We start from the raw sequence: 140192 nt of genomic DNA, 5'->3' as shown, positions 1-140192 counted from the left end.
TGATTCTGCTAGATTTCTTATTTATCGAAAGAGTTTAGAGTTTGTTTCTCATTTAAATTAAGAAATATCTATCTGCGTAGATGTTTGTTGATGTATGATATATATATATATATATATATATATGTAGTATGTTATCTAATATAAATAGCCTACTTTGTATTCTGATTTTTTTCTTAGCCACATATGATGGACATATTTTCATGTCAGTACATACATGTAGGTCCACCCCATTGTCCTTAAACTACCATAGTCCTTATACTACCTGGTCCAGGATTCTGCTTGAAGGATACACTGATTTATTTAAGCAAACCCCCTACAGATGGACATTTAAATTATTTCCAACTTTTGCCTTGATAAACCATACTGCCGTGAGCATCTTTGTCCTTAGCTCTTTGCACACTTGCTTAATCATTTCCCTACAATCCAATCCCAGGAGCAGAATTCGGTGCTCAAGGGGGATGCATGTCCAATGCTGACATACCTGGCTGATGATAAGTGAGGGTTTAGGAGGAGTCTGCCCAGCTTCGAGCAGGTTAAGACAGCCAGCCCGACTATCAGCTTCCTGTGTGACCCTGGGGGGGCCCTACCCCTTCTCTGGTCCTCTACTGACATTAAGTGAGGGCAGCGATCTCTGAGGGTCATTCCGGCCCTGATGTTCTGTAATCCTGCCATGTCCAGTGGCAGGGAAGGCTTAGGGTGGGACATGGGGTGAAGGGGCAGGGACTCACCCTCAGGTGGGTGCCAGAGATAAGGTCTGGGGTGACAGGCTTCCATTGTTCAGAGCCTTCCTCTTGGACACTGATGCGGTAGCCTGTGATGGGCCCAGCTCCTGTGTACAGCGGGGGCTCCCACTTCAGCATCAGGGAGGTGGCCCGCACCTCGAACGCTTGCACATCATACGGGGGGCCTGTGGGAGGTCGGGGAGAGGAGGAGTTGGCCGGCCAGAGAGGTGGGCAGCGAGCCGGGTGGCCAGGCATCAACGCTTGTCAGTCTGCCAGTTACAACCGGGCCTGGGAGCGCCTGCTCTGGGCACAGTGGGGACCTGGCAGGCCTTGGCTTCATGGCAAAGCTTGGTTTTGGCCTGGGCCTGAAATAGGGTTAACTCTTCAAAATGTGCTCATCATCACTTTTTCCAGAAGCATCCGTGATCTTTTCCTTCCCTATCCCAGGCAGCAGTAACCCTTCTAACCTCTTTGTTCTTTCAGTGATCAGTGTTGGGGTTAAGGCATGACCTTCAGAGTCAGCTCCCCGGGGTTCATGCCCCAGCTTCACCTTCTCGGGCTATGGGGACTCTGGGTAAGTTATTCGACCCCTATGTTCCTGTCTCCTCATCTGCAAAGTAGGGATAATAATAGTTCTTATAATCTAGTGCTGTTATGAGCATTAATGGCATAATCTGTGGAATCTGTTGGTACATGCTAAGTACCCAATAAATACCAGTTATTTATAATTATTGTCTCAAGCATCACACCTACTCATTATCTGCCATTCGCTTGAAAAAACCAGCACTGAGCTGAACAGAATGATGGAAGGTTGTGATCCTTGCTTCCTAGGGAGGAGGTGAGGGCTCATATGGGGGAAAGCTCACAGGGTTGTGGGAGTGGTGTGCAGGATGTTGGTCACCCTAGCAGTGTGCCCTTGGGGTTTGACATTGATCTGTGGCCAGAATCAGAGCTCAAATGGTGTGTTGAGCTAAGGGGTAATTTATGCTGAGGTTACAGAGCCAGTTGATGGCCAAGGTCAGGGGTCCTCTAAAGCAAGGTTAAGACTGTCTGTGTCAGAGATTACAGTGTCTCTTGGGGGAAAGGGCCAGTGGTCTGAGGTCTGGGACCAACAGAGCAAGCTTGGATGCACAGAAAGCTCGGTGGTGCTCATTTCACCAGTTGGATTTGGGGAGGGGGCGGGGCGGGGGCAGGTGCTGGACTTCAGTGTCTTCAGACCTCTCACCTGGTTGGGGCATCGTCCACTCTTTGCACTCAAACAGGCTGCTGGGTGCCGACAGCTCGCCAACCCCTGCCCAGTTTGCTGCCCGGGCACGGAACTCATAGAAGTGGCCTTCACAAAGGTTACTGACCTTGAAGAGCAGAGACAGATGGTGAAAGCCAGGGCTGGGGCCAAAGGGAAAGAGGTACGGTGGCAGGGGAGAGGTCAGAGCAGGAAGACCAGGGGGCCTTAAATGAGATTGCCCAAGTGAATCTGCACTTGAAAATTAGCCAGATTATCGAGTCCGGGGAACCTGAGGCCTCTCTTGGCTTTAGGACCTCCAATAGTGACCTCTGGTCTCCACCTGCCCTGGCCAGGACACCAGGCCAGTGGCCCCATTCCAGGCTTACCTTGCAGACCCGGGTGGGGATGGGCTGCTGGTTGACCGGGTGCCAGTCCAGCTCCTCTGAGTCGTGCTGGTCCAGGAAGTAGCCCAGGATCTTGCCACCTCCACGATGCTTGGGGGGCTTCCACCCAATGACCATATCATTTTTCCCACAGTTCAGGAGCATGAAATCATACGGGGCAGATGGTGTGGCTGTGGGGAGGAATGAGGTGAGGACTGCTGCTTCCTGGGGGTGGCCAGATTGGGCAGGGGGGCCCGAGGGAGCCAACAAGCCTCCCCCAGTGGATGCCCACCCTGCTCTGGGGGTACTCACTTAGCCAGCAGCATTTGCTGGTAAGCCTGACTCTGCTACCTGCAGGGCACCTGGGCCTCAGAGCTGGTCAGACATCACCCTATGGCCTCAGGCCATTGTCATTTCCTCCCCAAAGGAAAGGGGTGGGGGTCGGGATCTGCTCTAGATCCCCTCAGAGGACTTACGCTCCCTTGGCCTCTGGGGTTGGACCCTCTAAGATGTGGTCTATAAGCCCCTGCTTTCTGCCCAGCCCAGAGCTGCCCCCGAGAGACGTGCGGCTGCACCTGCCCTTTGCACTTACCCAGAGCCTGCTTGACCCTGATGGGTTCGGTGACAGCGGAGCTCTCGCCGACCCCAGCCTCGCTGACTGATCTGACACAAAACTCATACTCCTTCCCCGTCCTTAGCCCAGGAACTGTGAACCTGGAAGAGAAATGTGCAAGCTTTCAGGGAGGGCCAAACAGCTTGCAGACATCACTGAACTTTTTAGAACAACCTTGTGGGATAAGTAGCCACCAGCAATAGGATTTGAAGGTTTGGGGCCAGTTCTTACTTAAAGATATTGCTCCTGCCCCCAAAGTGATGCCCTCACCCTGGAGGGTGACGTTATTAAGATTTGAAAGGTTGGAGGAAGGCGGTCAAAAGGTAGAAACTTTCAGTTCTAAGATAAATCAGTACTAGGGATGTAATATACACCATGGTGATCATAGTTAACACCGCTGTGTGATATACAAGAAAGCTGTTAAGAGAGTAGATCCTAAAAGTCCTCATCACAAGGAGAAATCATCTCTCTCTCTCTTTTTTTAAAAAAGATTTTATCTATTTGAGAGAGAGAGACAGAGAGCACAAGTCGGGGGTGAGGAGGGACAGAGGGAGAGGGAGAAGCAGGCTTCCTGCCGAGCAGGGAGCCCAATGTGGGGCTTGATCTCAGGACCCCGAGGTCATGACCTGAACCGAAGAAAGATGCCTAACCGACTGAGCCCCCCAGGTACTCCTATTTCTTTTTATCATGTCTATACGAGATGGAAGATGTTAACTAGGCCTATGGTGGTCATTATTTCATAATATATGTAAATCAGACCATCATGCTGTCCACCTGGAACTCACAGTCATGTATGGCAATCATTTCTCAGTGAAACTGGGGAAAAAGAAGATTTTAAAAGACGTGGCTCGGGGCGCCTGGGTGGCTCAGTTGTTAAGCGTCTGCCTTGGGCTCAGGTCATGATCCCGGGGTCCTGGGATCGAGCCCCGCATTGGGCTCCCTGCTCGGCGGGGAGCCTGCTTCTCCCTCTCTCACTCCCCCTGCTTGTGTTCCCTCTCTCACTGTGTCTCTGTCAAATAAATAAATAAAATCTTAAAAAAAAAAAAAAAGATGTGGCTCTTTTAGAGCCCACCATTAAATTGCAACTTTGCTGGGAAAGCTACCCGTTGAAGGCCCAGGTAGCCAACCCCAGGCCTGTGCCACCTGGTGCATCTCCAGGACTTTGGGCCTCATCCTTGAAACACAACAGCGGCTCTTATTATGAGAGCTGTGATTTTAAAGCATGGAGTCCTTTTCAAGACCCCCAAAGGGCACTGTCATCCAGAGACGCTCTGGTTTAGAGAAAAATGTCCTCATCCTGTCCCTTCTTGAGGAAACCCAAATTGCAGATCCCTTTCTCTCTTTTCCCTTATCAACAGTGTCCTACAGCAAATCTTGCTCTGCAGGGAGCCTCTCTCAGCCAGGTGTCCCCAGCGAGCCTCGAGGACTGAAATCAAGTGTTGATGGTTGACATTCCCGGCTAGTTCCCGGCTCAGGGACACGCACTCGAATGGGGAACGTGCCTCAGTCCGAGGGATGAAGCCCCAAGGGGACGAAGCTCAGGGAGGACCTGAATTGGTGAGGCTGGGGGCAGCTCCCTGGACCAGCCCCTGTTGACAACAGAAGATGATGAGGCCAGCAGGGATAGTAACCACGCGCACACGTCTAGCGTGGCTTTCCCTACCGTCTACGTCAACTTGGGCCCTCGTCACCACACCCTCTGAGGAAGGTACGGTTACTCACCCCTGTTTTGGAGATGAGGATGAAGTTGAATGTTGGAGGGTTGGAGGGGCCCTGATGGATCACACTGTCCCGTTTCTTCGTCTCACAGGTGGGGAGGGCCTCCCCCAGAAGGAAAGAGGCAAGCCAAGAGCCCACAGCCCGCTAGGAGCAGAGTCTGGACTGCCGCCCAGGCCTCCTGAACCCCCGCGCAGAGGCTGCCCTTGTGTTAGTCATCTGTTCAGACATTCAGATGCTGTTTGAGCACCTCCAGTGAGAGCCAGGTGCTGCGGGGCTGGTGATACCGCAGGGAACCGGACCCCCACAGCCCCTCTGGGCTCCTTTGATACCTTCACATAGGCAGCACTCCTGGGCAGTGGTGGTTGCCTCTTTCCAGCCATGACACGTTATCACTGACCGCACGCACGCATGTGGCGAGTTCTCTGGACATTCCAGAGGAGCCTGCCGCGCCCTCACCCCCCCACCCCCGCCCCACTGCGTGTGTGATACGTGTCCCAGACGTGCCACTCCCTTCTGGTGACTCCTTCAGGGACACTGAATGTAAGCTGGGGGAGAGGTGTTCTTCTAGAGACAACCTGGTCAAATCTGTCAGAATTTGTAAAAAATCGGATGATTCTCCAACTTGGGAACTTTAGCAATAACAAGTTATGAGTGACCCCTCACAGCTGACCATGAGACGCCAATGACTTGTGGGGTACAAGGTCCTGTCCCTTTTTCTGGGTCAGATGATCAAGGGGATCATGGTCAAGGTGAGCCCAGCTGGCTGTGCTCAGGGCCCAGCCAGCCGTCTGATGGAAAGGAGGGGAGGGGTGTCACCACCCTGACCCCACAGAGCCTCAAAACTGATAGAAGTCATGAGCCCAGGAGCCTCGAGGTTCACTGTGTCTGCGAGGATCAGGGCCTTGTGAGTGAGGAGGGAGCCTCAGCAGGGAGGAGAGTCTCGTCCTACCAGCCCAGCTGACAGCAGAGGCTCTGGGGCTCCCCCTGGGCTTGGGGACGGCGAGTGTCAGAGCAGGCGCTCCAGGCGAGTGAGGGGTGCAGGCAGCGCCTGAACCCAGGCCTCCGCGGCTGCATCCTCTGCCTCTGTCTCCAAGCCCCTGGACGGACGACACTCAGTCCATCACCTCTGCCGACAGCATGCCCTTGGCCAGTGTGTGCTGAAGACAAGGTCATCCGGGCCAAGTCCCAATTTCTCCACGACTAGCTAGGGGAGTTTGGGCAAGTTACTTCAGTGTTCTATGCCTCTGTTTCTTCATCTCTATGGTGATAATAAAAATCACAGTTCTAAACTCAGAGGATTCAGTTAGAACTAACTGACCTAATACAGGAGAAGAGCTCAGAACGGTGCCGAGCGGCACATTGTGAAATGGCAGGCGCCAGGATCCTTAGGGCCCGTCCTTGCAGGAAGGGGGTGGGCGGGGGGCAACTCACTTGTGGCCTTGGATGGGTTTGTTGTTAACCGTTTGCCACTCAGATGATCCTGCCTCCCGGGAGTAGATGTAATAACCCAGGAGTTCTGGGGCGTCTTTCACGGGCTCCCAGGTCAGGGACACAGAGGTCTGTGTGTCTCGGAACGCTTGAACTTGAGCTGGAGGAGGAAGAGTACCTACAAAACAGAAACGTGGGCTGTGTGAGGATGCTGAGCGACCTGGCCTAACAGACTGGGGTGGGGAGAGGTGTGGGGAGAGGCTGGGAGAAGCCCCCCTGCAATCCAGGGTGGCAGTGGGGTAGCAGGCCTGCCATGGGGCTTCGGGCATCCCCTTCCTGGGCCCTATTAGTCTCAAGTCCTCTCCCCTGTCGCCTCCAAACATCTCTGCTTCCTCACGGCAGCCTCCATTCATTCATCCTTAGTCTCTGTCCCCTCCCCCACTGCTCTCTTTTGCTTTTCTTCTGTTTTCTTGTTTTTGTATAATAATTTTACATTTCTCATACAAGTAAATGCTTTTTCCTTTTTTCTCCCTTCCCTCCGTTCCTCTCCCCCCTTTTTCTCTCCTTTCTTTTATTGAACTGTACTAGAACTTTGTCCTAAAACTTCCTTGTGGTTGAGACTGCCCACATCTGATCATAAACAGCTCACTGGCCGGACCCCGAATCATGTCTAAATCTAAATGGTAACTGGGCCAAAATTAAAGGAAAACATCACTTGCCCACCAACCCATTCATATTTGCTGTGAATATGTATACACACACACAAATATATATATGCAGATATATGTGTGCATATATACACGTATTATATAATACATGCACACATATAATACATATTATATGTGTATATATGCACACATATATCTGTGTGCATATATATGTGTGTGTGTATATATATACATGTATGTATTTCCTATATTATTGGAACAGAGCAAATCTAGGACTTTGCTCTCTCCCCCAAATGGGCCCTGCACATCAGGCTCCTCTGGGCTCAGTAATGCTGCAGCTGGGCTCCTTAAAGGGCCAGTCAGTCAAGACAGCTGCAGGGAACCTTCTAATCTGATCTTATCAAAACTCCAAGAACCCCAGAATCCGGAGGCCTCAGAAGAGGGAGGGGCCCCGGGAGGTGGGGGCCAGGATGGAGCTGCACCTGGGAGACTCAGGAAGGGGTGGAGGTGGGAACAATAACGAGGCCTTCAGAACAACACGTCTGGCAGCTGAGGACACCGAGGTTTGCAGCTAGGACATGACTCGCCCAGGCCCACGCTGATCTGCTGCCAAGAGGTGTCCTGCCTGGTGAGCCAGGGCTTGGGGTGGGACAGCTTTAGGACTTGAGGGACCACTTGCTCACACTCGGCTCCTGTGCTGGACCAGCTGGATTCTGCAGCCTGTGAATTGTTGAGCTGGAAAAAAATTCCCATACTCTCACGAGCTCCCTACTCAGAGAGAGACAATTCCTGGTGTTCTGAAACTTGACAGGCCTGAGATCATGTTGCTTTTCAGCTTCATGGTGGGAAGAAGGGGTCAGGGACAGGGAAGTGAGCATGGCTTTGTCCCCACAGCAATGGGGCCCCGGCCCTGGATGCCGACAGCCTGGCCTGGCCCCCATCTCCTGCATCACACCGGTACCTGGCTTCCCCCTCAAGGCGATGGGCTCGCTGGGCTCCGAGGGATCGCTCATGCCATACTGGTTTATTGCTCGCACTTGGAAGACGTATGACTTCCCTTTCTCCAGATCCAAAAGGGCGAATCTTGGGGATTTCACAGGAGTTTCTGAGCTGATGGCCTCCCAGGTGCCACTACCTATGACTGACTGTGACAAAGGACAGAAATACACATTGATGCAGCGGTTGCCTGGGCCGGGGCTCTGGGCCGGGTGCTCTGACCCCCGGCCCGGGCTGCCCCTGAACACGGAGCTCTGCACCCACCTGCCTCCTCCACATCTCTACCTGGATGCCTCCTGAGCATCTCACATTCGCCATGTCCGGAACTCCACTCTGGATCTTCCCCCAAACCCACCCACATTCGGTTGATGGGACCTATCCTTCCAGTGGCTCAGGCCAAAAGCCTTGCAACCACCCTGGACTCCTTCCCTCTGTCCCTCACATCCCAAATAGGGCTCCATCAACAAATCCAGTTGGCTCCACCTTCGGAATTTATCCAGAATCCAACCCTGGCCTCCCACCCTAATGCCCCTGCTACAGCCTTGATCCAAGCCACCATCACCTTTTACCAGAGCTACATCACTCTTTTCTCCAAACGATGCTCGGAAGGATCCCTTCACAACACAAGTCAGATCACGTCCCTGGCTGCCCACAACCACATCTCCCTCAGAGCCAAAGCTTCTCCGTGGCCTGACCCCTGTTACCTGTCTGGCCACATCCACTTCCCCTTTGCCCTGTGCCTCCCTGCTGTTCCTGATGGCACCAGGCCCAACTCCTGCCTCTGGGCCTTTGCACTTGCTCATCCCTTTGCCTGGGATGTTCTTCCCCGCAGAAATCTCTGGTGGGCTCCTCATTTCCTTTATGCTTTTATTCAAAACTCACCTTCCCGGGGAGGACTCCCAGCCCCCCATCTAAAATGTCAGCCACCCCTTCCCCTAACACTTCAAACCTCTTCCCTGCTTTTCGTCTTTCTCCTTAATGCCTACCACTAGCTAATGTGCTAAGTATTTTCCTGACTTATCTTCTTTACCGTCAGTCCCCGCACCCCTGACTCAAAGCTCAGCTCTATGAGGCAGGGGTTTGTCTGTTTTATCTGCTGCCACGTCCCCAGGGCCAGGAACAGCACTGGCACGTGAGAGGTGCTCAGTCTATGTTTGGGGGACCAATAAATGAGAAAATGAATGAATTCTCACAATAACCCTGAAGGTGGGTGTTAAATTTCCCCACCAATGAGAAGACTTGTGTTCAGGGAGTTTGGGTCACTTGGCTGAAGGTCATGTACCTAATAACTGGTGTATTTGGTATTTAAGCTCAGGTGTGGGTGCTCGCTCAAACCTGCTTGCTCTCCACAGCATAAGGGACTCAAAAGGCAGCCATGAATCCCGCATCTCTGGGCAGATAGAGGGTGAAGAGCTGAGGGTGATGTAGGTGAGTGATGCAGCCAGAGTCCACCTCTGCTGAGTCTGGGCATGCCAGGTAAGATCCAGAAGCACTGGGGGAACTCGCTGACCCTGCCCTTCCCGTGCTTTCCCCTCCCAAGGCCCACCTGCCTGTTAGGAGCCCAGAACCCAGGTAGGCCAAAAAAATTGCAATTAAAAACCAGTGAACATTGCTGAGCACCTACTGTGTGCCAGGGTCTATTCTAAGTCCTTAGGTGCTTTAATTGATCCTCATAGTGGCTCTATGAGGTGTGTACGGTTATTATCTCTATTTTACAGAAGAAGAAACTGAGGCACAGAGAGGCTCAATAACTGGCCCAAGGTTACACAGCTAGTATGTAACAGAGGCAAGATTTGAACCCAGGCAGTCAGAGTCCAGCATTTTACCCATGACACACTACAGCCTCACGAAACAAATCCTCAACTATCTATGGCTTTCCTATGTGGGGAAAATGGGATCACCCGTGAGTGTGCAAAGAGAGGCCCGTTTGAACAACCAGAGGCAGAGACTCCTCCCTGGAACTTTCGCTAGCCCTGTACTATCTGCCTACTATGTGCCAGGCCCCGTGCTGGGCACAGCGAGTAATGAGAAGGTGCACCTGGCCTCTTCCTTTAGGGGGGTTGGAGTCGAGAATGTGTCCTCGGGACGCGTTTACAGGCCCAGAGCTGCTGGCCCGGCTCTGTGCTGCATCTTATTTCATCCTCCATTTGAGGGAGGAAACTGAGGCTCAGGGAGCTTGGGAAACTGGCTTACACAGCAGAAGTCAGGATTTGAGTTGATCTTAACACTGTGCTGTTTCTCACCCAGCCAGCTGCCCCTGCCCTACTGTGAAATCCACCCCGCATGCAGGAGCGGCCTGCATCCACAGACACCTGCCCCCGCATCGGGGCGGGAACTGCCTCCAGGGCTGCCCGCCCCTGCCCCCCATGCCCGGTGACGGCTGCTGCCCGTGACCCTGGCTCGTGGGTACCCTCCCAACGTGGCCATGGCCAGGAAGAGGTGCTGGACCCGATGCGTGACCCCGTGCCAGCCAGACCTGGGGGCGGGCAGGTACCCAGAAAATGGTGGATCACACTGTTGTCACTGTTTTCTGTGTGTCTTAATTCTGTGCATTTTCATGAAGAGTTTCAGGAGCTGCCGCCAGGCCCTGGCCTCACGGGGCTGAGGTCACCTCAAAAGGTCTGCCCCCTGTGGAGGGCTATTCTCAGCCCTTCCAGGCACGGATTCTCTTCTAGTCTCAGAAGACCTCCCCAGGGATGCTGCCTGCGGTGTCTCTCTCTCTCTCTCTCTCTCTCTCTCTCTCGTCTCTGTCTCTCTTGGCACTGGCCCCTGCCCCCGTGCCCCCACGTGTCCTGTGTGCCCGCAGGTCTGCTTTTTAGCCTAGCCTGGGGCTGGGGCCCTCGGGGTCTCTGTACCTTCTCCAGGGTGTATGTCAGGGGGGCTTTGCCCCGAGGCCTTGGCTCCTCCCAGCTCAGAACCACATAGGCATCACAGATCTCGCTGGCGTGGACGTTGGTGGGGGGCGAGGGGATGGTCACAAAGTCTGGAATCAGTCATTGAGGAGCAGAGATGGGTGAGTCCTCAGAGACTCCTCATTTCATAAAGGGGAAATGGGCCCAGAGAGGGGCAGGGACTTGCTCTGGGTCACCCAGCAAGGCCAGGCAGAGTTAAGGCCAGAAGCCAGGTCTTCTCCAGAACTTTCCCCAGCATGCTCCCTCCTCCACAAGGGGCACGGTAAGACGGGCGGCAGTCACCCGAGAACCCTGACCTCCAAATGGACCACACCCACCCTCATCTCCCCATACCCGCACAAAGACACCTTCTGCCTCCCTGCCACTTTGTGTCCCCAAGTTTCCAGAAACATAAAGGAGGCTGGAATCTTGAGGCAAAGTGTCAGGAGGTTCACACGTACCTTCAAAATCATCTGTGCTGACTGTGATCTTGTTTCCCAGATCAAAGGAGATCTCTAGGGTGGAGAATGGAGCATGTTGGGGAGAAGTCGGGGTGCAGGGTGTGTGTGTGGGGGACAGCTGGGTCAGGAGGGATCAGGGTAGGACCTGCCCACTCTGGGTACTGGTTCCTCACCCTCTTCCCAGTCCTGGCCTTTGGGCCCCTCACTGTGTGACCTCAGGCAGGTGCTCTCTGAGCCCCCATATTCTCCGGGGTCCAAAGTGGAAGGAACACTGCTGTTCTAGACCCCGAGAGATGCTCTGTCTTCTTGGGACAAATGGGGACAGAGGAGAAGTGATGTGCCTGGGGTCAGATACCTAGGGCAAGGTGGAGCTGGGAGGCAAACCCACATCAGGCTGACCCCTCAAGGCTGAAAGGGCGGTGCCCCCCATGTCCCCCCAGGCTCGGGGCTCCTAAGGCAGGGCTGTTTTCCTCCTTCAGATTAAAGGCATCTGAAGAAGGTGTGGTTCTCCCTCGGATTAGCATCTCCTGTGGACAGATTTGTTTCTTCTGTCAGACTAGTTGTACCTTCCCCCTCAGGCTAGGGGCTCCTAAGGATAGCACCGTGCTTCCTGCAACAGCCTAGGGGCTCCTGAGACTGTTTCCCTCATCCGACTAGCAGTTCCCGAGGGCTCTACCGTGTCTCCCCTAACTCCCCTGGGAATAGGGCTTGGAATGGGGCTGTGCCACCTGTGTCCTGCGTGAGGTGGTCCTCAGTGGGCCTTGACTGATGCTCTAGAATGTTCCTCAGGGCCTCTGTACCCACCTTTCTTTCTCCGGGCTTCATCAGGGTCGCCCGTGACAACCAGTTCTGATGCCTTGGAGGGGAGGCTCCTGCCTGCCCTGCTGACGGCTCGCACGCGGAACCGATAGCTCTGGCCTTCGAGGAGGCCTTGGATAGGGCACCGACAGGTCCCGCTGGGGGCCTCGTGGCAGGGCACCCACTGCCCAGACTCGCCCTGGCACCTGCAGGAGAGATGCCCCAGCTTCGGCCCCTGCCCCCGACGCACGCCTTCCGGGTCTGAGCCCCTCCCAAGGCCAGTCCTCCACCCCAGGCTGCCAGTTAGAGTCCTGTTCTCCACTCAAAAGCTCGTGAATGGTAGAGTTCGGATTTCACCCCAGGGCTGTCCACTCCCTCAGAGCTGGGCCTCTCTGGGCCATCCGGGTACCACTGTCCTCAGGTGGTACACCGGCCCGCGCTGCCAGCTGGATGGGGCAGTGGGTACATGGGGTCTACCTCCTGGCCATACCACTGAAGAGCAATGTGACTCTGGGCAAAGTCATCACCCCATGTACCTCAGTTCCCTCATCTGTAGAATGGGGCACTAAAGAGTCCGCTGCTGCCCTGGATAGGATTGCAAGGACTCAGTGAGGTTAGGCGTGCAGCTCCAGGACCTGCTGTGAGTCCCCTCAGTGGCAGGATCAGGTGTCACCTCACGCTAGGGCCTGAGAGCTGGCAGCTTGTGCAAGAGGTGGGATGTCCTGGCCCCCACCCACTCCGTCCCTCCGGTCAGTGTTGTCCTGTCTCTGTCTGTCACTCAGGGACGTATCCACTCGTGCTCACTTTCAAGCACTTAATGTTTGCCCCTCCCAGGGTCCAGAGGGCTGACTCCGGGGGTGGAATTCGAGGTATCGGAGGTGACAGATTTGGAGGCATGCATACCTTTCTCTTGCCCCTAAATTATATGACCTGGTCTACCTCATGCCCAGTCTGAGGCTAGGCATGGGGCTCCCTCTTTCCTGTGGCCCCCGACTCTTATTCTCACAACCAGGCAGAGCTCTCCCCTGGGGGCTCTTCCACTCAAGAGGCTGACTCACCGCTCGATGGAGTAGCCAGTGATGGGGTTGCCCCGGGTGTCGCTGGGTGGGGTCCAGGTCAGGATGAGGCAGTCTCTGTTCACATTCAGGCATCGGACATTCAGAGGGGAGCCTGGGGCCCCTGGCTTCTCGGCTGCTGCATCTGAGACCCAGGGTGGGGGTTGAGGAAGGGAGGGCGGGGAGGAGAAGGTTCTTCCAGTTGGGGTCTATTTGGCCACTGACCCCTCCCACTCCCTCCCAACCCTCCAGGGCTCAACTGTGATCTTGAGGACCAGGACCTGAACAATAGCTTCCTCCCTTTTAACCATAGCATGGGGGGGGGGGGCTGTGAGAGTACCAATCATCAGGGGCCCATTCTACTCTACGCCCCTGAATGATCAGTGTAATTAATCTCTGAGCCCTGTAGCATGCCTCCATTTAGTGGATGGGAAAACTGAGTCTCAGAGGAAAAGTGACTTGCCCAAAGTCACCAGCTAGTGGGGTGGCAAAGCCAGGATTTGAACCCAGATCAGTTCAGAGACCAAGAGGCAGAACTCACCAGGTACTAGAATCATCCCAGCCCACTCTCAGCCCTCCCTCCCCAGCTCCTAGTAAGTCTGAAACTCAAGCGGTGTCCTATTGGAGGGTCATAGGATGCCACAGGGATTCTTAGAGACTCTTCACTCAACACCCCAATTTATAACAGGGAAACTGAGGCCCCAAGAGGGCGGGGAAACTCGCAAAAGGTCCGACAGCCAATCTGATTGCTGGGCTCCAGCTATACCTCCTACCCTCCAACCCCCCACTCACCTCTCACGAACACATAGGTGCTCTGCTCCTGGAGCCCAAAGGGGGAAGGCACCTGGACAGTGTAGAGCCCCTCATCCTCCTTGTAGGCGCAGGACACCTTCAGGGATGCCTGGCGGTCTGCGTAGAGGATCTGCCGGCGTCCTGAGGGTCTCAGTAGTCTCCCTGAGGAGGGGTGGGGTCCAGTGTGAGCTCTGGCCTCACCTGTGAACCTTTAGATGGTCTGGGGGTTTAGGCAGAGGCGTGGCTGGTGTGGCTGGTGTGGCTGGTGTGGCTATAGCCTGAGGCTCAGCCGGGGAGTTGGGGGGGGGTGGCCCTGAATTCTCCTCTGCTGAAGGCTTGGGGAGTGGGGCAGGGTCCAGGGAAGGGGTTGGTGGCTCAACATGGGAATGAGCATCTAAGGAAGTGGTCAGTGGCCCAGTGAGGAGTTGGAGGTGCTGTGAGAAAGTGGGAAAAAGAGAGGTGGGCCCCTTTGTGAGGGTCAGTGTCTCTGCGCGGGGGCTGGGGGCTCACTGTGGGTGTTGGGAGCTCCGTGGCTGGGGATTGTGAGCTCAATGAAGGGAGTGGGGGCTTGCTGAAGGCATGGAGGCTCAGGAAAGGGGCTGGGGGCTCGCTGAGGGAGTTGGGGTGTCCGTGAGGAGGGTAAAGGGCTCGTTGAGGGAGCTGGGGGCCAGTGAGGAGAGTGGGGACTCAGCAGTGTGACCTCAGTGAGAGGGATGGGGACTCAATGAACGGGCTCTGGGGCTCAGGGAGTGGGTCCTCCCCTGAGGCCACACTGTGGGGCCAACCCGCTCTGTGTTCCTCCCTCCTGCCAGGACCTCCATTCTGGAAGATCTACAGGTTTGGGAAGACATCTCAGGCTTATGGCAACTGTCTCTCCTTCTGGCTTTTCCGCTCTTCTGCCCCGCCCCCCGCCCCCAGCAGGTGCGGCCTCCCTGGGGGTGCTTGCCAGCTGCTGTGCTCCTTGTCCTTGGGCTGCAGGCCTGGTCACAGGTGGGGAAGGAGGTTCAGCCATCCGTCTCCTCCCTGGCTGTCAATGGGCGGCGGCTGCGACTGTGCCTTGGCTTCCTCCCGCCTCCCAGATGAAGAGCCCCTTGCGTTCATGCACATCTGTCTATCCCCGCCCGGGCACCCAGCACAGGGCCTGGCACCCACAGGGGCTTGGTGACCTTTGTAGGGTGACCTGGTCTGAATGCACCTGGCTGGGCTCCTGTTTTCTTCGGCACTCATTACTCAGCTTATACCTGGGGAGGGGCATAGCCGAGTTTCTCTCTCCATTGACCCAGGGACCCAGGGCTGGGGTGGAGCCAACGCTCTGGTCCCTCTCTGGCTTCCATCTCTGCCCCTGAAGACTGGGGACCAGGACAGGGGGGCCTCACCATCTCGGCGCCACTGGATGTTCTGCTCAGCATCTAACACGTCTTCCGAGAATAAGCAGGACAGGGAGAAGGGCTCCTTCTCTCGGGCAAAGACTGGCTTCAGCACCGATGTGAATTCCACGTTGGGGCCAAGCATCAGTCCTGGGGGTGGGAGGAGAAGTTAGGGCAGCAGTCTTTGGAGGCCACCAGCCTAGCCTGGGACATCCCCACTCCTCTGAGTCAGGATTCATAGTTCCCGGGGGTGGTCTTTTTTTTTTTTAAGATTTTTATTTGTTTGTTTAACACAGAGAGAGAGAGCACAAGTAGGCAGAGCAGCAGAGAGAGGGAGAGGGAGAAGCAGGCTGTCGCCGAGCAGGGAGCTTGATGCGGGGCTCGATTCCAGGACCCTGGGACCACAACCTGAGCCGAAAGCAGCCGCTTAACGACTGAGCCACCCAGGCGCCCCCTGGGGGTGGTCTTAACCAGGAAGTATGGGCGGGGCCGAGACTTCTCTAAGTGGGATCAGATGAGCCAGAATAGCAGGTACCAAAGGCCACGTCCTTTGTCTGTTTGGCTTTGCCTTTCTCACTCAGTTTTGGTCCCTGGCTAGCTCGGCAGCTGGGGGCAGCTCTGGGGTGCCGGGAGGCCCCCACTAGTCAGTCTGCAAGGATGAACAGCTCACAGGCAATGACGTACCTTTGTGGGCAATGGATGGATGATATTCTAAAGGGGGCTGTGGAAGGTAGGACGAGGAACCCAGACACCCTCCTCCCCAAAGGCTGTCCCTCCCTGAGCCTCCTTACTTTTAAAGATCTCCGAATCGAAGCCAGCGTCCTTCCCCACGTAAGCTGAAAGCCCAAGGCAAATGGAGTTTGAGAAGGTTCAGACCTCACATCCCTAATAGATTAGAGGCGGGGGCTTGGCTGTGGGTTTGAGTCCTGGTCTATTGGTGGGTTCTCCTCTGGCTGCTGGAAGATCCTTCACCCCCTGGGCCTCTCTTCCTTTCTCGGTAACGTGGGGACAGTGGCTCCTCGTTCCTGATGGTGGGGTTCTGAATAAGTGAGTTCACATGAACTAAGCCCTCAGACAGAGCCTGGCACACAGTTGGCGCTCAATAAATGGTGGTTTCCATCCTCTGCCCAGACCCACTGCCAAGATCACATAGTCTTCATAGACGCCAAGTCTGGTCGGAATGGGATTTCTGGTGGGTTCAGGGATAGCCAGCAGGAGAAGGGCAGCGCTGACATTAAGATGGGGGCTTAAGGGTGACATCCAGGATGATGTTGACACAGACCACCAGAGCATAATAACAGCCCTCGTTCACATGGGACATACCACGTGCCGCATATTAACTCACATATAGTCCTCACAGTACCCTGTCTTTTGGTGCCATTATCATCCTCTCATACAGATGAAGAAACTGAGGCATAATCGCCAAGCCATGATGTGACTGGTCCCTGGTAAGGCCCTTCTTGAGTGAGGCCCGGAGGGGGCTGGGAGGCCGCCCAGAGTCACACAAAGTCAGTGAAAGACTCAGGATTAGAACCCAGACCTCCTGCCTCCCAACCCAGGGCCTTCTATCAGTTGCTCTGGAGGTGAGAGCAGGGGAGGGATGGTGATGACCGTGAGTGGATGCTCTTAGTGGGAGCCTGGCTGGAGTCTGGGGGCCAAGAAGCCGAGTGGATCCCAGAGTTGCTGGCCCTGGTGGAGAGAGGGATGGGGGTCTGGAAGAAGGGATGGGAAGGATGGGTGGACAGAGGGAGGCAGGGCCCTGATGCTTGACCTTGGGCTTGGATCTAGGCACAGCCTATAAGGACAGCTCAAATTCCACAGAGAGCCGGACTGGCAGAGAGGACAGCTGCCTCCCAAGAGCTATTTGGGGAACAGGGCAGGGGGGTGGAGAGGAGTGTGAAGGACAGTTTAACAAGGTCTGATGAGAGGCAGGGAGCGGGCTGGATGCCAGCCTGTCTGTTGACCAGGGAGTGTGTGTGAGTGTGTTTGTGTGTGTGTGCGTGTGTGTGTGAGTGTGTGCATATGCAACCTTTCTCTCAGGGGCCCCGAGGACAAGGCAGCACTCTCCTGGGCCCAGAGGTATGGCCTCCTGGCTAGGCTCCACCCTGGTCATGGTGCGGGGGACAGAGAGCTATGGCTTCCCTAAGTCTACTACACGCCAAGCTTTACCTCTACCATCTCATTTAATCAACCAGAGCACCTGAGCGAGGTGGGAGGAGTCCCCCTTTACAGAGGAGGAGGCTCAGAGAAGTGAAGTGAGGTGGCCCAGGCTCCCACAGCCGGTCAGAGGCAGAGCCAGCATGTGGACATGGGTCTGGCTGACTCCTGAGTGTCTCCCCTGCCTTATGCTGTCATCTCAGGTGCCCCTGGGGGAACCTCCAGGATTGGGAATCACACCAGTCAGGAATTGCACCAACGGCAAATAAACACCAGAACCCAAATGGGGCAGTGAGGCCTAGAGGGGAGTTGGTAGGGCTCAGCCTTTCCCCCTGAGGACCCCTCAGCAGGGCTGGCAGGGCCAGGCCACCGTCCCGGGGACCCTGAGCTGGATCCAGACCCACCCCAAGCCCAACCCGACGAGATGAGCACGCTCTTTGGAGATAATTGTATAGGATCTACAGTCTGAGGGAGGCGACTCTCCCTTGCTCTGCAGGCCCCAGGGAAGTGAGTCTCTATGGCTGTCTTGGTCACCCGATCCCAGGCCAAATACCCCTGCGTCAAGGGGCCCCCCTCACGTCTGCGTGCAGACGCACGTCCTCATCTGCTCACTGTGGGTGTGCTGTGGCCTGGCTGGTGGGAACGGGAGTACTTACTTCGGACAAGGACTTTGGCGAAGGACGAGGCCTGGCCATAGGTGTTCTTCACCATCACCGTGTAGGTGGCTGCATCCTCAATGGTGCATCTGAAAAGGAGAGAGGAAGTGCCCCCCAAGACTGCTGGGCTCCATGGGAAACTCCAGTCCCCACGTGTCGGGTGGGGTGGGGAGAGGCAGGCATGCCCATGAAGGCTTCGGGGTGGGAGGAGACTTTAGGCTTTAGTTCAGGCCCCACCTCTGAAAAAGCTGTGTGCCTTTGGGCCGGCCACTGCCCTTTGCTGTGCCTCAGTGTCCTTTTCTAAACTAGGGACATAACACCAGGCTGACCCAACTCAGGTGAAAGTACTGTGAAAATATGATCGTTAGTACTGACTCGGTAGGATCAGACAGGTTAAGCGATTTGCCCAGAGTCACACAGCACCCCGAATTCAGCCCAGCTTCAAGGTAACAAGCTCTCTCACAGGCATAGCCTCCTGCCCTGTCAACACCTCCAAATCAGAATCCTGGAGCAGGAGTGGGGCTCGACTGCCAGTCTGTGCCTGAACTGGGCCAGATGCCCAGGTGTTCTCAATCTCAGCCCTGGGTCTCATCACTAGTCAGGACAACCCTGTCTCATTCCCAGGGCTTGGGCTGGCTCCATTCCAGGGCCACGCTGGGGACCACGAGAGTTGTTGGAGGGATGTGGCACATCTGGCCCCATCAGCAAGCAGAGAGGCTCCTTGGTATCCCTGCTCTTACCCTGGCTGCTCAGGGTAGGAATCCCTCTTGCTTCAAGCACCAGTCCCACCTGCCCCTCTAAGCAACCTTGACCCTGCATGCCTTCCCTGACTGTCCAGCCCATAGGCACCGCCCTTTGTGCAATTGTGTGGTCAGATTCTTATGTCCACGTCTCCCCACTTTGCTTCTGGAGGGTAGGATCAATGTCCTGTCCAGGTTTGTGTCTCTGAAGCCCAAATTGGTTGAGATGGAGGGATTGCCATACTGGAAAGAACCCAGGTGGAGAGAACAGCCTCAAACCCAGGCCCTGCCCTGCACAAGCCGTGCAAGACCCTTCATCTTTTAGAGGCTGGGTTTCCTCTCCTGTACCACGGACAAGGCTTCCCTGAAAGAACGGTGGTGGGCATCATCAATCATGTGCGTGTCAGACCCGAGCCCATATCAAGAGTCAGATGCTCAACTGCCTGAGCCACCCAGGTGCCCCACTGCTTCTGCCTTCAAACCATGCTTAAGACTCACCATCTCCTGACGGGCCCATCTAACTCTCTCCCCTCCAACCACTTCCCCTTGCACTCATGCCTGTGTGTGTCTGTGTGTGTGTGTGTGTGTGTGTGAGTACGCACGTGTCCATGTGTTTTCTCTCCCCTGCAAGGAGCCCTCCCAGCATTTCTAGCCCATCCATCTGGCCTTTGACTCCAAATTTCCCCTCGTGTATTCCAAGGCATCGGAATGACATGGGAGTGTCTGTTAAATACCGATTTCCAGGCCCCATTTTAGAATAAGACCCACTTAACCTGACTCTTTGGAGGCAAGCGGAGGGCCCATCTCATGAATCAGTGTTTTAATAAGCACCCCAGGTTCTTCTGAAGATGAGGCTGACTCAGTTGATAAGGATTTGAAATCCAGCTCTGGCTTCGGGGGTGTTGGAGCCCGGGGGTCATGGGTCTCCCTAGGGGCCACAGTCTCACCTCCTAATCTCCAGCGTCAGCAGCCCATAGTTGTTGGTGATTCGGTACTTTCCGGCGGGGAAGAGGCGGGGATCGATTCGCATGTCATTTTTGTACCTGTGGGGACACAGTGGGTCTGTGGCAGGCAGTGTGGCTCTGAGGGGAAAGGACCCAGAGGCTCTCAGACCTGGATTCCAACCTCAGCTTTGTGCTGTTTACTTGCCTATGTGACGCAAGGCAGCACTTTCACTGTTCTGAACCTCAGTTGTCCTCATCTGTGAAATGGGAGTAGTAAGAGCACTGACCTCATAAGGTTGCTGTGACAGTCAAATGGGATAAGATATGTAAAGCTTTTCTCTGGTGCCCCGAACACTGTCAGTGCTCAAAGGTTCATTCTCCTTCCGGGCTGTTGGTGGGGGCAGGGAAGACGGAGCCTGTAATGAGGGGTAGCTGTCCCCAGGGCCCTCCTCTCTGAGGGGGTTGCCACGGAAGGTACCCCATTCTTCCTCCCTTGTCAACCTCTCAGGAGGGCAGTTCTTTATCTTGGCTCTCGTTGGAGTCCCTGGAGAAAGCTTTCAAAGTCTCCATGCTGGGATTTTGAACAGAAGACTTTGGAAATTTGTATCAGAAGCTGTTCATTGGTCTCCAATAGCCATTCGCTCTTATTCTTTTTCTTTCTTTTTTTTTTTTTTTTAAGTTGGCTCCACGTTGGGTGTGGAGCCCAACACAGGGCTTGAACTCACGACCCTGAGATCAAGACCTGAGCTGAGATCAAGAGCCTGACGCTTAACCGCCTAAGCCCAGGTGCCCCTCCCTCTTATTCTAAAGGAGCAGGATTCATCACTGAGCCACCCCGTGTGTAACCGGTTTCCTGCCCTCTCTTTCTACTAGGTGTGGCCAAGTGACTAAGACTTGTCAACAGAGAGTAAGTACAAGTGCCATGTGGCTGCTATTAATGAGCCTTTACCCCCTTTTATGTCATGGTTCCCTTCATGCTACGGCAAGAACGTGGCCCAGACAGCTGCCATCTCGTGCCAGGAACCCTGGGGCTGTGCCCTCCAGCAGTGAGGAGAGCAGGCCTGAGTCCCTGAGGAGTCTGTGAGCGGAGTCACTGAAGCCGCCCCACCCTGTCTACCTCAGGCATGCAGACGGAAGAAAAATAAACTTCTGTCTTATTAAAGCCATTAAGAAAATCTCCATACACGGGCTGCGTCCCAGATCATTCTGGAGTCAGAATTTCTGGGGGTGGGGCTCTGTCCACAGCCTCTTACTGGGGTTTGGAGGCCTAAGGAGTTACGGCTGGCGAGTGAAAGTCTGTGAAGCCTGGGAGGCCTGGGTTCTTGATGCACCTTGCTGTGTGACCTTGGGCAAGTCAGTCCCCCTCTCTGGGTCTCTGTGTCCATGAGGCTGTTGCATGGATAGTCAGCCCCAGGTGTTTGAGGTCCAAGAGGAGGCCACAGCTGAGAGAGGGCGCCCCAGGCTCAGTGCATCTCCTTCCTGGGGCTCGGCTCCCCTCACACCCTGTTTGTGTCCATGGCAACCAAACAGTGCCACACCCACACCCCAGGCCCGGCCCCCACCTATGAGGAACATTCCAGACACCTCAGCCTGGCCAGCTTCCAACTTTCCAAGAAAAAAGCAGCAGCTCTGGACAAGGCCCCGGACAGCCAGAGACCTCAGTGTTCATCTTGCCCCTTCTCTGGGCCTGGGTTCCTGCCTCAACAACAGCCCCTCGAAGACCCAGGCTGTGCAGGTGACCCTACGTGACAGCCAGTCATAAATCAGCATTAAGTCAGACAACAGAGGCGAGGGGCCCAGCTCAGAGCCTGGCTCAGAGAGGCCCTCATAAAAGAGTGAGATTTTCATGATTTATCTAAATGTTTTTTCTTCACATATTTCCGTACGGGATTTTACTTTTTAAGGCTGCTGGACCTGGGAGACTGATTCCGGTATCAGATAGAATCATGGCCAGGGCCCACTTCTGCAGCATAAATGTGGCCAGACTGGGCCTTGCCGAGCTTGTCCTGTTGTTGCCCCTGCATTCAGGAAGTGCTCAATAATTGCTGAATGAATGTACTTGCCTGACAAGCCTGGGTGTGCCGGGATCTTCCTCTTGACCTGGGGGAGGGTGTCTGCCAGGACCTGGACAGAGCCCTGGAGGCCAACCCCAGGGCAGTGCGTGGCCCTGCCCAAAGCGACCAATGGCGGAAAACCGGATCCCCAAAACCAGGAGCACCGGGGGCCACCTGCGTTGCACCCGCTGGAGGTGGGCCTGGCCTTGCTTCTACCACTGGCCATGCTCAGCTCCCTGTTGTGGCAACATTGCTGGCAGGGTGGATAGGAGTGTCTTCCCTGAGAGGCTCCCTGGAATGCCCTAGCTGTGGGCCTCCCGTGCCAGGGCAGGGCAGGGCAGGGCAGGGCAGGGCTTGGCCGCCAGGCAGGACAGCTGAGGTACTGACCCCTCCTCAGCCCAGGCCAGCAGGCAGGAGCAGTCCTCCTACCTGAGCAGCCACTTGCAGGCAGGGACTGCCTCGGTGCCCACAGGAATCCAGCGCCCAGCACGAATTCCAAGTCCTGGCACACTTTCGTGAATGAATGTCATCTGGCAATGACCAGCCCCGATTGCCAGCTCCCTCCATGCCTCTCCTGATTGCTCCTGGCCTAAGTGCTTTCTCTGCCTCTGACTTCTGAGGCATTACGAGTGCCTCAAGGAAGAACAACCCCAACGATCACTTTCCTATTCTCTAGCCCGGTAGGAACACCTATGGCTGGGAGGCGAGAGACCCAAGTTTGCATTCGGATTCAAACTGGCTGTGTGATCTTAGACAAGTCATACCTCTCTGAGCCATGGGTGGCCCCATGGCTCAAATGAGAAGAAACTGGTGGGTCAGGAAAAGCGAGTTCAAGGATAAGATGTTGCTTTTTCCTTTGTGATCTCGGTCACTTGTGTGCTTATCCTCTCTCCCCTACTAGACCATGGCCTTATTCACCCTCAAGATCTGGCTTATGTGTCGCCTCCTCTGAGAACCTTCCTGAATCCTCCTGGGGGGAGGCAGCAACCTCACTGTCTTCATCTTTACTCTTGTATTTCAAATTGCACCCATGAATATACTTCTCTGTATGTTGACATTTCTCTTCCGGGCTGAGAGTTCTCTGAGGGGAGATTATGTCTGCCTCAGTGCCTGAGTCTGGGCCTGGGGCAGATTACACTCCTGGTAACTATTTGTTGAAATCCTTTCCTTGTCCCCCAGCATGCCTGACCCCGGGTCTAAGCCCCAGAGGGAGCTCCGTAAACAGTGGCTCAGCCGAATGAACGACAGGCCTCCCTCTGGTAGGACTGAGAGCCCGGTGGCTGCCATGCCCGCCCCCACCTCCAGCCCATACAGGAGACCCCTGCCACCTCCCCTCCCCTCCCTTCCTATCCCCTCGGCCAGCAAGGCCTAGACTTCTGCTATGGTTATGCTCCCAGGAATGGTGTCTTCTTTCCCGGCACCTTTCAAGCTCTGAGGTTTCCGTGTAGTTGGGGCATTAAATCCTCACCACATGCAGGCTGGGCAGGAGGCCTTCAACCCATTTTACAGAACGGGAAACCGGAAGCAGGACCAGAGAGGCTGAGGTGTGCGTTAGTGGAGAGAGCTAGGTCTGGACACAGGGCTCCCACTCCAGGTCTGAGGTCCTCACTGGGGCCCCCCCGCCCTCCCCACCTCCCGTCCTGCTCCTCGGCCCCCTGCCCTGCCTCCCACCATCATCTTCCAACGCCCAGCTCAGAGCAGCTGCCTTCTGCCCCCAGAATCGGACTTTTACAAGTGCTGGCTCGCCAGTGGCCCCGTCTTCCTGCCCCAGGCTGGCGGGGAGGAGGCTAAGAATAACTCAGCCGAGCCGCGCAGCAGCTGCTGCTCTCTCTGCGGGGTGGGCAGAGCTCAGGGTCTGCGTGGTTGCAGCTTTTCTAAGGCAGCGAGAACTTCTGGGGGAGGAAGCAGGCTCGGAGAAGGGACGGGCTGGGCTGGGCTGCCAAGAACTCGCACTCATTTAACCCTGGAGGCTCAGAGCCCGGAGGCAGGGTGGGGACCCCCTTCTCTCCTGCCCCAGCGGCTTACCAGGTGACCTGGGGCGGAGGCGAAGCCTGGACAGTACAGGTCAGCAGCACTGTGGTGGACTCCCAGACGGCGTGGGAGCGCAGTGGGATCCAGAACCAGGGCCCCCGGCCGGAACACAGCTCCCTCAGCTCCTTGGCCTCCCGAAACTTCTCCTCCATCTGGAGGTGGGAGGGGGTCTGTGATTCCCATGAACCAGGGGAATCACGTCTCCCCATCTTTGCTGTCAGCGTCCCCCCTGACCCTCAGGCCCTGGAGTCACACCCCCATGGGCTGGAGCTCCCCCCTTCCCCTAACTGAGCGGCAAGGTGGCACAGAGGGCAGGACATGGGCTTTGGAGCAACTGGCTCAGGGGTCAAGGCCAGATTCTGCCACTTCCTACCTGTGAGACCGTAGGCAAGCCCTCAGTTTCCTTATCTGTAAAATGGGGATGATAATTCTATTCCCCCACCTTCCTGTGGTGAGGGGCTTGTGGTGAGGATTAAATGAGTTAGTACGTGCAGAATCATGGGCACTGAGAAAGCCCACGTGAGTGTTAGCTATGCTCTCCTGCCCCGGGGAGGGGGGGCACGGAGGGCGGCTTCAGACCCCTGACGTTTGTCAGGAATAGCGTTTCCTGAGGCTCTTCTGGAAGGTCATTTCACAAGCCCCGTCTGGTCTAATCCCCACCTCAGCCCCGAGAGTCGGTACACCACACACATGTGTTTTGCGGGTGAGAAAACCGAGGCTCAGGAAGGGTAAGCTGCTTGCCCAAGGTCACACAGCAGGAGGGCGGGGACGCCGGCAGGGGGACCCCGTCCCAGACCGGGGCCTGGACTCTGGCGGGCTGTCCAGCCGCCTCTTGAGGAGACGGCAGCTGAGGTGGGCGGCCCGTGACGGGTGGCAGGTCCCCAGACGCCCTCACCCGCCGCCTCAGCGCCTTCCGGTCGCGTCTCTGGCGCAGTAACCACTGGGTCCGCAGGAAGGCGATCTCGGTCCTCTCGAAGTCGTTGCCGAAGCCCACTCGCTTCTGCCCTCGCTCCTCCAGCTCCACGGCGGAGGTCTGGCGCCTCAGCTGGGACTCCCTGCGCGGCAGAGGGGGTCGTGGGGGCGCCCCAGCCGGGGCCGCCCGCCCCCCCACCCGCATTGCCCGCTGCACTTTAAGGTTCTTGAGGACCAGAGCAGCTTTTAAGCCTCTCTTGCCTCCAAAATACCCGAATGGGCCCTGCTTACAGTAGGTGCATAATAAGTACTACGGATATAGTTCCCAAGGCCCTTTCACAAAGTCTTTGTCCGTCTTGTCTTCATGACGACCAAGTGGACAGGAATAGTCCCCCTATTTTACAGGGCAGGGACTTGCTTCAAACTGGCCAGGACCCGGCCTTCTAACCCAGGACGCGGGCTCCCCCTGCTCTCCCGCAAAGCCCCTCGGTGAAGGGTGGACCCCCACCCTCTCCCTTGGGGATGGTCCCTCACTACTGCCTGGGGACCCAGCCAGAGAGTGGTCTGGGCCCTTGTGCTAGATGTGTAACTTTGGGCAGATTCTGTAAGTCCAGTGTGGGAGCCTAGTAGAGGCAAGGGACTGGACAGGATGGCCCTTTCTCAGCCCAGGGGTCTCTGAAAAGGTCACCTGACTTACCAAGTCGTCTCGGAGGAGGCCGTCAGGGCCAGGGCTGCTGCGAGGGCGTAGTCTGCGGCGCTGAACTGATAGTCTTGCTCGCTGCCCCAGGAAAAGGGAGTTAATGGCTCGTGCAGGATTGCCTGGGGATCTGGCCCCAGCGTCCCTGAGCTTAAGGCAACATCTACCTACCTGTCTTAGGACACTAGGGGCAGGGCTGTGCCTCCCCCCTCAGACTGGGATCTCCACAAAGCAGGGCTGTGCCTCCGCCCTCAGACCGGGTTCTCCAGAAAGAAGGGTCTCCAGAGGACAGTGCTGTACTTCTTACCTCAGACTGGCTTATCCAGAAAGCAGGCTATGCCTCCCCCCTCAGACTGGGGACCCCTAGGGGGTAGGGCAGTGGCCGGGGTGGGGTCCCTGATGATCCCACCTGCTGCGGAAGGTCCGCCTCCGCACTGAGGACCCCATGTGCAGGCTGTGCTGCCCCTCCTCCTTGTGCTCCTCCTCCTGGCGGTGTTCTAGCCGGTGGACCTCCATGGCCTGGGGGGGTCGGGGCTCCCCCACATTTCCAGCGCTGTGGGGCAGAGTCATGGCTGCGAGAGCAACAACCTGCCAAGCCGAGGTGCATGGTCATTCTACCAGGCATCTGGCCACCCCTTCCCCATGTGGTCCTCTCGGCATCCCTGGGAGGCTTGTGGGGTGCGGGTTCTCTCTCCAGGGAGCAGACGGGAGCATGGAGGCTGGGGACGGCAGGGACCTGGCCGACGGGACAGAGGCAGGCTTCGCACTCTGAGCCCGGCTAATGCACCACTCCTTGCACCCTGCAGCTGCGTGAGCGCAGCCCCACATCGGGAGCAGCTCTGCCCTCACCTTGCCCGTCACCTGGGCAAAGCCCTCCCTTCTCTGGGCCTTCGCTTCTCAGGTGATGAGCGATCCAACACTGTGGTGTCCAAGGGCTTTCTGACTCAAATGGGCAGATGTCCTCCCTCCTCCTGCGCATGCCCACCCAGCCCTACCTCTGAGCCTTTGCCTGCGCTGGTTGCTACTCTGAGGGAAACCTTTCCCTCCTTCCGGCCTGCTTAGCCCCACTCAGGCTCCACAGCCCAAGCCGAGACTGCCTCGGTTAGCTCAACCGTGGGGCGCGGAGACTCTGGGCGTGGTCCCGCTTCTCATTCCAGCTTATAAGTGTGTGCCCTTGGGCGAGACTCTGTGACTTAGTTTCCTCACCTGTAAAATGGGTCTACTGGCTTTCTGGGGTGGTTGTCAAGGTTGGAAGAGTGCTTGGAGCATAGGAAGTGCCATGGAAGTATTAGACATTAGCATGGTTTTTCTAAGTAACCCTGCGGAAAACCTACCAGCCGCCTAGAATTTTCCCTCCTTTAATCCTTTTTATGCTTTTCTGTGTGCACTCCGAAGTCTAGCTCTGATTCAGAAAACACCTCCTCCTATGTAATTATTTCGTATTTGGACATCTTCCCTCTCCAACAAGACTATAAGTGAATTAAAAGTAACAACAGTTAGGGGCGCCTGGGTGGCTCAGATGGTTAAGCGTCTGCCTTCGGCTCAGGTCTTTTTTTTTTTTTTTTTTAAAGATTTTTTATTTATTTATTTGAGACAGAGAGAATGAGAGACAGAGAGCACGAGAGGGAGGAGGGTCAGAGGGAGAAGCAGACTCCCTGCCGAGCAGGGAGCCCGATGCAGGACTCGATCCCGGGACTCCAGGATCATGACCTGAGCTGAAGGCAGTCGCTTAACCAACTGAGCCACCCAGGAGCCCTGCCTTCGGCTCAGGTCTTGATCCCAGGGTCCTGGGATCGAGTCCCGCGTCGGGCTCCCTGCTCCTTGGGAGCCTGTTTTTCCCTCTGCTTCTCTCTCTCTCTCTCTGTCTCTCGTGAATAAATAAATAAAATCTTTAAAAAAAAAAAAAAGTAACAACAGTGAGTGTTTACTGTGTGCCAGCCCATTATCATCCTGTTTTACAGATGAGGAGGGAACGTGCTTGCCCAAGGTCACCCAGCTGGTTGGGGGTGGGACCATGAGTGGTCCCCGACTCTGAGCTCTCTTGACATCTATGACACGTGTCTACTCAAGGCCAGGCCTTGGCTATGGCTGGGCACACAGTGGGCCTTTCTTCTCATAAGGGGATCACAACGGAGTGATTCCCCTTTGTATTCCCGAGGCTCAGGTCTGGGCCATAGGTGGTGCCCAGTCAGGGTTGGATTCAGTTGGTGTGGAGGAGCCGCAGGGATCGGGGAGTGAATCCCTGGATGCGGAGAGGCGGGGAGAGTGGGAGGCCCGGGATCGAGCTGGTTTGGGCTCTCGCACGAAGTTCTTTCCCTGATCTGGGCCTTGGTGTCCCCACTGGTCTCTGAGGGCCCCTCTGATGCCGAGGCTTCAGGACGCTTGGTGGAATCCCTGGAGTGGCTTCCACACTTCCTTCAGGTGGGAGTTCTGGGGGGCAGGCCTCTGACCCGGGAGGGTCCTTGCCGGGCTTAGACCTGAGGTCGTCCCTGGCCCCAGCCTCCCTGAAGGTCCTCCTGGCAGCGGCGGAATGTGTGTGTGTCGTCTTCTGACCTGGATGTGCACACGGCCCCTGAAGGACCGCTTCTCTAAGTCCATGCCATGGCAGATGGGCCCGCTGACCTCATCAGAGCACCTTGGCCTGGTGGGCCTGTTCTGGGGTGTCAGGGGGCTCAGGCTACTGAGGGGCAATCTCAGTGGGTATTTACCCCTTCTAGTTCCTGAAAGTGTGCTCCCTTTCAGTGATCTGGATTACTGCAGAGTGTTAGCCGGGACCAAAGGCTGCCCCCAAACCTCCTTGGCCTCCTCCAGATGACCTGAGCCAAACATTAACGGGACAGTTACGCTTTGGGCTTCCCATCAGGCCCCTCCTGAGGAACAGGTCTGCTTGCACCCAGAGAATGACTGGCCCATGCTCATTCTGTGCCTCCTTCCCCACAGCCCCAGAGGACAGCTCTGGGTACCAACCTAGATGGGGAGGCCCCCTCCCCCAGCTCTCCTGGGACACTGTGGCCCTGGCCCCAGCAGCTGAGGAACGTTCCCTGGCGTCAGCTGCTGGCTTGCTTCCCCGGATGCTCTGTTCCTGATTAGCATCGTGGCGGGGGGTGTGTGGGGGTGTGGTGTGTGTGTGTGTGTGTGTGTGTGTGTGTGACTGGCACCCATCCCTGACCTCTTGGGCCTCCCGCAACCAGACCCTCCCAGCTTTAGCAGATGAGCCATCAAGTCTTTTTAAAGCACTGACTGAGGCTCAGGATTAAGCAGCAATGGGAGTGCAGCACCACGTGTGCCCGGTGGGGAGGGGTCGGCGGGGTGTGGGCCTGCCCCCCTGCCCTCTGCCGGGGGGTACAAGGCCTGGGCCATGGGTCGCACGGCATGGCCTCCCCTTTTCTCCTGAGCCCCGGTCTGCTTTCCCACCAGGCCCTCTGACGGGCACCCCCAGAGACCAGGGGCCAGGAGGCCTCGCCCCTTCCTCAGGAGGGAAAGAGAAGGGCACAGCGGCTGAGTGACTGGCAGAGCCCGATGACGGAAAGCTGGGTCCCAGGGGCCGGCCGTGCTCCACCAGCTTCTGAGTCCAGAATTCTGACCCTGCCACAGAGCGGCTGAGGCCGCCCCTTCCCTCTCCGGGCCTCGGTTTCCTGCCAGTGAGCCCGGGCTGGACGCGTGCCCTCCTGGCCCTGAGCTTCAGGCCTTGAGGGCTTCCTCCGTTTCCCTGGCTGCCTGGTGGGCCAACAGGCTCAGCCAGCACTGCTCTCGCTCTGCCGGGCCTGCCAGTTCACCCCGGGCCCTTCCACTTTGCAGGCGTCCCCGACCGTCTCTCAAGCAGCTTTCACATCCCAGAGGGCTCGGCACAGATGACCGAGGGCCACACAGAACAGTGAGGGGGGCAAGGGTCGCCAGAGTGCCCTCCCATTGTCACTCGGGGTGCTACCTAGGTACGTGTGTACTTTCTCTTTCCAAATCCTCCAGGCTCCTTCCCCAACACACACATACACACACACACCCCACTTCGTAATGGAAAGCTGAGGGTCTCGCTTTCTGAAGGTGTCCCTCCCCACCCCGATCCCTGGAGGTGACTCACAGAAACAGCTGTACCCACTTAGGCGTCTCTGGGGAGAAGATCCTAGAGGATGAGAGGGACCTTGGCTTCTTCTTGCCCTGGGCTCAGCAGGGACTGGGAGAAGAATGTGATCCTGGAGCTTGCATGGGCCTTAAATATAGCAGCGCTGAGACAGTTGATGACAATGGATGGGAACTATGGGGAAGGGGGGGCAGAGAGGAGGGGCTGTCCTGTCAGGCCAGCCTCGCTCAGGCTCAGGCGGCAGCAACAGGTGGAGCCGTCCCCACCCCCACCCCTGCCTCTGCACACGGCTCCTTCCTCAGGGTGAGCCCTTCTGCCTAATTCTAGACCCCACCTCCCCACCCCCAACTGAAGTAGAAAGGTGACAGCTCAGGCCTGGTTGGAGGGAAAGCAGATACGGGGTGGTTCTCCCTGCTGCTGGGGTTCTGACTGGCACCTTGGGGCAGACACCCAGAGTCTCTGATCTGATCCCCCTGTGAACCGTGGAACTGTGAGGCTGGACGCTCTTCGTGAAGACAGTGGAAGGAATGTGACCTAAAACGAGTGTTTGGTGTTTGTCCCATATCACTGGCGAAAATGGAAGCAGCTTGCTTCTCATGCCAGGCCCTGTGTATGTATGGGGCGTGGCCTGGGCAGGAGGGGGGCGGCTACCTCTTCCTTCACTGGTGGCATTTCTCGGGGTTCCTGTGTGGTCGCTCCGTCTTCCCAGCCTTTGCCACAGCCCCTCCTGTACCTCAGTTTTTCCCCCCACGTTCATTCACACCCACCCTTTGCAGGCAGAAGGGAATAACACCCATGGTGTGGAGGAAGTTTTAATTTAGGTGGGGAGGGTGCCTGGGTGGCTCAGTTGGTTAAGCGACTGCCTTCGGCTCAGGTCATGATCCTGGAGTCCCGGGATCGAGTCCCGCATCGGGCTCCCTGCTCGGCAGGGAATCTGCTTCTCCCTCTGACCCTCCCGACCCTCCCCCCTCTCATGTGCTCTCTCTCTCAGTCTCTCTCTCTCAAATAAATAAATAAAATCTTAAAAAAAAAAAATTTAGGTGGGGAGACAGGCAGTTACCGCAGGGGGTGGGGGGATGCGATCAGGAAGGTACACCTGAGCCAGGTCTCAGGGGTTGAGCAGGTTTGAGGAAAGGGGGTGCAAGCTCTGGTCCAGAGAGCACAGCTCCCCTCCCTCGCCTCCTCCTGGGGCCTCAGGGGGGCCAGCAACACCAGGCCTGTCACTCTTCCTAGCATCTCAGGGCCTACTCTCGAGAGAGAGAGAAAGAGGGAGGAAGGGGGAGGGGGAGAGGGAGAATGCAAATGAGCTCTTCAGCTAAAATCTTAGTCTCCTGCCCTATTTGAAACCCCCTTTCTAAGCTTTCCTGCTTGTCCCCCTTCCTCCCTGGCGGCAGTGTTAGAAGCATCTTTTGGGGGAGAACATTTGGTGTCTCTCTTCCATCTTGTATCGAGCCAACCTCAGAAGGGCTTTCCAAGACCCACATGTATACATTCTCCGTGAGATGTGAGTGTGAATTTGTACATACAGCAGGGTGGTGTGGGCTTCCAAACCAGCAGGAGATAGACACTTAAACTGGTCCTGTAACCCCATTCAAGGCAGCCTGGTGGAGGGGCCACCACTTACTAGCTGTAGGACCTTGGGTAAGTCACGTCACCATTCCACCTCTGTTATCTGTACAGTGGGCTCAACGATGCTGGCCTTGCAGTGAGATTGAGAAGATTCGATTAGGGAATGTGAAGCCTGCGCAGAATGCCTGGCTACCCGCAGACACCTGCTAGACGGGAACTCCACTGATAACTCGGCAGCACTAGAGATGCTGAGAGCCTACCCTCCCTCTGTGTGTGGGATTCCCATTCACCCCAGGGATGCCCTCACTCCTCACTGGGGCATCGCCTCGGGGAGGTCTGGATGTGCCTTAAAGTGCACACAGCCGACTCCGCAGGTCATGAGGCTGAGCAGAGGTGAGACCTGGAATTACACAAACCTCGGCTTAAATCTCAACCTCTGGCCCCTGCTCTCACTAATGGAGGGACCCTGGCCTCCTCTCTGGGCTAATTCAGTTTCTTTACGGGTGAGTTGGAGGTAAGTTCTGAAACAACAGGAAGCTCGCCTGCCTGTCTCGTCCACTGTATCGCTAGCCCCGAGAACTGTGCCTGGCATACGACCAGCCCCTTGATATATGCTTGTTGAAGAATGAATGAATGAATGAATGAATGAATCAATACCTATCCTGCAGAGTGGTTGTGAGATTCAAATGAGGTTAAAATGTATAAATTGCCTGGTACAGTACCTGGCTCATCATGGCTAATACCCTCCGTATTTCCTTCTTTTTCTTCTTTCTTCTCTTCTTCTCCCTTTTATTGCCTTCCCTGGATGTATGAACATTAAGGACAGTTGTTTAAATTCACGTACCCAACACCCTGAACTTCCACGCTACTTGTTCAGGCAGCAGCTGAATTGTGTTTGGCCGATGGGCTTCACCTGGTGGCCAAGGGGAGCGCTGTCTGGCCCAGTGCTTTCTCCCAACACCTCCTTTCTCCCTGCTTCTCTCCCCTCCCTCCCGCTGTCCCTCTCCCCGCTCAGTTAATTCCGCTGACTGTTCTTCTCAGACTTACAGGTCAAAATGTGTCTTCCTTATCCACTTCCTCCTGAGAGTGGGAAAGGAAAATGGGCTTGAGCAGCCCAGGGGCTGAGTGTGGGGGCTAGGCTCTCAGGACTATGACCCTCCAGCCACAGCACCTGAGGCCATTCCTGCCCCCGCTGATAGTTTCTGTCTCACTTTCTGGAATGGAGGGTGGGGACAGCAACGGGGTGGGCACCAGCCTTGACAGTGACACGTGGTCCTAGCCTCCTTGTTCAGGCTGACGCTCAGAACTGGGAGGGGCACAGAGGGATCCAGCCTCTGGGACCCTGCAGGAGCTCCAGTCCCATGGGCCCTAACCTCTGGGTGGGAACTCAGGCAACCCCTGTATGTTCCTTGGACCTGGGAGGTGGGAGGCCAGAGGTCTGCGGACTTCGCAGGTGGAAATACCACCTGAGTAGCCTTGCCCCACACCCCCATCCAGGGGCTGGAATAAGGGTGACTCCTGGGAGGTTGATTTGAAGCTATGCGCAGGGAAACTGTTGGTATGAGGACCTTGTTCTCTCCACCTGCCTGAGAGGCAGCCCCAAAGGTGTTTATTAGATATACAGATTCCCCAGGAGCCGCGGATGTAGCAAGCCTTGACGGGGCTGGGGAAGCTGCGTTGTTAATAAGTTCCCAGGGGATTCTCACGATGAGGCAAGTTTAGGAAACCAACTTGGGCAAGTAACCTCTCTGAGCCACATTTTCCTCCCTTGCAAAATATCAATAATACAAAGTATCATGGCAGTTTACCAGGAGGATGAGTGGTCAAGTAAGTAAACCGCCAAGCGACATGGCTGAGCTCCTCCTTATTGCTGCTCATATGGCTCCCTGCCCCCACACCTGTTTGTTTACTCCAGGGCTGGGCTCTGCTGCGAAGACTCCCTGGCTGGGTGAGGTCGGCAGGCTATGCAGATTCCTGGTAATGACATCAGGGCCTAGGACACTCAGGGAGGCCAATGCCTCAGCCCAGCTCCAGGGGCCCTCAGACCCTTTGCCTTCTAGCTGCTTCCAGCCCTATGTGCGGGCCTGGGCTGCCTGCTTGGGAGGCCGGAGACCTGGGGCCTGCCCCTCAGTGGGGCCCGGGCAACCTGTGGAGGTTCACAGGGCTCAGAGCCATTCCTCTCTCTCCTCAGGCACTCAGACTCCACCCTCAGAGGGTCATGGAGTAGTTGGGACATCTGTCTGTCACCCCGAGGAGCTTAGAGAGCTTCACAGCCCTTTTATGGCCTTAAAAAAACATATCTCTGTGACTCCCTGTCCCACTTACCTGGTGAGAACAGTCCGGCTGTTAAGTTGTTTCTCATTATTGAACACGGTGAAGATAATCAACCTTTGGCCAAGTTCACCCCAAGTGACAGGAAGCAGACTTGTTTGCAGTGTGGGGGGAGGGGAGTAATCATGGGGGCCACTTAGTGGCTGCTGAGAGAGCGGGCCGAGGAGGTCAGGAGGGTGGCCCACCCCTCTGTTATGGAGAGATTGGGTCTGGACCAGTGACCCTGAAGAGATGTTAACTATTAATGACAAACAGATAAGAACACCACCAGCTGGTGCTGTGTTGTGGGGGTGGGGGGGAAGAGGAGGGAGACACATCTGGGTGCAGAGAACGGAGGACATTGTATACTCGGGAAGGTCATGCTGAGGCAAGACTTTGATCCTGCTTCTCAGAACAGGCTTTGGGATAACAGGGTGATGACAGTACCTGGCCCCTTAAGGACCCCATCGGGGGCCCCCTTCCTTACGCCCCCTCCATCTCATCTCTGAGAATCCACACCAGTGTGGGAAGCTCCTCCTCATGATGAGGACAGAGATGCTGGGTTTGAGCTCCAGCCGTGTCCCGGCTTCAGTGGGGGGCCCCGAGCTGGGTGCCTTCTCCTCTCTGGACCTTGGTTATCTCATCCTAGGGTCACCTGAGAGGTGAATGATACAAAGGACAGGCCAGCATGCTACAAGCATGAGCAAGGAGCCATTTCCTTATGGAGCAGCGGCCCCAGGGGCAGAAGGGCAAGCGAGTGAGCACCAAGCACCAAGCACTGTGAGCACCGAGCACCGAGCTCCGCACTGGTTCTGCTGAGGTGTGGGGGAGGAGACCTTCTGGGAATGCCACCGCACTCCCAAACAACTTCCCTCTACAGGGAAGGCTCCATTTGTCTTTGGACCCTGTTTCCAGAAGGCCCTGCCATCCCTCCACCTCCCCCAGGTAGTCCAGCCCCTCTGGCCTGGCCTAGAGCAATTCTGAGAAAATCAGGATAATTCGAGCCCATGAGAAAACGCCCCATGTGAAGCCACCCTGAATTGGGGGAGTGGGTCACTCACTGTGCAGCCCGATTACAAAAAAATCACAACAGGATGTAGCTACCATTGACTGGGCACTGCCCATGTGCCAGGCACTATTAAGTACTTTATAGATATTATTCATGTCATCCTCACCGCAACCCCGTGGAGTCCGTGTTACAATCCCCATTTTACAGATGAAGAAACTGATGTTTTGAGCACTGATTCATTTGCTTGAAGTCATACAGCTGGTAAGTGGTAAGGCAGAAATTTCAACCCAGATGAGCTGAGCCCAAGGCTGAGTTTTCAAAGTTGTGAAGTGCGTGCTCTTTCTTGTGGGCCACATGGACCCCCGTTCCTTAGGAACCCCGCTCTCAGGAGAGGGTCTGCAGCTTCTGCCGGCAGAAAAGGCTTGTGTGTTCTCCCTCACGGGAGGACCTGCGTTTCACCCGCGGTCAAGCCTCTAGCAGAGGAGAGAAGTTGAGATGGTGTGATTTCTGACAGCGGCTTGGGTGGACCTGAGCCCCAGGCCACACCCCTCTCTGGAGTCTTGCCGTCGCGCTACCTCTGGCCTTGGCAGAAGTGCAGGTTGTTCTGGTTTGGCCCAGGCTGCTGTGAGGCGTCCTTTCCAGGCTCCATTTTTCAGGATATGGGAACCACAGAGGAGGTAGAGACCTCACTCTCTGTCGAACTAGATCATGAAACTGGCCAGGAGTGGGGTGGAGAACTTTGTGTCCAGCATCTCAGAAGCTGGGGGAGCTGGATTCCGTGAAGTCTCCCTGCATTAACTCCCGGCACTTGACTATCCCCTCCTGCCCCGCAGAGCTCATTTGCACATGATGCACACCCGGAACTCCTCTGGCTGGAGTCCTCATCATGCCGTTTTGCTCCAACCATAGCTCAGCCGTGGCAGGGGCCCCCGGTCCCTCTTTCCTTTGGTTCTTTCAAGGGAACTCCCCTGAGGCGGGGCTGCAGAGCGTGCAGCAAGGTTGGGTGTGGGAGCGATGGCCAACGATGTGAGCTTGGGTGGGGACGAGGAGGAAGCCCCAGGCTTGCCCTGTTCTCTGCTCAGGCCTCCCACTGCACGGTCAGGGCCAGGCCTCTGAAGAGAGAGTCCAGTTCTGTGGCCTGCTCCAGGTCCGAGGCCTGAGAGGCTGGGCTCAGGGCCTCCATCTCAGACATGGGACCCTCGTCCCTGGGACACACGAGGGACTCCAACAGGCCCCAGGGACTTGGTTCCTGGTCTGTGGGGGAACATGAGAGGGAAGGAGTGTGCAAAGGGAGGGATACCGGGTGGCCCTCGATCTGGACAGAAGAGAGGAGGGGGAGCTGATCCTTTAGGCACGATGGTGTCCCTGGTTCCCCTCTGTGTAGCACACTGGGGTCAGGTACTCTGTCCGTGTGAACTCCCAGATGCTGCTGGAAGAAATTTGCTTCTTGGGGGTCCTCCATATCCGAGGAGGTCACCCCTTGCAGAGAAAGGCCATCTGGGATATAGGTTCCAGCTGGTGCCTTTTTCTGGAGCTGACCTTTAGTCCTGAGGTGTTTGGGACTAGAGAGTGTCACGGGTGGGGAGTCTCTGCCAGAGCCTTCCCCACAGGTCCCATAGGAAGGCCAGCAGTCTGGAGTGGTCTGAGGGGTATAGGAGGAAGGCTGGACCTCAGACATGGCCTGTGCAGTGTAGAATGGAGGTTTAGCTTCGGGGGTTACTTGAGGTGCATAGGGGGGGCGCCTGACTTCGGGGGCAGCCTGGGGTGCGTAGGACAGTGGGGAGAGCGTCTGGTGAGGTGGCACTCCAGAGGGCCGGAGGATGGAGATGTCTGGCTGCCCGAGATAGGCGATCTCAGACAGGCTGTGCAGTGGTGGGGCTGCCGGGGGCTCCCTGGGCCCGGAGACCCTGACTTGGGAGTACTGCACGGGCTGGGCCAGACTGCTGGGGCTGCTCAGGTCAAAGACAGGGATCAGCACGTGCTCCCGGATGAACCTCAGAGGCTGGAAGGTCAGTACTCGCGGGACATTCTGTGCAGGACAGCAACAGTCCACCCGTTAGAGCACGTTCTAAGCTCCCTGAGGGGGCCGTGGGTGGTTGGGGTCCTCCATGGGGAGGTGGGGGGGAGGGGGTAGACCACCTAGGGGACTTTTCAAAATGCACATGCCGCACATCCCCTTGGCTTTCCAGAGATTCCTCTAAGTCCTGGGCCTCCCTGAAGGGACAGGGCTCCCAGCCCTTTAGGTGAGAGCCACTTCTAAAGTCTGGGTTATCCCCAGGAGAGAGATTTAGCCTGTGGCTTCTCTAGAAGGTAGATAATCCGGGAAGTAGATGACTCAGGTTGGAGGTTGCCTTGGGCTACACTCTCGAGGTGGTGGCCCACATTGCTCCTCACTCACGGACCCTGAAGAGCCCGATGGAGGGGGCCAGGCGTGAAAGGATAGGGGATAAGGGGAAGCTGGGAGAGTTTTATAGGAAATGGTTCATGCGGGCTTTGACATTGAGCTAAATGCCCTCAGACTCCCCTGTCCCTCACACAGTAAACAAGAGCCAGCTCCTAGAGCCCCAGACCGGTCAGATCAGGCCTCTGCAGCAGCAGACCCTGCTACTTTAGCACTGAGCCAGGGCTGGCTGCCATATTGGGGCTGCCAGTGGGACTTGGGAGGTTTATACAGGGCTTCGAGGACCTGGCAACACTGGCCCGCGTTCCCAGGCGGCAGTACTTGGCTGCCCACATCGACAGGGCGTGAGCCCCAGGGCTCCCCATAGCGCCCACCCCTCCTCGGCCCCTCGCAGAGGCCTGTGGTCTCAGGTCCTATGTTACCTGCCTGGACATGGATGCTTTCAAGTTGCGTGGGTTTCTATTCCAAGCCCACTATTCCGGTCACCTACCCTTCTCCGATACACCCTGCTGGGCCATGTCTTTGTAGACTTTAGGTTGGAGAGGAGAAACGAGGCCTAATTTTCTGCACTGTGTGCTTATCCCTGCCCTTCAGGAAGAGCCAGGGGTCCCTGGGCCCATATCCCCTGCTGCTTTGGGGTTCTTCACCCCCCCCAACCCCCGGATCTCTCTCTCCTGCCCCAGGTGCAACTGCTCACCAGGGAGTTGGGAGGCGGAGGCGGCTTGGTGATGTATCTGTAGCTCAGGTAGCAGAGCCCGGCGACGAGGAAGCCCATGGAGAACAGGAAGGCGCCTGAGAAGGAGTATGTCCACATCCGATCTGGGGGAGCACAGGGGCCAGAGCAGGGAGACTGAGGCTGGGATCTGGTCTGGGCCCAATCCCGTGTGGATGCTGTGGGCTGGGTGCTTTTCCTCCTTGCCCTCTCGGGCCAGGCTCGGGAAGGCCTCTCCTGCCCCCAGCATGGGCGGGGCTGGGTCAGGAGCACAAGTAGAGGGCCGCATACTAGACGGCTAAATTTCCAGGATTTATAAATCATATTCCTACACTCAGTAGCATATGTTGTATGTTCCCGTCCTGACAGATATACTTTTCATCACAATCTGGAAGGCCAGGTTTGAGTTTTGAATTCTTGGACTCCTTGGGGTCTCATGCTGAAATGTGGAGGGGCAGGGAGAGCCTGCCACGGTCCCCTGGCCCACCGCAGCTCCATCCCTCTCTGCCCACCGTGCACATGCATGTGGACTCCCCAGCCCACACGGCCAAGTTCATCCATGCCCTTCAACACATAGCTGCCTACTGGCCACCCTTAGGACTGAGGCTCTGCACATCAACAGAGGATTTCCTCTCTGGAGAAAGGATGCAAGGAACAGATCCGTTAGACTGGACACAGGCTCAGGGCATTTGTACAGGGAATTTCAGGGTCCCAGGTACCCAGAGTGTGGGCTAGAAGGGAGGTCACAGGCTCTAGGGGGACCTGTGCATTTGGACCTACAGACTCTTCTTCATCGTGTGGGGAAGGCCGTGGCCAGAGCAAGGCCAGAGCAGAGCCTTCTAAATGGGCCTCTCTGGCCCTCCCTGGCAGGGGGCTCTGGGCGGAGGCAGAGGGAGGGAGGTGGCAATGGGAGGGGCCTGCCCCCCTACAAAGGTAACAGGCTGGGTGTTAGGAAGACCTTGCTTGGGATGGAGCCTGTGTGGCACCACCCCTTCTAAAGGGGAAGCAGAAGGACGACTAAGGGCTTTAGTGTGGAGCCTTCTCCCTGTGGTCCCGCACCCTCGGGATGGGCGCAGCCAGTTCTTGGCATGACACACTTCCTGTCACCAGCCCCAGTGGGACTGGGGGCGGGGGGGGGGGGGCGGGTTAAGGAGGCCGTAGTTGGGATTTTTGCTAAAACTGGCGATTTGTGTTCTCCAGGGGTTTTGACTCTCCAGGCCACCCTCCTTCTGTTCCCCCGGGTGGCTTCAGTGTGGGGTGCTGATCACCGGCTGCCAGGAACCCTGGCAATTGCTGTGAACCCCGGGAATCCCTGGAGCTTCCACTTCCAGCCCGTGAGGCTTGGGCCTCCCTGGGTCAGCTTCCCACTTCAGTGATGCCCTGTCCCCCGTCAGGTGATAGTCCCGTTGCTCCTCCTGGGAGAAGACAGGACCAGAATGCCTACTGGTGGGGGAACACCACCGCTCCTCTGGCGGGGTAGGACGGGGGCTTGGAACATTCCCATGTGCCATTTCACACATGGGAAGGCAGGAGGAAGTAATGGAAACCACCCTGGAATGTGGGGTGTTAGAGGTCTGCCTCAGCCGCCAGCATGCTGAGAAGCCTTCTCTCTGCTGCACGACCGTCTCTGGGCTACTCCGTACTGAGAACAGTAGCCAGCAGTTATTAAGCTCCTACTGTTTGCCCTGTGTGGTGTGCTTTACCTCTGATATCGCACCAGAGAGGGCCAGAGATGCTCCCCTCTCAGGAATAATGAAGCTGAGTGTCAGAGAGGCTAAGTGCCTTAACAAGGTCACACAGCTACTCAGTGGGAAACAGGCTTGTCATGTACACCTACAAAGCTCTCCTCACAGGCACTGCACAAAGATGCCTTAGCTTCCTTATCTGTAAAAATTGGAAATGGGGTGAGAGTCCTTTCCAATATCAAGATATTGGGATGTTGCTCTGTGACCCTCCCAGACATCCTGAGAGGTAAAGTGGGAATTCTGGACTCCGGGGATAAGAACAGACCACAGCCTATGGGGTCAAGGGCAGGATCTATCACTCTGAAATGGAAATAAGAGGAATAAATGTGCAATAGAGAGGCCCAGCTGTAAACAAAATTGCAAGGTGCTGCGTTCAAGATCAGATGAACTAACTAGGTTCACCGACCAGCTATGTGGTTATTGGTGAGCTCTTTAGCCTCTCTGAGCCAGAGCTCCTCCTCTGTAAGATGTGGCTGAAGCTACCCCACCTGCAAGGTTGTTATAAAAATTCAGTGGGGGCGCCTGGGTGGCTCAGTCAGTTAAGCGTCTGCCTTTGGCTCAGGTCATGATCCCAGGGTCCTGGGATTGAGCCCCGCGTCGGGCTCCCTGCTCCGTGGGAAGCCTGCTTCTCCCTCTCTCTCTGCTGCTCCCCCTGCTTGTGCTCTATCCCTCTCTCTCTCAAATAAATAATAAAGTCTTTAAAAAAAATAAATAAAAATTCAATGGGATAATATATGTAGAGCGTTTAACCCAGTGCGTAGCAATGGAGTACTTAATAAACGGTAGGAATTGTTATTCATATACTTTATTTTTAAGGATGAGGTGCCTTCTATATGTCAGCAAGAACTAGCCAATAAGAGGTGTGATTATGTAAAAGCAGCTACAGTCTTAGGGAAAAAAAAGGTTATCACATCATGAGCTAGATCACATAAGGACAAGCCAACAAAAGGATAAGGGTAGAGTGGTCTGCATGTTGTCAGAAAGCAGGGGTGTGGGGCGAGGGGGCCAGCAATGGGCCAGATCTGTCTAGCCCATCCAGGGGAGAGGGTCACAAATCATATACAGGCTTCCAGCGTGGTGTCTATAAAGCCGGATTCCTTTTCCAGTTCTGCTCTCGTCAAGTTCTATTCTGGTCTCCCCAGGGGCGCTGTCCCCAGGAAGGGCATGCTGCTCTACCAGACACTTCTTCCCCTGAAAATTAATGCACTGGGACTCGGCTGGAGAAATCAGTCTCTTGTGGGTTCTTGGGGTGACTGGTGAGTTGAGTTTCTGAACAACACCGAGGACCAGAACCTATGCGATGATTCTACCGAGGTGCAGTTTACCCTCGGGCCCAGCCTCTAGCGGCCACCTTGCCTCTGTTCATCAAAACAGAAATCACCTACTGACATCATTACTCTGAAGCTGATGACTAAGGAGGAGACTCTTTTTTCCAAATCCATCCAACCCACTACCATCACTTTCATCTTCTAAACTTGCAGCTCTGAGCATTACAACATTTCTATCTCTGTGAACATGAACACTAATAAAAATATCATGATGCTTAACATGAGAGTCGAGTTTCAGTGTGCTAGAGAAAGGGAGCATGGGGCACCATCTCCCTGGGCCGCTGACTCAAAATGATTTCTATAATAGCGCCGTGTTGAGAACATGGGCTCCTGAATTCAGCCTAGTTCTATCCTTCGCCACCTGCATGCCCTTGTGCAAGTTACTTAACCACCCTGAATCTCGGTTCCCTCAGTGAAACAAAGTGATAATCGCACCTGTCTTGTAGATGGCTCATGAGGATTGTGCTTTGTGGTGCCTGGTCCCTGGTTAGGACTGCAGAAATGCTAGTTTTCGGGGCGCCTGGGTGCCTCTGTCAGTTAAGTGCCTGCCTTAGGCTCGGATCATGATCTCAGGGTCCTGGGATTGAGCCCCACGTCGGGCTCTCTGTTAGGTGGCAAGTCTGCTTCTCCCTCTCCCTCTGTGCTCTCTCCCTCTCTCTCAAATAAATAAATAAAATCTTAAAAAAAAAAACAAAAAGAAATGCTAGTTCTCATCACTGCTACTATTCTTTCACTTTGGGAGATACTGAGGGAAACTTTTATCTTCTCTGCTTTCCCTTCTGCAGATTATTTCCCAGGATATCTCCCCTGGGTTAATAAAGCGAATTTGCTTTGCTAGGGAACACAGGAAGCTGGCCAGGGAGAGGAAACCCAGCAGGCTGGAGGGGGGCATTAAACGTGTTTAATGATAACCCATCAGCTAACTCAATGATGGATTAACTAAGACGACTTCGGTAACACTAATAATCCTGCAGTTGCGTGAGCACCGCCAAACCTCACCTCGGTTACAGGGAAGAGAGCACAGAGACGAAATTTGAATTCAGGAGTCCCGCCTCCCTCTGGTTTCCGCTGAATTTACCTGGTAGCGTCTTCACTCGGCACACGTAGGGGGCGCTCTCTTTGAACCAGGTTGGAACAAAAATCATGATGGTCCCAAGGAACTCTGTGTCAGGGGTCAGGCCAGTGAACTCGTAGTCTCTCTGCTTCCCTCCAAGGTGCTGAATTTGACAGAGAAGCCAGAGTGACTCCTCTTAGGCACCAGTCGCCACCCGGAGCCCAAGCAAGCCTGTGCACACCTCTGCCTGGGTCGCAACACTCAGTACAATGGTGCCACCAGCTACCCAAACCAAGAACTGGTGGGTCAGTCCGTAATGCTCTGTTCCTGTTCCCCTACCCTCTGCACCATCACCACCATCATCACCAACATCATCATTATCCCTCCTTCTAGTTTTTTTCCTCCTCCTCCTTCTTTATCCAACATCAAAAACCCTGGACTATCCATCCCTCTCTGGCCTTCCTCATCGCTTCTGCCTTAACTGGGCCTCAACACCTTGAGCATGGACCCTTGCAGTGGCTTCCTTATTGGTCACTTGTCTCTGGTTTTGTCCCTGTCCACCTCCATATTCATCCTGGTGCCCAAGTGATATTTCTAAAAGATCAGTATAATTCCAATGCTCCCCTATTTAAATATTTTTTTTTAAAGATTTTATTTATTTATTTGAGACAGAGAGAATGAGAGAGAGCATGAGAGGGAGGAGGGTCAAAGGGAGAAGCAGACTCCCTGCCGAGCAGGGAGCCCGATGTGGGACTTGATCCCGGGACTCCAGGATCATGACCTGAGCCGAAGGCAGTCGCTTAACCAACTGAGCCACCCAGGCGCCCCCCTATTTAAATATTTTGATGGCTCGGCCCATATCATGGGATAAAATCCCGGTCCCTGCCTCCCTGTCCACTTACCTCTCTCTATGGACCACCTGGCGCTTTGAGCTCCAGCAATGCCGAACACCTGCTCTTCCTACCACATCTTGCCCGCTGAAGCAAGACCTTGCTCCTTTGCAGTTGCTGATCCTTCCGCCGGAGCTCCTTTTTAAACTCTCGCCTTCTGGTGTGTCTCTAACCTCTTGACCTTGAACTCCTCCCTTGGCTGCCTTGTTCCACCATCTGGTTCTCATCCTACTTCTCATTGGTCTCAGGGCCTCAATTCTGTTGTTCTGCAAGATTTGCTCTTCATCCAGTTTTTTTCTCTCTCCACTTACTCTCTCACTGAGTGATCTTATCTGGACCCATGGCTCCTGAGATCACCAATGTGTAGAAAACTCCCAAACTTAGGAAGAGCTGTCAAGTTGGATGTGCACTTCCAGCTCGGTGTTGGATGGCACCTCGTGGGCAAGTCTAACTCAGCATGTCCAAATGTGCTGATCTCTTCCAGAAGTCTGGGTCCCGCTCCTTCCCAAACCCCAAACCTGCATCTGTGTGTGATTTCCTACCTCTGTTCATAGTGTCTTTCTTGTTCCAGGATTCAAGACCCAGAGCTTGAAGCCATTTTTGACAAAGCCCCTCTCATATCCCTTGTTTCTAATTGGCCTTAAATGATCCATAAACCTTCCTTTAAAGGGCCAGAAGCTGTGTTCTTGGGTGTTCAAAAACTAAGAATTTTTTTCTTTAGTTCTGTGCATTTCAGCTACGTCTTCCCCTTTCCAGGTACATGGAAGCCAGAGTTTAGGGTTATTTTTATTTTTCGAGGAGGGGTGTAAGTGGGTGAAGAAGTGTATAAACAGATTTGCAACTTATTGTTTTGTGTAACTCATACGGTTGAAGGTGCACACGTTAAAGATCGTGTGACACAAGTCCAGCAGAGTTGCCAGGTCCCAAGATTCCTCCTTCCCCAGATGTTTTACTGCCTCTGGCCTGCTTCAGGCCCAGTGATTTCCAGCCCCTAACATTGCAGTAGGCCCTAACTTTCTACCGTGATCTCTCTTTCATTTTCACATTTGGCCTGTCCTCTTTTTGCTCCCGGCAATTTATAGCTTCTTTGGACCAACCTCCCTAAAGCAACAACTATAAACTCTGGCCAAACCACCTGTCGGCATTGGAGAGCAAGCAAAAACAGGCAGATACCAGAGAAAGGAAGCAGGGAAATTCACTGGGTGAATTTCTCATCTTTTAAAATGTCTTTTAGCTTAAAAGCAGGCTTTCACCTTGTTTGATGGCTTAAACCTAAATAGAAACCTTGTAATCTTACTGGTATGAATAATAAGGAGACAGAGTTCCGGGCAATCCTAACAGCTAGAAAGTGAGGGGAGAGATGGCAGATAGGAGAGATCCACAGAGACAGAGGCCCAAGTTCTGAGTATAAACTTGGCCCAAATCCCTGCCTGGCCCCTGAAGCGAGTAGGGCAAACTCCAAGCAGCCCAGGTAAAGGTGAAAGAATGGGACGGAGATTTTGGAGTTTGAAGTTCAGCCAAATTACCTGTCTGCTAAAACAAAACAAAACAAAACAAAACAAAACAAAACAAAACAAAACAAAACTCTTTGGAGGAATAGAACAGAATCCAGATTCCCTCCACTATACCATTCGCAACATCTAGGATACATTCTAAAATTGTTAGACATGCAAAGTAAGAAAAAACGTGATCCATATTCAGGAGAAAAGACAATCAATGGCGGCCTACTCTAAGATGACCAAAGTACTGGAATTAGCAGACAATGATTTTTCTCTCTCTCTTTTTAAGGTTTTATTTATTTATTTATTTATTTATTTATTTGAGAGAGAGTGAGATTAAGAGAGCAGAAGTGGGGGGAGTGGCAGAGGGAGCAGCAGGGGTAGGGAGAAGCAGGGAGCTCAGCAGGGAGCCCAATGAGGGGCTTGATCCCGGGACCCTGAGATCATGACCTGACTGAAGGCAGAGGCTTAACTGACTGAGCCACTCAGGCACCCCCAGACAATGATTTTCAAGCAGCTAGTGTAAATATGCTCAAGGAAGCAAAAGAAAATGTGCTCATAATGAACGACTAGGAAATCTCACTAGGATGTAGAAACCAGGAAAATTGGAAACTTTAGAACTGAAAAATATAATATCTGAAATAAAAATCCCACTTGAATGGTCTTAGTAGCAGATTGGAGTTGAGAGAAGAGTCAGAGAACTTGAAAGCAGATTAATAGCATAAGGAGAATAGCGGTGATGGTCACACAACTTTTTGCATGTACTAAAAACCATGGAGCTCTACACTTTAAAAGGGAGGATTTTATGGTATGTGAATTATATCTCAAAAAAAGGGCAGAGATGGGGGCCTGCGTGACTCAGTCATTAAGCATCTGCCTTCGGCTCAGGTCATGGTCCTGGGGTCCTGGGATCGAGCCCCGCATTGGGGTCCCTGCTCAGCAGGAAGCCTGCTTCTCCCTCTCCCACTTCCCCTGCTTGTGTTCCCTCTCTCGCCGTGTCTCTCTCTGTCAAATAAATAAATAAAATCTTTTTAAAAAAAGGGCAGAGATGTCAGAATGCTGTCTTCAAGAGATGCACTTTAAATATAAGACACAATTAGAGCGACAATAAATGGAGGTAAGAAGATATGCCAGGCAGGAATGCCTGGGTGGCTCAGTTGGTTAAGCGTCTGCCTTTGGCTCAGGTCATGATCCCAGGGTCCTGGGATTGAGCCCCACATCTGTCCGTTGGTGCCCCGCTCAGCAAGGAGTCTGCTTCTCCCTCTCCCTCTGCCCCGCACACCCCCGCTTGTGCTCTCTCCCTCTCACGCGCGTGCACCCTCTCTCAAATAAATAAATAAATATAGTCTTAAAAATAAAAAAAGACATACCAGGCAGACTGTAAGTGTGAGAAGGCTGGAGTAGCTCTATGAATAACATGTGAAGTAGACTTCAGTACAAAGAATAATACTAGAGAAAAAAAAAAACATTTCATAATGATAAAAGGGTCAATTTATCAGGAGGCTATAATAGTTAGAAATGTGTATGTGTTTGAGGACAGAGTTTCAAAAGGCATGAAGCAAATCTGCAAAGAATTAGAGGGGAAAAGAGACAAATCCACAGTCCTAGTTGGAGATTTTAATACTCTCAGCAATGAAAAGAACGATAGCTCTTCCCCAAATCAGGAAAGATACAGAAGATCTGAGTCACACGATTAGCCACCTTTATCGAATGGTTATTTATAGAGCGCTCCGCCAAACAACTGTAAGACACACTTTTTTTTTTTTTAAAGATTTTATTTATTTATCTGAGACAGAGAGAATGAGAGAGACAGAGAGCACATGAGAGGGGGGAAGGTCAGAGGGAGAAGCAGGATCCCTGCGGAGCAGGGAGCCCGATGCCGGACTCGATCCTGGGACTCCAGGATCATGACCTGAGCCGAAGGCAGTCGCTTAACCAACTGAGCCACCCAGGCGCCCAAGACACACTTTCTTTTCAGTGCACGTGGAACACTCACCAAGATGGGCCATAAATGTAGAACTGCAATCATGCAGAGTGTGTTCTCTGACCACAAACTGAATTAACTTGTAAATAAGATATTCACTAAAGCCCAAATATTTACTAATAGACAGTGTGAAAGGGACTTGCCCTGCTCAGTAATTTCTAATTGCTCCCCTGACTACAGAGATAAATAGACCTTCCTCTGTCCACCACCCCAGACCGCTACCTCCCAGCCTGTCCGCCCAGGCTTCCCTCCCTCGCCTCCCCTACGTCAGCGGGTCTCAAACGTCAGGGTGGGTAAGAAGCACTCCGGTTGCTGACTAAACACTCAGACCCTAGAGATGCCACTGCAGAACTGCATTGAGTAGATCGGAAGAAGGCCCAGGCACCTGCATTTTAAATAAATACTGCAGGAGATTCTGATGCCACTGGTTTGGGGCCATGTTTTGAGAAACTGTTCTGCATGAGAAACCGGTCTGCATGTCTCCATCCTGGGCAGTTTTGTGCTTTCCAGGAAGGTTTTAAGTTTTCCTGCTTCTCTCTCTGATCATGGTGGGGCAGTCTAGGCCAGGGAGCGAAAAATGTGGGCTGTGAACAGAGCTGGATCTGAATCTTGACTATGCTATCATTTGCTGAACAATTTTGAGTTAGTGCCTTAACCTCTCTGAGCCTCCGTTTTTCTCATTCAGAAGACGGATATGGTAGCCCCCACCTCATAGGGTTATGGTAAGGAATAAATGATGTAATAGGCCTGTATTACTTGACATGCCACAGAAGTTGGTATTGGCACCAGAACATTTTCTGATCTGGAAGTTTTTCCAGAACTCTGAGCTGCCATCTCCCCTCCCACCTCCCTGCCCCTACTCCACGCCACACAGTACCTTATTTTCCTCTATCTATAGCTATTTGAATTCTTGTTTTAGCTCCTTTCCCATCCACTAGATTATAAACATCTTGGGTGTGGGAATAGTCATTCAATGGAATTGCGGACTGTGGCATATGCTAGGGAGAAAACACATCTTTACTGTATACAAAAGAAATACCTTGTATAACATTTGGCCATTTACGCCCTTGCCTTCCACCTTTCATTGTTAGTGATCTTAAGACACTGCCTGTATCCAGTTCCTGCAAATGGTGAAGACCCAGCAAAAAGAACTGGAGCAGTAGAAATAGATTTCATCATTTTCCAAAGTGGACATCTGAAGATGTTAGTAGAGGTTGCTCTCCAGGGTATTATAAGGTATTAGGCAAAAAAAAAAAAAGTTAAAAAATTATGCAAAATAATAGGGCGCCTGGGTGGCTCAGTCGTTAAGCGTCTGCCTTCGGCTCGGGTTATGATCCCAGGGTCCTGGGATGGAGTCCCGCATCGGGCTCCCTGCTCGGCGGGAAGCCTGCTTCTCCCTCTCCCACTCCCCCTGCTTGTATTCCTGCTCTTGCTATCTCTGTCTCTGTCAAATAAATAAAATCTTTTTAAAAAAATTATGCAAAATAAAAGGAGTCTCTCTGGTCAAGAAATTTGAGAGAAGTCGTATTCAATAAATTGAAACTGGAGTCTTGGCTTTGCAGGACTTGTCAGAGACTTTAGCAGGCTCTTGTCTGTGTGATCTACAAGAGGGAGGGCTGTGTTTTGGAAAATGCTAATTTACATAAAACATCTCCTTTCTACTTGAAGCAATGCAGATCTAATCGACAGGGAAATGAGTTTCCCAGGCAGGGAAGGACCAGGGAGGCACATATATTTACCATTTGGTAGGTGTGGTTGACCTGGAGCTCTAAGCGGTAGAATAGGTCAGAGAAGACATCCTCCAGGCTAAGCCGGTGGCCATCCCCTGCGTGGATAGGCGTGGAGGTGGGATGGATGATCATCTGGATGGATCTCACCTTGGGGATACAGGTCACATCAGGTGGTTTGATGGTAGCTGGGAAAGGGAGAGAGAAAAGCAAAAAGAAAAGACTAGAATCAGCCAGCAGTGTTTGAGGTTGCCCCGGACCAGGGGACATGACTGACTGCCTCCCCTCTCCTCCCACCCAACCCCAGCTATGCTTTTGAAAACAACAGCTAAACAAACAGGTGAAAATAGTACTTCAAGCAACCGGTGTTTGGGTTTAAGGCTGGCACAGGGGTGCCCAAGGGTGAGTGGGCAGAACCCAGGGAGAGGGGCACTGGCCTCCTAGATTAACGGTGCCCTTGTCCCTGCCTCCACAATCCCCACCTTGAGTCTGCCCAGAGCTCCCTTCTCCTTGGTCTATTGGCAATGACAGCTTTGGAGACTGAGGGTTTAGCTATATAAACTAAGTAATGTTCGAGGTACCTCAAATTATTGATATGGCCTCAAAGGCCAGGTCTGAGACTTCAACCTCTCTCCAGATGTGATTTTCTGAATAACCAAATAACCTTTACTGGTTTACAGACCCTTTTAGGAATTTGATGAATGCTACGGATCTTCTCTCCCCCAAAATGTACATATACAAAAATTTTGCACTCAATTTCGGGGATTCCTGAGCCCTACTCCCCCTGAAGCAAGTTTATAAAAATCCCTCAAGGGTCCACTGACCTCCGAATTGAAAACATCGGAGCTAGAAGAATGTTCACTTCGGTTTTGTTTATAAAATTGAAAAACTGAGTTAAAAGTCCTCAAAAAGGGAATTGGGGAAGTAAATTAAGACTACCTCCATAGAACAGATCATTTTGCAGCCGTGAAATGTCATGCTGTGGAAAAGTACTTAATGATGTGGGCAAATGTTCCTGAGGGCATTATATGAAAAGCAACCAGCCAACCAGGTCACAAAAGAGTAGAGACAGTTGCTAGTAACCATGATTATGTTTAAGTGTTCAGGTTATTTTGGACTTCTTTTATTTTTCTTTGTGCATTTCTATATTTTCCAGATATGTATTAATTGAATAAGCCAAGAAAAAAATAACTCATTTAATTTAATTTTTTCTTTTCTTAGAAAACCACATGGCTGTGAAGTCCATTAGTGAACATCACCACCTACTCAGCTTGTGTGGGGAGTTTGGCAACTCATATTCATTCATTCATCAATTACGTAGTGGGCATCTCCTCCATGCCAGGCCCTACGCGAGGGACTGAGAATGCGGGATTCCACGCCCCCGCCCGGAGGCAGGTGGGATACAGGCCGGCAGATGCCCTCACTGTGGATGGTGATAGGAGCTACGAAGACAATGAACAGTTGACCGTGACAGAGAGTAGCAGATGGTGACATCGTGAAATGAGGTCGCTGGGGCCGAGAGCGGGGACTCCCCCTTAGGAGGTGATGTGGAAGCCCAGACCAAGACTGAGGATTGGAAAAGAGTCAGGGCTGGAGTAGGGCACTGAGTTAGGAGCCCTTGGCTGGAGTCGAGAGGCCAGAGGAAGGTGAACTGACCTCGGGAGGCCGGGATGGAGCTGGAGAAAGACCAGCTGCGCACGGGATGCTCTCTAGTTGAGGCGACCTTCCCTGAAAGCCTCATCTCGAACTGCCCCCTGCCCTTCCGGGCCTCCCCCTGCCCCTCCCCTGCAGTGAGGGGCGCCCACTCACTGTGTTGCAGTGAGCTGAACCGGTCGGTCATCTTGGTGGCTGACCGGCCTCCTGCGCTGAGGGCAGTTACACGGGCGTAATAGAACTCCATGAAGTTGCCTGTCTCCATGGTCAGGTTGCAGGATTTCCGGGTGATCCGCTGGCAGCCCTCCTTCGCCAGCCACTCTCTCTCTCCGTACCTGTAGGCATGGGAGGGGCCAGAGCACACCTTGAATGATTGAGCCTGGCACTGGGCCTGTGGTTTATTAATAATGATAACGATATCTAATATTTTTTTATTTTTATTTTTAAAGATTTTATTTATTTATTTGAGAGAGAGAGAATGAAAGACAGAGAGCATGAGAGGGAGGAGGGTCAGAGGGAGAAGCAGACTCCCCGCCGAGCAGGGAGCTTGATGTGGGACTCGATCCCGGGACTCCAGAATCATGACCTGAGCCGAAGGCAGTCGCTTAACCAACTGAGCCACCCAGGCGCCCCACGATATCTAATATTTACTTAGCATATTCTGTGTCCCAGGCCCCTTATGTGGCTGATCTGTTAGTCCTCACAATGATCCCGTGAGGTTCAGACATGGTTCTCCTTCCTTTTCAAATAAGGAAGCTGAGGCTTAAAGAGGTAAAATTTGGGCAGGTGTTTGGAGCATGCATTTGGGGAGCCAGGACTTGAACCTAGCCAGTCTGAGTTCACATTCTGGGCCCATCGTTACCATAAGACTTTGAGGCAGGCACTGTTACACCTATTTTACAGATGAGGGAACTGAGGCTCAGAGAGGGGAAGTGACTTGCCATGGGATGAAGTGGCGGGACCAGCGATGGAACCCAGGTTTGCAGACCCCTCAGCCCATGCCAACCTCTTCCTCTGCGTAGGAAGAGAGATGGGCAGGAATGGGGCAGGGGCTTGAGGGGGTGGGCACGACTCTTTGTTGACCTAGTCTTCCCGATAATAATAAAACGATTTTATTACCTGCCAGGCACAAGCACTCGTGACGGTCTTGCTTAATCTACCTAACAATCCTATGATGGAGGTACTCTTGCTGTCCTTACTTTATGGGTGGGGAAACTGAGGCTTGGCGAGATTACCCCATTGCCCCATGTTATAAAGGCCAGAGATGGCAGGTAAGCCTGGGCAGTCTGACTCCAGAGCCTGCACCTTTAACCATTATTTTATCCTCCCTTTGCAAAAGAAGCCACAAAGGGGCAAAGCTCTGTCTGGCAGGAGTGGTGTAGGCTCTGTCACCTCAGACGGGGGGTGGGGGGTGGGGCGGGGCGTGGGAACATATGATAGAGGGGGGTTTTCTTGGAAGGGCTGGTTTCAGAGCAGAGTCCGAAAAGGTCATGTGGGGGGAAGCCTACTTTTTATACTCGACGCTGTAGACAATGTCTGGGGCGCTGTCCAGCCCGCTGTCCCACGTCAGGATGTTTTCGAAGTTGCTGGACTGGAATTTTACGTGCTGAAGAAGATCCGAGGTGTCCTCAGCAATGTGAGCTGTGGGAAGTGGGAGCAGGGTGAGCAGATGGGCACGAGGATCCTGCCCCCAGCCCACCAACGAGCCGTCCAATGAGGAGGGCAGTACCAGCACCCACTCACCAGAGACTGCAACTATCCCTGTCCCCCTTCGCTTCTTTTCAAATTTGTTATTGAGCTATAATTCGCAGCCTGTAAAATTCACCATTTTTTTTAAAGATTTTATTTATTTATTTGAGAGAGACAATGAGATAGAGAGAGCATGAGAGGGGGGAGGGTCAGAGGGAGAAGCAGACTCCCTGCCGAGCAGGGAGCCCGATGCGGGACTCGATCCCGGGACTCCAGGATCATGACCTGAGCCGAAGGCAGTCTCTTAACCAACTGAGCCACCCAGGTGCCCAAAATTCACCATTTTAAAGCATGCAAATCGGGGGTTTCTGAGTATATTCACAAAGTTGTGAAACCATTACCACTCTCTAATTCCAGAGCATTGTCATCATCCTAAAAAGGAACCCTGTGTCTGTTAAGAGTCCCTCTCCCTTCCTTCCTTCCCCCAGCCTGAAAGCAACCACTAAGCTGCTTTCTGGCTCTCTGGATCTTCCTATTCTGGACTTTTCATGTAAATACATCCTGCGTCCCCACGGCAGCGTGTGAGTGCTGCCTTTATTCCACGCCCCTGACGACACTTGTGACCATCTCTCCTTCACTTCTGGACATACCTGAAGTGGGCGTCCTCACCCACGGGATATTGGGAGGACGCTCAACTACACGTTGGCTGTTCAACTAAAACATCAAAGAATAACTTTCCCAGAGTCAATAATTCCAGACAGGGCTGGAGAGGACGTTTGTGAGCTCCCGCCCCTTTGTTGGCTGAACCAGTCCCTGCCCGCCTGGCACCGGGAGGAAGGCAGAGCACAGACTTGCCCGGGGCAGGAGGTGCTGACGGAGGCCACATACGGGCAGGGCGACCCTGGGAAACCTGGTTTCTTCATCTCTAAGGTGGGGATGATTTGACTTACCTAAAGGCAAAGACTAATGACAAGAGCGGCCACCGACACCTGTGAAATGTGTTTCAGGTGCCAGGCACTGGGCTAAGTCTCTTCACTAAACCCTCCTGACAACCCGAGGAGGCAGTTACTATCATTACCCCCATTTTAGGGATACGAGAAGCAGAGGCTCAGAGAGGTTTACCTGCCCAGTGTCTCAGTTAGTATGAGACAGAGCCCGCAGTACTCATCGTGGTGCTAGCCTGGTCGTGGGGGAATCCCATAGGGCGGGGAGGGGGCAGCAAAGACCAAAGCCCCAAGAAGAGGACCAGGGAGGGGCCACTCTCCCCGAAGCAATCTTGAACTACAGATGGAGCCTTTACTTACAAAACTCTTCTCTCAGCCCTCCCGGCTTGGTCTGTGGAAAGGAAGAGGGGTTGCAGGAAAATGGTGGCCAGAGCCGGCAGCTGGCTCTGAACATGCTCAGAAGGGCCTGGTTGGCTGGGGTGGGAAATAAGCAGGTGCACGGACCCAGTTGCGTCAAGGCCTTGGGGCCTTGTGCGCACATGTCTTTGATGTGTGTGTGCCTCGCTCCACCCCGGACATGGCCATGACCACCAACAGGCCCAAGGTGTAAGGAAGTGGACAGTTATTTATTCCCCACTCCAAGTCCGCATACAATATTTCTGCAAGAGGGGTCCATGGGCTTAGGAGGCACCTGTGGGGATGGGGAAGAGTATCTGGATACCCCGACCCTGCTGTGCATCCACTGGTTAAACCTAAGGCCACATTCCTCTTTGAATCTGAGTTGGTCAGTCCCAACAGCTATAGAAATGTTTGTGTTCCAGGCTTCCTGGAGCTCCCAGAACAGGACCTGGGGGACTTGGGGGTTAGAGGGGGCGTGTCTTACTGCCTCTAGCCAATGTGATGGCTATGCTACTGAGCCCTGGGGTGTGGCCGACATCTTGTTTGGATTTGAGTCTGGGCAGAATTGGGGTCTGATCTGGAGGGAGTGGTCCTGGATTCAGGGCTGGGTCTTAAGATGAGGGAGGGAGTACACCTGAGGTCAGAACTGAATGGTAGCTTCTGGTGGGGTGATAAAGTGGGATTTGAGAGAAGACCAGGGTCTATCTGGGGCTGGGCTTAACTACCACTAAGTGGTGGGTTAGGGGCGGCATTGAGAAGGTTGCTGGTTGGGGTCAGTATCCTGGTGGGCTAGTTGTGGTGGGAGAGCCTGGTGGCTGGGGCTGAGACATGCTCGGGAGGTAAGGGACCCAGGCTGGGAGGAGGTTGGCACCATTTTCCAGGAGGGAACTGAAGTTGTTTTCCAGAAATGAAGTGGGTGGACCTTGGATGGAGTCTTCTTTTAGGGGGCATTGAGGGCTAACAAGATCTCTCCCTTAGGATGCCTGGGTGGCTCAGTCGGTTAAGGATCTGACTCTTGATTTTGGCTCGGTTCATGATCTCAGGGTCCTGGGATCAAGCCCTACATCGGGCTCTGTGCTCAGTACAGAATCTGCTTGGGATTCTCTTTCTCCCTCTGCCCCCTACCCCCTGCGCTTGAGCTCTCTCTCTCTAATAAATAAATAAAATCTTAAAAAAAAAAAATCTCTCCCTCTCCTGCCCTGCTCATTCTTTTCCCCCCTTAAAGCTATCACGTATTCCTCAGCCTGCTTTGTTTCTGCACTTCCTGGGTGAAAGTCTACATTGTGAAATCCTGGGGACACATGTGTTGTCTAGAAACTGACAGACTGGTAGCCTCTATGAAAGAAAGTTTTCATATTTGCTTGAAAAAAACAATTTTATGTCAACAAGTTGGGAAACAAACAAAAATAATCCAAAATATTCTAGAATCAGCCTAAGAATGCTGGGGCAGAGGAGACCTGGGGTCCAGAAAACCTTCTCGGCTCTTAACAACTCCTAAGGTTGTTTCCCCTTGGTCCCCATCTGTGAGGGTCAAGAGCCTCTAAGACTTCCAACCAGAATGGAGTCTTTGGGGGATGCGGTGAGTCTTCCTCACTCATCAAGGGCCCAGTGCGATGGGAATGCCCAGCTTGATACCGGAGTTGAACAGATTGGAAGGGCCCAGGAAGCAGCTGGAAACACTGTGGATCCCACCAGCTGACACAGGGGACAGCAGCAGAGGGGGCTGGGAAGCCTCGGCCCTTTATGGGCTTCATCCTGCACTTGAGCTAGAAGGGCCCTTGCAGAGGCTATCCCTCCCCGCTCTTCAGTCTGGACTATGCGTTCACTTCCTGCGAAAGTTCCCTGAATTTTATGAAACGTCTCAGGAGCAGAGAGCCAATCTGGGATCTCACATATCTGCCTGAAAGTTCTCTATAATTATAAATCAAGAAATCCACTTTATTGGATTTGGAAGCTATGCCCTTTAGTCCTGTTTTCAAAAGGGCCCTGATGTTTTAAGATCTTTTAATGCAGCAGACCTGGCCCTTCTGGCAGAAAATGCTCTGTTATTTTTAAAAAAATTTTTATTTCAATTAGATTTAATTAACATATACTATATTATTAATTTCAGAGGCAGAATTTAGTGATTCAGCCGTTGCATATAACACCCAGTGCTCATTACTTCAAGTGCCCTCCTTAATGTCCATCACCCAGTTACCCCATCCCCCACCCACCTTCCCGCCAAGCAACCCTCAGTTTGTTTCCTAGAGTTAATGCTCGTTTATTTATTTATTTTTAAAGATTTTATTTATTATTTGAGAGAGAGAGAGAGAGAGTGAGAGCGACACAAGCAGGGGGATCAGCAGAAGGAATGGGAGAAGCAGACTCCCCACTGAGCAGGGTGCCCTACGCGGGGCTCGATCCCAGGACCCTGGAATCATGACCTGAGCCAAAGGCAGACTCTTAACCGACCGAGCCACCCAGGCGCCCCAATTAACGCTCTTTTAGATCTAGTGTGAGGGGTCAGAAGAGGCCCCCTTCGGGTCGTGGAGAGAAACAATGGCCGCACTCAAGGTTTGTCCATCTGTCCTTCTCCCCCCTCCCCTTGTTGGGCCAGTGCCGGCCAGAAGCAGAGGAAGGGATGGTACAACTATCAGAACTATTCGAGGGGTCCAAGGATGTCTGCCTCCCGCAAGCCAATTCTCCACCCACTGAGGTGAGGGCATCTGGTACCCCAGTTCAGACAGCTGGCTGCATCCCCGAGTCTTGAGGTTAGCTGAGTCTCCAGAAGAAGCCAGGTCTGAGGGACCCTTGCATCCTCCCCGATACCCTGATGTATTCCCCAATTCTCCAAGGGAACTTGTCACCCAGGGCAGCCCTGGTGGAGGAGAAACTGAAACTGGCCGTCCTGGGGCTGCATGTGTGTGTGTGTGTGTGTGTGTGCGCGTGCACGCGGGCGTGTGGAACCCTGATCAACCCTCCTGGGCGTGGGGGTGGGGAGCGTGACCACAGGGCAATGGGCACTCACCTGCCAGGGATCCCGCAGCCAGGATGGTCAGTAGCGTCCTCATGGAGCCGGGCTCAGGGCCCTCTTTTGGCTTCGGCTCTGGGCTGCGCACGGATGGAGCGCTGGGCCGCTTTGCCGCCTCCGCAGCACCCGCTTGGCCAGGCCTCAGGGGCGGGGAAAGGAGGGGAGGGTGGGGCCTGAGCGGGGAGCCAGGTGCAAAGGTGTCTGGTCTGTGTGCTTCGGAATTCCAAGACCTGGGCAGGATCCAAGGGAGTTCCCTCCCCACTTGCTGAAAACAGGAACAGCGACAGGCCAGCTTGTTTATCCGGTCTGGTGGCTGGTTCAACCCAAGACTTCTTCAGTGCTTTATCAGGAAGCTCAGAGGCAAAAAAAAAAAAAAAAAAAAAAAAAGGGCAAAAACTTGACATTGTGTTTCAAACACCTGCAAGATGCCTGTGACTTTTGTCCCTGTGATTTTGTCAGGAATTTATCCGGAGGAAAATATCTGGAACAGACAGGGGCACAGAAAATATGTTCCAGAATGTTCCTGGTTAGCAAAGGAAAAGCTGTGACTCCCTGGCTTTGTTCTGGCAGGAGATACAGGATGTTTGCTGCTCCTCCTTGTGCCTCATGGCAAAGCAGGTTCCCCGTGTGGGATGACAGCTTCGGGGATAGCTTTCCTTCTAGAGAGGCTGCTGGAAGTGAGAAGCCCAGGTATTCTTATCTTGAGCCTCTGGGGCCCGGGACCTCCAAAAGGTTTGGAAAAGAAACAGATCTCAAACTTCAGTGACTCTGCTGTGTTAGCAATGGGGGCAAAATTCATGAATGGGTTTTTGGTTTGGGACAATGAGAATTCACACTGCTCACCTGAGCGGTTACTCTGCCATCTAGAGCTGTATCTGTAGGGATTAATGTGAAGTTCATTGGGATGGGTATTTAGGAAATGATTTTCTCCTTCTTGCTGGGCCTCAGGGAGGTTGAAGGGGCCTGGACTCCCGTTAAGGTGGACATAATCAGAGATCTGTATCCCTGGGAAGGGTTTGTCTGGCCCCAGCCACACAGCAGGAGGCTGAGGACTATGCAGGAGAACTGGATCCTAAGCAGCCTCTAGAGGCATCGAGAAGCCTATGGCTTCTGGATGTAGTAGGATGTAATATCCTGCAATCTGGGGACGCCTGGGTGGCTCAGTGGGTTAAGCATCTGCCTTCGGCCCGGGTCATGATCCCAGGGTCCTGGGATTGAGTCCCACATCGGGCTCCTTGCTCAGCAGGGAGCCTGTTTCTCTCTCTCTCTCCCTCTGCTTGTGCTCTCTCTGTCAAATAAATAAAATCTTTAAAAAAAAATATCCTGCAATCTGCGTTTAAGTTTTTATTTTCTGTGTTGTAAATGTTTTCTTTCTATCAGCTTTGAGGCTTTGGTAAAGTTTGTTTGACCAAACAGCCAAATTTGAGCTGTGCTTTGGGGGAATGAAGGTATGGCTTGTGCCAGTCATTTCCTGTAATTTCAGAAAACGATAAGAATGTGGGAACATTCAGACTTCATTTTTAATAATAAATAGGAAAAAAAAAAAGGAAGAGCCTCTATGTCTAACAATAGAGGGTTGGTTAAATGAATAATGGTTTGTCCACCCCGGGCAAGATGAGCACAACCTTGCAATTGAATAGTGCTGGAGAAAATGTTTGGCGGCCAAAGATTCCCCATATTTTGTCAAATGAGAGGAAGTATGGCATACACTATGTACAGTACAAGCCTGGTTAAACACACATACATATACAGGCGCCTGGGTGGCTCAGTCCGTTAGGTGTCAGGCCATGATCCCAGGGTCATGGGATCGAGCCCTGCATGGCACTCCCTGCTCAGTGGGGAGTCTGCTTCTCCCTCTCCCTCTGCTCCTCCCCCAACCCCGCATGTTCTCTCTCTCTCACTCTCTCTTTCATAAATAAATAAATAAATAAATAAATAAATAAATAAATAAATAAATAAATAAATAAAATCTTAAAAAAAAAACCCCACATACACACATAGAGAAAAAGTCTTAAATGATACGATTACAATATGAATGTATCAGTGGAATTATCTCTGGAAGATAATAGAATTATAGCTGGTTTTTATTTTCTTTCTTTTGCTCAGCTGCATTTTCTAAGGTACTTATAAGCACTATATTACTTTATATTAAAAAAAGCAAGGTTACTGAACAAAACAAAAAGGCACAATGAGCTGCCTTTGTCTAGGCTGTACCCCCCTCCTGCAGTTCCGTTTGCTCTCCCTTTGGAAGTCTTTCAAACACTGGTGGGAAGGTGTCCTCTCCTGGGAGCTGTTCAAGACGATTTCAGCTCGGGGCACCTGGGTGGCTCAGTCGTTAAGCGTCTGCCTTCGGCTCGGGTCATGGTCCCAGCGTCCTGGGATCGAGCCCCGCATCAGGCTCCCTGCTCTGCAGGAAGTCTGCTTCTCTCTCTCCCGTTCCCCCTGCTTGTGTTTCCTCTCTTGCTGTGTCTCTCCCTGTCAAATAAATAAATGAAATCTTTAAAAAAAAAAAAAAAGACGATTTCAGCTCACCACAGGTTCAACTTAAAGATCCTTCTAGGGCTCTGGTACTGCACATTGGCAATATCCAGTATTATTGCCCTGTTTAGGACAGGAAAGGACAGACTCAAGTCAGGGCAAGGTGAGACATCAGCACCATCTTTGAAAAACCCTAACCCTTAGCCCTTATCCCAACCCCTAACCCTAACCCCTAATCCTAACCCTTAACCCTAACCCTAACCGGTTGCATGAAGAAGAGTCTAGCCCCCTTTTATGTAACTACCTCCAAACAAGAAAACCAAGGGGGCAGTGGAAGCACATATTAAGGAGGCAAATTCTTTTGATTTAAGGAAATAGCTCTCAGCATGATAGTGTAGTTGACTTTAGGATGGGCTGCTCATGGTTGCTGGGGGTATTCAGTGAATGGTTGTGACCACTGTGAGATGTTCCATAATAACTCCATTCTATGGTCTTTTTTTTTTTTTAAAAGATTTTATTTATTTATTCATGAGAGACACAGAGAGAGAGGCAGAGGGAGAGGGAGAAGCAGACTCCCTGCTGAGCAGGGAGCCCAATGTGGGGCTCGATCCCAGGACCCTGAGATCATGATCTGAGCCGAAGGCAGATGGTTAACTGACTGAGCCACCCAGGTGCCCCCCATTCTCTGGTCTTTAAAATGCAATGGTTCTTGTCTCCCCAGGGAGGGAGAAAGCATTTTGAGTGCAAAGAGCACCCCTCGTATTTCTCTGTACACTGCACAGGGCTGAATATAGAGCAACTATCCAATACTGAATTGACTTATATAGCAGCGGATCCACCCTGCTGATTCTCTCTGGCTCAGATTGCCAGAAAAATTCATTTGTTGCTTTCTGATAAATTTCTCCAATGCACCTTGCATCACTTTGACTGTGAGCCTTTGTCCAAGCTGTATCGCTGCCTGGAATCCCCTTTCCACCCCCCTTTCCTATCTAATTCCTGTTCGTTCTCCAGACCTCTTCTCAAACTCACTTCCTCCAGGAAGCCTTCCTGGTGTGAGCCTCTCACTAGGTTGGGTTAGGAGCCCCAGCTCTGTGCTCCCCTGGCCTCCTGAATTTCACCCATCCTCATGGGTGTCACACATTGGGTTTGTTCTCCCCATTGCCGACTATGGGGACAAAGGTGTAACTTGCTCTCCTTGATATCACAGCATCTACCAAGAACTGGCAGAAAGCAAGTGCCTGGTCATGCTGGATGGATGAATATGCTGGGGAGAGCTGGCCAGTACTGGCGGTGGCCACCCTAAGCTGTAGAAAAAGTACATCCTAGGGCGCTTGGGTGGCTCAGTCATTAAGCGTCTGCCTTCGGCTCCAGTCATGATCCCAGGGTCCTGGGATCGAGTCCCACATCGGGCTCCCTGCTCTGTGGGAAGCCTGCTTCTCCCTCTCCCTCTGGCTGCTTGTGTTCCCTCTCTTGCTGTCTCTCTCTCTGTCAAATAAATAAATAAAATCTTTAAAAAAAGAAAGAAAGAAAAGAAAAAGCACATCCTAAAATGACAAATACTCAGGAATGTGACCTGCTTCTGTCCCTTCTTTCAACACCCAGGGATGTCAGAACCTGTTTTGCAGAAGGAAGAACACCAGAGGGAGGTGGGGTATGCGCTGGCGGAGGGGAGAGCACCCCTGGTTGATAACTCAGCAGTCAGAGAGCCTGAAAGGGGTCCCTGATCGCTCATGGATGGTGAGAGCAAGGAACTAAGCCCTGGCAGCCCACCCTTAAGCCTCTTCTTAGAGAAGAGCCTGAGAATCAGACTCACCCTGGAGCCCCTGGTTCTAAGCTGGGGCTGTGTCAATCAGGGACATTTACTTAGTGTTCCAGGTCGGGAGCCTGGTTCTGCTCCCAAACCTGCACCTGACTCCAGGTGACCTTGATGAGTCTTGTGTCCTCTCTGGGCTTCAGTTTCTTTGTTTGTAAAGGAGGCTTGGTCTAGAAGTCCTCTAAGGGTGCTTGGGGTTTGAGCAGTCATTTTGGGGTTGGAAAGCTCCCCTGACATTCCAGAATTCCCTTCATGGCTACTGTCAGTCACACAAACACAATTTTAGCTCAGCGTTTATTGGTTCTGCTTATAATTTCAGCTCTCTCTCAGGGTAAGGAATTCCTGAAGCTTATTACATGCTTAGAAGACCACGCTTCTTTATCAAAACATTAAGGAGATCCGTGTCTCATGCTAGAACTGGGGGTCCAGTTTCATATGTGCCCCGGGAACCAGGAAGTGAACAGAACGTGTGCTTTGGGCAGACAGACCCGGGTTCGAATCCCAGCTCTGTCACTGAATCTGAGGTGTGCAGGTGGCTTAATCTCTGACGCCCAGCTTTCTCATCTGCAAAAGGGAAGTGAGAATCTCTATTCCCCAGTGTTGTTGGGAGGATTAAACACGCCTATGTCTCTAGACAGTTTCTGAGGAGGAGCTCTCACCGGAACCTCCTATTGCAAAATGAGGAACCAAAGACCAAGGGAGGGCCTTTAAAAACCTTTGCAAAAACCCGGACTCCTGGGTGTCTGGGTGTGGGGATGGTGGGAGTGATGTTTCTCTTAGAAATCTGAGTTGCGGGGCGCCCGGGTGGCTCAGTCGTTAAGCGTCTGCCTTCGGCCCAGGTCATGATCCCGGGGTCCTGGGATCGAGTCCCACATGAGGCTCCCTGCTCAGCGGGAAGCCTGCTTCTCCCTCTCCCTACTTGTGTTCCCTCTCTCGCTGTGTTTCTGTCAAATAAAATATTAAAAAAAAAAAAAAAGAAATCTGAGTTGTCTGTAGTTTCTGAGGCCAAATTCCAAAGGATGAGAGAAGCAAGGGCATTGCATCCTAGAGATTAAGCTCTGTGGCTGGAGTGGGGGAGGACATTCCATGACAGGGCCTGGAGCTCAGAGATAGGAGCTGGGGTGCGGGGAGTCTGAGCCCCTATTGGGATCTGGCTGCTGAGATGTCTACGTAGTGCCCAGAGAAGCCAAGGCTTACGGCGGGGTGGACTATGCTTTGCCAGAATGGATGGGACTCGCCCTGGAGGCATTGACACCTGGAGAGGGGCCTCCCACCACCTGCTCATGGTTTTTCCCTCCAAGGCATGGTACTCCGAGATGTTCTTACCTTAAGATCCCTGCCTCCTCCTCCTCACCCACTTAGAGAGGCAGGGAAGGGGGGGGAAAAAACCTCTTGATAATTTATAAAAAGCTGTCAAACCTCTGCATTATGTATCATCATGTGCCAAGGGGTGGGGCTGCCTGGGCTGGAATGGGTCCTGGGGCCAACCAGTATCTCTTGAGTAATGGACTCGTAGAACTGACTCACTCATGTAGATACACTTTCTGGTCTTTTTTTTTTTTTTTTAACCCCCCAAACTCTCATCACGTTAGCCCCATTTAGTGCACACAGTGAATGAGTTTAAGGAAGCTGTAAGCAAATAGCCAACGATCCAGTCCTAAACGATGGGAAATAAGAAGTTACAGTTAGGGGGTAAGGGTACTGTTTTGTCTTCCACATCTGCTCCCTTCCTCGCCATTTCACTCACTGAGTGGCGCTGATTCACATGCGACAGGAATTTGGGATCTGGGATGGTGTCATCTAATATGCAAGATCTCTGGCTGCCTTATATATAACTCAGCCATAGCCAGCCCCTTACTGACTCCAGTTCATAGATTAATTCACTCGTTCATTCCTTCATTAATTTATTCAATACCAAGCTTCCACCCTGCGCGAGGTGCTGGTGCCAGGAGGAAAACAGTCCCTTCCCTAAAGGAGTTCTCAGGATGTAATGCCCAGTACCCTAAACCTCCCCTCTCCCAGTTCCAGGAACCCGTGTGATCCAGCGGCCCTGTAAACCCACCACTGGCCGGAAGGTGGGCAGCAAACAGTCCAAGAAACCCTCCAAAGGTGACCTGGCTTCAGAAGGTGGAGTCGGAGGTGATTGGGATCACTTGGAGAGGAACTTCTACCCTGTTTTCTGGGAAGGACCTACTGCACATCCATTCAAGGGTCAGATGCTCCAACCTCACCACGAGCTACAATATGGATGGTCTCTTTGTGAGTTGGCAAGGATATTCGGTTACAAGAAACAGGCAGTCCAGGGAGCTGATTTAAAACTACATTGCTGGGGGTGCCTGGGTGGCTCAGTCGTTAAGCATCTGCCTTCGGCTCAGGTCATGAGCCCAGGGTCCTGGGATCGAGCCCCGCATCGGGCTCCCTGCTCAGTGGGAAGCCTGCTTCTCCCTCTTCCACTCCCCCTGCTTGTCTTCCCTCTCTTGCTGTGTCTCTCTCTGTCAAATAAATAAATAAAATCTTTAAAAAAAACCCCCAAAACTATGTTGCTGGGAAGCCAGGGACAGGGCTGTAGCTGGGCCTCAGGAATGGACGGGAGCCAGGGTTTATCGCTTGTCATCTCAGCAGCTCACCTGGCTGCCACATTCCTGTTTTTTCTGCACACTGTGCTTTCCTGCTCCTTGGAGAGGGCGATGGGGCCACAGCAGGTTGGAACTTACCTGTTCTAGATCCAGGCAGCCAAGACTCTGAATTCCACGGAGAGGGACCTGTTGGATCAGCTCAGGTTGGGTCTAGCATCTGCCCTGGCCCCGGTAAATGATGACGATCAGCAGGCACCGTGCTGGTCAGTTCCTAGGTGGTCCTGGGAGAGTCACTGGAAGCTGGGAGCTTCTTCTCAGCAGTGATCTACTGGAATGAATTCAGGTTTGCAAGGCCAGCCATGGAGGATGTTCTGTATCCTTCCCTGGACCATTGTTGCAATAGGGTGCGATGCCAGGGTTGTGGGTACAGCTTGGGCCTCACTGTAGCTGGTGACCTGGGTGTTCTTCCCCCGCCCCCGCAGCACTCATCTTTCTCATGCACTCAGCTTGATGGATTTCAACAGCACAGATCGAGGACTCGCGCGGGGGGTGGGAGTGGGGGCACTCTGCACAGGACTGACAGGGTTTGTGGATACGTTCCCCACCCAGCTCCTGCTCCTGGCTGAACAAATCTGGAGAGTCCCACACTGAACCCCCAAAGCCCTCCAGGGGGACTGAGCCCCAGTTGCCCAGAACAGTGATATGTTTATGTACCTGGACAGTTTGCCTTCCCTCCCTGCCTGGCTTCCCACTCCCCTATTGGTGCTTTCTGGAAACACAGCACTGCTTTATACCCCCAAATCCTAGTCTCTGGGTCTGTTGCTGGGGACCCAACCCAAGACCCTTGTGATCTAAGAGCTAGATGAATGGGGAGGAGCTTTTGAGAAATAAGAGCACACACATCTCCATACAATCCTGCCGTTTTCTCTAAAAATAGAGCTTTTTATTTAGAACAATTTAGGGTAAATACCCAAGACCATTAGGAAATTATTTAAATATATTATCAACATAGAACAAAATTAGACACGAATACAAATACCTAAGAACAATGCATAATCTCAGTGTGCTAAAGAATCATAATGTTGCTTTCGCATGGGGCATCACCCACCCATCCTTCCAGGTGGCCCCCGAGCTCGGGCTATGCACCTCCCGGCCGGCCACTGTGTGCAGGAGAGGGCTCTGTAAACAGTTAAGTGCTGAGCACACCTGGCAAATTATGATATTGAATATCATGCTCTTTCCCAATGCTTCCCACGGCTTTTTGTTAATGATTTAAGGATAAAAGAGCTGGCATTGAGAATTACTAAAAAGCTCAGCCTCTCTCAGAAATGAAACTTTGAAAGCTTGCTTAAAAAAAAAAAAACAAAACAAAACACAAGGCTGGTTTTTTTTTCTTTTTTTTAAATAACAAGGTTTAAGAAAAGAGATAATGTGGTTCCTTCACAGAGGCCTAAGACAATAGTGATGACAGCTTTTAGTTTTTCGAAATTACTTCCATGAAGCAGCTCAGCTGGGTTCCAGAAAGAACCTCAGCATGCTGAGGTTCTTCTTCTTCTGTGCTTAGGGATGTGGACAAGCCTCAGCTCCTGCAGACATGTGTGTGTGTGTGTGTGCGTGCATGGATGTTTGAGTCCCAGCAGTGGTGAAGGCCTCTTGCCAGTTTGTGCTCCTGGAAATACTTGCTGAGATCCTGGCATTTTGTTGACAAGGCCAAGGGCAAAGTGGTTGGCCCAGCTGGCCAGAGACCAAAGATCTCACCCGTAGGGACATACATAGTGAGTTGACATTTCTTTGTTTGAAACAAAGACAGGTATTCAATTAAAAAAGTGGTTTGCTGGGCGCCTGGGTGGCTCAGTTGTTAAGCATCTGCCTTCAGCTCAGGTCATGGTCTCAGGGTCCTGGCATCGAGTCCCACATCGGGCTCCCTGCTCAGCAGGAAGCCTGCTTCTCCCCCTGCCCCTCACCTCACTTGTGCTCTCTCTCTCTCTCTCAAATAAATAAATAAAATCTAAAAAAAAAAAGTGGTTTGCTAACTTCTTGAGGAGTGGAGCTCCCTAAGCACAGCCTCACACGGAAGGCCATGGGGGTGCGCCAGGGCTCAGGGAGGCCGCTCTGGTGGAAGTGGGGGGTCCTATGGACCACGGATCCCCTGCAATTGAGACTCGTCCTGTGAAACCCAAGACCGTTTGAGAACGGTCTCAATGTGGCTTGAGAACCCCTGGAGCAGATGCCCTTTTCCAGATCTTTCATTTAATGGTAAACCTTCATGTTGCCTTCAAAACAGTACACCTCTGTGGGTAAAATGGCTACAAAGATGCTTTCTTCACAAATGGAGAAATCCAAGTCCTGGCAGTTAAATGGCAGGGCCCAGGTCACAGAACCACGATGGTTCAGACCCCAGCCACAAAATGACAAAAATCTCGGCCCCTGTGGGTAAAAACTCAGCTCTGCTCACCCATACACTGGTGGGTATGGGTTAATAAGACAGTGGTTTGAGAACACCCCTCACCAGCCCCCAGGTAAGGATCGTCACCTTGTAGGAGCGCTGACCATACTGACTCCATCTTTGGCTCTCCATCTTGTTCATGTTCGCTCCACGACCTCTCTTGAAGCTATGTGTTCTAGGCCCTTGGAGATTCATATACATACCTTAGAAATGCCCACCAGGGCTGGGATGGGGGGGGAGGCTTGTTTTGGCCTCCCAGGAACCTGTTAGAGACAACATAGTCTTTCCCCTTCCTGATGCACAGGTGGTACCACAGGATCTGATGAAAGGTTAGCTGTCAAAGAGGTGCACTCCAGCCCTCTGAGGTGTGTGCAGACCCTCTGATCTCACCACAACGCCCTTCTGAGCGTCCCCTGGCTCTATCACACCTGTGGACTGAGGCCTGGATTTCCCAGAGAGTAAATATGTCTCTGCACGGAACATCGTCCGCCCAAGCGCCCCGTCAGTGAGTTACCCTGAATAAAACTCTGTGAAAACTATATGCAGCGGCCTGCTTCATTTCCCGGCCTCAAAGTGCCCTCTCAGTTTGGGGGACACTTTACTGCTTCTCCCATACCTTTTAACATAACGCTGCCAGAAGGTGCTGGATTCTCACAACTAGAAGGGAAAATGGGACTTCTTTATAATCAAAGAGTCTAAAGTGCTGTCTAAAACAGGGATCACAGGCCCACGAGTCTAGTTCTCTGCCGGGTTGTGACCCCAACCCCAACAAATCAGACCCCTGGAAGGTGGACCATTTGGTTCCTTCTTTTTTGGGAAAGGGGAGAGGGGTCAGGGTCCCTCTTGGCTGGGCTCTGGCTTTCTGAGAGTGCAGTTTCCTGACCAGGAGGAGGGAGGAAGTGAAGGTAGAGGCAGGAGGTAGATGAGAGGTGAGACCAGCTGAAAGGTGAACGCTAGTCGCTCAGAGTTTAGGGGTCACAGGTGGGAGATGCCCTGCAGTCCTCTCAGAGCCTGGGAGGATGGAGAATCCTACCAGCCACCGTGCAGAGGGTACCAGTGATGTGACAGCCACCATACTACACGTCTCTCTCGGGACTCTCAGCTGCAGGTGAGAAAACCTAGGTACCGTGAAGGAAGGTGGCTTACCCAAAGTCACAGGACTGGTAAATGGCAGAGCTGGGATTTGAAGCGAGGTCATCTGATCATAAAAGCTGTGTAATTCCCTGAGTCAGAGGCTGGAATTTGAATAATGACTACCGTTTCCCTTCCTGTCCAACATCCCTGGCTTACTAGATTTTTCTTCACTGGGGCCCACCCTAGAGGACTCATGAACCAGGAGGCTGGGACCTGGGGGTGGGGGTGCTCGGGAGGTGCCAGAGAAAGGCACGACACTGATAAAGATGTACTCCAAATTCCCTCCCTCCAGATCCAGATGGCCCCTTGTGGTGTTAGCCCTTGGCGTCCACTGTGACCTGACCTCACCTGTTTCATGTTTTCAGGGCTGATTTTTCTAACTGGCCTGTCACCCCAAAGCCGATGGGGTGATGCGACAGCCAATCAACCTCTGACCTCAGCCCATTCTTGTCTCCACCTCTCTTGGAGCTCAGCCCAAAGTCGGTGAGTCAAAAAGGATGGGGTGGCTTCTTACCGCTCAAGCTAATTGACACCAACCCTGGGGTTTCTGAAATGCTGCAAGAACCCTCCACGGCCTCGGTGGTGATGCTCCCAGGCTCTCAAGTCTCGGTGGCATCTCAGGTCCTAGGAAAGCTCAGTGGCACCAGACTTGGAGGGAAGCTGGGGAACAGCTCACCTGGCCATGTAATGCCCCAGGGTCCCACCTCTGACCTCAGTCTTCCGTAGGCTCCCAGCCCCCCAGTTGCTAGGACTATCATCCTCAATTTCTGATTCCCTCCCTCCTCCCCCTCCTCCTCCTTCACTTTCTTCCTCCTCCTCCTCCTCCTCCTCTTCCTCTTCAGGGCTGCTGTCCCAGCAAAAGGTCAGTGTGTGAAGAGAAACTGGGGGCTCCCCAGGGACCAGATTCAGCTCTGGTGCTGAGGAGCCCCAGCTGGCCCAGGAGGAGAGGTCATCTTTCAGGGGACTGTCCAGGAAACTCAAGTCCTTGGAGAATTCAGGCAGTGGGAGAGGCTCCTGACACCCGTCCCCAGCTGGCCCTTGGCCTGGCTTCTTCTTGGCCAAATAGCAAGAGGACCCAGGCTCATCCCAGGGGGAGGAGCCCCCCGTGCTGGCCCAGCTTCTGTCGGAAGCATCCGCAGCAGAGGAGCCTTCGACCTGGACGGGAGGACTCCAGGTGCCAGCTGCCTCAGAGCACCCCGGGATCTGGTGCTCCTGCCCTGGGAAGGGGGGTGGTTCAAGGTAGGGCTGAAAGCTGACATTGTCGTCTGCGTCCTCCTCCTCCTCCTCCTCCTCCTCCTCAGCACTGTTCTTCTCTGATCTTGCCTGGACGGTGGCTGGGGTCCTGACTCCAAGGCTTGGCCTGACCCTTCTGGTCAGTTCCTTTTGGGAACAGAGGGTCAAGGTATCCAGGGACTCAGGGCCACTGGGCTGAAAGGTTGCCATGGGGTGTCTGTACCCAGAAAAGTCCTGATTTGGGAAGGGGAGGAAAGAACAGAAAATTCAGGCTTTCCTAAAGGATGGGTTCCCCTGACAACAGACCCCGAGACAAGGAGTCAAATGTAAGTAGTTCTGTGGGGGAAGTGATCCCAGGAAACCCCAGTAAGGGAAAATTCAGTGGGGCTGGGGAGAGCCACCAAGAGAGGCTGTCATCAGGCAAGTTACCCGTAGGGCAGCTGGGAGCCAGTGCAGCCCACGCACCTCAGGGCGCCGTCGGGTGAAGGGTGGCAAGGGTGAGAGCGAGGCCAGTTCCCCGGCCGGCCACATGCATGGGCGCAGTGGACACCAGAGGCCAGAGGCAGCACCCCCCACCCCCCGCCTGCGGCAGGTGTTGGCTGCTGGAAGTTGAGTGGTGACTCTCCATGTAAAGAGCAGGCGGAGGGGTGCGGCAGAGCACAGAAATGTCTAACACAGAGCTTGTAGTTCAGCTGGGATTTCCCTGCAGCTCCCAGAGCGAGGGACGTTAAAAACACTCCTGTGTGGCAGATACTCAGAATCCATCCTCAAAGCCATCCTGACCTGAGAGCCCACTGAGCCACACCTATGGCCTAGCCACCCTCGCTGGGCCTCCATTCGAACAAGTCAGACCCATCTGATCTCTCCAGGCCTCCCCCTGTCCCAGCTTCTAAGGGAGTGAGCCAGCAGACAAGTAAGGAGATTCTGGGGTCAGCCTGGGCAAGACTCACCCTCGGTTAAACTGTGAACTAAGTGTTGGGATCCTTCTAAGATTTCCGCTTTTGGCAACACCCTCTGCCCCTCCCCTTTCTGGGTACTCCTCCTGAGTCCCAAGGCTGGGGGCTCTGCTCTTGGCATCTGACAAATCCATAGCAGAGATGAAGTTATTTCACTATGGGGACTTCCAGCACTCCTCCCTCCCAGGTATATTTGCCATTTGAATTTGGTGCCAAAGGAATGAATTACTAATGGTGGAAATTTAGACATGAAGATAGGAGATGTTTGCAATCTGGACTATCTTGACACTCTATCTGACTCATGTCTTTAAGTCCAGACCCATTTCCTTATTCTTCAACAACCCTCCCCCTCTGTTGCACACACCCAGACTTGCCATACCAGGGCCCATGGCATCTTTGCCCGCTGGAACCAGGGGTTCTCTCTGAAGCGCTTCCAGATCACATAGCCTATGGCAATGACCAACAGCAGGGGAAGCAGAAGTGGTAGCAGCACCGGGAATGCCCAGCTGGCTCCTAAGTAATGAAAAATAAGAACTACAGAAACATGGGGTGCCTGGGTGGCTCGGTTGGCTGAGCTTCTGACTCTTGGTTTTGGCTCAGGTCATGATCATTTCAGGGTCATGGGATTGTGCTCAGCGGGGAGTCTGCTTAAATGATTCTCTCCCTCTGTCCTCCCTCCCCCCCCCCAGCTTGTGTGCGCGCTCTCTCTCAAATAAATAAATAAATCTTAAAAAAAAAAAAAGAACAGAAACAATGACCATGGCTCCCACCTATAACCGTATATGTGCTGCGGGCTTCACATGCATCATCCCATGTAATCCTCCTAAGAGCAAACCCATCCTACAGACTATGGAAACCAAGATTCAGAGAGGTGATGTAAGCTACCCAAAGACACACAGTGCATGCGGTGGAGCTGGGATTTTAACTGAGGGGAGTCTATCTCTAGACTCATGCCCTTAACCGCCGTAGGATGGAGATAATATGTGCGGTGGCGGCGGGGGGGGGGGGGGGTCCTCACCTCCGTATCACTTGGCACTCACCTGGGGCCTCCAGGAAGAAGCAGGTCGGCTTGGAGAAGTCGCTGTATTTAGGATCACCAAAGGTGTAGATGGTTCTAGCACTGAGGCAATGGTGTCCGCTGGTGGCTGGCTGCAGGGGGATGTGGACTGGCTGGCCGCGGGGAGTGACCGGAAATCGTGTCTGTTTGGAGAGACAGCAGGGAGGTGGGCAGACCCGCTGTGGGGACAGGACAGGGTGGGGCCGGGAGGATACTCCAGTGATCCCGCGTCTTCTTTGCCCGCCTTACAGTTTCAGCATTAGGGAGCAACATCATCTGGTGTCTTCCCCACTGAGTCTTGAAGTAGAGACGGTATGCACTCAAGAGCAGCCCTGCCACTCAGAGTCACCCTCGTGTGCACCCCCCAGGGGCCTGCGGGTCCCCGTTTTGAAGGGCAGATTCCTCAGGCTTCCTGCCCTCAGGGCCTCCCAATGTATCTGGGGGTAGAGAGCATCATTCAGTCCTTACGGACCCAGAAAACTCTAGGGCTGCTCCGCCCAGTCCAGCAGCCACTGGTCCACACTGAGATGGGTTCTGAGTATAAAATGCACACTGGCTTTCAAAGACGACGTGAAAAAAGAATGCCAAGCATGCCAGGAACTTTTATATTATTTACATGTTGAAATGATAACGTTTTATTGGATGAAATAAAATAGATGATTAAAATGAAATGAACTTGTTTCTTTTACGTAATTTAGTGAGGAACATTGAAAATTACACGCGTGGCACAGCGCTGGTCTAGGATGTTTGTGATGCTCTGGGAGGCAGGGACTATGTCAGAGGAGGATCTAGGGTCCAGAGTACATATGCAGGAGGTCAGGAGTGTGGATGTTGGTGGGCTCAGTGAAAGAAGGAGGGAATAAGAACAGGGGTCAGTAAACTACAGCCCACGGGTCAAATCTGGCCTGCTGTTTTTTTTTTTTTGCACAGAGCAAAAAAAAGTCCCTGGAACACGGCCATGCCCGTGTATCGCCCCATTGTCTGCGGCTGCTTTGTGGGTTAGAGGCAGAGTCCACTAGCTGGACAAGCCGCCTGACCCTTGAAGGAAGAAAATATCTGCTATCTGGCCCTTTCCAGAAAACGTCTGCCAACCCCGGCCGTCAATCAATGTGTACAGAAACACACACGTGCATGCACGAGAAACAAGTCTGAAATGGCATATTTGTGGTAGTCTCTGAGTACTTCTAGTTTCCTTCCTGGAATGTATCTGTGCTTTCTGATTTTTTTGGTAATGAATCCAGTGCTTTGGCGAGCGGGCCTCCTACAGCCTATCATACTTCAATCAGATTTCATTGGACCAAAAGGGTTTCATAATTTAAAAAAATATATATTGGGTAGAAAACAGGTGTGCTGTGACCACCTATAATGCGCAGGGGCAGGACGTCCCATACTGGCTTCGTAGGTGGAGAAGGGCAAGCGTGGGCCACAGGCCAGTCATACTGTACAGAGTCAGGGGGTGACTGCCAGGAGTGAGAGGTATGTGGGGTGGGCTTCCTGGAGGAGGTGTGCAGAAAGTAGGCAGGGAGGGTGAGAGGCACTGGGGTTTGGAGGGGCCGTGGGGATGGAGGTCCAGCCTGGGGGCAGGAAAGGGGCTTCTTACCTTGTTCCTGATGCCTTCCTTCCAGAAATCCACCTCATACTTCAGATCCGGTGGGGGCATGCAGTGAGGCAGCTGGTAGGTGGCATTGACGCTCAGGATCTCCTCTGTCCGAATGACTTCCAGGACAGGGGGGGCTGGCTCCACTGGCAGAACCAGAACAGGACCTGTCAGCCTCCATCCCCCTGCCCCCTGCTACACACCACACCCCCCTCCCCCCAGCCCAGAGAACACTCCTGGAAGGGGAAAGTGGCTCCAGTGTTTGTAAAGCACCTACTATGCATCAAGAACCTTAAAGCCATTTTATTTCAGCTCTGCAGTGACCCTGGGAGGCAGATAGCACTATTCTCATCATCCAGAAGGGCAAACTGAGGCTTAGAGAGGTGAAATGAACAGGCCAGACTCACAGCTCACCTGTCGTTCCTCCTGCTGCCCCTTGCACCTGGGTGCCCTCACGTACCACTGTCAGAATCCTGCCCACTTGTATCAACTTCCTACGGCTGCTGACGCATCACCACAAACAGGGTGGCTTAAAACAACACGCACGCATTATTTCCCAGTTCTGTAGGTCAGAGTCCAGGGGCCACTGATAACATATTAAGCCCTGAGCAGGCAGCTGGAGGGAACGGGGATCTTGACCTCCAGAAGCAGGAGGAAATTAGGGGGCAATGAAATACACAAGCTACCAAAACTCAAGAAAGCAAATGACCAGGGCGCCAGCCGAGGGTGGCAAAAGGCAGGGAGGCTCATTCCGGCTTGGGGTGTGCTGTGGGAGAGTGAGGAGAGCTTCAGGGAGGAGGAAGCAAACACAAAATTAATAGTAGTAGCAAAGTAACCTCCTCGTTGCATCTTTCCTTCTATCCTAATCTCTTCCCCTTGTCCCTCCAACTATTGGTTCATCCTTCGCTCTTCCAGCTTGCCTGCCTGGCTGCCTGCCTGCCCGTCCTTCCTTTCTTTCCAGCCAACACTCCTTTCTTTCTTCCTGTTCCTTTAGACTGTCTTCCTGCCTTTAGGCTAGCCAAGCCCCTACTTCCCTACTCTCCTTCCTCCTCACCCATCCATTCTTCTTTATGTTCCATACATCTTATCTTCTTGTCCTCTCTTCCTCCCTTCCTTCCTCCTTTGCCTCCCCTTTCCTCCTGTCCTTCCATCTCTTCCCTCTTCCCAGCCTTCTATCTACCCATGGATCCACCCATCTGCCTTTGCTTCCTGTCCTCCATCTTCCCATCAACACATGTGTCTTTCCACATAGCCTTCTTCCTTTCCCTCCTCCACCGTAACCTCCTGCACCCCCTCCATGCTGCCTTTCTTCTTACCCATACATCTTTCTCCCTTTCTTATCCACCCAGCCAGCTTCTCCTACCCAGGTCAGCTCTTCTTCCTTTCTACTATTCCCCCTGGACAATTTCATTCAAGCCCTTCCACCTCTCTCTCCAAGCCTTATTCTGCTCTCACATATTTTGAGAAGACTGGGTAGCAAGTTACAGATCTCAGCTCCGTGAGGCTATTGTTGGAGCATTTATCTTCTCCTTCTTACCACCCCACCTCCCTCTTGGTCTGGTCTAGTACCATGACCAAGATTAGAAAGATCCAGATTCTCCTTCCATCTCCACCTCTTATTAGCTGTGTATCCTGGCAACTTCCTTAACTTTTGTGAATCCTACTTTGTTTATTTTTTTAAAAATGGGTTAATGAAAATGAACCCCACAGGTTTGTCATTAGGATTAGAAATAAAATATACTGGGAAAAGAAGAGTGCTCTCCTGGCTCAGTGTTAACACTGGTGATTTCTGAATGTGGGACACATGGCGGATGCTTTCCTCTCTATTTTTCTCTCCTTCTCTCCCCTGCCCCAATTTCTACAGTGTACAGAAGTTACTTTTGAAACGGAATTTTAAAAAATTCTTTCTTTTTTTTTAAAGATTTTACTTATGTATTTGAGAGAGAGAGAGCACAAGTGGGGGGAGGTGACAAGGGGCAGAGGGAGAGGGAGAAGGAGACTCCCCACTGAGCAGGGAGCCTGACTTGGGGCTTGATCCCAGGACCCTGAGATCATGACCCGAGCCTAACGCTTAACTGACTGAGCCACCCAGGCACCCCCAAAACTGTTTCTTAAAGAGAATTTGAACATTAAAATAGGAGTAAGTATATAAAATGCCTTGTGTAGTTCACGACTAAGGTTGTGTTCGCTAGAAGATAAAGAAGATCACTAGGAGGAGTGCAAATGGAATTGCTGGTACTGGCAGAAGTCCCCTAACCCCCTGCCACAAAGCCAGGCTACATGCGGCTGTCCTCCGCTTTGGGAAGGTGGGAGACGGTGGCCGGGACAGCAGTGCCACTTAGCCAAGTTCCTGGACAGGGAGTCTCCCACCAGGTCCCTTAGCCACAGACTTACCTTCAAAAAGGTAATCCAGGTACTTGGACTCCACCGAGGGGGACCTGGCACTGGGAGAAACCGCCCATACACGCCCCTTGAACTTGTTGTACAGGTCTTGTTTCTCCAGGCACATCAAAGAACATGCCAGCTCTTTGGTTCCTGCACACTTCTTCACTTTTCGCCACCGTCTGGGGGTTGCAGCGCTGAGGGAGGAGACAGGGGAGCCTGGGCTGTGGACTCTGCCTCTGGGGCAAGGTTGCTTAGCGGACACGTGCTCCCTTGTCTCTCCATCTGCCCGAATGTCCACCCATCCGTCTGTCCTACCGGAGCTCAGACTCTGGAGAGAAGCAGGTGGTGGGATCCTGGCTCTGTCCTTCACTAGCTCTGGGGCCTCAGGAGGTCACCCCCCTCATCCTCCTGCCTCCCCAGGGCCACGTGGTGGCTGCTATTGTGAGTGCTAGCAACCAGTTCCCACGTTCTTCATTCAGGCCTTTCAGGCTCCCTGCTGCGTGCCAGGCATCGTGCTGGATGCTGTGTGGCTGTCAGAGGGGACACGCAGGTCTGTGATGCCAACCTTCGGACAACACCAGGGTCCAAAGAAGGGACTTGCACACTGGGCATGATCCCTGGGGAACTGGCAACGCCTGACAGGTCCTGCCCTCGGGTACTTACGTTCTGGTGGGAGGGGGAGAAAGCCAATCATCCCATCAGCGAGGTAAACCCGGGACCGGGTAAGGGCAGCGGTAATGGGGAGTGGGGGAGGACTGCTTGCCAAAGGTGGCTCAGGAAAGGCCAGGAAGGTAGTATTGAGGCCTCGATGGCAAGGGAGCCAGGTGTAGGCCTGGGAGAAGGAATGGCAAAAGCAGAAGCCTGCAGTGGGAAGGAGCTTGACCTGTCCAGAAGAGAGCCAGGTGGCCAGCATGGCGGCAGACTAGTGGACAAGGGAGGGAGAGGTGTGGACAGTCTGGAGAGGTGGGCAGAGGAGTGGGTGGGCACAGTAGGTGGGGCCTCCGCATCCTGGTAAGGAGCTTGGATTTTATTCCAAGTGTGCTAGGAAGCCCCTGGAAGGTTCCAAATAGGGGGACTGACGTGACCTAATTTCTTTTTTTAAAAGATCACTCTCAGGGTGCCTGGGTAGCTCAGTTGGTTGAGCATCCGGCTCTTGGTTTTGGCTCAGGTCACAATCTCAGGGTCGTGAGATCAAGCCCCATGTTGGGCTCTGTGCTTAGTGGGGAGTCTGCCTGAGATTCTCTTCCTCTCCCTCCTCCTCTGCCCCTCCCCCACTGGCTCTTGAGCGCATGTGTTCTCTCTCTCTCTTTCAAATAAATAAATAAATCTTAAGAAAAAAATAAAAGGTCACTCAGATAAACCAGCTGGGAGGCTGCAGTAGTGATCTAAGGGAAAACAGGTGAGGATGACGAGAAGCGGCTGGACTGGGGATATATTTTGGAGGTAAAAGCAGATAGGACCTGCTCATGGATTGGATGTGGAACTTGAGGAGAGGAAAATCCACGGTTACTCCTGGGTTTGGGGACCAAGCGATACGTGAATGGAGGAGGCTAAGAAGGGCGTAGGCAAAGAGAACAGATTTTTGGAAAGAACTCCTCTGTTTTGTTTTTTGGTAGAGCTATAGTATGTTAACATTAACAATAAAAAAAAAAAAACCCTGTTGTAGTTATATCAATATGAGACAAAATATAGACTTCAAAGTCCAAAGAAATACTAAAGATGAGAAGAATCACTACATAATGAGAAATTATTCCATTTATCAGGAAGATATAAAAATTCTCCCTTATATGTGCCTGCTAAATAACTAGATACTCTATACAGCAAAAATAGACAAAACTATAGGGAGAAACAGAAAATCCACAATCATAATGAGAAATTTTTAATACACCTCACTTAGTAATTAATGATTGAACAAAGAAAAATAATCAGCAAGTATATAAAACACACAAAAAAGAAAAACATAATTATCAAAGTTGGTCTAATGAACATAAATAGAACGAACTAGTTGAGCCAAACATGAACCATCAACAAAATATTAACAAAAATACTAGCACAGAGTCCTATTGGTTTAGGGCCCCACCCTTATGACCGTATTTAATTTTAATTACCTCGTGAAAGGCCCCATCTCCAAATACACTCTTGTGGGGTGGGGGGCGGTTAGGGTTTCAGCATATGAATATGTGGGTGTATGTTTCAGTCCATATCAGGGCTACTATGAATTAAACTGGTATGAATGTTCATGTACAAGTCTTTGTATGGACATTTGTTTTCATTTCTCTTAAAAAGCGTTAGGAGTAGAATCTGGGAGATTTGGTAACTGAAGGTGAAACTTGACAAGAAACTGATTTCCAAAGTGACCGTACATTCCCACCAACAATGCACAGAGTTCTAGTTACTCCACGTTTGACAACACTTCGTATTGTCAGGCCCTTTAATTTTAGCCATTCCAGTTGGTGAGTGGTAGTGTTTCACTGTAGCTTTGATTTGCATTTCCCTGATGACTAAGGCTATTGGACATCTTTTTATGTGCTTTTTGGCCATTCAAATATCTTCCTTTGTGAAGTGACTATTCAAGTCTTTTCAGGTGATCTGTTTTCTTATTATTAAGATGCAGGAGTTCTTTATCTATTTTGGATACTAGTCCTTTTCTAGTGTATATACTGTGAATTTTTTTTTCTCAGTAGCTGGCTTTTTCATTTTCTTCAGGCTTTTTTTTTTTTTTTAAGAGTAAAAGTTTTAAATGTGATGAAATCCAGTTTATTAGGTATTATGGACTAAATTTTATTCCCCCCCCCAAAATCATATGCTGAGGCCCTAACCCCCCATATGACTGTATAGGTCCTTGGAGATAGGGCCTTTCAAGAGGTAATGAGGGTTAAATGTGGTCATAAGAGTGGGGCCCTAAACCAATTGGACTTACATTCTTTAAGAAAGAGAAAGGGATACCAGGCATGCTCTCACACAGAGAAAAGGCCATGTGAGGACAGAGGGAGAAGGTGACCATCTGCAAGCCAAGGAGAGAGGCCTCAGGAGAAAGCAAACCTGCTGATGCCTTGATCTTGGACTTCCAGCCTCTGAAAGTGTGAGAAGTACATGTCTGTTGTTTAAGGCCCCCAGGCTACAGTATTTTGTCATGGTGGCCCTGGCTGATTAAGACAGATTTTAGTACCATAAATGGGGTGCTAATGTAAGAAATAGCTAAAAATGTGGAAGTGGCTTTGCAACTGGGGAATGGCTAGAGGCGGGAAGAGTTTTTGGGTGCATGCTAGAAATACCCAGAGTGCCCTGAAGAGACTGTTGATAGGAATATGGACTCAAAGGTCGTTCTGGGAAGAGCTTGGATGCAAAGGAAGAATGTCTTACTGGAAACTGGGGGAAAGGTGATCCTTGTTGTAAAGTGGCAAAGAACTTGGCTGAATTGTGTTTTGGTGTTTTGTGGGAAATAGAAGTTAAAAGTGATGAACTTGGATATGTCGCGAAGGAGATGTCTAGGCAAAATGTTGAAGATGTGACCTGGTTTCTCCTTACTGCTTACGGTAAAAGGAGAGAGGAGAGAGGCACGTAGAAAGCACTGTTAGGCAAAAAGGAACCAGAACTGGAAAATTCTCAGCCTATGCATATGGCAAAAAAAGGAGAAAGTACGTTCTAGAAGGAACACCAAGGGTCAGGGTGTGGTTGGGAAATCATTTCATAAGGAGATCACGGACGGGACTCATGGACTTGATTAGCCATCTCAGTAGAAGCCAGGAACAGAGGTGGGATTAGAATTATCTTTCTACCTATCTACCTACCTACCTATCTCACCCTGTATCCTGAAAAGATCAAAGCAATAGCTAAGTAGTAATCAGCACAGCTAGGATACACATTGTGTTCTTTAAAACCATTTTCTACTAAATGGAGAAACGGCTGATTCAGGTTTTAGGTCAGAAATTATACAAATGAGCCTGAAACATCTTGGTATAACAGCAGTAAAATAATTAAAACTACTCGCATCAAATTAAAAGGACTCAGGAGCTAACTTGAAAGGATTTTCGCTGGCCAAAGATGGGACAATTCAAGATTTAATGAGTAGACAAGTTGCAATGGATTGAAACCATCAAACATGTTTAAGTACTTGAGTTCATAAGGATAATAAAAACATCAAATCAATTGCCTTTGGGAGATGATCTTGAAAACGTGCACAAAAATTCATGATCTTGAAAACTTGCACAAAAAAATCAAGCATTTGCCCTGTCTTGCCTATCCGAATAGTACACTGAATATCAAATACGACAAGAGAGGAAGCATCTCTTTGTAAAATAATTCCACCTAATAAGTGAAAAAAATAATACAATTAGAATATCATCATTTTAGAATCCTCACAGGTATTGAAAAAGTATAAAAGAGAAGGACGATATCATAAAGGTCTGGAGGATGGACTTTCAACTCTAATCAATCTATCCCGGCCCCACTATTCCCAGCTGTGTGACTTTGAGCAAAATATATTCTGGGTGCCTCCATCTTCTGCCCTGCAGGGGGCAGGTGCCGCACCCCTCCCCCCGGGGCTTTGTGAGAATAAGGACGGTTAATGCGTGGACACAGTGCCTGACACACAGCAAAGCACACAGTACATGTTAGGTGTTTCCTGCCTCCTGATACATTTCTGTACAGTTCTTTCTTTTGAAAGCTCGCTGGCAATCTGCCCTTTTCCAAGGTAGGCCCCCCTCACTCACATCTGGATGTTACAGAAGGAGGGACCATGAAAGAACAGGAAGCACATAAGCTTCGGGGTCAGACAGACTGGGGTTTTTCTTCTGGCTCCATCCCTGGTTTCCTCGGGCAAACCATAGCACCTCTCTGAGCTCAGGTTCCTTGTCTCTAAAATGGGAGAAGTTCAGGGCTCAGTCGATTAAGGGTCCGACTCTTGATTTCGGTTCAGGTCCTGATCTCAGGGTCGTGGGGTTGAGCCCAGTGTCGGGCTCCATGCTCCCTCTGCTCCTCCCCCTACTCACACCCTCTCTCCCTCAAATAAATAAACAAATAAAATTAAAAAAAAAAATGAGGAAGTGCAGTGCCAGCCTGGGTATACAGGGAGGAAGAAGTGAAATGTTCATGCAAGACGTTAGCACTCAGCCTGGAACAGGTGGGTCCTGCGTACTCAGAACTTACCTCCCCTTCCTGCTTCCTCCTCCTCACCCATCCTGGATGAGTCCTCTTGACTATCTGCTTTCATCATCTTACTCTCCTGCTAAAGAACCTCAAGTGATTCCTATTTATGTGCAAATCAGCAAATCTGCTTCCACTTTCAGATTTCTCTGGATTAGTCATGGCTGCCCGGACTGCAGGGTTGAGAAGGATCTCAAGGCTCCGTAGGGAAAAGGGTGATCCTCTAGCAATGCCTACCATGGGCCCTGCAGGAGATACGTCTGCCCTCCCTTGTCAGCTGGAACAACTCCAAGCACCTCATCCAGGCCCTGGAGAATTCCACCCCTGGGCCCTTGTAGCTCTAATTGAGCCCTGTTTGACTCTTCTCAAAGATCCTCCCGAGCCCTGGCAGACCCAACACCTGTGTACTGTCTCCTAATCAACACCATTCCCACCTCCAGACCTTTATCAACGCTCTCTCCAAACACCTGCCACATGCTGTCTCCCATGGGACACAGAGAACCAGGAAGCTGACCACACACACTCCCAGACAAGCCCATCCAGCCTCTGCCTTCCTCCTCAGGCTCCTCAAACACCAGACCAGAGGTTCCCCTCTACCTTTGATAGGCCACAAAATAGGTCACATTCTGGGAGTAGCCAGGCCCTGGGAGCCATGTCAGGTGCACGCTGAAGTCCTGGGAGAGCAGCGTCACGTTCTGGGGAGGGGCCAGATGGGGTTTCCCTGTGGGAGAGATAGAGGTCATGAAGCCTGGAGCTCCTGGCTGGTCTTGACATGGGCCATTTGGAGCTGAAGAGAGGTGTGGTAGGCAGTCAGGTGCTTGGTGAGTTTGAGAACCAGGAGTCATCTGGGGTAGCTAAAGCATAGACGACATGATGTAGGCTGGGCACCCAGGGTCAGGACTCTAATCATAGCTGGGCCACTGATTGCTTGTACCGCAGCCCCTTCCCCTCCCTAGGCCTCTGCGGTCCATCTGGCACCTGAGGGTTTCAGTGGAACACCTCCGAACAGGAACCATCTAACATCTATTGGATTTGCTGGACTCCAGGAGGGAACAGCCCTGAGGGTCTCAGGAGCAGATGCTCAGTTCTTTTCTTAGCCATGTCCCCAGAGCTTGCCTGCCATGGTCCCTGGCACAGAGTAGATGCACAATAAATATTTGTTGAATGAATGAATGAATATTGTGATAATTTGGATTATTCCAAAGGCCTTCCAACTGGTCTCCCTGCTTCTAACCTTGTCCTTTCAGTCCATTCTCCACATAGCAACAAGGGCTAAAATGAAAGTCAGATCAAGTCACTCTTCTGCTTTAAACCCTCTAATGGCTTTCACTTCATTCAAGGTTAAATCCAAAGTCTTTATAATCTGCCCCCCCACCCCCCAAGACCTACCTAATTCCACTCACTGCTCTCCCTGTGCTCCCTGCTCTCCAGCTGCATCGGTCTTTCTGCTGTTTCTAGAGCATGCCAGGCACGCTCCACCTCCACGCCTTTCCAGGAGCTATTCCCTCTGCCTAGACTGGTCCCCCTCTCTGGATCTCTATCAGACTCACGCCTTTGCTTCCTTCACATCTCTGCTCAGATGTCACTGTCTCAGTGACACTTTCCCTGACTATCCTTAACTGGCCCCTACATCCCCTCCTTGACACCTCCTCCTCACTGCTAACCCTCATCTTCCGAAATATACACTGATTACACCCCTCCCCAGTTCCATGCCCTTCCCTGGCCCCTTAGAATAAAGTCCACGCTCTTTATTGAGGTACATGACAGGCCATCTTGTCGACCTCTCTCTTACAGCTCCCCAGCAGGCTCATGAGGCTGCAGCCAATCTTGCTTCCTGTCCTTCTCAAACTACTACATCTCTTGGGTGACTTTGAACCCAGCACTCTTTGACTGTCTATTGTTCACCATTAAAAAAAATTTTTTTTTTACCATCTAATCTTTTAAAGACTTGATTCAAATGTCAATTCCCTGACATCTCTAAGTAGTGGTAGTGAGGGTGATGGGGATGATGGGGATGATGATAGCAGCTAACAGGTATTGTGTCCTAACTATGTGCCAGGAGCCATGCTAAGCACTTTGTTGCATTTTCTTTCAATCCTCCCCACACCCCTAGAAGGTAGATACTAAGTGTGATCATCACATTAGAGAAGAGGGAAACAGAGGACTTGTCAGGTAATAAGTTGTAGAATCAGAATTCAAATCCAGGGCTAGTAGCCAACTCCAGATTCTGAGCTCTTGACCACATTTCCTCCTTGAGCTTCTCATGGGGCCCATTCAGCTTTATTCTTCCAACATCTATGAACCACTATTGGCTAATGACATCTGTGGACCACTGCGTGCCAGAAGTTTCAAAGAGGAATATAACTCCATTCCTGCCCTTTAGGAGCTCATGGTCCTGTGAGAATTCAGCTCCCTGAAGTGTCACACAGGGCGTGACATAAATCCACACCGGTGACAGAATGGCGTGGGGGACGGGTGGGGGGAGCAGTTCTACTGATGGTTCTCGGCACAGCTCCCCACCCCTGGCCTTTTAACCCAAATATGGGTGCCTGCTTCCACCTCATCCTGTGATCCCCACTTGGAACCGGATCACTGGGGGTGCAGATGCTGTCACTGTTCCCAGCTTTCTAGCAGGTGAGCTGCAGAGGCCAAAGTCTGTCTGCAAGCAGATTATAAGGTATGTTGTGGGCAGGACATGCCCACAAGAGAAATAGCAGCTAGAGTGGTTACATCTACTGAGCACTGGTTTGGCATGTTATGCACAAAACCTTATTCAATCCTCAGGACAAACCACCCTATGGGGTAGGTGTCATTCCACTTCCATTCAGGGGCACTAGACTCAGAGACAGATGGTAAATAATTTGCCTGAGGCCACGCAGCCAGTTTGTGTGGGAGCCAAGATTTGAACCTGGATCTGTCTGCGCTTCACCCTAAACCATCACACGCTGCAGTTTGTGTCGGGTACATTAAATATTCCCCAGGTAAAAGTGTAGCTGGGTCCAGACAGGAGAACTATTGAGGTTGACAGTGAAACAGGGGGACAGAGGATCCCCTCCCCACCCACACATACACACAGGTGCACTGTCCTTGGCCAGCTGCATTATCAGTCCCTGCTGTGGAGGTGCCAGGGGCTGGGACATCCCTGAGCCAACCCAGGTGGATGGACGGTCTTGCTCCAGCTGCCCGCCCGGCAGCCAAAGCTGGCCACGCTTGCGTCAGCCTCAGTCTTCTCTTCCAGGTGTTCCACCTGTGCTTTCCTTCTTGGGCAATTCCCCTGATTGCTCTGAGCCTCAATTTCCCCAACCGAAAAGAGAGAAGACAGTCCCTACCTCATAGGATGGTTGGGTTGTACCACTTAAGTAGGGGAATGTGGTGTCCAGCGCAAAGAAGTTGTCAAGAAACGTTGGCTTTTAATATTAGTATTAAATTATGACCAAGGGCCCTTCTTGCTCTTAAATTGTTAGCCTAAGACTAGGAAGTCTAAGATTGGGGGCAATATTGGGACCTTCTCCTGACTGGTTGGGGTTTGGTGGTTGGGTCCTAGCCTGGGGTATTTTGTACCACCTTACTTACCAGTGGGAGCCCAGAAACAAAAGGTGGCTTGTTAAGAGCAAAAGGAGAGCACAGACTAAGCCAGAGCTCCTTCCCCTCAGTCTGGGTGTGGCGCTTCTGAAACCGTCTGCCCGAGGAAGGGATGGGGGCCGCGCCGGGGGGCAGGACTTCCCCTAACAGCGAGGATCCAGTGTCATATTAATGCAGGGGACAGTGCCTTTAGGAAACCTTAAGCAGGACTTTATAAACCAGCGCAGCTGCTTTTTAAAGTGCCACTGTTTTTCCCTGTTCGCCGGGAGTTGCATTGGCCTTAGGAAACTGGATCAGTTTCGTCCGGGAAAGGAATTTCAAAGACTCTGGTCTGTTTCGTCCCAAGTTCCACTTTAGAAGACAACGGGTGGTGGCTGGGCGGGTACGATCGCACCTGCTCGGCTGGCTGCGGGCAGGCTGCGGCCACGACCCTCCTTCCAGGAGCTCTGCCACCCGGGGTAGGGGCCCCGCGCTTACCTCGAGTGGACTGCAGCAGGCACAGCAGCAGGGGGACCCACCGCCCGACCCCCGCCAGGCCGGCTCCAGCGCCGCCAGCCGGGCGCCACCAGGTCCCACCTCCCCGAGCCTCCCGGCTCAGCGGCCCGCAGGTTGCGGCGGCCGGCAGCCAATGGGAGGCCGAACCGCGGGCCCGGGGCGGGGCCCGGCGGGGGCTTTCCCTGCGGCGGTCAGGCCGCTGCGAGCGACCTGGCCGCCAGCTCCCCGCGCCACCCGCGCTCCGAGACCGCTGGTGGCTCCCCAGGGCCTGCCCTGCGCTTTGTTCAGCCCGACCCCGGGCGCTGGGGGGTGGGGTGGGGTGGGGTGGGGTGGGGATAGGGGGCGTGGAGCCGGGAATCAGTAAATCCGTATATGGGGGGAGGGAAGGGAAGGGAAACTGCTTATTACCAATAACCGCAGTTAGGAATTCCAATATGGGGCTTTCAAACAGGACTAAGGCAAGTGTTCAGAGCCAGTTTAACAACACAGCCTCAGACACCATTGGCGGTGTCTGAGCGCGGTCTATGTACCCGATACTAAGCCAAGCACTTCCCACACGTTATCCACTTTAATCTCTCTGAAAATCTGGTGCGTCGGTCCTGTTATTCTGTACATTCTTCACCGGGGGAGTGGCAGCCTCCAGAGCTAACGGGCTCGTCTGGGGAAAGTTGGTGCCTCCGACACCAAAGCCTTGGTGCATTACCAGGCACCTGAAGAGTAATCACTTCCAAGCAATGGAAACAGCCTCACCGCAGTGTAGTCTCCTGTCATTAAAAAAGGATGTTGCCCAGGGATATGTAATGACTTGGGTATGTTTGCAACATACTCAGTGGCAGAAAAGCAAGTAGCAAAATATGGCCCCATTAAAAAAAAAAAAATCTGTATGTCCATAGGTATGGATAACAGATCGAGGATCTATACCAATATGTTTGTGGTTGTTAATTTCTGGGTGGTGAGGAGATATATATCATATATATGAGATATATATATATTTAAATTTCTTCTTTCTGCTCATGTTTGGTTTCTAAGTTTTTCAATAATTTATATGTATTGCTTTTCCAACAAGATTCTAAAAGCAATCATTGCTCTCCTTTATTAAATGTTATTTTTTCTCTTTCCACCACTCTCCAAGGAGGTATGGCCTCCTCTTTACAGATGAGGATACTGCCATTCTGAGGCCCAGAAAGCTGATGCAGGTGCTGGATTCTGGGTTCAGGCCCAGGCCAGACTCCACGACCACAGCAACTCTGGGTAACTGCTTTGTCCACTCTCTGGGTATCAGTGACAGATGGGGTGACCACTGGTCAGCTGTGACCACGCCCGTGAACTAGGAGTAGACCCAGAGCAGAGAGAATCCTGGGCTCATCTCTGTGGCAGATGCTGGCTCTCAACTTGTAGCCCAGCAGTTCTTGGTCGAGAGAATGCGTTTTCACAGAACTTGGTAGATCTAAAAGTTGCCTTGAGTTTGGTTCTGGGTGAAAACATTCAGAAATTCCTGGATGGTTCTGAGATTTGCCTCATGACTTCAGCTCAATCGGCACGTCTTATAACAGGGTCTCACAGGGACCATATTTGGACCTCAAAGGCAAGGAAGATGAAAGGATCCCTATCTTTGAATTTCCTTTTGAGTCAGAGATTGTGTCTTCATCCAACCAACTGCAGCTCTTTCAGGCCCAGAATCCCACTGAAGTGGGAGCAGCTTGGCAGTGGGGACAGGGCGGTGGGGAAATGTCTTCATCTGCCACCTGTTCCCCCCACTTGGCTTGTCTGAATCTGGCACCTGTTCTTTTTGACAAAATCTGCCACATGCTTGTTCTCCGCTGTTCCCTCTGATAAGGACAATCTGTGTCCTAAGATGGCCGACCAAGCCAGTGGGAGAGTCCCAGTCCTTGCCCTGGGGCTCTTCCAGGTTCTTCTCCCTGCTCTGCTTCGTGCTTGCACCAAAAGTGCCAAGTACGTGGAAGTAGAAGTGTATCAATTGCCCCCTTTGTTTGTGCTCAGTTCTCAGATCTTTGGAGACCACTTTCCTCTGAGCCCAGCAGAGTTAAATAAACCTCCTGTCCTCCAAGATTTCCTCGTGCCCCTTGGTTCTTCCGTCGGGGGAGCCAGTCCAGGTTCCGTAACACCCCCTACCCCAATCTCAGGTTAGGAAATCATGTGTCTGGTTGCCTTGCTGTATCAACATGAAAGGACATTTTGAGACCACAAAGGTCAGGCTAGTTGCATCTCTCAAAACCTTCAAAGAAGTCATCTTGGTTGTGGGCCAGAAAATCTCAGCCAGTGACCACAACCTAACCTTTACACAGGTCCTCAAAGTGCTGCTTCAGTTTCTTTCCACTCTCTCAAATACTGAAAATGAGGCCAATCTGGAATAAAATGAGCATATTTCTATTGAGATCTCTTTATCAAAAACAGCATTCGAGGGGTGCCTGGGTGGCTCAGTCGTTAAGCATCTGCCTTCGGCTCAGGTCATGGTCCCAGGGTCCTGGGATCGTTGGGCTCCCTGCTCGGTGGGAAGCCTGCTTCTCCCTCTCCCTCTGCCCTGCTTGTGTTCCCTCTCTCGCTATGTCTCTCTGTCAAATAAATAAATAAAATCTTAAAAAAAAAAAAAACAGCATTCGATAGCATTAATATTTATTTGAATCCTTGTTACACAGCAGGTGCTACAGTTTATTATAGTATTTGATCCTCACAACAACTCCATGAAGTGCGTGTTAGTATCCCTTTGAACAGATGAAACTCTGGGAGGTTCCATTGCTTACCCAAGGTCACACAGCTAATTAGTGACAGGGCTGGAATTTGGACCTTGGTCTGGCTGTCCTCAAAGCCTGTGGGTTTGAACTTCTGCTATTCTTCCTTCAGATGGTTAAGGGCAGACAAAAATAAAATTCCCCAAGCTTGATCACTTTCTGATTTGCAAAGATCACAGCATTAAACTCTGGGATGTCCCAGCGCTCCTTGGATTAGATTATCAGGTAGAAGGAGTGGTGGCAAGGTGGAAGTTGGGAAATGTTTCACAACTGGGGCTCGGTGCATGGGAGGAAGCCCTGCTTGGTAGCATTTGTGGAAGCCTGAATACCTCTGCCACAGCCCATTTCAGTGTGAGGTCACTGAACACAGAGTTGTGAAGAAATGCTTCAAGAAGAACCAATTGGTTCTTCTGGGCCTATGTAAGCCTGCTTTTCCACAGGGTGGAAGAACTCTCACAGAGCTTCTCCATGTTTAGAACAAAGCATATCCCAAACCCTAAGTGGCATGTGGGGCTTATGGTCCACAGCCAGGGGCTCAAGATCTCTTACACAAAGTCAAAGTTTACAACATGGCCTCCATGTCCTCTTTGAACCTCTCATCTAGTTCTCCAGGCTCCAGCCTCACAGACAGTCCTGCTGGTTTCTCTCTCTCTCTCTTTTCCTCTCTCCTTTTCTGCCTCCCTCCCTACCCCCCTTTTCTCTTTCTCTCCTTCCCTCCCTCCCTCTTTCTCACACCTCCCAGCCTTTGCCCTTCTCAGATTTTTCTCTCCCCCTAGTCTTCTGGGTAATATGCCCTCCCCTGGGGCGGGAGGGATGAATAGAGCATCCTGATTGACAGCTCTTCTTACCAATTCCACAGAAGGAGGGTGGCTCTCCAAAAGTGGATGCCACAGAGACAAACAGCATGTGTCTACTACAGCCGGTTACATACAAGGAGACCTAAGAGATCACCCCTGCCAACTTCCTACCCTGAGAGTCTCTCCTCTCCAACATCCTGGAAAGATGGACATCCAGGTGCTGCTTGGGCTCTTCCACCAATGAGCTCTCACTATCCTTCGGAGCTGCGAATGCTGTTTCTGAACTATTTCAGTCAGGAACACCTCCCTTCAACTGACCCACTTCCTTCTAACATCCCCCAATAACCCAGCTCTTCATTTTGGGGCCTCACAGAATAATACAAGACCCTCCTCTCCATGTGACCCTTCCAGATGTTAAGTTTTCTGGATTCTTCTTACCAGGTGGTGTAGGGGTGACCACCAGTTTCCTGGGGATAAAAGACCACCCTGGAAATCAGGAGGCTTGAGCTCCAGCCCTCATTCTGCCTTTAATGCAGAGTAGCGGCCACCCTGGGAGTAATTGTACCCTGTTCCCATTTTACAGATGAGGATACTGTAGCCCCCCAAATGCAAATGTTGAAACCCTAACCCCCAAAAAGATAGTATTCTGAGGTGGAGCCTTTGGGAGGCAATAAGGTCATGAGGGTGGGGCCCACATGAATGGGATTAGTGCCTTTATAAGAAGAGACGTAAGAGATTTTTTTTTTCTCTGACATGGGATACAAGGAGAAGACATCTGCCATCTCTAAACCAGGAAGAGTGCTCTCAGCTGGAACAGAATCGGCTGACACCTTGATCTTGGCCTTCCCAGCTTCCAGAACGGTGAGAAATAAATGTTTAAGCCACCCAGTCTATGGTATTCTACTATAGTAGCCCCAACGAAGACAGATACTGTAGTAAAGAGAGGTTAAGAGACACGCCCAAGGTCACACAGCCGGAAATGGGGAAGGTGGAATTTGCATCCAGGACCACATCATTCCAAAGTTTCTGTTCTTTTCACTTTATGGCCTCGAGCAAGTTACCTCATTTTGATAAGGAAAATCTGTGTCCTAAGATGACCGACCAAGCCAGCGAGAGAGCCCCAGTCCTTGTCCCGGGGCTCTTCCGGGTTCTTCTCCCTGCCCCGCTTCACGCATGCGCCAAAAGGTGCCTGTACGCGGAAGTAGAAGTGTATCAATTGCCCCCTTTGTTTGTGCTCACCGCTCAGACCTTTGGAGATCACTCTCCTCTGAGCCCACCGGAGTTAAATAAACCTCCTATCCTCCAAGATCTCCGAGTGCCGTCTGGTTCTTCCGTCGGGCGATCCAGTCCAGGTTCTGTAATATTTGGTTCCCTGACCGGGAAACCCAACCGCGCTGGCCCATTGTTGCCACTGGTTTGGGGGCAACGGCGGGCGGTGACGGAATGAGAGATCATAACGGAGAAGGCGCGCCCTGCCTAATCTTCGGCAGTCTCCCACCCCGGTCGCCTCGGGCCGGCCCCGCTCTGCTGTTCCCGCCGGACTCAAGGAGACTTGGCAGGTGAGGGCCTGGTCCCGACGTCGGATTCCTGGGCCCCAGGACCCAGACAGGCCCACCCTCATTGGGGTGGAAGGGGAGCCTGATCACCTCCCAGAGACCTCTTAGAGGTTTCTCAGGTAGGGATTCCCAGGGAGGGAATGTAATAACTTCTGGAGTGTGAATGTGTGAGTGACTGTGCAGTCCGACCTGGCTTGCTCAAGCGGACTGATTCTGTGACTCCACGGGCGGGCACCCTTAAGGTCCCCAGAAGCCTACAGGGTCTGAGTGGGCCTGTCTGCGATTCTGTGGTGAACAGCATACAGTCTATGGCCGCACTGGAATAGTTTCCGATCGTAAGTCACAACGCTGAGACGGCTATGGCTAAGCCTCACCTAAGCTCCTTCAGGACACGGCTAGACAGGCACCTGATTGGTCTCTTCACCTCAGGAGGCACCCCCCCCTTTGTCTCTGTGCCACCGCACATGGGGACATCACCGTGGGGTCAGGGCAGAGTAAACCTATGGTTCTGGAGACCATGATCAAAAATTTCAAGAAAGGGTTTTTCGGGAGACTGTGGAGTCAGGATGAACCCTGGCAACTTGAGAACCCTATGTGAATTGGAATGGCCCACCTTTGATGTCGGGTGGCCTTCAGAAGGGACATTGGATGTACCAACGATTCGTCGAGTATGGTGAGTCCTAACAGGAGAACCAGGATACTCTGACCAGTTTCCGTACATTGGCTCCTGGCTAGGAATTGCCCAGATCCTTCCCCGCTGGGTGCGATTCGCTTGCAATAGGCAAGCACAGGCCAGGGTCTTAATCACCTCATCCAAGCGACCTAAAGAAAATGAGCAAAAGCCCCAGTCTCTACAAATCCTAGCCAGAGATCCCGAGGATGAACTGATTCTGCCCTCACCGTACATACCCCCAAGACCATCTACACCTGGCCCTTCAGCTCCAGACACTCCGCCGCCATCGGTTTCACCGGTGCCCCCAGGCCCAAAGGGCCCACTTTCTCCAGGACCAGCAGCCAGGCTGTGCCCAAGGCCAGGCGCAAGCGCCCTCCAAATGCTGGTACGAGAGACGCAGGAACTTGAGAGGCGCGATGAAGATGGGACAGTCCAAACTGGCCGTTCCATGATGTATTATCAGTCCTTCTCCACCACCGACCTCCTCAACTGGAAACATAACACCCCATCCTACTCTGAGAAACTACAGGCCATGGTAGACTTCATAGAATCCCTCTTCCAGACTCATCAGCCAACCTGGGAAGACTGCCAACAGTTACTCCGCACCCTGTTTAACACAGAGGAAAGGAGGAGAATAATGAAAGGTGCACGGCAGTACCTGGAAGAGCACGCACCAGCGGGAGTCATCGACCCTGCTGCCTGGGCTAATAGGGCTGCACCTGAAGAGCGCCCAGCATGGGACTTCACCACAACCGAGGGACAGGCCCATGTCCGCTGGTACCAGGAGGCCCACCTCTGGGGAATCCGGGCAGGAGCTAAGAAACCCATGAACATGACTAAGGTATCCTCGGTCACTCAATAACCAGGGTAGTCCCCCGGGACTACAATGAAAGACTATGTGAAGCCTACAGGATATACACTCCATTTGACCCTGAGGCACAGGAAAGCCAACAGGTGGTAAACACCTCCTTAGTGGCTCAGACAACCCCAGACATCAGAAAAAAACTTCAGAAACTGAAGGGTTTCGCCAGGATGAACATCACCCAGCTAATAGAGACTGCCGATAAGGTTTAGGTGAACAGGGAGGTCGCAGCTGAACGGGAAGCCAACAAAAAGATGAAAAAGAAAGTCAGCCTCCTCGCCATCGCCCTGAAAGAAAAGGACAACACAAAGGCGGGGAGACCGCGACCACCGAAAGGGGGGAGACCCAGAACATCCTTGGCAAGGGATCAGTGTGTCTACTGGAAAAACGAATGTCACAACCGGGGAAAGGCTCAGAAGCCCAGCTGCTACAAGGAAGAACCCTGAGAGGAGGACCTCATAGGCCTTACGGGAATGGACTCAGACTGAGGGCGACCAGGCTCTTTCTTCCTTGGCCCCCATGAGCCCATGGTCAGAATGAAGGTGGGGGGCCAACCAGTGACTTTTATGGTTGATACTGGGGCCGAGTACTCTGTTGTCACCTCCCCAGTGGCCCCTTTCAGCAAAAGGACTGCGACCATCCTTGGGGCCACCGGGACACGGGCGATACAACAGCCCTTTTGCCAGGCTCGCCAGTGTGAACTTGGGAGCCACAAGGTCTGACATGAATTCCTTTATCTGCCTGATTGCCCCATCCCTCTCCTGGGCTGAGACATACTCTCCAAGCTTAGGGCTCAGATAACCTTTGAGCCCACTGGACACACTAGCTTCCGATTGAACCAAAGGCAAGAGGAGACAGGGTCTCTAATACTAGCAATTACCACGCCAAGGGAAGAATGAAGGTTATTCTGTGCCCAGGCCCAACTGAGCAGCCCACCGGAATTCAGACTCGCCTTCCCTTCAGTATGGGCTGAAAACAACCCACCTGGACTAGCCCAGAATCGGGCCCCTATCATTGTTGAACTGATCCCAGGAGCCCAACCTCAGAGGCAAAGGTAATACCCCCTTCCACAAGAAGCTAAGATCGGCATCCAAGAACATCTGGCCAAACTCAAAGAAGCAGGTATTCTAGTCAAGTGCCAGTCAGCCTGGAATACCCCACTCCTGCTAGTCAGGAAGCTAGGAGGGGGATACCGACCAGTTCAAGACCTGCAGGCCATCAACAAGGTGACCATCTCTCTGCACCCAGTGGTTCCGAATCCATACACCCTCCTCGGCCAAATTACAGGGAGGGCCAGATGGTTCACTTGCCTAGATTTGAAGGATGCCTTCTGCCTCCGCTTAGCTCCCAGAGCCAGCCACTGTTTGCCTTTGAATGATCTGAACCTGATACAGGGCGCCAGATGCAACTGACTTGGACGCACCTCCCACAGGGCTTTAAGAACTCACCAACCCTCTTTGGGGAAGGGCTGGCCGTGGACCTCTCCAGCTTCCCAACAGAGGCCACATGATGCACCCTCCTCCAGTATGTGAATGACCTCCTACTCACCAGTGACACATAGGAAGACTGCACAAAAGGCACAAAGGCCCTCCCACAGCTCCTGTCGGACTCGGGGTACGGAGTCTCATGGAAGAAGGCACAAATCTGCCAACAACAGGTCTGATACCTTGGTTTCCTCCTCACCCAAGGGAAAAGAGAACTAGGGCCAGAGAGAAAGAAAGTCATCATCTCCCTGCCACAGCCCCAGACAAAAAGGGGCCTACGAGAATTCCTGGGGGCTGCAGGATTCTGCCACATCTGGATCCCTGGGTTCTCGGCAATAGCAAGATCCCTCTATGATCTGTTAGGGGGACCAGATCGAGAACCCCCTGCCTGGACTGAGGAAGCAGAAGCCACCTTCACAGAGATAAAGACCGCCCTGGGGTAGGCTCCAGCCCTGGGCCTACCAGATACAGAGAAACCCTTCAATCTCTTTGTACATGAAAAAGAAAAGATAGCACTCGGGGTACTTACCCAGACTGTTGGGCCCTGGCAATGGCCAGTTGCATATCTGTCAAAGAAGCTGGACCCCGTGGCAGCGGGATGGCCACCATGCCTCAGCGCACTGGCAGCCACAGTCCTACCAAGGAGGCGGACAAACTTACCCTGGGGCAAGAACTTAACGTCAAGGTCCCTCATGCAGTTTGTCCCTCATGAATGCACAGGGACACTGCTTCCTTTCCAACTCTCGGCTAGCACAATACCAAGGGCTCCTCTGCGAAAACCCACGGGTCACCCTCGAAACAGTACCTACAAGAGGGTGCCCGGAAAGCGGGTTATGCAGTAACCACAACCACTGAAGTCCTAGAAGCTAAGGCATTACCAGCTGGATGGTCAGCTCAACGGGCTGAATTATATGCCTTAGTCCGAGCCCTCACCCTCGGGGAGGGAAGCGAGTCAACATCTATACTGACTCTTGGTACGCCTTTGCTACTGTACATATACATGGAGCCATCCACAAGGAAAGGGGCCTCCTAACCGCAGCAGGAAAAGTTATCAAGAACAAGGAGGAGATACTGAGACTCCTCAAAGCCATCTGGCTTCCAAAGGAAGTAGCAATCCTGTGCTGTAATGGACATCAGAAAGGAGACGACCCCATAGCGCGGGGAAATCGTCTGGCAGATGAGGCAGCCAAGACCACAGCCAGTGAGGACATGGACAGAGCCCCTTCCCTCACCATGGCCCTACCACCCCCGGAAGAAGTCCCTCCGCCCAATGACACTAAAAAGGAAAAGGAATGGGCCATGGCTGAGGGAGCCAGCCTGACTGAAAAGGGATGGTGGATGATGCCAGACGGGCACATCTTTGTTCCAACAGCAACTGGAGCGCATCTAGTCAGGGAACACCACCAGCTCACTCATCTGGGAAAAACTGCATTAGAGGCGCTTCTCAAGAAGCACTACTACATCAGTCAGCTGCCAGCACTGTGCCGAGCAACGAGTGAATGGTGCATAACATGTGCTAAAAATGAGGCTCGGATGGCACCGCGGTCCCCGCCAGGTGTCCAGAGGGTGGGAGCAACCCCCTTCAAGGATCTAGAGGTAGACTTCACAGATGTGCAGCTGACCAGGGGGTTCAGATATCTCCTAGTAATAGTGTGCACATACTCTGGGTGGGTCGAAGCCTTCCCAGCTAGGACGGAGCAAAGCCGGGAAGTAGCTAAAGTCCTCTTGCAGGAGATCGTGCCCCAGTTCTGCCTGCCATTAACAATCCATAGTGACAATGGACCTACATTTGTAGCAGACCTTGTACAGGTCTTGACCAAATCTCTCAACATGACCTGGAGACTGCACACCACTTACCGGCCCCAAAGTTCAGGGAAAGTAGAGCGAATGAATCGCACCCTCAAGGGAACCTTAGCTAAGTTTTGTCAGGAGACTAACCTCCCATGGCCGGATCTGCTACCCCTAGCTCTCCTGCGTGCTTGCTGCATGCCCAGGACATCAAGTTTCTCCCCATTCGAATTAATATATGGATGGCCTCCCCCGTGCTTGGGAAGCCTTCCAGGAAAGTTACATAAGGTTGGAGATAAAGGGATAAAGGAGCAGCTTCAGGCCCTGGGGGCCACCCTACATAAATTACAAAAGTACACCATTGAGAGGGCCCCAATCTCCTTAGAGTCTCAGGTACACTCCTTCCAGACAGGGGACTCAGTTTGGGTCAAAGATTGGGAAAAAGACCCCCTCAAACTGCAGTGGACAGGGCCTCACACTTGTTCTAACCACCCCTACTGCCCTCAAGGTCTCAGGTGTCACCCCATGGGTCCACCACTCCAGAGTGAAGAAAGCTCATCATTCGGACGAGGAGCTGCACCAGTGCAGAGTCCAGCCAGACTTCACGAACCCGCTGTGGCTTCACCTTCGATGAGACCCCACCGACTGATAGACACCTGCTCACCGTGGTCCCTGGCTCTCATCGGCGTGATTTCCCTCATCTTGGGAGTTGGACTCTACACTGTTGCCCCTCCTGACTGGACTTTCCCCCAGAGGCTTGCTGTTGTCATTGCTTATTGGGTGACCCTAGGGTGTATTACTGCACTTACTTGTCCACGGGTTTCATCTGCTGACAGGTTAGCCATGATGGCTCCCTCTACCTAAGGTCATAGACCCCACTTTCCCTGGCCCTCTGCTGTCTACTCCTGAGTGCATTTCACCATGGCTTTCCTGGCCCCAGTCAGTCCCGGTCTTCTTCTACCTGGTGTGCTATTCCTCCTCACTGCCTCTAGCTTGCCCAGCCCGGCAAGGGGGGCAAACTCTCGTATCACCATTACTGGCAAAGGGACTTTCCAGCTTATCCCCCTCAATCCCGCACCAGCACCCTCACTGACTTCTTCCACCCGGGATGGGCACACACCAAAGGTTGACCTCCATTTTGATGGATGCCAGCTTCTTGATACGTCCTGGGAACCTCATAGACGGTGTTCCTACCATGGCCTTCACTCAGGTTACCGGCTGGTATATATCTACATCTGTGGGGGCCCTACGCCTCAACAGCCAAACACTTGCCCTCAGTTCTGCTCACAAGCCCAGGGATGTGAGTCCTGGGTGGCAACTTGGCCGGGAATGGAACAATGGTCCAATGGGTGGTGGCACCTCAAACAGCGCAGTGACATCCAGATTTCCTTGTCACGCAGCGCCACCCCATCTTCTTGCCCTAACAATCACTGTATACTGCTCACTCTCTCAGTCCCAGAATGCAATGTCACATCATGGGCCACAGGAATCACTCTCCTGTTGGGCCAGTATCACTCTATAGGGACCAAGCCCATGGCCAAGTTTATGGTTAAGTCCGTGTTCTCCCCAAGCCTTGTAGTCAACCCTCAGAGTCAGACAGACAGTAGCTTGCCCCGGCATATCCCTGGGGCCCCCTGGGGCCCCCACCCACACACAGCAAGCATCTATAGCGCAACTGTTAGGTATGATTAACGCCTCCCACCAAGTGCTTAACCGCTCAAATCCACCCCTACGGTCTGACTGCTGGATCTGTATGAAGCCCGGCCCGTCCAATACCTAGGTGTCATCCTCAACCAGTCCACCATGTCACCTCCCACCTCGGCACCGGGGACCTCAGATTATCCCTTTCTGGCTCCGGTCCCGCTGTATGGCAATTCTTCTTCTCCCATCACGGGCCACAGTCGGCTCTGTGCGCCTAACAACACTTCTCTGGCTTGTGATCAAGGTGTATACATCTGCATCACCCTGGGCCATCAATCATGCACGCTTGTCAGTCTCTTACCCGATCTTTCAGTCCTCCCCGGGAGCGATGCCCCACTCATATGGGGAACCTCCTAGCCACCCTCGAAGCTCCCCTGCGGCCATCCCTCTTATCATGAGCCTGCTGGCAGCATCAGGTGTTGCCCTCGGTGCCACTGGCATCGGGATGTCTCTGGTTCAGTACCAGGGGTTAACTCAACAACTCACGGCGGATTTTTCTGCCCTCACTCAGTCGGCCCTGGCCCTGCAGTGCCACCTTGATTCACTGGCCACAGTGGTTCTCCAAAACGGGCACTTGCTCAAGGGGGCTGCGCAAGGGGGCCTCTGCCTCTTCTTACAGGAGGAAGGTTGTTTCTATACTAATGAGTCGGGAGTGGTCCAAGAAACTCTGACCCAATTACAGGAACAAGTACGTCGCTGGTGGGCAACACTCCAGCGGACAACTTGGTGGGATTCCCTCTCACAATGATTCCCTTGGTTCGCCCCCCTCGTCGGCCCCCTCCTATTGCTTCTCCTCATAGTAGCATTTGGTCCTTGTATTCTTTTTTTTTTTTTTTTAAGATTTTATTTATTTATTTGAGAGAGAGAGAATGAGCGACAGAGAGCACGAGAGGGAAGAGGGCAGAGGGAGAAGCAGACCCCCTGCTGATCAGGGAGCCTGATGTGGGACTCGATCCTGGGACTCCAGGATCATGACCTGAGCTGAAGGCAGTCGCTTAACCAACTGAGCCACCCAGGCACCCTGGTCCTTGTATTCTTAATGCCCTTACTAGGTTTATCACTGCTCAGATTGCTAAAATCAGACTCCAGTTGCTCGTTACTCACTATCGCACCTTAGAGAATGAAAATGATGCCGTCTAAACTAGGTGTTTAAAGGAGCATCAAAGTGGGGAATGATAAGGAAAATCTGTGTCCTAAGATGGCCGACCAAGCCAGCGGGAGAGTCCCAGCCCCTGCCCCAGGGCTCTTCCGGGTTCTTCTCCTGCTCTGCTTCCCGCACGCGCACCAATCCGGGTTCTTCTCCCTGCCCCACTTCGCGCACACACCCAAAGTGCCCAGTATGTGGAAGTAGAAGTGTATAAATTGCCCCCTTCGTTTGTGCTCGGCGCTCAGACCCTTGGAGATCATTCTCCTCTGAGCCTGCTTGCGTTAAATAAACCTCCTATCCTCCAAGATCTCCGGGTGCCGCTTGGATCTTCCATTGGGTGATCCAGTCCAGGTTCCGTAACAATTTCTCTGTGCCCCAGTTTCCTCCTTCACAATTTGGGAACTTTAGTGTATTAGAATCACCACAGATCGCTGGGGCTCATCCCCAGTGTCCCTGGATTCAGTGTGTCTATAGGATGGGATATGAGGATTTGCATTTTAACAACTTCCCAGGTGCTGCCGGTCTGGGTCCCACACTTTAAGAACCACCGTAGTAATGGATTCCAGCTCTAACATACCATGAGGTGGGGTGGGGTGGGGGGTAGATTTTACTTTCCATTTAGCTTGAGCTTAGGTCCCTATTAAATGGTGTGCGTGTGCGTGTGTGTGTGCGCGCGATGGAGAGCACATGAGCCCGTGCGCAAGTGAGCAGGCAGCCGAAATTGTGCTTCACAGTAGAGTTAATTCAAGGAAATTTCAAGAAATAGGTAAAATAAGTGGGGATAATGAAGAGTAGATGCCGAGTCAGATTTGAAGGGAAGCGGGAGGAACAGGCTCAGAGTCCTATAGGTTTTGTAATTATAATAATTCCACTTATTGAACACCTACTATATGCTAACTGTTTTCGATACTTTAGCTCATCCAATTCTTACAGCCAGTCTGTAAGGTTAAGTATCAATACTGAAGCTTTGCCAACGAGAAACTGAGGTTCAGAGAGGATAAGAAATGGGGCCGGTGGGAATGTAATAGGAGGAAAGGTTGACAGTGTCTCAAAAAGTTAAACCTCGAGTTACCACACGACTCAGCAATTCCACTGCTAGGCATAGCCCCAAGAGAATGGAAAACATGTCTGCTTAAAAACTGTACATGAATGTTCATAACAGCATTATTCATAATAGCCCCAAAGTGGAAGTAACCACATTGTCCAACAACTAATGAGAGGATAAACAAAATGTAGGTCCATGCCATGGACTACTATTTAGCAGTAAAAGGCATGAAGGACCGACACATGCTACCTCATGAGTTAACTTTGAAAGCATTATGCTAAGTGAAACCAGACACAAAAAGCCACATACTGTACCATTCCATTTATTTTTTATTTATTTATTTTTTTAAAGATTTTATGTATTCATTTGAGAGACAATGAGATAGAGAGACAGCATGAGAGAGGGGAGGGTCAGAGGGAGAAGCAGACTCCCCGCCGAGCAGGGAGCCCGATGCGGGACTCGATCCCGGGACTCCAGGATCATGACCTGAGCCGAAGGCAGTCGCCCAACCGACTGAGCCACCCAGGCGCCCTGTACCATTCCATTTATGTGAAATGTCCGGAATGGGCAGATCTACAGAGATAGGAAAGTCGAGTCATGGTTGCCAGGGGCCGGGGGAAGAGGAGTGACTGTTCCTATGGGGTTTCTCTTCCTGGTGATGAAAATGTTCTGGGATTAGATGATGGTGATGGTGGCTTGATTTTACGACTATATTAAACACTGCACACTTCAACAGGGTGAATTCTGTGGTAGGTGAATTCTGGCTCGATTAAAGCGAGGGGGTTGCTAAGGGCACAGACGGAGAGGTGGAGCAGGGATTTGAACCTAGGGCCATATGGGAGCCTGGAAAGAGCCTGTGATGACGGGCCTTGGCACAGCCCTTCTTCACCTCGGGCAAGCCCCCTCTTTCTTCCCCGCTGGCCTCAGCTGCCCCTGCTGCTCCCTCGGGCCCTGATGGGAGGAGGACATGGGCAGGCGCCGCTACGGGAGCAGGGAGCCCCGGGAGGGTTGCGGGTGGGGTAGGCAGGGCGGTGGGTTCTCCCTTTCCCATAAGAACAGCGGGGCTCTTTCCAAACCTGCCTCTGTCTGCTTCTTCCAGGCCTGGGGAGGCCCCTGGGCGCTTGACAGTGGTTCCCAGGTGTGCTGACCGCCGGGCGTGCAGGGACGGCCGGGCACCTGCCGGGACCTAGCCCAGCGCCCCAGGCCTGCCCGCCCGCTCCTTCTGGGAAAGCCGGAGCCGCGCACCTCTGTGCCCCAGTCTCTGCTCCTGCCGGATTCTTCTCTCTCAGTGGAGTCTCAGTTCCTGTCGCCTGTCCTTGTGGGCCTGCTGCAAGCCGCATCCTCCTGGGGGGCTCCTGCCTCCCTCCCTTTCCTCCTTTGGGTCTTTCTCTTATCACTTTCTTTTTAATAATGAATTTTTGATAACACAAGCAATAGATGGATACACTTTCCTCTTCACACGTTAAAAGAGTACAGATTCACCATTCTCCCATCTACCGCCAATCACACCCAAACCGTAGGTCACTGCTGTTATCAGTTTTTTGGGGGGATTTTCCAAGTGTTTTTCTATGGACCCATGGAAAACAGATGATACTGTGCATCTGTCTGTGTGGTTTTATATCAATTGTTAAATACTCTATCATTCTGTGACTTGCTTCTGGCATTTTTCACCCCACAAAACTCCATGGAGAACTTTCCACATTGTACACATTGTACATGGAGACCTTTTTTTTCCCCACTGTTCAAACTATTCCACAGGTCAGATGTGTCATATTTTATTTAACCCTTCTCCAGTTGATAGATATTTAGAATGGTTTTAATTTTTCAAGATGACACAACACCTCAATGATCACCTCTGCATACACTCAGGTGGGTGTTTTTCTGGGGTAGATAATACTGAGGGGTGGGTCTGTGGGGTCATACGATGCATTTAAAAATTTCACAGGTACTGCAAATTGCTCCGCACAGTGGCTAAACCAATCTAACTCCTACCAGTAGCATACATGAGCATATCCTTTCCCCACCATCCTCATCAACCTTCCATCTCGTCAAACTTAAAATTTGCTGCCAACAGTGTTTTCTCACTGTTGTGCTAATTTGCATTTCTGTGGGAGTTTCCTGAAAGTTCTAGGTTGCTGGTGTGTGGAAAGAACTCAGGAATTGGAGGAAGGTGGTCTGAACACCAGACATACCCTGTCACCATCTGCTGTGTGACCTTGGGCATATCTAGTCACTTCTCTGGTCCTGGGCACACATACGTGATCTCTCTGCAGCCCATATTCCTCTCTGCCTGAGAATCTTGGTCGTCAACTCTCTCTTGAGTCCTTCTCTCTGAGATCTGAGTTTTCTTGGTCCCCAGGGAATCTCTTCTGTCCCTTCTATCACCACCCCCTCCCCCGCTGGGACTCTGACATGCTTGGGTAAGGCACTGTGTCCAGAAGCTTCCCACCGGAATGCACACATGTGCCCACCAGTGGACAAATCTTCCACTTGCCCTTTGCTTACTGAATAAATTTCGAAGGGGACATTCTGACCAGCTCTGAGTAGGCAACAGGGGCAGGGCACCAGGTGGAAAGGGCTTTATTTATGTATTTTTTCCTTTATAAAACTTGACTTTAGAAAAGTGAAACCTGCTGGGCAGAAAATTTAAGAAATTATAACGAAAAGAAAAATAAAACCTAATCCTAATCCAGAGAGACTCATTGGTGTCATTTGTGTGTCTACCTTTCATAGATGTGTACATGGATAGCATTTTTATATGAATTTTTGTTCTAATTTTTCATTTAGCAGTATATAAGGGCATGTCATTCAAAACCTTTTTTTAAATCTTGACTTTTTTTTTTTTTTTTAGTAACTGCTTTCAGGAAAGCTGTACCAATTTGGGTTCCTGTGAGGTATGGATGAGTAAGCTTTGGAAGGAGCAGCATGATCCTCACCCATCTGGACACAAACTCTGGCTTTTAAGAGACAAAGACCTCTGCTGGGAGGGAGCGTGGTCAGAGTCCCAGGCACCTCCATCGCCTTCAAAGCCTGTCCCCCACCCAAAAGCTTTCTTAGATAATCAACTGCATTTTCTAAGAGTGAACCCCAGGGGGCATCACACACCAAAGAAAAGTGATTGACTCACATTTCCCCAGCTAATCCAAGGCAGAGAGAAGACCGTCTCTCCTGGGCTCCTTGACCTCCTCCTTACCTGACCTCCTGCATCCTCTGGGTGGGGTGGAGTGTGTGTGTGTGTGTCTGTGTGTAATTCTCAGATGTGCCCATAGGAAATTCTGGGAGTTAGAGGGGTCAAGGAGCGTACAACATCATGGTAAGAGCCCTGGATTGCAGCTTCTCTGGTGTACCTCTTTGGGTCGATTACATCACTGTTCTGGGCCTCCATGTTTCTCATCTGTCAAATGGGAGTGACAATTCCCCGCCCTTTTTTACTGTATGTGTGTGTAACTTCTGCAAAAGTACTTTGAAAACCAAGAAGGCCTAAGAACTCTGCCTGCAGTGTGGAGACCAAGTGCAGACGGTAAGGATGCATGTTGCAAGACTTGGTAGATGGTGCTGTGTCAGTCCAGGGTAGGTAATGGTGGTGGCAGCTGGGGAGGTGATGAGCAGTAGTTGGATTCCGGATACATTTTGATGGTAGAATCAATGAGATTCGTTGGAAGATTGCATGTGGGGTGTGGGAGGTAAGAGGGTCAAGGATGATACCAAGGCTGTGGCTGAGCAAACAGAGACCAGGAATGCCTTGTGCCTGGATGGGGAAGATGGCGGCAGGATGGCTCTGGAGATGCCAAGCAAGGGTTCGTATTTGGACCTGACAAGTCTGAGATGTGTTTTAGTCACTGAGTGAACGAGTAAAGACAGGTCAGAGGATTGGGCCTTGATCCCTTTCTCAGGGAACCTACAGCCAGTAGGTTGGACTAGTTCAGAGACAAAGACATACCTGACGTACATGCTACCACGTTCCTGCCAGCACCCCTGACGGATATCATTAATTCATCGGGGCACTCAGAATCCTCAGCAGAGGTCGAGGCCACCACTACCAACCGAGTGGAGGTGACAGAAAGACGAAAGACCTCCATCATCCTTGGACTTGACAGGAGGCCCAAGAAGGCAGTTAAAACCATGGGCTTTGGAGTCAGAGGGACCGGGGCTGGAAAGCTAATCTTGCTACAAAGTAATTTGAGACGTCGGAAGAAATAATGTGACCTTCCTGTTTCAGGCTCCCCATCTGACAAATGGGGTTAATAAGAGTTCCTATCTCACATGGTCACTGGGGAGATTAAATGAGATGACCCAGGAAAACTACTTAGCACAGTGACTGGGACACAATAAGCTCTTAATAAAAGCAGCAGCCGCAGTAGCTGTTGAACTGTGTTATTCCAGCTAGAACATTCCAGAACTTATCTCCCTTCTGTTTCTCACGTCTAGGACAAAGATGCTGTAATGCAGGGGCTGTCCAGCAGGAGGCACTGTTGACATTTACATCTCTATTGCCCACAGAGCTTCAGGAAGTGGGGAGCAACTTTGCCTGGAGTAATGACCTCCGATGATTGTCCTGGCAGATGCCCAGACCCTTTTTCCCTGGTACAGTAAACCCAGCTCCTGGCTCCCCCCAAACAACAGTGCTCAGCTTCTTTCCCTAGGCCTGGTCGCATCTTCTCAGACGCTGTGGCAGGCCTCCTCCTACAAACTCAAGCCAAGCCACTGAACCCGGCGTTCCAGGCCCCCAGCCTCCCACGGTCCAGCCTCCCAGCTGCTACGGATTTCCCCAAAGTGACCAGGCATGTGTCTTTTGGACACTTGGCATGTTGTGCGCCTTTGGAATTTGGGTCCCCCTCAACTCTGGGAAGCCCTTGTCCCAATTCCTCGTCTTCAGAACAGGAAGGAGATGGAGGTGGGTTCTACTGACCCACTGGGCAGACGGGACAAAAGGAAAGAACATGCTCCATAACACGCCCCAGCTCAGGGTCACGGGCAAGCTAAAGGGGAAGCCAGAACCTGGGTGTCCCCAGCCTCAGGCATGGTTGAGTCACTCGCCACCCAGACCGCATCCGTTGTCAGACTCAGGCATTCGTTTGGCATGTGTTGAGCACCTGTGATTTGCCAGGCCCTGTGCCCGTGCTGGGCCAGACCAAAGTGGAGTGAGGCCCTGTGCCGGGCCTCCGGAGGGCCACGCAGCGCTCAGACGGGTGGTAACAGTGGTGAGCAAAGGTGCCGTAATGGAAGGAGGGGTGCTGGTCAGGGGGCTAATTTCTGGATGCCTGTGGTAACCTCGAAACCACGGCCTCACTCGAGCAGGTGCCTTTTTTAAAGGGTCCATCTTGGGTCCGTCTTTCCTCATGCCCAACGTCCAACATGGACTCCTCCTCAGCCTCCACATGCGTTTCTTGGCTAAATGTTACCTCTTCCCTGCCTCCCTTGCACCCCCTAGACACACACACACATCTCTATGCACGAGCACACGTGTGCGTGGACCCACACCTGTATATAGGCACACACACGCACACACTGCTGCTCAGAACGAGATGGCGTCATGTGAAAGCCCTGCACAAGGGCCAGTCAGCTGGGAAACAGCCTCTGAACAACCTCCTTTCCTTCCCCACCCTTGCTGCACTCCCTTCCACAGAATCCACCCCCCCCAACTTTGCGCCCCTTCTTGATCTGACATCAGACGCCTAGAGAACATCTGTCCCCAACCACTCCCAAGCCCAGTTTTGTACACAGGAGATGCCAAGACTTATCAGTTGATAACCTATGGCGTGCCTTGGCCACCCTCCCTCCATTCCGTGTGAGAAATCTGCGATCTTTGGCATGTATTTGTTCCACAGAGAGCTACCAGTAGGTCATCAGCTGTCACTGTGAACAAACAAGAAGAGAAAACAAAAATCAGGCTGCTGCTTGGGTGCCCCAAGCCACAGTGACACACATGTTGGTTTTCATGGAAGGCAGCGTGGAGTCAGCCTGCTCGCCAGCCTGGGACAGCACATGGCCAGTTGGGGTGGGTGGTAGTTATTATACACATTGATAAAAATAACCTCTTTTTTTTCTGCACAAAAAAACAATACACGTTAGCTGTACAAAAATTAGGAACTAGCCATTTTGGACACAACAAGAAAAGCAAACGTGTCCCTGTCACCCCACCTCCTAGAAACAGTCAATCCCTGGGAATGCCCTGGGAGCGTGCCCACAGATACACAACTTTCTTTTTTCTTTTATAGAATGAGTTAATACCGTGTGTGTGTGTATATATATATATATATAACATTTATGAATGTATATAAATATGTGTGTATAATATATATATGTATTTAGAACCTGTTTTTTCTTTTCTTTTTTAAGTTTTTAAATTTTTATTTATTTGACAGAGGGAGAGAGACAGCGAGAGAGGGAACACAAGCTGGGGGAGTGGGAGAGGGAGAAGCAGACTCCCCACTGAGCAGGGAGTCAGACACGGGGCTCCATCCCAGGACCCTGCGACCATGACCTGAGCTGAAGGCAGACGCTTAGCCGACTGAGCCACCCAGGGGCCCCAGAACCTGTTTTTTTCTTGAATAATATATTTTGAGTAAAAACAGCTCACGTTTATAGAGACTGTATGTCAGGCACAGCGCTCAGCCCTTCGTGTGCAGGATCTCATTCAGTCAACCCCCTGAGGTAGATGTTTGCTGTCCCCATTTTACAGATGGGAAAGCCAAACAGTGAAGGGCTGTCTCTCGCCAAAGGGGCAGCGAGAGACAGAGTGGAGCCCCGGCCTGGGAGGCAACAGCCCAGCCTCCAGCCCAGCCTCTCCCTGGTTCAGGGCATCAGTTTTCTCATCTGAGGAATCAGGGGGCTGGGCTAGAACCACCTTCCCCACTGGGGCGGGGGCGGCAGACCCCTTTCCCACCTACAGAGCCGCCTCCTCCAGGACCTTGCTTGGTCCACCTTCTGAGGCAGACAGGAATCACTGATGCTCACTGAGCTAGCTGCCTGCCGGGCTGTTCTAAACGGTTCATTGGACAAGGTAGGGGTTATTTCCATCCCTCTTTCCAGGTGAGGAAACTGAGGCACAGAGCGCTCAAGTCACTTGCTTGACGTCATTCCATTAGTGAGGGGCAGAGTCACCACGCAAACCCAGACTCCCTCCGTGCAGAGCCTGTATCCTGTCGCTCTCCAGGGCTATGTTGCACATCCTGACTCAGGAAATGCGCCTAAGTCAATATTTACCGGGAAGAAAAGTTTCATGGGCTGAAGACATACCATGACATATTCTCTAATATGATTTCTTCTAGTCTATTTTGGGGAATTTCTGGCTGCAGCTACTACATTGCTTTCAAGGCTCATACTAGCTTGTGACCTGCAGTTTGAAAATCCATCGCTCCTGCCCTTTCTCCTCTGCCCCAGGGAAGCCCTTTGTAATGCGAGCAGAGTCTCTCCATTTGATCCTAGGAAGTGGCCAGCACAGGCGCTGTGACCCCACTTCAGAGGGGAGAAAACTGAGGACCAGCGAGGGCCGGGGCAGGTCCTGCTGGGGTCACCGAGAGAGCACTGGATTTGCGTTCTAGAGACCAGCTAAGGACAGACCCAGGAAGAGCCGGCCTTCTGCGGAAGAATCGCCAGTCTACACGGTGCTTTGACTGATCACCATCCTTGCAGGCTGTCACATACCCTACAGCATGAAAGTTTGGGTCAAACTTCACGGGCACTGGGGAGTTAGGAGCCCTCTTGTTATAGATAAGGCAGCTAAGGCTCAGAGAGGTCGAGTGACTTGGCCAGGGCCACCCAGCCTGTAAGAAGCCAGGTCTGGTTTGGGTCTGCACTGTGTTCCCAGAACCAAACTCAGGGCCTGACACATAGCAGGTGCTCAGTAAACATGTCCGTCTGGCCGACCTCAAAGCCCTCTCCCTCTGCCATTGCTCTGTGGTTTCCTCATTAGCCCCCTCCCTGGGAAGCATGGTCCTGGGGCTGGGCAGGCTCTAGGGTAGTTTGGGGCTTGCTCGGGTTCTGCCTGGGCAAGGGTCCCTGGGGTGGGTACTCTTTGCTGAGTTTCGGTTCCAGGTCCCTGCACGCTAGCCAGGCCCTGCCCTGTCAGCTGAGAGGGAGGGAGGGAGGGATCTAGACCGCTCCCCTGGGCTGGGGTGGAGGAGCCTGGCTGACGCCTATGCTCCTCGTATGGCCTCTCCCACCCCTTGCCACTCCTGGCTCAGGCCTCTGGTGGGGCCCGAGATCTCTGGTCCTACCTCCAGCCTGAGTCGGGTTCTCATTCCTGGGGCTCCCTCCCTTGGCAACAGGCACCAGATTCCTGCATCTCTGCTAGGGAAGTGGTTGGGGGTGAGGGAGCTGAGCCTCAGGTGGAAAAGAACAGACACAGAGCCTTACACTCTCTGTTCTTTTTGGAAGGGCATTGTCTTTGCCCCAGAGAAAGGAGGTAGGGATCCTGGAGTCTTAATGCTAATCCTCTCTTCCCTGAGCAGAAAAGGATCTGACCCCCAGCAGGAAGCCCAAAGCTGACTCAGGAGATGGTTCTGGACCTGGGAGGGGAGGAGGGGAAGGATGAAGGGCTAGAAGCCAGGGCAGCGAGCCAACAGCTGGCTTTGACAAGGCACCACATGGTTCAGAGCGTGCCAAGTGTTCCAGGGGTGTGGCATTTTCACCTCCACCCTCCTCCCTGCCCATCTGGGCCCCACCCCTCCTAAAGAGCTGGCTCACCAGCCCCTTCCTCCAGGAAGCCTTCCCGGATTGATTCTATCCTGCATTGCCGGGCATCACTTTGCATCCTCTGGGAGGGAAGGAGGTGAGACTGAGACCCAGCTTGGTGTAAACTCACAATCCAGTCATGAGCCTCCACATCACAGAAATGAGCATGCACATTGCAGGAGGCCCCACCTGTCTTCCATCTCATGCTCAGATGTTGGGTCCCTCTTTGGAAATGGCTGTCAACATGAATTTGCTGATGAAACACACACACACACACACACACACACACACACACACTACTTGATCATCCTATCTTGTTTTTTGCCAGCAACTGTAGATGTTTCCAAAGCGAATTCTAGTGGATGCCTATTGATATTAGCCCACCCACCTGACTCTCCCACCGGAACAAGGGAGTCCCGTGGTCAAACAGATTTGAGACTGTGGGATTATGGAGTGGCAGTTTCCTACAGTTTCCCAAATTTACTTGACCTCACAACTTTTTTTTTACGGTGGAACCTCTCATGGGCCTAGACTGCTACTGAGTACCCTTTGGGACATGCTAGGACAAAGAATATTTTAGAAAGGGCAGACCCAGCTTAGCAATAACTTATTACAACAACACAACATACTTCCATGGACTGAGGGCTAACTTTATGTGTTAAGCCTTTCTGTGCTAGGTCTCAGCAAATTCTCAAAACAGTTGGTGAGATGATTCTGGAAGGAAGCATATCTAGGTCATTTGGTGGGCTAATTCATGAGAAACTCCCAAGCCAGGGGGTTTACATTACCTGGAGTGATGTTCAAAATAGTTACCAACTCCCATGGTCCAGGCATTGACCAATATGCAGGCATACCTCGCTTTGGAACACTTCGCTTTATTGCACTTCGCAGATCCTGCATTTTTAAATTTATTTATTTATTTATTTATTTATTTATTTATTTATTTATTTATTTATTTATTTATAAGAATTTATTTATTTATTTGACAGAGAGAGACCCAGCGAGAGAGGGAATACAGGCAGGGGGAGTGGGAGAGGGAGAAGCAGGCTCCCCGCGGAGCAGGAAGCCTGATGCCGGGCTCGATCCCAGGACCTTGGGATCAAGACCTGAGCCGAAGGCAGACGCTTGATGACTGAGCCACCCAGGCGCCCCTGAGTATGAAATTTTAAAAACTTTTTGGGGTGCCTGGGTGGCTCAGTTAAATGTCCGCCTTCAGCTTGGGTTATGATCCCGAGCTTGGGGTCCTGGGATCGAGCCCCATGTTGGGCTCCCTGCTCACTGGGGAGCCTGCTTTCTCCTTCTCCCTTTGCCATTCCCCTGCTTGTGGTCTCTCGCCCTCAAATAAAATCTTTAAGAAAAAAAAACACTTTTGTTTTAGAAATGATTTTTTTTTTAAGATTTTATTTATTTATTTGACAGAGACACAGCAAGAGAGGAAACACAAACAGGGGGAGTGGGAGAGGGAGGAGCAGGCCTCCTGCGGAGCAGGGAGCCCGATGCGGGGCTCAATCCCAGGCCCCTGGGATCATGACCTGAGCCGAAGGCAGACGCTTAACGACTGAGCCACCCAGGCGCCCCTATTTATTTATTTTCAAATTGAAGGTTTGTGGCAACCCTGCATCAAGCAAGTCTATTTATCGTTGCTATTTTCCTGAAAGCTGTTGCTCCCTTCGTGCCCCTGTGTCACATTTTGGTAATTCTCACAACATTTCAAACTTTTCATCATTATTGTATTTGTTATGGGGAACTGCGTTCAGTCATTACACCTCGCTGGAGATCAGATGATGGGTAACATTGCTTAGCAATAATATTTTTTTAAAGACATGCACGTTGTTACAGATCTAATGCTATTGCACCCTTAATAGGCTACAGTATAGTATAAACATAACTTTTATATGCACTTGGGAAGCCCCCACATTCACTCGACATGCTTTATTGTGGTGACTGGAACAGGACCTGCAGTATCCCCGAGGTTGCCTGTATTAGAGGTCTAGATGTAGTGAGAGCCCCTGGTGAGCTGGGCTTGAGTCCTTTACTCACCGAACTGTGGGGAGACCTGGAAGACTGGAGGGTAGGAGACAGGATCTCTCAGGTGTTGAGCGGGGGTGGTTAGAGGCTTTTGGGGGGTTTGGGACAACAGCTGCTTACCAACCAGATTGGAAGTGTCTCGCTATTTTGACGATTTTGTGGATTCACTTGAGCTGAGTGTAGGCCCGACTGGACCACAGTAAACACTCTTCCCGTCTGCGGGGAGGAAACAGGACACCGGCCACTGCCCGGGATCACATTTTGGTTTTATTTGCAAATTGAGAAACAGCCTAAGGCAAAGATCAGAGCACGGACTTTGAAATCAGGCGGTTCTGAGTGTGAATCCCAACTCAGACTGTAACTTGCTGCCTATCTTTGGCCAAGGCTTTTGCTCTCTCTGAATCTGTTTCTTCATCTGTGAAATGGGGATAACCAGACAGTTCACCTCATAGGGTTGTTAGGAGGATCAAATGAGAAAATGCATGTCAGGCACAGCCCCTGGCCTCTGGTAAGTGCCCCAACAAATGGGAGCCCTCATCAATAAGGGCAGTGGTGTTTATTATCAACAAAACTATGGGCTTTTTCAGCCTTGTTTTGAGGAAGACAATACAGGTTTGGGACTTTCTATGCACAAAATCCAGCTTTTTTCTGGATATTGTCGGACATTAATTAGAACAGTGAAATTGGGAACATATCATGAGAAATATAACCGTGAGCAGCTTCAAGTTGCCAACGCATCGGTTTCTGCAACGTGCCACCCTGCGCAGGTGTCCCAGGACTCATACTGGGACATCCCGGCGGAAGTACATTCAGTCAATCGGAATATAGCAACACACTCTTCCTGGACAGGACATCCAATTAAAATCAGCAAAGCCCCGATCTCTACTTACCAACCAATCAGAACTCAATAATTACCTAATCCCTAGCTGCTGTTCATTCAGAACTTGGCAGTATCCAGATCCTCAGCTGTTACCCAATGAGGACTCAGCAATGTCCTGATCCCGTGCGGATTGCTCAGTAGGAACCCGGATCTGTCTCAGGCTGACCAGTCACGCATACAGAGCTGTTGGTTTGATCTCCACCAGAGCTGAGTTATTCTGGTGAATTAAGAGAGCTCTTTAAAAAGACTTATAGAAAATAAGTTAAAATTAAGACTAAAATTATTTATGCTGTTTATGACAAATATTGTTTGTTTTATTATCTTGTTAAAAAAAGCTGTTCTTAAATGGCTATGCTTGTTGTGGGTAGGTCTCTGGAAAAGACATGCACAGAATAGTAAATTGGAAACAGATGATTTCAAATGACAAAAACGGGCACTTCTCCTCATGGGTGACTTTTGCTGAGGTCCTCACCAGCCAGGAACTGCCTCTGTCGTATTGGTGACTTGACCCAATACCTTCTCAGTAAAAATGGCCTTTGCCACTGGTGAATGAGCTGGCTGCCCACTGCCCACCAGTCCAGGGGAGGCCTGAGTCTCCAGTCCAGAACAGCACCCCCTCAGAGCCAGTCACCTGGAAATGGGGGCCGGGCTGCCCCGAGTTATGCTAATGGCTGCCCAGATGAGGCCTGGGTAATCACTGACCAGGGCACGAAGGTGACTGAATCCTTGGCGTAAACGCCTGCCTCTCAACGGTCCGGGGGTCCTTGCAGCCTGGAGACCAGTTTCTTGGCCCACCCCACAAAGAGGTGCATTCACCATTACAGCAAGAGGAGTTGGTTCAATTCTCTGGAGGGTTCAGACCTTGGGATGGAAGCCTTGGGGAGCCCCAGGGTTTCTTCTGTGGGGCTAGGACAAGAAGCAGCGCCTGCCCATCTCAGTCGGCTTGAGTGTGATCCAGCTGCTGAGGCAGAGGGTTGAGTGCTTGGGCAGTGAACGAGGGACAACATGGGTGGCCGAGCCCTGCCTGTGCTTGCAAGGCTCCCTGGACAAGTCACTTTCCCTCTTTGACCTCAGTCAGATGAAGGTGCTTGGAGATGTGATTGCCAGGGTCCCTCAGCCTGCTTCTCAGCCCTGCCCTCACCGTCTGGCGCTGCCCAGTTCCTTCCTCTGCCCCTCCACCAACAGTCTCTCCCTCAACCAGACAGATGTCTGCCCTGACTCCCGAACACGGTATGTGCAAGTTCCTACTCCCATCTCAGCTCCATCCACTTTTGCTAGAATGTGTGCGGTAGTCTCTCAACTGTCTTCCCATATTCACCCTGCTACTCCCCACATTTCTTCTTACAATAGCCAGAGGTGCCTTTTCAAAATACTACTCTCCTTATGTCACTACCCCCATCTCTCCCCCCAAAACCCCTTTGAGGTCACACTGCCCTTAGGACAGAGACAGAATTCTTCCCATGTCCTACAGGGCCCCGAAGGATCTGGCCTCTGCCTACCTTGCTGGCTCCTTCTGTGCATGTTCTCCCCTCAATCTCTGCAGCCATATCAATTCTCTTCAGGTCCCCTCCATTCTCTGTGTTCTTTCTCACCTCAGGACCTTTGCACGAACTGTATCCTCTACCTGGAATGCCCTTTCCAGCGCTCCTCCCACCCTTCACCTATTTAACTCCTGCTTATTGTTCTTCTCAACCCAAATGGCACTTCCTCAGGGAGGCCCTCCCTGACCCAGCCCCAGACTAGGCTCTCAGAGGAAGCCAACCACCCCCCAGTGCACTCCTCATTACTGGTGAGTGCACTTCTATGTGATTATCCTTCTCCTTGGGGGCAAGGGCCGCTCCACATGCCCACCACCAGAGCAATGTCCACAAACCCCAGCGCAATGTCCAGCTCTCAGACACTCAGTAAAGGTTTGTTGGAATTTTTTTATTTAACACATACTTGTTCATAAAGATTTGACCTATATAATATGTTCTTGTTTGACCCTCCTTCCCTGTGACCTTGCAAAGTGAGCAGGGCTTGGAGTATCATAATCTGTTTACAGTGGAGGAAACTGAAGCTTTGAAGAGCAAGTGGCTTTGTCTAAGATTACTGAGCAAGGAAATGGCCAGGGTGTAAGACTCGAACCCAGCTCTCCCACCGACACTTATCACACCTGATCTCTTTCTTCTGGGACCCCAACCCTTCCTTTACCATCTGCAGAGAATTACATTTTTATCATTTGTTCTTTTGCATCCACTGCTAAATCTTCCCTCTGGCCTTTTATGGTTCTGGAAGTAAGGGTCACAGGCAAGGTTAGAGGTAGACAGGGCCTTGCAGGGGAGGGTCAGGTGCCTCGGTTACACAGGAGAGAACCGGGGTACAGAGCATGCCCCTGCAAAGCATACTCATCACCAAGTGAACAAAAGTACCCTGAGCACTGGCTGTGTGTTGACCACTGTTCTCAGTGCTGAGGGCACAGCAAGGAACAAGACAGACTCAGTCCCTGATCGCCAGTTGCCAACATTCTCCCAGGGAAAAATAATAAATAAATCTGACAATTTTAGAATATGATATGTCTTATAAAGAAAAGAAATTTTAATGGAAAAGGGATAGAGAGTGATTGTCCATGGTGGTCATGGAAGGCCTCTCTGAGGAGGTGACATTTGAACTGAGACCTGGATGATGGGAAGGAGGGAGTCGCAGGATGTTCTGGCAGAGGAGAACATTCCAGGAAGAGGAGACAGTTAACGCAGAAGGCCCAGACAGCAGGCCCAAGTGCCCAGTGCCCGGCGAGCAAGGGTGACAGTGGGGGCTGGTGCAGAAGGAGAGGGGAGCAGGGACCAATCACAGGGGATCTTGAGGTCACGGTGAGAAAAGTGACTTTTAGTTCTAATGTGACTGGAAGCCAGCTGGAAGTTCTGAGCAGGAGAGTCCTGCCATCTGATGCATGTTTGTAAAATACCGCTCTGTCTACCACGTGCCGATGGACTATGGCAGTGCGGACAGGACGACGGGTGAGAAGTGGCCGGTCATGTGGACCAAGCTGCAGGGTGGTGAGAAGTGATCAGATGGGGTAAATCTCGACAGCAGACCCGCAGGAGGTGCTGACGAACAGGATGTGGGGCGTGCGGGATATAGAGGAAGCCAGGATGACGCCTGGGTTTTGGATCTGAGCAATATTTATTTATTTATTTATTTATTTATTTATTTATTTATTTATTTATTTATTTATTTATTTATTTATGTTTGTTTGTTTATTTATAGGAGGTGGGGAGTGCCAGTGCTCACGAGGTTGGAAGAGGAGCAGAGGGAGAGGGAGAGAGAGAGACTCTTAAGCAGGCTCCATGCCCAGAGTGGAGCCCCACATGGGGCTCCCTGTGGGGCTCGATCTCACAACCCTGAGATCATGACCTGAACCAAAATCAAGAGTCTGACGCTTAACTAACTGAGCCACCCAGGTGCCCCAGCTTTGAACAACTTTTATTGGGCTGGGGAGCCCGGGGGTGAGCAGGGATGGGGGGGTGATGATCAGGGTTAAGTATGGGGACATATTAAGTTTGAGATGTCAATGAGACATCCCAATGGCCCAGTGGAGTGGGCAGGTGGATTTAGGAAGCCTGGGGTGGGGGTCATCAGTGTAGAAGTGCGACCAGGGAGGTCCCCCGCCTCCTGGCTCGCGTGCTCTTCCTGCCATTTGTCTCTCTGTCCCGCCCTTTCATGCTGCCTCGGTGGCTCTCCTCTGGGAGCAGGCGGCAGAGGCGGGCCTCTGGGGTGATGCAGAGCCCTGCCCTCCGCTTTCTCCGCCTGCCCTGGCCCCGTTCCCTCAGCAAACAGCCTCAGGCCTCCTAGGCCGCTGTATTTCAGCGAAGCGTTCCAGTTTGGCAAAGCAAATATAGCTGAGGAGAAAGGCAACACCTTGCAAAATAGCACCAGGCCCCCAAAGGAGAGTTTCTTGGTCTTGCCTTTAACTTTCTCAGCTGGCCGCAAGCCAAGAATGTGTCCTGTATTTTCTTCCTTGGTCCCTCCCCACCGCCCACCCCATCCTTGGTGTCTGCAGTTTCCCAGAGTGTTAATCTCCCATCGCAGGAGTGGGAGACCTCAGAGATGGCCCGGGGGTGCACAGCTAGCCTGGGCCATCCTCCTCCCTCCCGCCGAGCCCTGGGCTTCCGGCAGAGGGGTGGGAAGGAGTGTGGGCTCTGGAGCGGAACCACCAGGAGGGGAGTCCTAGCTTGGCCGCTGCGTGACCTCAGGCAAGTTACTTCCCTTTCGGTGCCTCAGTCTCCTAGGATGGTAACAGTATTGCCCACAGGTCTGTGGTGAGGCGAGAAGGAGTTGTTAATACGTGTAGGGCTTAGAAGGCTGCTTGGACATAGTAAGTGCTCAATAAGTGTTGCTGAGTATTATGATTTTCCTGGGCTTGGTCAAGATAGAGAACACAGGCCCCTGAGGGGCGCTGCCTGCGTTCGGGTATCAGTGCCACGACTTGTCACTTAACCCCTGGGTGCCTTGGACTTCTCTGTAGCACGACCGTCATCACAAGCTTGTTGGGCTCGTGGAGGGGCTACCGTGCAGCCCTTACCTGTGCCTGGTGCAGGGGCCTGCGTGCTGTGTGGGTGCTGAATGGGGGGAAAGCAGGGCACTGCCATCCCCGGGCTTCCTACGTGCAGCACAGGCCCCTCACCTGCACGGGCCGGGCTGCAAATCACTCCTGGCAGACTTCCTGCTGATGCTGGGAATACGCCACCACGACGGCCTCACTTCCGTGGCTTAGCACGTTGCATGATCGAAACACAGCTAGCACCGGAAGGGGTCCCCATGGGCTCTTTGGTCATGTGAGGACCTCAGCGTGAAGATGTTTATGAGCTGTTTTCCTGAGAGGGCTATGCGAAGGGAAAGCATGCTCCCCCATCACGCCTCTCCACCGGGCTCAGACCCCCGGGTCCTCCTGGCGCCTGCCGCAGGGGGTTCTGGCCCCTCGACCCGCCTGCCAGCCCGGCCCAATGCACCGCTCACCACACATGACCTGCACGGCCCCGAGGCCCTCCTGGACTTCTTGGGCTTTCCGGCCCCAGGGCCTTTGCTCATTCTAGTCCCCTCACCAAAATCACATCCCTCTCCCCTGACCCCGTTCACACTGTTCCTCGCCTCTCTCCGGTGGTCTCTGTCAGGGTTTCTGAGCCTTGGCACACCTGACATGGGGAGCAGAATGTTTCTTTGTGGTGGAGATTGTCCTGCACATTGTAGGATGTTTATCAGCATCCCTGGCTTCTACTCACTACCCAGCCGTGACAACCAAAAATGCCTCCAGACATGGCGGATGTCCCCCAGGGAGTGGTGGGGTTGAGAGCTGCTAATGTATAATATAAGCAAGGAGTCTGGGGTTGGCTGGACCTTGGCTTTCCACCCTGGCTCAGCCCCTGCTAACTGTGGGGCTGGGCCAGAGCTGCGTGGGCCTCGGTGTGCTCGGCTACAGAATGGGCACAAGAAAGCCTGTCCTGCAGATGACATTTTAAGACCCTCCCGGTAATAGGTGTCTGAAAAATTGAAGCTAAAATGCCAGTGACAACAATGCCATTTGACTCGGGCTGCGTTCCTCCTCCCAGGCTCCTCATTTCAGGGGACTGCGTCCCTGTCCCTCCACCCACTTCAGGCGGGTCCCAAACTCTGGAGTCATCTTTGATTTTGACAGCCCACATTGCCCATCAGCAAATGCTTTTGGTACCTCCCAAACCACCCCAAAGTAGCCCTTCTCCCCACTTCACTCTGTACCCCAAATCCCCCGTGGACACTGTAGCAGCCTCCTCCATCCCTGGCCTCCCCTCCCCCCCACCACCCTCCTGGTCTAATCCTCGGTAGACACAGCAGCCCAAGGGGTCTCCTTAAAATGAACTTAGTCAAACTTGAGTCAGTCACAGACTCGGAAGCAGGGCCTCTACAGCCTCACGGCCCTGGCCCTGCCTGTCCCCCCTCCCACCTTGCCCAGCGGCCACCATCCGCACTGGCCTCTTCCTCAGATGGAATTGGGATCACCTTGCCACTGGCCTCTGGCCTCGGCGCTCACCTGGCGGGTGCCCCCACACTAGTCACATTCCCGCTCCTGTGAGGTCCTGGGGGGCGGGGGGCTGCCTGACTCCCCCCTACAGCATCCTCCCCCACCCCAGTAGCTCTCGGCCCCTTTATCCCACTTTATTCTCTTCATGGCCTTTATCACAATCAAAACTCTGCTCTTTATTTGTTTACAATCTTGCCTATTCATAGCCTTCCCCAACCAGAATGGTCAGCTTCTTGGGAGAGGGACCCTGTCCTGCCCTCTGTGCATCTTCACGGCCACAGACAGGCATCCGGTAAATGCTCGGTGAATACGGAACTCCAGCTGTAAGGTGTTGTCCATCTTTAAAACACAGATCAGGGGTGCCTGGGTGGCTCAGTCGTTGGGCATCTGCCTTCGGCTCAGGTCATGATCCCAGGGTCCTGGGATCGAGCCCCTCATTGGGCTCCCTGCTCCACAGGAAGCCTGCTTCTCCCTCTCCCACTCCTCCTGCTTGTGTCCTTGCTCTCGCTATGTCTCTCTCTGTCAAATGAATAAATAAAATCTTTAAAAAATAAAATAAAATAAAATAAAACACAGTTCAAATGTCATCCAGCCCCCCTCCTTTCCCCAAATGGAAGCCTTGTGTCCCTCCTCTGGGCCTCCGAAGCATCTGTATCTCTCTCCCTGGCTGAGTCCCTTGGCCCTGATTTTCCCAGCTCCGCAGTGAGCTCCAGGAGAGCAGCGACCCGAGCCTGCTTATTTCTATGCTCTGCACAGAGCTTGGCACAAAGAAGGTTTGCATAAACACAGAGAGGGACAGTGAGTACCTAAGGAGGGCTGAGAAGGGCCCTGTGGTTTGCTGATGGTTTCAGAAGCTTGGCAGACAAATTTCATGTCTCCTGCTATAGCAGATTAGAGATGGCTGCGAATTCTGCGACATTCCTCTTACGGAGAGGCAGGGTTTAAGTCCCCTTGAACCTGGGTGGGCCCACGACTGCTCTGACCAACAGAATATAGAGAAAGTGATGCCCTTCCAGGTCCTGGGTCCGGCCTTGAGAGACGGTAGCTTCTACGTGCTATCACGGGGAGCCTTGAGCTGCCACAGGGGCAGCTCTCACGACCTTGGCTGGTGACACCCGGCGTGGGGGCCCCGAGGCCACGTGGAGGGGCAGCGCCGCCCAGCTGAGCCCCGCCTCACCGCCGCCCCCACAGAATTGCCAGGAATGTGGGTGAAGCTTCAAAGGAGCCCAGCTGCCCTCTGAGCCCCGCAGCCTCAGGCATGCCATCTAGAGCTAAATCGTTGCCCCGCCGACCCCTGCCTGGATGCCCAGCCCACAGAAGCATGAGATGCAATGAAATGTTTGTTTTTAATCACCAACTTTGTAATAGGTTATCAGGACACATGTCAGCTCCGTGGGAGGCAGCTGCCTGGGCAAGAGTCTGAAGCCGTGACTGGTGGGGAAGGTTCTGTGATCTATGAGCGAGGTCTGCCGTCAGGATCGGAGGGAAGATGGGGCGTTACCCGGGGCTGCCCTTGCCATATTCCTGGCGAAGTGTGCCGAATACAGTAGGACGTGATTTTATTTAGTCCTCACAGGTAGGGCTTATCGTCCCCATTCAATAAGTGAAGGGACTGAGGAACAGAGCAATTATAAAGCTTGCCCAAGGTTACTCAGCTCACAGGGGGCAGAGTAGGTTCTGTAGCTCCAAAGTCCATGCTTTTCCCACTTAACAAGGCAAGAGCACAAAACTCTCCCCCGTCAGAGGTTTTCAAACCTCCCCTCTGTCCCGATGGATTGCTGACCCCTCGCCCTGCCTTCTGTTTTTTGTGTTTTTTTTTAAGATTTTATTTATTTATCTGACAGAGACACAGTGAGAGAGGGAACACAAGCAGGGGGAGTGGGAGAGGGAGAAGCAGACTCCCCGCTGAGCAGGGAGCCCAATGCGGGGCTCGATCCCAGGACCCTGAGATCGTGACCTGAGCCGAAGGCAGACGCTTAACGACTGAGCCACCCGGGTGCCCCTTTTTAATTTTTTTTAAAGATTTTATTTATTTATTTGACAGAGAGAGAGAGCAGGAACACAACTGGGGGACTGGGAGAGGGAGAAGCCGACTCCTGCTGAGCAGGGAGCCCAATGCGGGGCTGGATCCCAGGACCCTGAGATCATGACCTGAGCCGAAGGCAGACGCTTAACACCTGAGTCACCCAGGTGCCCCCCTGCCCTCTGTTTTTTTGCCAGCCCTCAGTCCTCACGGCCAGGCCTTGACTCCGGGGCTGGAGACAGATGGCACGGGGCCAGCATCCCCAGGGCCCCAGATCTGCTGGGTTTCCCCTCTGTCATGGGAGGCTGGCGCTTAGGTATCTCTCAAGGGTGGAACCAGGGGGGTTTGTAAAGGGCTTAACAAAATAACCCGTTTCACAGCTCCAGGAGCCCAGCAAAGCCAAGCGCTCCATGCAAGGTTCTTAGAGAGCAGTCAGACCACACTTTCTTGGGGGAGTCGGAAGCCTTGGGTGGGGAGGGGGCGGAGCAGGGGACTGCAAGCTCAGGCCCCGCTCTACCCCTTCCTGGAGGTGTGATCTTGAACCAGTGACTTAGTTTTTTCGTCTGTCAAGTATTAGACCACCCTTGCATGGTAATTTTGGAAAATAAAAGGTTTAAGGTTAGTGAATTTCTAGAACAATGCTTGGCACACATTGGGGCTTATTAAATATTTCTTTTCTTTTTTTAAAGATTTTATTTATTTATTTGACAGAAAGAGAGAGAGACCACGAGAGAGGGGACAGAAGCAGGGGGAGTGGGAGAGGGAGAAGCCGGCTTCCCGCGGAGCAGGGAGCCCGACGCGGGGCTCGATCCCAGGACCCTGAGATCGTGACCTGAGCCGAAGGCAGACGCTTAACAACTGAGCCACCCAGGTGCCCTTATTAAATATTTCTTGATGAATTAACAAAATGTTGGATAACTCTTTGCAACGTTGAGGTGCGTGCGCAGGTCTGGATCCCATGCTGGCCAGCTGGTTCTCAGTACTCACTGTGCTTGGCATAGAGTAGGTGCCTAATATGTATTTGCTGAAAAAAATTCTTCTAAGTCCAACCTAAGGTAGTCATTTTAAGGCACGATAAAAAATGATATAATACATTCTAAAGCAGACAGAATTTATTCAGGTGACGATAATACTTCTGCTCTTCAGACCCCATATCAGGCAGCCTTATCTGTGAACCAGGAAGTAAGCAAAAAAAAGAAAAAGAAAAAGGCCTCTGGACACACGGAACAGGCAATATAAAGTTCATGCACCAATACCTATGACTTTTCTCCTGAAAGTACCCTCTGATCCTCATTTTTAACCTAGTTACTCTTGGTTTACAAACAAATCCAACAGGCATCACATGGTGGTTTTAAAGCCCACGCCAGACTGGAAGGAGCGAGCTGGAGATGGAGAAGTCCCCGAAGATGGAGAAGCGAGTGCTCAGGCGGGCGTGATTCCAATGGGAAATTGGGCTTCACATCCATAAAATAGGAATGACAACACAACTCAGTACAACCCCATGATAATATGAATTCTAGTAAACCAGGATGGGCAATGGGCTCCTGGTGCCCTAGAAGTTATGGCCAGCTAGCTGAGCAGGCTACTCTAACTTTGCAGAACACCATCTTGCCTTTTGTGTGGTTGGACTCTTCGGGCTCCACTTTGTGCTCTGCGTCAAGCTCCGTCGTTAGGGCAGGTTTCAGGGAGGCAGCAATGTTGCTTACCGAGGACTTCATGTAAGTCAGGAGTTTCTACGCACTTCCTCTCTTGATCCCCACAACCAGCCCGTGAGATTGGTGTTATTATCCCCTTATGAGACAGCAGGGTTTCTCAGCCTTGGCACTGTTGACTTTGGGGAACAGATAATTCTCTCTTGTGCATTGTAGGATGTGAACAGTATCGCTGGCCCCTAACCACTACAAGCCAGGAACACCCCTACCCCCCAGTTGTGATGACCAAAAACGTCTTTAGACAAAGCCCAATGCTCCTGCGGCTGAATCACCCCCAATTGAGAACCTTGGTTAGAGGCCTAGAAACTGAGGCTCAGAGACAGTGAGGGTTGTCCAAGGTCAAACAACTCGGGAGTGCTGAGCCTAAGCTCTGAGCTCCCAAGAGGATGCCCCACAGAGACTGTTGTGTGGCTCAAATGGGATTATATTCTGGAATAAAGTTCACAACTTGCCATTCTGAAGCCTCTAGTAACCAAGCTGGGCCCTTTGGGATGACCTTTGTTCTTGGGGACAAATTCCCCCTAACTTCACCCTTGACCTTCTTGACCCTTTCCCCTTCTGCCCTTTCGTGAGGGTTTCTTCCCAGTTTCCTCTCCACAAGGTGGTGGTAGCAAGGAAGGGCAGTATCTGAGACCTTGTACTCCATTTTTGATAGGCTCCTGGTTTCTTCAAAGAGTGATTTCCTAGGAAGAAATAACACTGCCCCTCCTTTCCCCCAGTCTGGGTTGCTAGGGTTATTACCTGAGCTGGTTGCCTTGTCGAGGGCACAAGTCAAGGATGGCAGTTAGGTTGGATGGAACCCAACAACCCCAATGAATTTGGTGGGGCATTGTGTTGAGAAGGATTCTGAGCTCGTATCTGAGCTTAGTGGGGAAGAGGATTGTGCTGGATAATGGGCACAAGGGGTAAGGGTGTACGGAGCCGTTTCTGTCCCTGCCTTAGGGTTAGAGGGAGCTGATTCTCCCAGGCATGTCCTGGGTCAGGAAGACAGGCTCTAGAAGGCAGGCCTTCAACAAAGGGATGGAGCATCTGTATCCCTCTGGGCTTCGTTCCCTGTGATCAGGATGTGCAAGACTCTGGGCATTCTAGGTGGAGGGTTCTCTTGAGGGTGGGGGAGAGGGCACCTCTTGCACACAGAGGTAGACAGGGAGCTGGGCATTTGTTGAGCTCGCTGGGTCCAGCACTGCGGGTGAGTGGCGTGTGACACAGAGAACTTAGCTGTGTGACACCATTTGTGCTTCTTTCCCTTATATCCTCCCTGGCCTCAGTAGCGTCTGGTTTCAAGAGTCTCAGCTGGGTGCCTGGGTGGCTCAGTCGGTTAAGCGACTGCCTTCGGCTCAGGTCATGATCCTGGAGTCCCGGGATCGAGTCCCGCATCGGGCTCCCTGCTCGGCGGGGAGTCTGCTTCTCCCTCTGACCCTCCCCCCTCTCATGTGCTCTCTCTCATTCTCTCTCTCTCAAATAAATAAATAAAATCTTTAAAAAAAAAAATCAAGAGTCTCAGCTGCGCTGTGGGGCATGAAGGTTAAAACTCCAAGGCCACACTTGAAGCTGACTACCGAAGGGCGCGCTGTGCTCCTCTCCCCAGGACAGTAGGGATCAGTGGGAGGCCCCCCAAGAGAAGGGGAATCTCGAAGGACAAGGTTTGGAGCCCCCCCACTCTGCTGCCCACCTTGGAGGCTGTGGCTCTGGATGACAGATTCCCTATAAAACACTGCCCTCCCCGGGCGCCTGGGTGGCTCAGTCGGTTAAGCGGCTGCCTTCAAGCTCAGGTCATGATCCCAGGGTCCCGGGATCGAGCCCCGCATCGGGCTCTCTGTTCAGAGGGGAGCCTGCTTGTCCCTCTCTCTCTGCCCCTGCTTGTGTTCCTGCTCTCGCTGTCTCTCTCTCTGTCGAATAAATAAATAAAATCTTAAAAAAGAAAAAAAAAAACCACTGCCCTCCCCAAGGCTAGGGGCCAGTTCAGGTCTTGAGTTGGAGGGATCTGGGAAGAATCTGAAACCATTTCACCAGTATCCGAAAGGATGGCTGCATACACATGTCACAGCCCGACTGCCCGTGGGTACACGGGTCACAGGCCCTGGCTTTTCATGGCAGCAGCTTTCAGATAGTCAGATCTTTTAAAAAGCTTATTTATTTATTTATTTGAGAGAGAGAGCAAGCGAGAGAGAATGAGCAGGAGGGAGCAGCAGAGGGAGAGGGAGAAGCAGACTCCCCCCACTGACCAGGGAGCCCGATGAGGGGCTCGATCTCAGGACCTCAAGATCATGACGTGAGCTGAAGGCAGACAGCATCTTACCCGACTAAGCCCCCTAGGCGCCCCTATAGTCAGATCTTTTATTCCATACTGTGAAATGATAAATTTTCAAAACAGTGGAAAGCATGAACTCTCCTGGATGTGAATTAATTCATTCAATAAATATTTATTGAGCACATCTGTGTGACCGGTCCAGTATCAGAATAGACAAAAATCCCAGCCCTCATGTAGATGACACTCTGGTGAGAGAGACAATGAGGAGCAAGAAAGTAAAGTGGAGGACGTGTTCGGCAGTGATAAGTGTTAAGGAGAAAAAATAAAGTGGAGAATAGGTGAAGGGGGAAGTAAAATTTTAAATCAGATGGCCAGTGGAGATGAGAAGGTGAATGTTGAGTCCAATGCTGAAGGAAACGAGGCTGCCAGCCACAGGTGATCAGGGAAGAGCATTCCAGGCTGAGGAAACAGCAAGTGCAAAGGCCCTGAGGTGGGGGCGTGTCTGCCTATTATGAGGAACCTCTAGGAGCAGAAGCAATGTGAGTGAGGGGAGAGTGGGAGGAGAGGGGTACTGAGAAGTGACAGGCCCAGGCCATGTAGGATGTACAAGGTGTGGTAACGAATGTGAATTTTCCTCTCAGTACAGAGGCCATGCCACACAATGTTAATGGTGGTTTTCTCTGGGGAGTAGAATTTTAAATAATTTATCTTTACTTTTTTGTTGTATGTTTGTGTGTTTGCTTGTTAATACAATGAAGGCATATTGCTTTTAGAATAAGAAAAAGACCACATATCTTTTTAGCTTTAAAAACGTATGTTTGGGGGTGCCTGGGTGGCTCAGTTATTAGACGTCTGCCTTCGGCTCAGGTCATGATCCCGGGGTGTCCTGGGATCAAGCCCCGCATCGGGCTCCCTGCTCCGCGGGAAGCCTGCTTCTCCCTCTCCCACTCCCCCTGCTTGTGTTCCCTCTCTCCTGTGTCTCTCTGTCAAATAAATAAATAAAATCTTAAAAAACAAAACAAACAAAAATTATGTGTTTTTGCTGAGTTTTGCATTCTCCCCGCCCCCTGTATTTTAAGGCAATTCTTAAGCACATCACAAAATTGGATTGGATTTGTCTTTTGGAAGATTTTTTTCCTAGAAGTAAAAAACACCTGAAATCTTTTATGGGATGAAGTGAGTAAAAGAAATCATCATATTGAAAACACAAAGTAGAGTACATTTATAAAGTGGGAAGTAATGTTTTCTTCCACTCCAGTGATTGCGGACATTGCCCAGTGGAAGGAACACTGAGCAGGGTGTGGGGTGCTGTCAACAGCGGGGGGCAGTGTGAAGGGCATAGCTGGAAGCTGACTGTCCCCTGCCCAATCTGTCCCTGTGCTAGGTCCCGTAACCACCTGGGCTCAGTTTTCTCCTCTATAAAAAGGGAATAATAATTATGCCCATGTTAGCGCAGGAAACGAGCCATTCAAGGCATGTTGAACAAGAGAGATTTAACATGGGGAATTACAAGATTACAGAATCACTGGAAGGGAATCAGCTCTAGGCAGGGCCTCTGGGAACCATGAGAAGTGATGCACTGAGAAGCTACTACAACTTTGAGGTCAGGCTCAAGACATACCCCTAACTGCTAATCACGGCTCATCAGGAAGGCAGATCCAGAAGCCGCCAGTGCAACTACCTCTTGGCACCTGTGTTTAAAGGGCACTCCAAATCTGCTGCAGAAAAATGTCCTATGTCCCCACCTTTGCTGGCCAGCAGAATGACTAAAAAGGAAAAGGGGGTTCTGCCTGTCCTCCACCTACAAACGTCTCACTAGGATATAACTCCTAACCAGAACCCTAGGTGCAAGGGAGTCTGGGAAATGTAGTTTTTCACTTTCTAACCTTCTCACCAAGATAATCTGGGTCTTTTGGGAGCAGATGCAGGGACAGAATTAAGCATGCAAGGATCTTACTAGGGGAGCTGCCTGAATAAGAGAAAATAGGTAGGGAGCCAGACAAAACTGGGAGATTGCAAAGCAGGTCTGATTCCAAGTGAGGGGGAGATGGAGAAAAGGTTGGGTGGGAGCATCTAAGGAAGTTTTGGCAAAGCCAAAGTCGATAAAGGACTCCCTGTCTTCAAGGGCCGAGTCTGTGTTGGCATCTCAGTCTTTCACTGGGCCATTCCATGGGGATGGATTTCAAAGCTCGGCAATAACCTTGAGGGCGGCTGGGTGGCTCAGTCATTAAGCGTCTGCCTTCGGCTCAGGTCATGATCCTGGGGTCCTGGGATCGAGCCCCGCATCGGGCTCCCTGCTCCGCAGGAAGCCTGCTTCTCCCTCTCCCACTCCCCCTGCTTGTGTTCCCTCTCTCGCTGTGTCTCTCTCTCTCTCTGTCAAATAAATAAAATCTTTAAAAAAAACAAAACCAAAAAACCTTGGGCAATAACCTTGGGCAATAACAGCCTCCCCCCGTTGTTGTAGCAAATTTTCGAGGCATGTTCTCGCACCTGCTTCAGGAGGGTGGGATGGAGGTGGAGTGACTCAATCCACAGAACCCACCCTGATAACAATAGCTGCTTCCGCGGATCATTTGAGGGTTAGAGGTGATGGTATAAGCAGAGCACTTAAACTAGAACACAACCTGCTATAGAGTAAGCGCTCAGCGAGTGTTAGAGCGGTTGGGAGATCCACAAACAAGGGGGCCCCTTCTGGCCCTCAAGGGCCCCTCTGCCCTGGAAACGAATAATTATAGGAGGATGTGCTGCAGGCCTAGAGGATGTACACTGGCCGTGTGTCCTCATCCACAGCGAAGCCTATCATGACACAGGAGATCCAGTCCCCACCCTGGCGGTGCTGATCCGGCTGGTGGAAGGTGGGGCCTGGACATACCTAAGATTTAACAGCAGGCCTGCGCTTCTAAGACCAGAGTTGCAGGTGTGCGGGGAAGGAGCGCTTAGGCTGGGTAGAGGGAGGGGAAGAAAGACTTTGAAGAAGACACGGAGCCTGAACAAGGTCTTGAAGAACGAATAGGAGTTCAAAGTGAAGGAGCGGAGGATGTTCCAGGTGGGGGGAACAGTGCATACAAAGGCCAAGGGGCTCCCACAAGCAGCTTGGTGTGGTCAGGTCAAGGATTTTTTTTTTTCTTTTCTTTTATTGAACATGTACTAGTGGCCACAGGCTCAGTGCTAGGGGGTTAGCATGCTTTCCATCACTGAGTCCTCACAGCAACCTGTGAGGTCAGGATTATTACTACTCCTGTTTTGTAGGTGGGGCAACTGAGGCTCAGAGAGGCTGAGTGACTTCCCCCAAGTCACACAGCTATTTTAAGAGGAAGTCAAGGTTGGAATTCATCTGTGTCCAGAGCCCTTGCTGTTGATGTTCCTGGGAGAAGAGGCTGAGGAGCAGGGAGGGATCTATAAGGGACATATGTGCACGTAGAGTGGCATATCTGGGAACACAGACTTTGGCGTCGTCAGAAGTGGGCTCAAATCTGCTGCTGGCTGTGTGGCTTTGGGCAAGTTAGTTAGCTGCTCCGTGCCGTGTTTACTTCATCTGTAGAATGAGGTAGTAATGCCCACCTTCTGGTAGGTCATGAGATTAAGTGAGTTAGGATGCGGAAAGCACCTAGCTCCGAGCCTGGTACGTATACAGTAAGCGCAGTAAGTCACTGGGAGCTGTCATTAGCTCAAGCAGACTTGTGGACAACGGGGAGCTGAGGGCTTTAAGCTGGAAGGTTGCAAAGACCTCTAGGAGGTGTGCGAGGGAGCAGCGCCCCGAATGAAAGGAATATGCTGCTCAAATGGCGTGCTTTCAGGCACTGGCCAGCAGTGGCCAGGACGCTCTGGGGCAGGTGTGAATCCTGGAGGCAGCTGGCTCTGTGGTCATTCCAGAAGTCTCGCTACGTGGCCAGTCACCCACTGCCTGGTCCACAGATGGCAACTTAAGTTACTTTGGAAAATCTCGGGAGGGGCCTCCTGAACTGAGGGGAGGGAGAAAGCCATCTCACAGGGTCCGCTGATACAAAATTGGGGCCACAACTTTATAGACAGTTCCCTAAATGTTAGGACAAACACCGAAATGTGATGTGTACTTATTCCTTGGGTGGTGCAATAATTCGGGGTTCTTACTCACCCCTTGTGTTTTTGCATGCTTTCCACCTTATGTGCTGATTTCTATTTTTTGAAAAAACAAAATAAATGTTATTTCAAAGGGAAAATATAGCCCCCTCCCCCTGGGGAGGCTGACTCACATCTCTGGCAGCACCCCGCGAGAGGGCCGAGCATCCTGCCCTCACTCTGTGGGCCTTCAAAACCATGTGGGACAGGCAGCCCTCTGTCCTTATCAGCAAGCCCACAATGGCTTGTGTGTCGCTCGGACTTCTTAAGGCTTGGGACCACTTGACGTTCGTAAGTATTATTGAGAGTTTTTGCAGGTTATATCTGTTGCTAATTTTCACGAGAGAAATGAAACCTGAGAAATTGTAGTAATAATTCATTCAATAATTCATTCAAAGCAGTCGTCCTCAGCCGGGGGCAATTTTGCCTTCCAGGGGACACTCGGCAATGTCTAGACATTTTTGTTCATCACGACGGGGGGTTAGTGAGCGCTCCTGGCGACAAGCGAGCGGAGGCCAGTGATGGTGCCAATATCCTTCATGCACAGGACGGCCCCACAACAGAACTACTCGGCCCGAAATGGCCATAGTGCAGAGGGTGAGAAACCCTGATTTAAAGTAAGGGTAATAAACTCATTAGATGCGGGCATTAAAACATATTGTTATAAGAAATAGTATTTTGCAGGGGCACCTGGGTGGCTCAGTCGATGAAGCGTCCGACTCTTGGTTTCGGCTCAGGTCATGATCTCAGGGTCGTGAGACTGAGCCCGGAGTCACGTTCTGCGCTCTGTGGAGAGTCTGCTGGAGATTCTCTCTCTGCCCCTCCCCCACTCATCTCTCTCTCTCTCTCTCTCTCTCTCTCTCTCTCTCTCTCTCAAATAATAAATAAAATAGAAGTTTTTAAAAAAAAGATGTATGCCTGGGTGGCTCAGATGGTTAAACATCTGCTTGCGGCTCAGGCCATGATCCTGGAGTCCTGGGATCGAGCCTCACATTGGGCTCCTTGCTCAGCGGGGAGCCTGCTTCTCCCTCTCCCTCTGCCTCTCTCCCTGCTTGTGCTCTCATTCTCTCTCTCAAATGAATAAATAAAATCCTTAAAAAAAATAAAAAATTTTTTAAATATTAAAAAATTTTAAAAAAGAAATAATATTTTCCAAGTAAGAAAAAAGCCAGAAGAGTGGCATTGTTTTCCGATTTTTGCAGACCTCTTCAATGTCTGTTTTCTTATGGCCACTACTGCATTCAATCTGTTGCAATACCACATGTCATGTACCTTCTGGAAAACTCCAGAGAATGAGTTTTGTCAGGGAATAAGAATGAAAGAGACAAAGAACGTCTCAATACTATTAGGAAAATTGTTTTGACCTGTGGACCCCCTAAAGTGTCTCTGGAACCCCAAGGAATCCACCTTTGGAGAATGGCTGCTGTAGGAAGACCCTCCCAGACTATTTCCAGAAACAACTGTTGTGTTTTGGGTATGAACACATCTGGCCCCTGCTGTCCCCCGTGGGAGGGCAGTTGGGGGCTGGGGAGGGAGGGACTGGTGAAAAGCCAAATGTGCGTGGTGCCCCGAGCCCAGCCCCCCTTCTCCTCACTCTCTGGCGTTACTTCTGTTAGCCCCTAGACAATTTCTAAGGACAGATCTCACATTTCACCTCCGCGAGAAAACAGGCCAGACAAGTGGGAATAAAAGGAAAGAGGAGAAAGGGGTGGGGGAGGTGGGCTTCCTTGGCTGTCCTGAGAGGGAGGAAGGGGTGCCCCCAGCTGCTTTGGGGTCCCGCGGCCCTGGGTGTGTGCAGACGGCCCACGCCTTGGCCTTGCCCGTGAGCCCGGCCCTGGCAGCAGCAAGCAAGGTGGCCTGCCTGGTCTCTGAGTCACCCACCTGAGTTTCACAGGGTGAGATAGGCTAATGTTTGGCAAGGAGAGAGGGAGCCCCAGGCTTTGAGCCCCAGGAGGGGTGAGCCAGGGTGTCGCCTCTTCTCTCAGAAGGAGCCCTGGATCCAGGTCAGGAAGCCAACCACTCAGGAGGCCTGGCTCCCTGGGTCCCCCTCTGGGTGAGCCCTTCATTGTCCCCACGCCCCTGAGTGGGTGGAGAGTTCTTTTTTTTTTTTTTAAAGATTTTATTTATTTATTTGAGACAGAGAGAATGAGAGAGAGAGAGCACACAAGAGGGGGGAGGGTCAGAGGCAGAAGCAGGCTCCCTGCCGAGCAGGGAGCCCGATGCGGGACTTGATCCAGGGACTCCAGGATCATGACCTGAGCCGAAGGCAGTCGCTTAACCAACTGAGTGGGTGGAGAGTTCTATCTGCCACATTATGGCGGCTGAGGAACCAGGAGCACCAGGGCATTTATGGAGCACCTGCTGTGTGTAGCAGGCTCTGAGCCAATTCCTTGTGGTGACTTTTGCATTTAATTCTGGCCACAACCTGCACTGTGGGGATTGTTATTACCCCCCTTTTATCCAAGAGGACAACAGAGCCCAAGGAGAAAATTATTTATCCATGGTCCAGGGAGACTAGAACTGGAATCGGGTCTTGGTGTGTCAGGATCCACAGCCCAGACTCATAACCTTTCTCCTATAAATTGTTGTGCTAAGAGTCAGGCGTTTACTAAAGTACCAGATTACGAAGGCCCGCTCTGAGCCCTGTGCTACATGCCCAAGATACAGACAATAAAACCCACTCCCTGCCTTCCTCCCCGCTCTCTCTGGGGTGGGAAGGTGTGGGGCCGGGGAGGGGAGGGCTGGCCAAGGAAACAGGCAATTATACTGGATTGTGCCAAGTGCTGTGATGAGGTAAGCAGGGTGCAAGGGAGCCCCGGAGGCCCCTGACTCAGACTGGGGAGAGGGTGGACAAGGACGGCTTCCTGGAGGAGATGATGCATTAGCTAGAGACAAGTTGGGGGTCGCCAAACAAAGAGGAGGAAGAGCATCCCAGCTGGAGGAATGGCAATTTAGGGGCACACACCCAGTGACCCTATTCCCCCTTTTGACTCGTTACTGGGACTCTACTTCTAGCTAGGAGTTCTGGGGCTCTGGGATTTCTACCACAAGCCCCCTACCCTGTTTACATTCTATTTCTAGGAGAGAATCAGCCTGGGCACTTATCCAGGGAATAACAGTCCCTGCATGGAAGCCAGGGACAGTAGTGGTGGATGGGGACTCAGGGTGGTTCCAGGCCCGGTGGTGAGGGGGTGGGGGTGAGGTTTGGGAGTGGGGGTGCAGGAGGTCAAGCTGCTCCTGGAAATAGATATTTGTATGCTGAGTATGGTTTTCATGCTGGGCACGAACCTGGACGCTGGACGTAAAGTACTTCCCTGGAATTTCATAGTTATGAACCTCGGGATGAACCCAAGACCTTACACAATTCCACACCCACATACAAGACCAATCCTGACAAAGGGGTCTCGTGTTTTCCTTTACCAGCCAAAGCCTACAAACCATGTGGCTGTGGCCTGCAGAGGTTTCAATTTGCTTGCTTGGCCCACTGTGAAATGATATGTGTTTGGATGACTTTTTCGGGGGTGGGGGGTGGAATGTATACTCTTTCTAATTAATATATCTTCCTATCACACAACCTCCTTATTGGTACCATCATGACGCCACTTTGCAGAGGAGGTAAAGAGGGCCCGGAGGAGTGAAGGCACCAGCTTGGGGGAAATAGTGGGGCCGGAATTGGAGCTCAGACAGCCTGGCGCCCAAACTCCCGGATCCTCACCCAGCTTCTCTGATGCCAGAAAAATCCATGAATCTGGGAAGGCCCCCTCCTCCCTTCAGCCTGTCTGAGCCTGGCCTAGCCTAACTCTTGATGGCTGGCTCTTTCAACCCTTTCTCTCCCCCGGGGGGGAGCGCAGGGAGGGAGAGAGAGTAAAGTGTCCAGAGCGTGTGTTTAAAGTTTTCCCAAGTGACTCAGGGGCTGGGCCCCAAAAGAAAGTTAGCCCAGCATGCCTGGGCAAGCCCCCTGTCCTGGTTCCCCTCTTTACCCAAACAAGGCGATGAGTGTGGGGCCACTTGGGGCCAAGAGGGGCTGTAAGGAGGCAAGGGGGGGGTTGGTGCCAGTTGAGGGGGTAGAATTAAAACTGATCACCAGGAGGGAAGAGGTTTCTTGCTTCAAAATAACTTCAAAATAGGAACTCCTGATAAATCTAAAGAAGAAAGTGTAAAACCCACAACCCCATCACTCAGGCATAAACACTGTTCATATTTTGGGTGTGGTTCCCTCCAGTGCTTGGTGTATGCACCTAGCTATATACATATTTATATTTATAATAATAAATGTATTCATAATAACATTTTATTATTGCCAAAATAGTGTGTCTTCACTGTAGAACATTTAGAGAGTAGAAATGAAGACAAGGTAAAAAATGATGATCTCAGCTAGGATGACTTTCTAGGTTTTCCTGTTTTCTTGTGAATTATCTTATAATGAATATATTAATACAAATCACATGCCACTTCTGCCTGCTAGTCTTCAGCACGGAGGTGGGCTCGCTGAAATCGTTTCTCCAAACAAACAGAACTTAAAGATAAAGTCATGGATTTTAGCCTCTTTGACATGGCAGACCCTCTTGAGAATCTGGTCAGAGCTACAGACACACAAAAATGCACACGGAAACATTTTCCCAAGATGTCAGGGGGTCCACAGACTCCCTGCAATCCCCCTTTACATAGGAGCCAAGGGCCCCAGGCTCAAACTCCTCCCGGTTCCTGAATTATCAAGTGAAAACGGGCTTCTGATCCTAGAGCCCAAAGGAAAGTCACACCCAGCACCTCCTCCCTCCCCCCACTCCCGCCCACACTCCCCTTTTTCACCTGAATATTTTTATCTGGGACGGTTCCGTGTAGTTGACAGTTTAGGAGGGGGTTTCTGTTAGTTTAGTATTTCATTCCTTGGGAAAAAACCTTCATTGTCCTCATTTTGTTTTGCTTCTAAATACTTAAGTTTTTTTATTTTGATGTGATTTCCAACATACAGAAAAGTAGTATGGCTAATACAAGGAACTACTACACACTCTGTTTTGTTTTGTTACAAAAATAACACATGCCAATGGTAACAGGTCAAATGACACCGAAGTGTGTGGAAAAAAAAGTTAATAGGCTTCCATTTCCCCTCCCAACACACATGCGTATGTATGTATTTACATGAATATGTTCCTTTTGCTTTAAAAAAAATTCCCTTATTTTATATATACAGAATAGTTTCTATGCCTGAGATTTATGTTTTTTGTTAACTGAAACTATATACAGGGACTCCTAGCGGGCTGTCGGTAGAGCGTGCCACTATTGATCTTGGGGTTGTGGTTTTGAGCCCCATGTTGCATATAGACATTACTTAAAAGAAAAAATAAAGACACTAAATACAGCTATCCAGGGCTGGCCGGCTGACTTCCAACCATCAATAGGGAAAATGTTCAGAAAAACATGAGGGAAAAGGAAAATATAAGCAGAAAATCAAGGGAATGGTTGAGCAGCTTTCAAGGAGCATGTGTGAGGATCTCGTGGTGGTCCGGAACACAGCCCTCTACAGTTTGCTTCTTTCATTTAATATTCTGTCTGACATCCTCTAGGTCAACTTCATTCCTGTTAGTACTCCATACTTTTTCATTGTATTGTTGGGCGGTACTTTCTTCAACCCGTCCCCTATACGTACACATCCAGGTTGTTTCTGCTTTGCAAAAGCAGATAATCATCCTGAGTTAATAGTCATCTTGTGACATCTTTAACTGGGCTGTACCTAGACCATATAAAACTTTTGTGCGAATCAGCGAAAGGTGCCTCCCCAGGCAGACATGGGCCTGTAACAAGGCACTCCCCTGGCTTGGCAAGTAGAGTGTACGCTGGATTCCAGCCCCACATGCCCCTCAGCCTGGTGTCCTTGTGCAGTGAACAACCTGCACATCTATACATGGCAATCTCATCTTGCATACTCATTTTTCCTCATGTATGAGGGATCTCTGAAAGTAAGACTGCCCGGACAAAGGGTATGTGTGCATTTTTAACTGTAAAAGATTCTGCTAGATTCATGTGTGTGTGAGTGTGTGTGTGTGCACGTGCATGTGTGCTTACCAAATTGGTATCATATTATATTTGCTATAACATATTCATATGAACTGTAACACCTTTCAGTCCTAACATATTTTGACTGCCTTTTCTGTCACTACCAATTCTATGTTTGCACCTTGATTTTTTAAATACCTTTTGAGGTATAACTAACATACAATAAACTATACTTTTTTTGGCGGGGGAGGCAACAGAAAAGGCTTTATTAGAAAATTCTCACCCTGGGGCGCCTGGGTAGCTCACTGGTTTCGGTATCTGACTCTTGGTTTTAGCTCAGGTCGTGATCGTGGTCGTGGGGTCCAGCCCCATCTTGGGCTCTGCACTCAGTGGGGAGTCTACTTGGAGATTTGGGGATTCTTTCTCCTCTCCCTCTGCCCCTTCTCCCACTCAGGCACACATTGTCTCTCCCTCTCTCTCTCCCTCTAAAATAAATAAACAAATCTTTAAAAAAAGAAAAGAAAAAAAGAAAATTCTCACCCTGGACTGGTGAAGCATAAATTATACCTATTTAAAATGTACAATTTCTGGGGTGCCTGGGTGGCTTAGTCGCTAAGCATCTGCCTTCGGCTCAGGTCCTGGGGTCCTGGGATCGAGCCCTGCCTCAGGCTCCCTGCTCCGCGGGAAGCCTGCTTCCCCCTCTCCCACTCCCCCTGCTTGTGTTCCCTCTTTCACTGTGTCTCTCTCTGTCAAATAAATAAAATCTTAAAAAAATAAAATAAAATGTACAATTTCTTACAAATATCGCCTCATTACATTGTATAACTGAAACTAATACAACATTATATGTCAATTATATCTCAATAAAAAATAGATAAGCCTATAAATAGGCCAATAAAAAATGTAAAGCTTCAGAAGTTCTGACATATGGATACACTGTTAAAACCATAACCAAAATCAAGACAATGAACATATCCATCACGTCCAATAGCCCCTTTGAAATCCCTCCCTCCCGCCCCCACCCGCACACTCTCCAACCCCCAGGCAACCACTGCTTTGCGTTCTTCACTATAGATTAGTTTATCCTTCCTACAATTGTAAAAAAATGGAATTACACAGTATGTATTCTCTTTTGTCTAACTTCTTTCACTCAGCAAAATTATTTTGCGATTCATCCATGTTGTTGCATGTATCCATAGCTCATTCATTTGTATGGCTATAGGATGTACCACATTGAATTGTTTATCCATTCACCTGTTAATGGACATTTGGGTTGTTTCAAGTATGGGCCTCTGACAAATAATACTGGTGTGACAATTCACGCACAAATCTTAGTATGGATATAGGTTTTCATTTTTCTTGGGGAAAAACCTCATAGTAGAATGGCTAGATCATATGGCTGGTGTGTTTTCAGCTTCTTAAGGAAATGCCCAACTGTTTTCCAGAGTGGTTGTACTATTTTACATTCCTACCAGCAAGAATTCCAGTTATTCCACATGCTCATCAACACGATATAGCTGGTCTTTTTAATTTTTACAATTTTATGCGGGACAATTTTCTCATGCTCACTTTCCATCTGTGCACCTTATTTGGTGAAGTATCTGTTCAAATCTTTTGTCCGTTTGTAGATTCGGTTGGCCATTTTCTTATTATTGAGTTTTGAGTATTGATAAATTCTGGACAAAAAGTTCCTTATCAGATGCCTGATTTGCAAACATTTTATTGCTTGCATTTTATTTCTTTATATTTTTATAACTTTTTGTTTTTATTTACTTTGATTATATTTCTTTTATTTTTTTAACAATTTAATTTTTTGTTGTTGTTTGCAAACATTTTATTTAATTTTGTGGCTTGTCTTTTCATTCTCTTAATGGTGCTTTTTGAAAAGCAAAAGTCTTTAATATTAATGAAATCTAATTGATCAATTTTTCCTTTATGGTTTGGGGTTTTTGCACCTAAGAAATCTTTCACTGATCCAAGATCATACAGGATTTTTCCTAATGTTTTCTTTAAGGGCGCCTGGGTGGCTCAGTTGGTTAAGCGACTGCCTTCGGCTCAGGTCATGATCCCGGAGTCCCGGATCGAGTCCCGGATCGAGTCCCGGATCGAGTCCCGGATCGAGTCCCGCATCAGCTCCCTGCTCAGCAGGGAGTCTGCTTCTCCCTCTGACCCTCCTCCCTCTCATGCTCTCTGTCTCTCATTCTCTCTCTCTCAAATAAATAAATAAAATCTTTAAAAAAAAAAGAAGTCTTATAGTTTTGGGGCACCGGGGTGGGTTGGTTAAGCATCTGACTCTTGATTTCGGCTCAGGTTATGATCTCAGGGTCATGTGATCGAGCCCTGCATGGGGCTCTGTGCTCAGCATTGAGTCTGCTTGGGATTCTCTCTCTCTCTCCCTCTGCCCCTCCGCCACCTCAAATAAATAAATAAATCTTTTTTTAAAGATTTTATTTATTTATTTGACAGAGACAGAGAGAGCACAAGCAGAGGGAGCAGCAGAGGGAAAGGGAGAAGCAGGCTCCCCGCTGAGTATGATCCCAGGGTCCTGAGCCCAAGGCAGACGCTTAACCAACTGGGTCACCCAGGCACCCTAAATAAATAAATCTTAAAAAAAAAAAAAGAATTCTTACAGTTTTAAGTTTTACATTTAGGTCTCTGATCCAGTATGAGTTAATTTTTATTTTGATATGTGATTTTCTTTTTAATTATCTAAAACCTTATCACATAATTTACAAATTTGTGCTGATATATCTCCCCCAACTCTTCTAACCAGTTGGCAGAAGCACCATTACCAATCATACGTATATGGTAATTTTACAGTTGTGTCTTTGAATAGCTGTTTAGAAGACAATCCTGAATTAGGACCTAGTCTGACTTAGTAAAAAATTCACAAGCCAAGTTTGCTGCCATATCTTGTCACACTGAATTTTAAAAGCATCTGAACTCACGGATGATCTACAAAATGTGAGAAGTGCTAAATAGTCTTATTTAATACGATACATAAACCACACTAAAATGCCATTCATGAGGCAAAAGACAACATTTTTGATGCAGGGAATGTTAATTAAATTGGCATAGTTACGACCACAAAAAGAAAGTGGACATAGCCGACTACTCTTCAGCCCTTGTCGTTAACAGGCCAATGAACACAACCTGAAACACAGAGAGTGGAGTCTTGCTGTTCTCTACAACAGTGATATATGAAATATATTTTATATATATATAAACATATTAATATAACTCGTTATATAAATCTAATATAAAACCAATCTCCTACAGGTTTAGAGCTGGCATTTACCATCTCTGGGAAAAGCTGAACGTTACTAATCAATTCCAATCATATCTTTAGAAGGGGAAAACAGTGATAGTACTTGCTGAACCAGAATTCCTAGCAAAGTTCAGAAAGTTGATCACATGCATTTAACCTAGTCTGACTTAGTAAAAAATTCACAAGTTTGCCAATTCACAAGCCAATCTTATTTATTTATTTATTTATTTATTTATTTATTTATTTATTTTAAAAGATTTTATTTATTTATTTGAGAGAGAGAGAGAGCACAGAGGGAGAGAGAGAGGGAGAAGCAGGCTCCCTGCTGAGCAGGGAGCCCCATGCGGGACTCGATCCCAGGACCCTGGGATCACGACCTGAGCCAAAGGCAGACAACGCTTAACCGACTGAGCCACCCAGGCGCCCCAAGCCAATCTTATTTAAATCAGGACTGTCCAAAAGAAATATTTTATCAGCCAGCTATGATCTGAATTCTGGTGTATGAGATCAATTTAAATATGGTACACATTTAAAAAGTCGTGAGACATTTTTGTTTTGTAATAAGTAAGGCTGTGGCCAACTGTTACTCCTTAGTAGCTTTTTTTTTTTTAAAGATTTTATTTATTTATTTGACAGAGAGAGAACACAAGCAGGGGGAGTGGCAGGCAGAGGGAGAGGGAGAAGCAGGCTCCCCAAAGAGCAGGGAACCAGATGTGGGGCTCGATTCCAGAACACTGGGATCATGACCTGAGCTTAAAGCAGACGCCCAACCAACTGAGCCACCCAGGAGCCCCTCCGTAGTAGCTTTTTTGAGGTAAGCTATCAAGTCTGCACTGTCCCCTGTCTTCTTAATGCCAGCCAAGATCATTTTTATTCCAGGGATGTACTTCTTGGGATTCTCCAAATACTCCATCAGTGTCTCCTCTCCCCAGGTGATGCCTTTGTTCTTGTTAGCATCCATGTAAGAAAATTCAGGTGCCTGACCTGTCTTTCGCCCAAATAGACCATGGCAATTTGGCCCAGTCTTGTGCTCACCTCCCTTTGTCAGGGTCTGGCACTGGGCACACTTCTGAACAAAAACCTTCTTGCCCTTCTCAACATCACTCATTTTTAAATTGCTCTTTCATCAGGTGCGAAACGAAGATGCCCACTCGCAAGCCAGATGTCTGCTCTCTCCAGTAGGAGTTAATTTTTATACATGTGGTATGAGGTATGGATGGAAGGTTTTTGGTTTTCTTTGTTTTTTGCTTATGGATATCCACTTGCACGTAGATTTTAATGGCAAAAAATAACCATTTCCCAGCAAATTTCCTCCCCCCTTCCTGAAGACAAGTTGTACCGAAAAAGGAAGACCTAGAGTGCTGTGTCCACTGTGGGCAGTTGGAATGTTTTTTGAATGAATCAATGAGTCTGTCCCACCTCAAGGAATCCCAGAATGTCAGAGCTGGGAAAGATCTTGGATTATCTAGTCCAGACGAGTCCCCTTATCCCCATTTTATAGGGAGGGACACTCTAGCTTCGGGACAAGGAGTATCTGCCCACAGCAAATAGGTGACAGAACTGAAGCTTAAACTCAGGGCCCCTAACTCTTTGTCTGGAGCACTTTCCATAACACCATGCTAGCTCTTGTCCCCAAGACTGTTTGCCAGCAAAAGGCCTAGATCTGCAATGCTATCTTGTGCAAGTCCTGACTAGGTGAACGCATCATCTGTAGGAAAGGCCACCATGCTGTGTGTGGGCATTTGCTTGTGCATCTCATTTAATGCTCACAACAGCCCATGAGAAGTTCATTATGGTCGCCGCTCTACAGATCAGGAAACTGAGGCCCAGAGAGCTTAAGCGATACAAGCTCATTGAGGAAGGGGGAGCGGTGGGCTCTGATTCCTGACTGTCAAACTCTAAAGCTTCCTTTTCCCTCACATATTCCTCCTCTGGCCCCGCTCTTATCCAAGGGATCCTGCAGAGGTAGGATGGCAGGTTGGTTCAGAACCTAAACTGGAGCTGAACAGCCTGGCATGAACCTCACCTTGGACAAGTCAGCTGTCCTTTATGAACTTCAGTTTCCTTCTCTCTAAAGTGGGAATCATGCTATTAACAATGCCTGGCATACAGAGCTGTGAGATTAAGAGAGCTAACATGCAGACCAACCCTCAAGGAGTCTCGGTGGTCGTCCCCCTGGGGACCGGGAAGGCTGGGATAGTCCAGTGGCAGTTCCCAAAGACCTGTGAATAGAAGGGCAGAGGAGCCCCTGCACTGGGCCGAGGTGAGGCTGAGCAGAAGTGAGAAGGGGCCAAAGAGGAAGAGCAACCAAGACAAGAGGCCAGGAGGCTGCCCGCCTGCCCCAGGTTTCACAAAGAAGGATAAAACCTTAGCCTGACCCCTTGGACCCTCCAAAGGATCTCCAAAAGGTGAGGAAAAATTACACGCTCAGATACACTCTCACTCACAAATGGCTTCTCACAGAATTCTTGAGATTCACAGAACACTTACAATGTGAAGACCAGAGGGTGTGGTGTGGGGATCCCCTGTTGCCTGTTTTCTGACAATGATGGAGAAGGCATTTGAAGGGGTTGGTTCAGGCCATCATGAAACTACAGCTTCAGGCTTAGGAGGGATCTCAGAGGCTGCTGTCCACTCTTTCTCACTCCCTTCCCTCTTCCCCATTCCCGGGAGGCAAGACAATACTATAGGTAAACACAGGCTTCAGCGCCCACAGCCGTGGATTGGGATCTGGCCTCTTCTGGCAGCTTTGCAGATAAATCATGTGCTCTCTCACTCACCTCTGGGCCTTTGCACATGCTGATCTGTCTGCCTAAGCCCTCTCTCTCAACCTTTCATCAGACCAGTGCCTCCTCCTTTCTTGGGACTTAGCTTAGACATCACTTCCTCTGGGGAGCCTTTTTTGACCACTGCCTACCCCATTTTGCCCTGAGTTAAAGACTTTCAAAACATTTTCAGTTTTGTGCAGCACATACATGTCGTGCTGTGTTCAAAGGATCTGTTTTTTTTGTCTGTCTCCCCCACTACCTGGGAGCTTCTCAAGTGCAGAGATGATGACTTCTTTGTTATGTAGTTTTAGACAATTGATTTAACTTCTCCAAACTTCAGTTTCTCTACTGGGTTGCTTAGATTAAATCAGATAACCAAACAAAATTTATACAAAGTCCTTCATTTAGTACTTGGCACACAGTGGGTGCCCAAGAGATCCCTTAGCTCATAGTGACGATGAGCAACTACATTTGTCAAGACTTGCTACAATCAAGAAACTCTAGAAATTTCAGAGGTTTGAAACAAAAAAAGTTATTCTACTTCTGGGAGTATACCCCAAAGAATCAAAAGCAGGAAATCTAACAGATATTTGTATTCCAGTGTTTATAGCAGTGTTCTTCACAATATCCAAAAAATAGAAACAACCCGAATGTCCACTGACAGATGAATGGATAAACAACATGTGGTGTATACATACAATGGGGTATTATTCAGCCTAAAAAGGAAGGCAATTCTGACATCTGCTACAACTTGAATGAACCTTGAAAACATTGTGCTAAGTGAAGAAACCCAGATACAAAGACAAATACTGTAGGATTCCATTTATATGAAGTACCTAGAGTAGTCAAATTCATAGAGACAGAAAGCAGAATGGTGGTGGTCAGGGACTGGGGGAGTGGGAATGGCCAGTTATGATTTAAGGGGGACAGAGTTCTAGTTTTGCAAAATGAAGAGTTCTGGGGATGGATGGTGGTTGCAAAACAATGTGAGTGTATTTAATGCCACTAAATTGTATACTTAAACAAAACAAAACAAAACAAACAAACAAACAAACAAACAAAAATTGTATACTTAAACATAGTGAAGGGGCCCTAGGTGGCTGTTGGTTGATCGTCCAACTCTTGGTTTTGGCTCAGGTCATGATCTCAGGGTCATGAGATCAAGCCCCACATCAGGCTCCACACTCAGCAGGGAGTCTGCTTGAAATTATCTCTCTTCCTCTCCCTCTGCCCCTCCCCCCACTCACATGCTCGCTCTTGCTCTCCCAAAATAAATAAGTAAATCTTTAAAAAAACAGTTAAAATATAAGTTATATGTTATGCTTAATAATAAAAAAAGAATGTTAAAAAAAAATATGAGGGGGGAAATCAGAGGGGGAGAGGAACCATGAGAGAATATGGACTCCGAGAAACAAACTGAGGGTTTTAGAGGGGAGGGGGGTGGGGGGATGGGTTAGCCCATTGATGGGTATTAAGGAGGGCACGTACTGCATGGAGCACTGGGTGTTATATGCAAACAATGAATCACGGAACACTACATCAAAAACTAATGATGTACTGTATGGTGACTAACATAACATAACATAATAAAAATATAAAATAAATAAATGTTTTCTCTTCATTCCAGTTATAGTCAATGAGCTGCTCCTATTTGGGATTCTCCTTTATGCAGTGGTTTGGGGATCTAGGCTCCTTCCACCTTGTGCCTCTGTCATCTTCCGCATGTGGGTCCCAGTGTCACCAGTGGTGAGGTTGCAATAGAGGTTGCAAACTATACCCTGTGAACCAAATCCAGCTAGCAGTCTGTTTTTATATAGCCTTAAACCTAGAAATGGATTTCCATTTCCAAAGCATTGTGTAGAAGAGGAGGAGGTGGGGGGAGGAGGAAGAGGAGAAGAGGGGCAAGGGGGAAGGAGAAAGAAGAGTATGCAACAGAGATTGTATATGTCCTGTAAAGCCTCAAATACTTGTTATCTGGCCCTTTACCAAAAAAGTTTGCCAACTTTGCCTTAGAAACATTTCTTATGCCAGACAGCTAAGTGGTACACATCACTTTTGCCCATATTCTATTTGCTAGAACTGTCACATGGCCATACCTGACTGCAAGGGAGTCTGGGAAATGTAGTCCAGTTCAGAAAGAAAAGGAAATGACCTTGGTGGTCATCCCACAATGATGATGATCGTGATGATGGTGATGAAGAGCACTGGTGATCTCTCTCCAACAGTTCCATTCTTTCCCCAGAGCAGCAATAATATAGTCAAGGAAGTTTACCTCAGCCCAGTTTAGTTCAGGACATTCCTGGTGATCCCATGTCCAGTGACTGGTTCAGAGACCCAGGCTTAAGCCAAGCAGGGAAGAGCATTCCTCTGGCAACAGTTATTGGTTCAGGGATGGGGAGGTGATCCAAGTTGTCCCACACAGACTTAAAGGAAAGACTTTTGTTTGATGGCAGGTAAGAAGACCTCTCTCTTCCTTTAGCTGTGGCCAGAGGAAGCACGACATCCAGAAGGCAGCCATCCTTCAATAGGTACAAGAAGAGCCTTAGGTGGGGTCAGCTTTGTACGCCCCAGAGCAGAGAGACAAACAGGACCCTGAAGACATTGTGGGGCTACTACAGAACCAGCCCGACGTTCAGTTATGAGACCCATAAAAATCCCTCCTGGTTTAAGCCACTTGGAGGCATGGTTTCTGTTGCTTCCAGCCCAAAGCACCCTAACTGATCTGCTGGCTTCTAGAACAACCCTGCCAAACAGCCTGCCAAGCTCTCCTGGAGGCCCCCATCCTGGAGTTCTCCCCTTGTGGATTGCTGCTGAGGTCTTCCATATGTGAAGCCTGAGTTTACCTTGTGGCAACTTCCACCTGTTGTCCTAGAGCATCAGAATCAAAGGAAGCCTGCTTCCTCCATTTTGGGAAGAATACTTTTGATTTCAGTATTCACGGAGCTTCACTTGTAAAATTTCCCCTATGATCTGTACTTTGCACTGGACATTTTTCTTTAAGTTGGATGTTAAACAATTCACTTTAAAACTGTGTTGTTGGGGCGCCTGGGTGGCTCAGTTGGTAAGTGTCTCCCCTCGACTCAGGTCATGGGATCTAGCCCCGCCTTGGACTCCCCACTTGGCAGGAGGCCTCCTTCTCCTTCTCCCACTCCCCCTGCTTGTGTTCCTTCTCTCACTGTCTCTCTGTCAAATAAATAGATAAAATCTTTAAAAAAAATAAATAAAAATGTGTTGTTATTCTTAGCAATAGTATCCATGAACTCTTGGGTGTGGATTGCTATTTATGATTTTTTTTTCCTGAAACACTGTAAAATAAATGCATATGTATGCAATTATTAAATAGAAAATGCAACTCTGCATGTTGACTAAAACCATTTCCTGAATCCCACTTTGGGAAACTCATTTCTCATGGATCCGAGTGGATATATGTTTTATGTCTCCAATAGGACTGGCACCCCTTGACGGCAGGGGGCATGATTTCCACAATTCACTTATACCTCAGAACAATTCTCCCCACTTACAGATGCAGAAACTGAGGCCTCAGAAAGAGGAAGGGGCTTGTCCAAGGCCACATGGAGAGATCCAGGGCTGATTCTGCACTTTGAAAGAGAATGGTTCTAAAAGAGAGCCCTTAGGGACCTTGCTCAATGCCTCTTCCTTTCCTTCCTTGGGAAACTGAGGCCCAGACAGGAGAACTGACTTGCCCAAGGTGCCAGGGAACCAAGCCTAGAGGTGCTAGTCCAGGGCTGTGTCTGTTATGCCACACTGCTCTTTGCAGACCCTCTGGTTGATCCAGAAGACAGCTGTGATCACATTACCTGATTTGTCATCTGAGGATCTCAAAGCACCAGCTCACTAGTGCTGTAGCTCAGGGTGACTGGGTTGGTCACAAGGCCTTGTCTCTGTGTGGCTGGCCAATGCCCGCAGTTCAGCTCTCTGGTTTGCTAAAGACAACTGGAGTAATAGGTACCCCATGGCCCTTTGGAAGCACCACGATGATCTTTCTGGTGTGGGCATAGGATATAGACTGGGGTAGTGGTGTGACGTTAAATGTTTAACAACCAGCTGTCCAAGGAGAACCAAAAAAGCTCTGATTTGTAGCATTTTCCGAAGTCTATGTTGTAAAGACTCCCTCTATGCTTGGTTTCAAGCTACCAATCTGACATCACAGAATGCAGAGTTAGGAAGAGATGCCCACACTGGCTCTTGAGAGCTGGTACGAGCTGGCTTGAACACACCACTGGGTCAGACTAATTGGTGTCTTATTGTTGAGCACGATGGTCAAGCACACTCACTGCAAGTCTGGCCGAGATGGGTCTGGGTGGGTACCGGGACAGGGCTGCCTTTTCCTCAGCCCTGGCACGTCTCCTGACGCCCAGCCTAAGGGAACTAAAGAGAGACTGGGGAGTCTGTTGTATGTTGGCCACCGTCGACTCCCCCTTCAAGAATG

The 140192-nt window shown here is 51.4% G+C and overlaps 4 protein-coding genes across 6 annotated transcripts in view; all 4 read right to left on the bottom strand.

Annotated features, from left to right (window-relative positions):
* Nucleotides 1-29513, bottom strand: part of MYOM3 (myomesin 3) — a 53766-nt gene extending 24253 nt beyond the window's left edge. Inside the window, exons 1-20 of one of the 3 annotated variants that reach the window (XM_045898437.2) lie at nucleotides 29388-29513; nucleotides 25719-25897; nucleotides 25310-25390; nucleotides 24596-24755; nucleotides 23695-23852; nucleotides 19619-19714; nucleotides 17932-18020; nucleotides 15910-15954; nucleotides 15128-15268; nucleotides 13752-13913; nucleotides 12963-13104; nucleotides 11911-12110; nucleotides 11107-11160; nucleotides 10610-10737; nucleotides 7720-7903; nucleotides 6094-6268; nucleotides 2923-3044; nucleotides 2334-2521; nucleotides 1948-2074; nucleotides 729-907 (exon numbers count right to left, since the gene is read on the bottom strand). In XM_045898437.2, the coding sequence (XP_045754393.1) occupies nucleotides 729-907; nucleotides 1948-2074; nucleotides 2334-2521; nucleotides 2923-3044; nucleotides 6094-6268; nucleotides 7720-7903; nucleotides 10610-10737; nucleotides 11107-11160; nucleotides 11911-12110; nucleotides 12963-13104; nucleotides 13752-13913; nucleotides 15128-15268; nucleotides 15910-15954; nucleotides 17932-18020; nucleotides 19619-19714; nucleotides 23695-23852; nucleotides 24596-24755; nucleotides 25310-25390; nucleotides 25719-25879 (2592 nt within the window). In that variant the 5' untranslated portion in view covers nucleotides 25880-25897; nucleotides 29388-29513. Of the gene's footprint in view, nucleotides 1-728; nucleotides 908-1947; nucleotides 2075-2333; nucleotides 2522-2922; nucleotides 3045-6093; nucleotides 6269-7719; nucleotides 7904-10609; nucleotides 10738-11106; nucleotides 11161-11910; nucleotides 12111-12962; nucleotides 13105-13751; nucleotides 13914-15127; nucleotides 15269-15909; nucleotides 15955-17931; nucleotides 18021-19618; nucleotides 19715-23694; nucleotides 23853-24595; nucleotides 24756-25309; nucleotides 25391-25718; nucleotides 25898-29387 lie in introns of those variants that run through there. The other 2 variants (XM_045898439.2, XM_045898438.3) reach the window with 2 other exon arrangements.
* A 4796-nt stretch (nucleotides 29514-34309) lies between these two features.
* On the bottom strand, nucleotides 34310-55561 carry IL22RA1 (interleukin 22 receptor subunit alpha 1). Its single transcript, XM_045898436.3, has 7 exons — nucleotides 55308-55561; nucleotides 50777-50909; nucleotides 49425-49603; nucleotides 47628-47803; nucleotides 41540-41678; nucleotides 37374-37495; nucleotides 34310-36304 (listed from the first exon to the last, which is right to left on the bottom strand). The coding sequence occupies exons 1-7, from the start codon at nucleotides 55348-55350 to the stop codon at nucleotides 35354-35356; spliced, it is 1743 nt and encodes a 580-aa protein (XP_045754392.2). The 5' UTR covers nucleotides 55351-55561; the 3' UTR covers nucleotides 34310-35353.
* Nucleotides 55562-63096: 7535 nt separating this feature from the next.
* IFNLR1 (interferon lambda receptor 1) lies at nucleotides 63097-87776 on the bottom strand. Its single transcript, XM_045899140.3, has 8 exons — nucleotides 87685-87776; nucleotides 82190-82389; nucleotides 78728-78851; nucleotides 72995-73179; nucleotides 70604-70746; nucleotides 68987-69146; nucleotides 68326-68459; nucleotides 63097-67224 (listed from the first exon to the last, which is right to left on the bottom strand). The coding sequence occupies exons 1-8, from the start codon at nucleotides 87774-87776 to the stop codon at nucleotides 66430-66432; spliced, it is 1833 nt and encodes a 610-aa protein (XP_045755096.2). The 3' UTR covers nucleotides 63097-66429.
* Nucleotides 87777-88231: 455 nt separating this feature from the next.
* Nucleotides 88232-134082, bottom strand: LOC123860422 (cytochrome c-like). The gene is made up of 2 exons (XM_045899139.1): nucleotides 133758-134082; nucleotides 88232-88365 (listed from the first exon to the last, which is right to left on the bottom strand). Exons 1-2 carry the CDS (start codon nucleotides 134080-134082, stop codon nucleotides 88232-88234), a joined length of 459 nt encoding a protein of 152 aa, XP_045755095.1.
* Nucleotides 134083-140192: the final 6110 nt, after the last annotated feature.

The sequence above is a fragment of the Mirounga angustirostris genome, unplaced genomic scaffold, assembly GCF_029215605.1.
Source record: "Mirounga angustirostris isolate CCGP_5_RB_7025 unplaced genomic scaffold, mMirAng1.0.hap1 SCAF_4, whole genome shotgun sequence".
Lineage (NCBI taxonomy): Eukaryota > Metazoa > Chordata > Mammalia > Carnivora > Phocidae > Mirounga > Mirounga angustirostris.
The sequence above is the reverse complement of the archived record's forward strand: the minus strand, read 5'-3'. Positions and strand labels throughout refer to the sequence as shown.

Excerpts from the sequence above, each read along its gene's own strand:
- IL22RA1 (XM_045898436.3), bottom strand. The coding sequence starts at position 55,350 with ATGAGGACGCTACTGACCATCCTGGCTGCGGGATCCCTGGCAG. Across the intron at positions 41,679-47,627 it reads TCAACCACACCTACCAAATG|CACCTTGGAGGGAAGCAGAG; the intron begins GTAAATATATGT and ends TGTCAAATTCAG. Across the intron at positions 37,496-41,539 it reads CCGAGTGAAGACGCTACCAG|ATCGGATGTGGACATACTCC; the intron begins GTAAATTCAGCG and ends GTGCTCCCCCAG.
- IFNLR1 (XM_045899140.3), bottom strand. The coding sequence starts at position 87,776 with ATGTGCGGTGGCACAGAGACAAAGGGGGGGGTGCCTCCTGAGGTGAAG. Across the intron at positions 82,390-87,684 it reads CGTGTCCTGAAGGAGCTTAG|GGAAAGCCCCCGCCGGGCCC; the intron begins GTGAGGCTTAGC and ends TGACCGCCGCAG. Across the intron at positions 70,747-72,994 it reads CCTGGATTACCTTTTTGAAG|TGGAGCCAGCCCCCCCTGTC; the intron begins GTAAGTCTGTGG and ends TGGTTCTGCCAG.
- LOC123860422 (XM_045899139.1), bottom strand. The coding sequence starts at position 134,082 with ATGAGTGATGTTGAGAAGGGCAAGAAGGTTTTTGTTCAGAAGTGTGCC. Across the intron at positions 88,366-133,757 it reads TACTACGGAGGGGCTCCTGG|CATTTGGAGGGCGCTTGCGC; the intron begins GTGGCTCAGTTG and ends CTCTCGTACCAG.